The following is a 144179-nucleotide window of genomic DNA, read 5'->3' as shown; positions in this document are numbered from 1 at the left end:
CTCCAATCCTATCACTGCTGTGTTTATGCCCCTGTACACACGCTTGATTCTCTTTCGTAGACATAGCAATCCATAGGTTTTAACACACTTACTAGTCAGGTACATTCTTACGCGTTTAATATGGGGTGGTGAGTCAATCTCGTTCAGCAAGGGGTAGCTCTTGTCTATTACATATTTGGCTTACGGAACTTTATCTGTGCTCATTTCAATCTCTGGTTTTCTGCAGCACCCCAACTCACCTTTCCCCTTAAGCAAGCATAAGTTGGTTTTCTAAATTTGAGACACTGTTCTGTTTTGTAATCCAGTTATTGTGTAGCCAAGTTTACATTCCGTGTATTAGTGTTATCTTATGATGTTTCTTTTTCTGTGTGACTTATTTCAGTTAGAATCATCATACTGAATCCACTCATTATGCTTCCACTGGCCTGATGATATAGATTTCATTGCTGAGTGATATTGCATTGCACGTAAGTACCACAACTTCTTTATCCATTTTTCACTTTCTGCGATATTGAACTTGTACCGTAAACGAGGTTCTTGTAAACAGAGCCGTCCCAAACTTTGGGGTGGCTGTGTCTTTTTGATTTTAATTTCCCTAAGCTATAGGACCATAAGTGGAAGTGCCCTAGGCTCTGTTGCTTTGTTTTTTAGATGTTTCAGGAAACACCATACACTTCTTCCGAGTGGCTGTTGGCAATTTACATCCCGCCCATCAGCATAACAAGGCTCCCAGTTCTCCATGGCCTGTCCTGCCTTTCTGGATTTTACACTTTTTTCAGATGGCCCTTTTGACCGGGGGGAAGTGAGACTTCATAGTAGTGCAGATTTCCTTTGTAAGCTTGCTTGCTTGGCCAAAAAGGGCGTATGCGTTTTCTCCTGAATATATTCAGGAAAAAACGCATACGCCCTTTTTGGCCAAGTGCATCGTTGTCGACGTTCTGCCTCTTTTCCTATGCTTTAAATGCAATTCCAGTCTACCTCTTGAAATCGCTTGCCTGCAATTCTGCCCCGCTTTCAAGTCCTCTTGGCAGCCTTACTTCAGTATATTTTTGGACGATAGCTGTCATTTATAACTCTGCAGGTTTGTGAATTACAGTGCCCCTGAGCTCCTTTCTTCAACTCGCTTTCTTGTGAGCTGGCCGCAACACCGCAGGATTGCTTCAGGCCCTAATCTGGTTCCGGCACGGCACGCTGAGCCTTTGGTTAATTCCTCTTCCTGGTGGGAAATGAGAGTTAAATTTGCCCGTCCAGACACCTCCAGCTAGTCTCTCATTGGTTCTCCCTATTCCTGTTCATCTTCCGCAGAAATTGCAAACTGGGCCAAACAGGAGGTTAAAGGCACTGACTCTCCAAGTCGGGAGAGTGTTAGTAAAGTGTCTGGAATGTTGCACCCGAGTGCCAGGGGACGAGAACTGAGACATATTTGAACACGTCTCCCGATCACACGGTTGATCATACTCTGGGTTCCACATGCATGTTTTAGCTGAAGGAAGAATCCCTTAAACCTAGAGAGTTGAGACCCATGGAATGGGTACCATGCAATATGACTTTAAAGGGTCTTCATTTGCTCACCGAACCTCTCCAATCCTATCACTGCTGCGTTTATGCCCCTGTACACATGCTTGATTCTCTTTCAGAAACATAGCAATCCATAGGTTTTAAGATACTTACTAGTCAGGTACATTCTTAGGCGTTTAATATGGGGTGTTGAGTCCCTCTCGTTGAGCAAAGAGTAGCTCTTGTCTATTACATGTTTGGCTTAAGGAACTTTATCTGTGCTCATTTCAATCTCTGGTTTTCTGCAGCACCCCAACTCACCTTTCCCCTTAAGCAAGCATAAGTTGGTGTTCTAAATTTGAGACCCTGTTCTGTTTTGTAATTCAGTTCCTGTGTAGCCAAGTTTACATTCCGTGTATTAGTGATATCTTATGATGTTTCTTTTTCTGTGTGACTTATTTCAGTTAGAATCATCATACCTGAATCCACTCATTATGCCGCTACGGGCCTGATGACATAGATGTCATTGCTGAGTGATATTGCATTGTACATAAGTACCACAACTTCTTTATCCATTTTTCGCTTTCTGCGATATTGAACTTGTACCGTAAACGAGGTTCTTGTAAACAGAGCCGTCCCAAACTTTGGGGTGGCTGTGTCTTTTTGATTTTAATTTCCCTAAGCTATAGGACCATAAGTGGAAATGCCCTAGGCTCTGTTGCTTTGTTTTTTAGATGTTTCAGGAAACACCATACACTTCTCCCCAGTGGCTGTTGGCAATTTACATCCCGCCCATCAGCATAACAAGGCTCCCAGTTCTCCATGGCCTGTCCTGCCTTTCTGGATTTTACACTTTTTTCAGATGGCCCTTTTGACCGGGGGGAAGTGAGACTTCATTGTAGTGCAGATATCCTTTGCAAGCTTGCTTGGTTGGCCAAAAAGGGCGTATGCGTTTTTTCCTGAATATATTCAGGAAAAAACGCATACGCCCTTTTTGGCCAAGTGCATCATTGTCGACGTTCTGCCTCTTTTCCTATGCTTTAAATGCAATTCCAGTCTACCTCCTGAAATCGGTTTCCTGCAATTCTGCCCCGCTTTCAAGTCCTCTTGGCAGCCTTACTTCAGTATATTTTTGGACGATAGCTGTCATTTATAACTCTGCAGGTTTGTGAATTACAGTGACTCTGAGCTCCTTTCTTCAACTCGCTTTCTTGTGAGCTGGCCACAACACCGCAGGACTGCTTCAGGCCCTAATCTTGTTCTGGAACGGCACGCTGAGCCTTTGGTTAATTCCTCTTCCTGGTGGCAAATGAGAGATAAATTTGCCCATCCAGACACCTCCAGCTAGTCTCTCATTGGTTCTCCCTATTCCTGTTCATCTTCCGCAGAAATTGCAAACTGGGCCAATCAGCAGGTTAAAGGCACTGACTCTCCAAGTCAGTAGAGTGTTAGTAAAGCGTCTGGAATGTTGCACCCGAGTACCAGTGGACGAGAACTGAGACATATTGGAACACGTCTCCCGATCACACGGTTGATCATACTCTGGGTTCCACATGCATGTTTTAGCTGAAGGAAGAATACCTTAAACCTGGAGAGTTGAGACCCGTGGAATGGGTACCATGCAATATGATTTCAAAGGGTCTTCATTTGCTCACCGAACCTCTCCAATCCTATCACTGCTGTGTTTATGCCCCTGTACACACGCTTGATTCTCTTTCGGAGACATAGCAATCCATAGGTTTTAACACACTTACTAGTCAGGTACATTCTTACGCGTTTAATATGGGGTGGTGAGTCAATCTCGTTCAGCAAGGAGTAGCTCTTGCCTATTACATATTTGGCTTACGGAACTTTATCTGTGCTCATTTCAATCTCTGGTTTTCTGCAGCACCCCAACTCACCTTTCCCCTTAAGCAAGCATAAGTTGGTTTTCTCAATTTGAGACCCTGTTCTGTTTTGTAATCCAGTTATTGTGTAGCCAAGTTTACATTCCGTGTATTAGTGTTATCTTATGATGTTTCTTTTTCTGTGTGACTTATTTCAGTTAGAATCATCATACTGAATCCACTCATTATGCTTCCACTAGCCTGATGACATAGATTTCATTGCTGAGTGATATTGCATTGTACGTAAGTACCACAAATTCTTTATCCATTTTTCACTTTCTGCGATATTGAACTTGTACTGTAAACGAGGTTCTTGTAAACAGAGCCGTCCCAAACTTTGGGGTGGCTGTGTCTTTTTTATTTTAATTTCCCTAAGCTATAGGAGCATAAGTGGAAGTGCCCTAGGTTCTGTTGCTTTGTTTTTTAGATGTTTCAGGAAACACCATACACTTCTCCCCAGTGGCTGTTGGCAATTTACATCCCGCCCATCAGCATAACAAGGCTCCCAGTTCTCCATGGCCTGTCCTGCCTTTCTGGATTTTACACTTTTTTCAGATGGCCCTTTTGACCGGGGGGAAGTGAGACTTCATAGTAGTGCAGATTTCCTTTGTAAGCTTGCTTGGTTGGCCAAAAAGTGCGTATGCGTTTTCTCCTGAATATATTCAGGAAAAAACGCATACGCCCTTTTTGGCCAACTGCATCATTGTCGACGTTCTGCCTCTTTTCCTATGCTTTAAATGCAATTCCAGTCTACCTCTTGAAATCGCTTGCCTGCAATTCTGCCCCGCTTTCAAGTCCTCTTGGCAGCCTTACTTCAGTATATTTTTGGACGATAGCTGTCATTTATAACTCTGCAGGTTTGTGAATTACAGTGCCCCTGAGCTCCTTTCTTCAACTCGCTTTCTTGTGAGCTGGTCGCAACACCGCAGGATTGCTTCAGGCCCTAATCTGGTTCCGGCACGGCACGCTGAGCCTTTGGTTAATTCCTCTTCCTGGTGGGAAATGAGAGTTAAATTTTCCCGTCCAGACACCTCCAGCTAGTCTCTCATTGGTTCTCCCTAATCCTGTTCATCTTCCGCAGTAATTGCAAACTGGGCCAAACAGGAGGTTAAAGGCACTGACTCTCCAAGTCGGGAGAGTGTTAGTAAAGTGTCTGGAATGTTGCACCTGAGTACCAGGGGACGAAAACTGAGACATATTTGAACACGTCTCTTGATCACACGGTTGATCACACTCTGGGTTCCACATGCATGTTTTAGCTGATGGAAGAATCCCTTAAACCTGGAGAGTTGAGACCCGTGGAATGGGTACCATGCAATATGACTTCAAAGGGTCTTTATTTGCTCACCGAACCTCTCCAATCCTATCACTGCTGCGTTTATGCCCCTGTACACACGCTTGATTCTCTTTCGGAGACATAGCAATCCATAGGTTTTAAGATACTTACTAGTCAGGTACATTCTTAGGCTTTTAATATAGGGTGTTGAGTCCGTTTCTTTGAGCAAGGAGTAGCTCTTCATTATTACATATTTGGCTTAAGGAACTTTATCTGTGCTCATTTCAATCTCTGGTTTTATGCAGCACCCCAACTCACCTTTCCCCTTAAGCAAGCATAAGTTGGTTTTCTAAATTTGAGACACTGTTCTGTTTTGTAATCCAGTTCCTCTGTAGCCAAGTTTACATTCCGTGTATTAGTGATATCTTATGATGTTTCTTTTTCTGTGTGAATTATTTCAGTTAGAATCATCATACCTGAATCCACTCATTATGCTGCTACGGGCCTGATGACATAGATTTCATTGCTGAGTGATATTGCATTGTACATAAGTACCACAACTTCTTTATCAATTTTTCACTTTCTGTGATATTGAACTTGTACCGTAAACGAGGTTCTTGTAAACAGAGCCGTCCCAAATTTTGGGGTGGCTGTGTCTTTTTGATTTTAATTTCCCTAAGCTATAGGACCATAAGTGGAAGTGCCCTAGGCTCTGTTGCTTTGTTTTTTAGATGTTTCAGGAAACACCATACACATCTCCCCAGTGGCTGTTGGCAATTTACATCCCGCCCATCAGCATAACAAGGCTCCCAGTTCTCCATGGCCTGTCCTGCCTTTCTGGATTTTACACTTTTTTCAGATGGCCCTTTTGACCGGGGGGAAGTGAGACATCATTGTAGTGCAGATTTCCTTTGCAAGCTTGCTTGGCTGTCCAAAAAGTGTGTATGCTTTTTTTCTTGAATATATTCAGGAAAACACACATACGCCCTTTTTGGCCAAGTGCATCATTGTCGACGTTCTGCCTCTTTTCCTATGCTTTAAATGCAATTCCTGTCTACCTCCTGAAATCGGTTTCCTGCAATTCTGACCCGCTTTCAAGTCCTCTTGGCAGCCTTACTTCAGTATATTTTTGGATAGTAGCTGTCATTTATAACTCTGCAGGTTTGTGAATTACAGTGCCCCTGAGCTCCTTTCTTCAACTCGCTTTCTTGTGAGCTGGCCGCAACACCGCAGGATTGCTTCAGGCCCTAATCTGGTTCCGGGACGGCACGCTGAGCCTTTGCTTAATTCCTCTTCCTGGTGGGAAATGAGAGTTAAATTTGCCCGTCCAGACACCTCCAGCTAGTCTCTCATTGGTTCTCCCTATTCCTGTTCATCTTCCGCAGAAATTGCAAACTGGGCCAAACAGGAGGTTAAAGGCACTGACTCTCCAAGTCGGGAGAGTGTTAGTAAAACACCTGGAATGTTGCACCCGAGTACCAGGGGACGAGAACTGAGACATGTTTGAGCATGTCTCCGGATCACACGGTTGATCATACTCTGGGTTCCACATGCATGTTTTAGCTGAAGGAAGAATCCCTTAAACCTGGAGAGTTGAGACCCGTGGAATGGGTACCATGCAATATGACTTTAAAGGGTCTTCATTTGCTCACCGAACCTCTCCAATCCTATCACTGCTGCGTTTATGCCCCTGTACACACGCTTGATTCTCTTTCGGAGACATAGTAATCCATAGGTTTTAAGATACTTACTAGTCAGGTACATTCTTAGGCGTTTAATATGGGGTGTTGTGTCCATCTCGTTGAGCAAAGAGTAGCTCTTGTCTATTACATGTTTGGCTTAAGGAACTTTATCTGTGCTCATTTCAATCTCTGGTTTTATGCAGCACCCCAACTCACCTTTCCCCTTAAGCAAGCATAAGTTGGTTTTCTAAATTTGAGACCCTATTCTGTTTTGTAATTCAGTTCCTGTGTAGCCAAGTTTACATTCCGTGTATTAGTGATATCTTATGATGTTTCTTTTTCTGTGTGACTTATTTCAGTTAGAATCATCATACCTGAATCCACTCATTATGCTGCTACGGGCCTGATGACATAGATGTCATTGCTGAGTGATATTGCATTGTACATAAGTACCACAACTTCTTTATCCATTTTTCGCTTTCTGCGATATTGAACTTGTACCGTAAACGAGGTTCTTGTAAACAGAGCCGTCCCCAACTTTGGGGTGGCTGTGTCTGTTTGATTTTAATTTCCCTAAGCTATAGGACCACAAGTGGAAGTGCCCTAGGCTCTGTTGCTTTGTTTTTTAGATGTTTCAGGAAACACCATACACTTCTCCCGAGTGGCTGTTGACAATTTACATCCCGCCCATCAGCATAACAAGGCTCCCAGTTCTCCATGGCCTGTCCTGCCTTTCTGGATTTTACACTTTTTTCAGATGGCCCTTTTGACCGGGGGGAAGTGAGACTTCATTGTACTACAGATTTCCTTTGCAAGCTTGCTTGGTTGGCCAAAAAGAGCGTATGCGTTTTTTCCTGAATATATTCAGGAAAAAACGCATACGCCCTTTTTGGCCAAGTGCATCATTGTCGAGGTTCTGCCTCTTTTCCTATGCTTTAAATGCAATTCCAGTCTACCTCCTGAAATCGGTTTCCTGCAATTCTGCCCCGCTTTCAAGTCCTCTTGACATCCTTATTTCAGTAAATATTTGGACGATAGCTGTCATTTATAACTCTGCAGGTTTGTGAATTACAGTGACCCTGAGCCCCTTTCTTCAACTCGCTTTCTTGTGAGTTGGCCACAACACCGCAGGACTGCTTCAGGCCCTAATCTTGTTCTGGAACGGCACGCTGAGCCTTTGGTTAATTCCTCTTCCTGGTGGGAAATGAGAGATAAATTTGCCCATCCAGACACCTCCAGCTAGTCTCTCATTGGTTCTCCCTATTCCTGTTCATCTTCCGCAGAAATTGCAAACTGGGCCAAACAGGCGGTTAAAGGCTCTGACTCTCCAAGTCGGGAGAGTGTTAGTAAAGCGTCTGGAATGTTGCACCCGAGTACCAGGGGACGAGAACTGAGACAATTGGAACAAGTCTCCCGATCACATGGTTGATCATACTCTGGGTTCCACATGCATGTTTTAGCTGAAGGAAGAATCCCTTAAACCTGGAGAGTTGAGACTCGTGGAATGGGTACCATGCAATATGATTTCAAAGGGTCTTCATTTGCTCACCAAACCTCTCCAATCCTATCACTGCTCTGTTTATGCCCCTGTACACACGCTTGATTCTCTTTCGGAGACATAGCAATCCATAGGTTTTAACACACTTACTAGTCAGGTACATTCTTACGTGTTTAATATGGGGTGGTGAGTCAATCTCGTTCAGCAAGGAGTAGCTCTTGTCTATTACATATTTGGCTTACGGAACTTTATCTGTGCTCATTTCAATCTCTGGTTTTCTGCAGCACCCCAACTCACCTTTCCCCTTAAGCAAGCATAAGTTGGTTTTCTAAATTTGAGACCCTGTTCTGTTTTGTAATCCAGTTATTGTGTAGCCAAGTTTACATTCCGTGTATTAGTGTTATCTTATGATGTTTCTTTTTCTGTGTGACTTATTTCAGTTAGAATCATCATACTGAATCCACTCATTATGCTTCCACTGGCCTGATGACATAGATTTCATTGCTCAGTGATATTGCATTGTACGTAAGTACCACAACTTCTTTATCCATTTTTCACTTTCTGCGATATTGAACTTGTACCGTAAACGAGGTTCTTTTAAACAGAGCTGTCCCAAACTTTGGGGTGGGTGTGTCTTTTTTATTTTAATTTCCCTAAGCTATAGGACCATAAGTGGAAGTGCCCTAGGCTCTGTTGCTTTGTTTTTTAGATGTTTCAGGAAACACCATACACTTCTCCCGAGTGGCTGTTGGCAATTTACATCCCGCCCATCAGCATAACAAGGCTCCCAGTTCTCCATGGCCTGTCCTGCCTTTCTGGATTTTACACTTTTTTCAGATGGCCCTTTTGACCGGGGGGAAGTGAGACTTCATAGTAGTGCAGATTTCCTTTGTAAGCTTGCTTGGTTGGCCAAAAAGGGCGTATGCGTTTTCTCCTGAATATATTCAGGAAAAAACGCATACGCCCTTCTTGGCCAAGTGCATCGTTGTCGACGTTCTGCCTCTTTTCCTATGCTTTAAATGCAATTCCAGTCTACCTCTTGAAATCGCTTGTCTGCAATTCTGCCCCGCTTTCAAGTCCTCTTGGCAGCCTTACTTCAGTATATTTTTGGACGATAGCTGTCATTTATAACTCTGCAGGTTTGTGAATTACAGTGCCCCTGAGCTCCTTTCTTCAACTCGCTTTCTTGTGAGCTGGCCGCAACACCGCAGGATTGCTTCAGGCCCTAATCTGGTTCCGGCACGGCACACTGAGCCTTTGGTTAATTCCTCTTCCTGGTGGGAAATGAGAGTTAAATTTTCCCGTCCAGACACCTCCAGCTAGTCTCTCATTGGTTCTCCCTATTCCTGTTCATCTTCCGCAGTAATTGCAAACTGGGCCAAACAGGAGGTTAAAGGCACTGACTCTCCAAGTCGGGAGAGTGTTAGTAAAGTGTCTGGAATGTTGCACCCGAGTACCAGCGGTCGAAAACTGAGACATATTGGAACATGTCTCCCGATCACATAGTTGATCATACTCTGGGTTCCACATGCATGTTTTAGCTGAAGGAAGAATCCCTTAAACCTGGAGAGTTGAGACCCGTGGAATGAGTACCATGCAATATGACTTCAAAGGGTCTTCATTTGCTCACCGAACCTCTCCAATCCTATCACTGCTGCGTTTATGCCCCTGTACCCACGCTTGATTCTCTTTCAGAGACATAGCAATCCATAGGTTTTAAGATACTTACTAGTCAGGTACATTCTTAGGCTTTTAATATAGGGTGTTGAGTCCGTTTCTTTGAGCAAGGAGTAGCTCTTCATTATTACATATGTGGCTTAAGGAACTTTATCTGTGCTCATTTCAATCTCTGGTTTTATGCAGCACCCCAACTCACCTTTCCCCTTAAGCAAGCATAAGTTGGTTTTCTAAATTTGAGACCCTGTTCTGTTTTGTAATCCAGTTCCTCTGTAGCCAAGTTTACATTCCGTGTATTAGTGATATCTTATGATGTTTCTTTTTCTCTGTGACTTATTTCAGTTAGAATCATCATACCTGAATCCACTCATTATGGTGCCACTGGCCTGATGACATAGATTTCATTGCTGAGTGATATTGCATTGTACGTAAGTACCACAACTTCTTTATCCATTTTTCACTTTCTGCGATATTGAACTTGTACCGTAAACGAGGTTCTTGTAAACAGAGCTGTCCCAAACTTTGGGGTGGCTGTGTCTTTTTGATTTTAATTTCCCTAAGCTATAGGACCATAAGTGGAAGTGCCCTAGGCTCTGTTGCTTTGTTTTTTAGATGTTTCAGGAAACACCATATACTTCTCCTGAGTGGCTGTTGGCAATTTACATCCCACCCATCAGCATAACAAGGCTCCCAGTTCTCCATGGCCTGTCCTGCCTTTCTGGATTTTACACTTTTTTCAGATGGCCCTTTTGACCGGGGGGAAGTGAGACTTCATTGTAGTGCAGATTTCCTTTGCAAGTTTGCTTGGTTGGGCAAAAAGGGCGTATGCGTTTTTTCCTGAATATATTCAGGATATAACGCATACACCCTTTTTGGCCAAGTGCATCATTGTCGACGTTCTGCCTCTTTTCCTATGCTTTAAATGCAATTCCAGTCTACCTCCTGAACTCGGATTCCTGCATTTCTGCCCCGCTTTCAAGTCCTCTTGGCAGCCTTACTTCAGTATATTTTTGGACGATAACTGTCATTTATAACTCTGCAGGTTTGTGATTACAGTGCCCCTGAGCTCCTTTCTTCAACTCGCTTTCTTGTGAGCTGGCCGCAACACCGCAGGATTGCTTCAGTCCCTAATCTGGTTCCGGCACGGCACGCTGAGCCTTTGGTGAATTCCTCTTCCTGGTGGAAAATGAGAGTTAAATTTGCCCGTCCAGACACCTCCAGCTAGTCTCTCATTGGTCCTCCCTATTCCTGTTCATCTTCCGCAGAAATTGCAAACTGGGCCAATCAGCAGGTTAAAGGCACTGACTCTCCAAGTCAGTAGAGTGTTAGTAAAGCGTCTGGAATGTTGCACCCGAGTACCAGGGGACGAGAACTGAGACATATTGGAACACGTCTCCCGATCACACGGTTGATCATACTCTGGGTTCCACATGTATGTTTTAGCTGAAGGAAGAATCCCTTAAACCTGGAGAGTTGAGACCCGTGGAATGGGTACCATGCAATATGACTTCAAAGGGTCGTCATTTGCTCACCGAACCTCTCCAATCCTATCACTGCTGCGTTTATGCCCCTGTACTCACGCTTGATTCTCTTTCAGAGACATAGCAATCCATAGGTTTTAAGATACTTACTATTCAGGAACATAATTAGGCGTTTAATATGGGGTTTTGAGTCCATTTCGTTGAGCAAGGAGTAGCTCTTGTCTATTCCATATTTGGCTTAAGGAACTTTATCTGTGCTCATTTCAATTTCTGCTTTTATGCAGCACCCCAACTCACCTTTCCCCTTAAGCAAGCATAAGTTGGTTTTCTCTATATGAGACCCTGTTCTGTTTTGTAATCCAGTTCCTGTGTAGCCAAGTTTACATTCCGTGTATTAGTGATATCTTATGATGTTTCTTTTTCTGTGTGACTTATTTCAGTTAGAATCATCATACCTGAATCCACTCATTATGCTGCTACGGGCCTGATGACATAGATTTCATTGCTGAGTGATATTGCATTGTACGTAAGTACCACAACTTCTTTATCAATTTTTCACTTTCTGCGATATTGAACTTGTACCGTAAACGAGGTTCTTGTAAACAGAGCCGTCCCAAATTTTGGGGTGGCTGTGTCTTTTTGATTTTAAATTCCCTAAGCTATAGGACCATAAGTGGAAGTGCCCTAGGCTCTGTTGCTTTGTTTTTTAGATGTTTCAGGAAACACCATACACATCTCCCCAGTGGCTGTTGGCAATTTACATCCCGCCCATCAGCATAACAAGGCTCCCAGTTCTCCATGGCCTGTCCTGCCTTTCTGGATTTTACACTTTTTTCAGATGGCCCTTTTGACCGGGGGGAATTGAGACATCATTGTAGTGCAGATTTCCTTTGCAAGGTTGCTTGGCTGTCCAAAAAGTGTGTATGCTTTTTTTCTTGAATATATTCAGGAAAACACGCATACGCCCTTTTTGGCCAAGTGCATCATTGTCGACGTTCTGCCTCTTTTCCTATGCTTTAATTGCAATTCCTGTCTACCTCCTGAAATCGGTTTCCTGCAATTCTGCCCCGCTTTCAAGTCCTCTTGGCAGCCTTACTTCAGTATATTTTTGGATAGTAGCTGTCATTTATAACTCTGCAGGTTTGTGAATTACAGTGCCCCTGAGCTCCTTTCTTCAACTCGCTTTCTTGTGAGCTGGCCGCAACACCGCAGGATTGCTTCAGGCCCTAATATGGTTCCGGCACGGCACGCTGAGCCTTTGGTTAATTCCTCTTCCTGGTGGGAAATGAGAGTTAAATTTGCCCGTCCAGACACCTGCAGCTAGTCTCTCATTGGTTCTCCCTATTCCTGTTCATCTTCCGCAGAAATTGCAAACTGGGCCAAACAGGAGGTTAAAGGCACTGACTCTCCAAGTCGGGAGAGTGTTAGTAAAGTGTCTGGAATGTTGCACCCGAGTGCCAGGGGACGAGAACTGAGACATATTTGAACACGTCTCCCGATCACACGGTTGATCATACTCTGGGTTCCACATGCATGTTTTAGCTGAAGGAAGAATCCCTTAAACCTAGAGAGTTGAGACCCATGGAATGGGTACCATGCAATATGACTTTAAAGGGTCTTCATTTGCTCACCGAACCTCTCCAATCCTATCACTGCTGCGTTTATGCCCCTGTACACATGCTTGATTCTCTTTCAGAAACATAGCAATCCATAGGTTTTAAGATACTTACTAGTCAGGTACATTCTTAGGCGTTTAATATGGGGTGTTGAGTCCCTCTCGTTGAGCAAAGAGTAGCTCTTGTCTATTACATGTTTGGCTTAAGGAACTTTATCTGTGCTCATTTCAATCTCTGGTTTTCTGCAGCACCCCAACTCACCTTTCCCCTTAAGCAAGCATAAGTTGGTTTTCTAAATTTGAGACCCTGTTCTGTTTTGTAATTCAGTTCCTGTGTAGCCAAGTTTACATTCCGTGTATTAGTGATATCTTATGATGTTTCTTTTTCTGTGTGACTTATTTCAGTTAGAATCATCATACCTGAATCCACTCATTATGCCGCTACGGGCCTGATGACATAGATGTCATTGCTGAGTGATATTGCATTGTACATAAGTACCACAACTTCTTTATCCATTTTTCGCTTTCTGTGATATTGAACTTGTACCGTAAACGAGGTTCTTGTAAACAGAGCCGTCCCAAACATTGGGGTGGCTGTGTCTTTTTGATTTTAATTTCCCTAAGCTATAGGACCATAAGTGGAAGTGCCCTAGGCTCTGTTGCTTTGTTTTTTAGATGTTTCAGGAAACACCATACACTTCTCCCCAGTGGCTGTTGGCAATTTACATCCCGCCCATCAGCATAACAAGGCTCCCAGTTCTCCATGGCCTGTCCTGCCTTTCTGGATTTTACACTTTTTTCAGATGGCCCTTTTGACCGGGGGGAAGTGAGACTTCATTGTAGTACAGATTTCCTTTGCAAGCTTGCTTGGTTGGCCAAAAAGGGCGTATGCGTTTTTTCCTGAATATATTCAGGAAAAAACGCATACGCCCTTTTTGGCCAAGTGCATCATTGTCGAGGTTCTGCCTCTTTTCCTATGCTTTAAATGCAATTCCAGTCTACCTCCTGAAATCGGTTTCCTGCAATTCTGCCCCGCTTTCAAGTCCTCTTGGCAGCCTTACTTCAGTATATTTTTGGACGATAGCTGTCATTTATAACTCTGCAGGTTTGTGAATTACAGTGACCCTGAGCTCCTTTCTTCAACTCGCTTTCTTGTGAGCTGGCCACAACACCGCAGGACTGCTTCAGGCCCTAATCTTGTTCTGGAACGGCACGCTGAGCCTTTGGTTAATTCCTCTTCCTGGTTGGAAATGAGAGATAAATTTGCCCATCCAGACACCTCCAGCTAGTCTCTCATTGGTTCTCCCTATTCCTGTTCATCTTCCGCAGAAATTGCAAACTGGGCCAATCAGCAGGTTAAAGGCACTGACTCTCCAAGTCAGTAGAGTGTTAGTAAAGCGTCTGGAATGTTGCACCCGAGTACCAGTGGACGAGAACTGAGACATATTGGAACACGTCTCCCGATCACACGGTTGATCATACTCTGGGTTCCACATGCATGTTTTAGCTGAAGGAAGAATCCCTTAAACCTGGAGAGTTGAGACCCGTGGAATGGGTACCATGCAATATGATTTCAAAGGGTCTTCATTTGCTCACCGAACCTCTCCATTCCTATCACTGCTGCGTTTATGCCCCTGTACCCACGCTTGATTCTCTTTCAGAGACATAGCAATCCATAGGTTTTAAGAAACTTACTAGTCAGGTACATTCTTAGGCTTTTAATATAGGGTGTTGAGTCCGTTTCTTTGAGCAAGGAGTAGCTCTTGTCTATTACATATTTGGCTTACGGAACTTTATCTGTGCTCATTTCAATCTCTGGTTTTCTGCAGCACCCCAACTCACCTTTCCCCTTAAGCAAGCATAAGTTGGTTTTCTAAATTTGAGACACTGTTCTGTTTTGTAATCCAGTTCCTCTGTAGCCAAGTTTACATTCCGTGTATTAGTGATATCTTATGATGTTTCTTTTTCTCTGTGACTTATTTCAGTTAGAATCATCATACCTGAATCCACTCATTATGGTGCCACTGGCCTGATGACATAGATTTCATTGCTGAGTGATATTGCATTGTACGTAAGTACCACAACTTCTTTATCCATTTTTCACTTTCTGCGATATTGAACTTGTACCGTAAACGAGGTTCTTGTAAACAGAGCTGTCCCAAACTTTGGGGTGGCTGTGTCTTTTTGATTTTAATTTCCCTAAGCTATAGGACCATAAGTGGAAGTGCCCTAGGCTCTGTTGCTTTGTTTTTTAGATGTTTCAGGAAACACCATATACTTCTCCTGAGTGGCTGTTGGCAATTTACATCCCGCCCATCAGCATAACAAGGCTCCCAGTTCTCCATGGCCTGTCCTGCCTTTCTGGATTTTACACTTTTTTCAGATGGCCCTTTTGACCGGGGGGAAGTGAGACTTCATTGTAGTGCAGATTTCATTTGCAAGTTTGCTTGGTTGGGCAAAAAGGGCGTATGCGTTTTTTCCTGAATATATTCAGGATATAACGCATACACGCTTTTGGCCAAGTGCATCATTGTCGACGTTCTGCCTCTTTTCCTATGCTTTAAATGCAATTCCAGTCTACCTCCTGAAATCGGATTCCTGCATTTCTGCCCCGCTTTCAAGTCCTCTTGGCAGCCTTACTTCAGTATATTTTTGGACGATAACTGTCATTTATAACTCTGCAGGTTTGTGATTACAGTGCCCCTGAGCTCCTTTCTTCAACTCGCTTTCTTGTGAGCTGGCCACAACACCGCAGGACTGCTTCAGGCCCTAATCTGGTTCCGGCACGGCACGCTGAGCCTTTGGTTAATTCCTCTTCCTGGTGGGAAATGAGAGTTAAATTTGCCCGTCCAGAAACCTCCAGCTAGTCTCTCATTGGTTCTCCCTATTCCTGTTCATCTTCCGCAGAAATCGCAAACTGGGCCAAACAGGCGGTTAAAGGCACTGACTCTCCAAGTCGGGAGAGTGTTAGTAAAGCGTCTGGAATGTTGCACCCGAGTACCAGGGGACGAGAACTGAGACATATTGGAACACGTCTCCCGATCACACGGTTGATCATACTCTGGGTTCCACATGCATGTTTTAGCTGAAGGAAGAATCCCTTAAACCTGGAGAGTTGAGACTCGTGGAATGGGTACCATGCAATATGATTTCAAAGGGTCTTCATTTGCTCACCGAACCTCTCCAATCCTATCACTGCTGTGTTTATGCCCCTGTACACACGCTTGATTCTCTTTCGTAGACATAGCAATCCATAGGTTTTAACACACTTACTAGTCAGGTATTTTCTTACGCGTTTAATATGGGGTGGTGAGTCAATCTCGTTCAGCAAGGAGTAGCTCTTGTCTATTACATATTTGGCTTACGGAACTTTATCTGTGCTCATTTCAATCTCTGGTTTTCTGCAGCACCCCAACTCACCTTTCCCCTTAAGCAAGCATAAGTTGGTTTTCTAAATTTGAGACCCTGTTCTGTTTTGTAATCCAGTTATTGTGTAGCCAAGTTTACATTCCGTGTATTAGTGTTATCTTATGATGTTTCTTTTTCTGTGTGACTTATTTCAGTTAGAATCATCATACTGAATCCACTCATTATGCTTCCACTGGCCTGATGACATAGATTTCATTGCTGAGTGATATTGCATTGTACGTAAGTACCACAACTTCTTTATCCATTTTTCACTTTCTGCGATATTGAACTTGTACCGTAAACGAGGTTCTTGTAAACAGAGCCGTCCCAAACTTTGGGGTGGCTGTGTCTTTTTGATTTTAATTTCCCTAAGCTATAGGACCATAAGTGGAAGTGCCCTAGGCTCTGTTGCTTTGTTTTTTAGATGTTTCAGGAAACACCATACACTTCTCCCGAGTGGCTGTTGGCAATTTACATCCCGCCCATCAGCATAACAAGGCTCCCAGTTCTCCATGGCCTGTCCTGCCTTTCTGGATTTTACACTTTTTTCAGATGGCCCTTTTGACCGGGGGGAAGTGAGACTTCATAGTAGTGCAGATTTCCTTTGTAAGCTTGCTTGCTTGGCCAAAAAGGGCGTATGCGTTTTCTCCTGAATATATTCAGGAAAAAACGCATACGCCCTTTTTGGCCAAGTGCATCGTTGTCGACGTTCTGCCTCTTTTCCTATGCTTTTAATGCAATTCCAGTCTACCTCTTGAAATCGCTTGCCTGCAATTCTGCCCCGCTTTCAAGTCCTCTTGGCAGCCTTACTTCAGTATATTTTTGGACGATAGCTGTCATTTATAACTGCAGGTTTGTGAATTACAGTGCCCCTGAGCTCCTTTCTTCAACTCGCTGTCTTGTGAGCTGGTCGCAACACCGCAGGATTGCTTCAGGCCCTAATCTGGTTCCGGCACGGCACGCTGAGCCTTTGGTTAATTCCTCTTCCTGGTGGGAAATGAGAGTTAAATTTGCCCGTCCAGACACCTCCAGCTAGTCTCTCATTGGTTCTCCCTATTCCTGTTCATCTTCCGCAGTAATTGCAAACTGGGCCAAACAGGAGGTTAAAGGCACTGACTCTCCAAGTCGGGAGAGTGTTAGTAAAGTGTCTGGAATGTTGCACCCGAGAACCAGCGGTCGAAAACTGAGACATATTGGAACACGTCTCCCGATCACATAGTTGATCATACTCTGGGTTCCACATGCATGTTTTAGCTGAAGGAAGAATCCCTTAAACCTGGAGAGTTGAGACCCGTGGAATGAGTACCATGCAATATGACTTCAAAGGGTCTTCATTTGCTCACCGAACCTCTCCAATCCTATCACTGCTGCGTTTATGCCCCTGTACCCACGCTTGATTCTCTTTCAGAGACATAGCAATCCATAGGTTTTAAGATACTTACTAGTCAGGTACATTCTTAGGCTTTTAATATAGGGTGTTGAGTCCGTTTCTTTGAGCAAGGAGTAGCTCTTGTCTATTACATATTTGGCTTAAGGAACTTTATCTGTGCTCATTTCAATCTCTGGTTTTATGCAGCACCCCAACTCACCTTTCCCCTTAAGCAAGCATAAGTTGGTTTTCTAAATTTGAGACACTGTTCTGTTTTGTAATCCAGTTCCTCTGTAGCCAAGTTTACATTCCGTGTATTAGTGATATCTTATGATGTTTCTTTTTCTCTGTGACTTATTTCAGTTAGAATCATCATACCTGAATCCACTCATTATGGTGCCACTGGCCTGATGACATAGATTTCATTGCTGAGTGATATTGCATTGTACGTAAGTACCACAAATTCTTTATCCATTTTTCACTTTCTGCGATATTGAACTTGTACCGTAAACGAGGTTCTTGTAAACAGAGCCGTCCCAAACTTTGGGGTGGCTGTGTCTTTTTGATTTTAATTTCCCTAAGCTAAAGGACCATAAGTGGAAGTGCCCTAGGCTCTGTTGCTTTGTTTTTTAGATGTTTCAGGAAACACCATACATTTCTCCAGAGGGGCTGTTGGCAATTTACATCCCGCTCATCAGCATAACAAGGCTCCCAGTTCTCCATGGCCTGGCCTGCCTCTCTGGATTTTACCCTTTTTTCACATGGCCCTTTTGACCAGGGGGAAGTGAGACTTCATTGTAGTACAGATTTCCTTTGCAAGCTTGCTTGGTTGGCCAAAAAGGGCGTATGCGTTTTTTCCTGAATATATTCAGGAAAAAACGCATACGCACTTTTAGGCCAAGTGCATCATTGTCGACGTTCTGCCTCATTTACTCTGCTTTAAATGCAATTCCAGTCTACCTCCTGAAATCGGTTTCCTGCAATTCTGCCCCGCTTTCAAGTCCTCTTGGCAGCCTTACTTCAGTATATTTTTGGACGATAGCTGTCATGTATAACTCTGCAGGTTTGTGAATTACAGTGCCCCTGAGCTCCTTTCTTCAATTCCCTTTCTTGTGAGCTGGCCGCAACACCACAAGATTGCTTCAGGCCCTAATCTCCTTCCGGCAAGGCATGCTGAGCCTTTGGTTAATTCCTCCTGGTGGGAAATGAGAGTGAAATTTGCCCATCCAGACACCTCCAGCTAGTCTCTCATTGGTCATCCCTATTCCTGTTCATCTTCTGCGAAATTGCAAACTGGGCCAAACAGGAGGTTAAAGGCACTGACTCTCCAAGTCGGGAGAGTGTTAGTAAAGTGTCTGGAATGTTGCACCCGAGTGCCAGGGGCGAGAACTGAGACATATTTGAACACGTCTCCCGATCACATGGTTGATCATACTCTGGGTTCCACATGCATGTTTTAGCTGAAGGAAGAATCCCTTAAACCTGGAGAGTTGAGACCCATGGAATGGGTACCATGCAATATGACTTTAAAGGGTCTTCATTTGCTCACCGAACCTCTCCAATCCTATCACTGCTGCGTTTATGCCCCTGTACACATGCTTGATTCTCTTTCAGAAACATAGCAATCCATAGGTTTTAAGATACTTACTAGTCAGGTACATTCTTAGGCGTTTAATATGGGGTGTTGAGTCCCTCTCGTTGAGCAAAGAGTAGCTCTTGTCTATTACATGTTTGGCTTAAGGAACTTTATCTGTGCTCATTTCAATCTCTGGTTTTCTGCAGCACCCCAACTCACCTTTCCCCTTAAGCAAGCATAAGTTGGTTTTCTAAATTTGAGACCCTGTTCTGTTTTGTAATTCAGTTCCTGTGTAGCCAAGTTTACATTCCGTGTATTAGTGATATCTTATGATGTTTCTTTTTCTGTGTGACTTATTTCAGTTAGAATCATCATACCTGAATCCACTCATTATTCTGCTATGGGCCTGATGACATAGATGTCATTGCTGAGTGATATTGCATTGTACATAAGTACCACAACTTCTTTATCCATTTTTCACTTTCTGTGATATTGAACTTGTACCGTAAACGAGGTTCTTGTAAACAGAGCCGTCCCAAACTTTGGGGTGGCTGTGTCTTTTTGATTTTAATTTCCCTAAGCTATAGGACCATAAGTGGAAGTGCCCTAGGCTCTGTTGCTTTGTTTTTTAGATGTTTCAGGAAACACCATACACTTCTCCCGAGTGGCTGTTGGCAATTTACATCCCGCCCATCAGCATAACAAGGCTCCCAGTTCTCCATGGCCTGTCCTGCCTTTCTGGATTTTACACTTTTTTCAGATGGCCCTTTTGACCGGGGGAAGTGAGACTTCATTGTAGTACAGATTTCCTTTGCAAGCTTGCTTGGTTGGCCAAAAAGGGCGTATGCGTTTTCTGCTGAATATATTCAGGAAAAAACGCATACGCCCTTTTTGGCAAAGTGCACCATTGTCGAGGTTCTGCCTCTTTTCCTATGCTTTAAATGCAATTCCAGTCTACCTCCTGAAATCAGTTTCCTGCAATTCTGCCCCGCTTTCAAGTCCTCTTGGCAGCCTTACTTCAGTATATTTTTGGACGATAGCTGTCATTTATAACTCTGCAGGTTTGTGAATTACAGTGCCCCTGAGCTCCTTTCTTCAGCTCGCTTTCTTGTGAGCTGGCCGCAACACCTCAGGATTGCTTCAGGCCCCAATCTGGTTCCTGAACGGCATGCTGAGCCTTTGGTTAATTCCTCTTCCTGGTGGGAAATGAAAGTTAAATTTGCCCGTCCAGACACCCCCACCTAGTCTCTCATTGGTTCTCCCTATTCCTGTTCATCTTTGGCAGAAATTGCAAACTGGGCCAAACAGGAGCTTAAAGCACTGACTCTCCAAGTCGGGAGAGTGTTAGTAAAGCGTCTGGAATGTTGCACCCGAGTACCAGGGGATGAGAACTGGGACATATTGGAACACGTCTCCCGATCACACGGTTGATCATAGTCTGGGTTCCACATGCATGTTTCAGCTGAAGGAAGAATCCCTTAAAGCTTGAGAGTTGAGACACGTGGAATGGGTACCATGCAATATGACTTCAAAGAGTCTTCATTTGCTCACCGAACCTCTCCAATCCTATCACTGCTGCGTTTATGGCCCTGTACACATGCTTGATTCTCTTTCAGAGACATAGCAATCCATAGGTTTTAAGATACTTACTAGTCAGGTACATTCTTAGGCGTTTAAAATGGGGTGTTAAGTCCATTTCATTGAGCAAGGAGTACCAATTGTCTATCACATATTTGGCTTAAGGAACTTTATCTATGCTCATTTCAATCTCTGGTTTTATGCAGCACCCCAACTCACCTTTCCCCTTAAGCAAGCATAAGTTGGTTTTCTAAATTGGAGACACTGTTCTGTTTTGTAATCCAGTTCCTGTGTAGCCAAGTTTACATTCCGTGTATTAGTGATATCTTATAATGTTTCTTTTTCTGTGTGAATTATTTCAGTTAGAATCATCATACCTGAATCCACTCATTATTCTGCTATGGGCCTGATGACATAGATTTCATTGCTGAGTGATACTGCATTGTACGTAAGTACCACAACTTCTTTATCCAGTTTTCACTTTCTGCGATATTGAACTTGCACCGTAAATGAGGTTCTTATAAACAGAGCCGTCCCAAACTTTGGGGTGGCTGTGCCTTTTTGCTTTTAATTTCCCTAAGCTATAGGACCATAAGTGGAAGTGCCCTAGGCTCTGTTGCTTTTTTTTTAGATGTTTCAGGAAACACCATACACTTCTCCTGAGTGGCTGTTGGCAATTTACATCCCGCCCATCAGCATAACAAGGCTCCCACTTCTCCATTGCCTGTCCTGCCTTTCTGGATTTTACACTTTTTTCAGATGGCCCTTTTGACCGGGGGGAAGTGAGACTGCATTGTAGTGCAGATTTCCTTTGCAAGCTTGCTTGGTTGGCCAAAAAGGGCGTATGCGTTTTTTCCTGAATATATTCAGGAAAAAACACATACGCCCTTTTTGGCCAAGTGCATCATTGTCGACGTTCTGCCTCTTTTCGTATGCATTAAATGCAATTCGAGTCTACCTCCTGAAATCGGTTTCCTGCAATTCTGCCCCGCTTTCAAGTCCTCTTGGCAGCCTTACTTCAGTATATTTTTGGATGATAGCTGTCATTTATAACGCTGCAGGTTTGTGAATTACAGTGCCCCTGAGCTCCTTTCTTCAACTCGCTTTCTTGTGAGCTGTCCACAACACCGCAGGATTGCTTCAGGCCCTAATCTGGTACTGGCACGGCACGCTGAGCCTTTGGTTAATTCCTCTTCCTGGTGGGAAATGAGAGTTAAATTTGCCCGTCCAGACACCTCCAGCTAGTCTCTCATTGGTCCTCCCTATTCCTGTTCATCTTCCGCAGAAATTGCAAACGGGGCCAATCAGGAGGTTAAAGGCACTGACTCTCCAAGTCGGGAGAGTGTTAGTAAAGCGTCTGGAATGTTGCACACGAGTACCAGGGGACGAGAACTGAGACATATTTCAACATGTCTCCCGATCACACGGTTGATCATACTCTGGGTTCCACATGCATGTTTTAGCTGAAGGAAGAATCCCTTATACCTGGAGAGTTGAGACCCGTGGAATGGGTACCATGCAATATGACTTCAAAGGGTTTTCATTTGCTCACCGAACCTCTCCAATCCTATCACTGCTGCGTTTATGCCCCTGTACTCACGCTTGATTCTCTTTCAGAGACATAGCAATCCATAGGTTTTAAGATACTTACTAGTCAGGTACAGTATTAGGCGTTTAATACGGGGTTTTGAGTCTATTTCTTTGAGCAAGGAGTAGCTCTTGTCTATTCCATATTTGGCTTAAGGAACTTTATCTGTGCTCATTTAAATCTCTGGTTTTATGCAGCACCCCAACTCACCTTTCCCCTTAAGCAAACATAAGTTGGTTTTCTACATTTGAGACCCTGTTCTGTTTTGTAATCCAGTTCCTGTGTAGCCAAGTTTACATTCCGTGTATTAGTGATATCTTATGATGTTTCTTTTTCTGTGTGACTTATTTCAGTTAGAATCATCATACCTGAATCCACTCTATGCTGCTATGGGCCTGATGACATAGATTTCATTGCTGAGTGATATTGCATTGTACGTATGTACCACAAATTCTTTATCCATTTTTTACTTTCTGCGATATTGAACTTGTACTGTAAACGAGGTTCTTGTAAACAGAGCCGTCCCAAACTTTGGGGTGGCTGTGTCTTTTTGATTTTAATTTCCCTAAGCTATAGGACCATAAGTGAAGTGCACTAGGCTCTGTTGCTTTTTTTTTAGATGTTTCAGGAAACACCATACACTTCTCCCTAGTGGCTGTTGGCAATTTACATCCCGCCCATCAGCATAACAAGGCTCCCAGTTCTCCATGGCCTGTCCTGCCTTTCTGGATTTTACACTTTTTTCAGATGGCCCTTTTGACCGGGGGGAAGTGAGACTTCATTGTAGTGCAGATTTCTTTGCAAGCTTGCTTGGTTGGCCAAAAAGGGCGTATGATTTTTTTCCTGAATATATTCAGGAAAAAATGCATACACCCTTTTTGGCCAAGTGCATCATTGTGGACGTTCTGCCTCTTTTCCTATGCTTTAAATGCAATTCCAGTCTACCTCCTGAAATCAGATTCCTGCAATTCTGCCCCGCTTTCAAGGCCTCTTCGCAGCCTTACTTCAGTATATTTTTGGACAATAGCTGTCATTTATAACCTGCAGGTTTGTGAATTACAGTGCCCCTGAGCTCCTTTCTTCAACTCGCTTTCTTGTGAGCTGGCCGCAACACCGCAGGATTGCTTCAGGCCCTAATCTAGTTACGACACGGCATGCTGAGCCTTTGGTTATTTCCTCTTCCTGGTGCGAAATGAGAGTTAAATTTTCCCGTCCAGACACCTCCAGCTAGACTCTCATTGGTCCTCCCTATTCCTCTTCATCTTCCGCAGAAATTGCAAACTGGGCCAAACAGGAGGTTAAAGGCACTGACTCTCCAAGTCGGGAGAGTGTTAGTAAAGCGTCTGGAATGTTGCACCCGAGTACCAGCGGACGAAATCTGAGACTTATTTGAACACGTCTACCGATCACACGGTTGATCATAGTCTGGGTTCCACATGCATGTTTCAGCTGAAGGAAGAATCCCTTAAAGCTTGAGAGTTGAGACCCGTGGAATGGGTACCATGCAATATGACTTCAAAGGGTCTTCATTTGCTCACCGAACCTCTCCAATCCTATCACTGCTGCGTTTATGCCCCTGTACACATGCTTGATTCTCTTTCAGAGACATAGCAATCCATAGGTTTTAAGATACTTACTAGTCAGGTACATTCTTAGGCGTTTAAAATGGGGTGTTAAGTCCATTTCATTGAGCAAGGAGTAGCTCTTGTCTATCACATATTTGGCTTAAGGAACTTTATCTGTGCTCATTTCAATCTCTGGCTTTATGCAGCACCCCAACTCACCTTTCCCCTTAAGCAAGCATAAGTTGGTTTTCTACATTTGAGACCCTGTTCTGCTTTGTAATCCAGTTCCTGTGTAGCCAAGTTTACATTCCGTGTATTAGTGATATCTTATAATGTTTCTTCTTCTGTGTGACTTATTTCAGTTAGAATCATCATACCTGAATCCACTCATTATTCTGCTATGGGCCTGATGACATAGATTTCATTGCTGAGTTTTATTGCATTGCACGTAAGTACCAAAACTTCTTTATCCATTTTTCACTTTCTGCGATATTGAACTTGTCCCGTAAATGAGGTTCTTGTAAACAGAGCTGTTCCAAACATTTGGGTGGCTGTGTCTTTTAGATTTTAATTTCCCTAAGCTATAGGACTATAAGTGGAATTGCCCTAGGCTCTGTTGCTTTGTTTTTTAGATGTTTCAGGAAACACCATACACTTCTCCCTAGTGGCTGTAGGCAATTTACATCCCGCCCATCAGCATAACAAGGCTCCCAGTTCTCCATGGCCTGTCCTGCCTTTCTGGATTTAACACTTTTTACAGATGGCCCTTTTGACCAGGGGGGAAGTGAGACTGCATTTAGTGCAGATTTCCTTTGCAAGCTTGCTTGGTTGGCCAAAAAGGGCGTATGCGTTTTTTCCTGAATATATTCAGGAAAAAACGCATACGCCCTTTTTGGCCAAGTGCATCATTGTCGACGTTCTGCCTCTTTTCCTATGCTTTAAATGCAATTCCAGTCTACCTCCTGAAATCGGTTTCCTGCAATTCTGCCCTGCTTTCAAGTCCTCTTGGCAGCCTTACTTCAGTATATTTTTGGACGATAGCTGTCATTTATAACTCTGCAGGTTTGTGAATTACAGTGCCCCTGAGCTCCTTTCTTCAACTCGCTTTCTTGTGAGCTGGCCGCAACACCGCAGGATTGCTTCAGGCCCTAATCTGGGTCCGGCACGGCACGCTGAGCCTTTGGTTAATTCCTCTTCCTGGTGGGAAATGAGAGTTAAATTTGCCCGTCCAGACACCTCCAGCTAGTCTCTCATTGGTCCTCCCTATTCCTGTTCATCTTCCACAGAAATTGCAAACTGGTCCAAACAGGAGGTTAAAGGCACTGACTCTCCAAGTCGGGAGAGTGTTAGTAAAGCGTCTGGAATGTTTCACTCGGGTAGCAGGGGACGAAAACTGAGACATATTTGAACACGTCTCCCGATCACACGGTTGATCATACTCTGGGTTCCACATGCATGTTTCAGCTGAAGGAAGAATCCCTTAAACCTGGAGAGTTGAGACCCGTGGAATGGGTACCACGCAATATGACTTCAAAGGGTCTTCATTTGCTCACCGAAGCTCTGCAATCCTATCACTTCTGCCTTTATGCCCCTGTACTCACGCTTGATTCTCTTTCAGAGACATAGCAATCCATAGGTTTTAAGATACTTACTAGTCAGGTACATTATTAGACGTTTAATATGGGGTTTTGAGACTATTTCGTTGAGCAAGGAGTAGCTCTTGTCTATTACATATTTGGCTTAAGGAACTTTATCTGTGCTCATTTCAATCTCTGGTTTTATGCAGCACCACAACTCACCTTTCCCCTTAAGCAAGCATAAGTTGGTTTTCTAAATTTGAGACCCTGTTCTGTTTTGTAATTCAGTTCCTGTGTAGCCAAGTTTACATTCCGTGTATTAGTGATATCTTATGATGTTTCTTTTTCTGTGTGACTTATTTCAGTTAGAATCATCATACCTGAATCCACTCTATGCTGCTACGGGCCTGATGACATAGATTTCATTGCTGAGTGATATTACATTGTACGTAAGTACCACAACTTCATTATCCATTTTTCACTTTCTGCGATATTGAACTTGTACCGTAAACGAGGTTCTTGTATACAGAGCTGTTCCAAACTTTGGGGTGGCTGTGTCTTTTAGATTTTAATTTCCCTAAGCTATAGGACTATAAGTGGAATTGCCCTAGGCTCTGTTGCTTTGTTTTTTAGATGTTTCAGGAAACACCATACACTTCTCCCTAGTGGCTGTTGGCAATTTACATCCCGCCCATCAGCATAACAAGGCTCCCAGTTCTCCATGGCCTGTCCTGCCTTTCTGGATTTTACACTTTTTTCAGATGGCCCTTTTGACCGGGGGGAAGTGAGACTTCTTTGTAGTGCAGATTTCTTTGCAAGCTTGCTTGGTTGACCAAAAAGGGTGTATGATTTTTTTCCTGAATATATTCAGGAAAAAATGCATACACCCTTTTTGGCCAAGTGCATCATTGTGGACGTTCTGCCTCTTTTCCTATGCTTTAAATGCAATTCCAGTCTACCTCCTGAAATCAGATTCCTGCAATTCTGCCCCGCTTTCAAGGCCTCTTGGCAGCCTTACTTCAGTATATTTTTGGACAATAGCTGTCATTTATAACCTGCAGGTTTGTGAATTACAGTGCCCCTGAGCTCCTTTCTTCAACTCGCTTTCTTGTGAGCTGGCCGCAACACCGCAGGATTGCTTCAGGCCCTAATCAGTTTCCGGCATGGCACGCTGAGCCTTTGGTTAATTCCTCTTCCTGGTGGGAAGTGAGAGTTAAATTTGCCCGTCCAGACACCTCCAGCTAGTCTCTCATTGGTTCTCCCTATTCCTGTTCATCTTCCGCGGAATTTGCAAACTGGGCCAAACAGGAGGTTAAAGGCACTGACTCTCCAAGTCGGGAGAGTGTTAGTAAAGTGTCTGGAATGTTGCACCCGAGTCCCAGGGGACAAGAACTGAGATATATTTGAATCCGTCTCCCGATCACATGGTTGATCATACTCTGGGTTTCACATGCATGATTTAGCTGAAAGAAGAATCCCTTAAACCTGGAGAGTTGAGACCCGTGGAATGGGTACCATACAATATGACTTCAAAGGGTCTTCATTTGCTCACCGAACCTCTCCAATCCTATCACTGCTGCGTTTATGCCCCTGTACACACGGTTGATTCTCTTTCGGAGACATAGCAATCCATAGGTTTTAAGATACTTACTAGTCAGGTACATTCTTAGGTGTTTAATATGGGGTTTTGAGTCCATTTCGTTGAGAAAGAAGTAGCTCTTGTCTATTCCATATTTGGCTTAAGGAACTTTATCTGTGCTCATTTCAATCTCTGGTTTTATGCAGCACCCCAACTCACCTTTCCCCTTAAGCAAGCATAAGTTGGTTTTCTACATTTGAGACCCTGTTCTGTTTTGTAATCCAGTTCCTGTGTAGCCAAGTTTACATTCCGTGTATTAGTGATATCTTATGATGTTTCTTTTTCTGTGTGACATATTTCAGTTAGAATCATCATACCTGAATCCACTCTATGCTGCTACGGGCCTGATAACATAGATTTCATTGCTGAGTGATATTGCATTGTACGTAAGTACCACAACTTCTTTATCCATTTTTCACTTTCTGCGATATTGAACTTGTACCGTAAATGAGGTTCTTGTAAACAGAGCCATCCCAAACTTTGTGCTGGCTGTGTCTTTTTGATTTTAATTTCCCTAAGCTATAGGACCATAAGTGGAAGTGCCCTAGGCTCTGTTGCTTTGTTTTTTAGATGTTTCAGGAAACACCATACACTTCTCCCCAGTGGCTGTTGGCAATTTACATCCCGCCCATCAGCATAACAAGGCTCCCAGTTCTCCATGGCCTGTCCTGCCTTTCTGGATTTTACACTTTTTTCAGATGGCCCTTTTGACCGGGGGGAAGTGAGACTTCATTGTAGTGCAGATTTCATTTGCAAGTTTGCTTGGTTGGGCAAAAAGGGCGTATGCGTTTTTTCCTGAATATATTCAGGATATAACGCATACACGCTTTTGGCCCAGTGCATCATTGTCGACGTTCTGCCTCTTTTCCTATGCTTTAAATGCAATTCCAGTCTACCTCCTGAAATCGGATTCCTGCATTTCTGCCCCACTTTCAAGTCCTCTTGGCAGCCTTACTTCAGTATATTTTTGGACGATAACTGTCATTTATAACTCTGCAGGTTTGTGATTACAGTGCCCCTGAGCTCCTTTCTTCAACTCGCTTTCTTGTGAGCTGGCCACAACACCGCAGGACTGCTTCAGGCCCTAATCTGGTTCCGGCACGGCACGCTGAGCCTTTGGTTAATTCCTCTTCCTGGTGGGAAATGAGAGTTAAATTTGCCCGTCCAGAAACCTCCAGCTAGTCTCTCATTGGTTCTCCCTATTCCTGTTCATCTTCCGCAGAAATTGCAAACTGGGCCAAACAGGCGGTTAAAGGCACTGACTCTCCAAGTCGGGAGAGTGTTAGTAAAGCGTCTGGAATGTTGCACCCGAGTACCAGGGGACGAGAACTGAGACATATTGGAACACGTCTCCCGATCACACGGTTGATCATACTCTGGGTTCCACATGCATGTTTTAGCTGAAGGAAGAATCCCTTAAACCTGGAGAGTTGAGACTCGTGGAATGGGTACCATGCAATATGATTTCAAAGGGTCTTCATTTGCTCACCGAACCTCTCCAATCCTATCACTGCTGTGTTTATGCCCCTGTACACACGCTTGATTCTCTTTCGTAGACATAGCAATCCATAGGTTTTAACACACTTACTAGTCAGGTATTTTCTTACGCGTTTAATATGGGGTGGTGAGTCAATCTCGTTCAGCAAGGAGTAGCTCTTGTCTATTACATATTTGGCTTACGGAACTTTATCTGTGCTCATTTCAATCTCTGGTTTTCTGCAGCACCCCAACTCACCTTTCCCCTTAAGCAAGCATAAGTTGGTTTTCTAAATTTGAGACCCTGTTCTGTTTTGTAATCCAGTTATTGTGTAGCCAAGTTTACATTCCGTGTATTAGTGTTATCTTATGATGTTTCTTTTTCTGTGTGACTTATTTCAGTTAGAATCATCATACTGAATCCACTCATTATGCTTCCACTGGACTGATGACATAGATTTCATTGCTGAGTGATATTGCATTGTACGTAAGTACCACAACTTCTTTATCCATTTTTCACTTTCTGCGATATTGAACTTGTACCGTAAACGAGGTTCTTGTAAACAGAGCCGTCCCAAACTTTGGGGTGGCTGTGTCTTTTTGATTTTAATTTCCCTAAGCTATAGGACCATAAGTGGAAGTGCCCTAGGCTCTGTTGCTTTGTTTTTTAGATGTTTCAGGAAACACCATACACTTCTCCCCAGTGGCTGTTGGCAATTTACATCCCGCCCATCAGCATAACAAGGCTCCCAGTTCTCCATGGCCTGTCCTGCCTTTCTGGATTTTACACTTTTTTCAGATGGCCCTTTTGACCGGGGGGAAGTGAGACTTCATAGTAGTGCAGATTTCCTTTGTAAGCTTGCTTGCTTGGCCAAAAAGGGCGTATCCGTTTTCTCCTGAATATATTCAGGAAAAAACGCATACGCCCTTTTTGGCCAAGTGCATCGTTGTCGACGTTCTGCCTCTTTTCCTATGCTTTAAATGCAATTCCAGTCTACCTCTTGAAATCGCTTGCCTGCAATTCTGCCCCGCTTTCAAGTCCTCTTGGCAGCCTTACTTCAGTATATTTTTGGACGATAGCTGTCATTTATAACTCTGCAGGTTTGTGAATTACAGTGCCCCTGAGCTCCTTTCTTCAACTCGCTTTCTTGTGAGCTGGTCGCAACACTGCAGGATTGCTTCAGGCCGTAATCTGGTTCCGGCACGGCACGCTGAGCCTTTGGTTAATTCCTCTTCCTGGTGGGAAATGAGAGTTAAATTTGCCCGTCCAGACACCTCCAGCTAGTCTCTCATTGGTTCTCCCTATTCCTGTTCATCTTCCGCAGTAATTGCAAACTGGGCCAAACAGGAGGTTAAAGGCACTGACTCTCCAAGTCGGGAGAGTGTTAGTAAAGTGTCTGGAATGTTGCACCCGAGAACCAGCGGTCGAAAACTGAGACATATTGGAACACGTCTCCCGATCACATAGTTGATCATACTCTGGGTTCCACATGCATGTTTTAGCTGAAGGAAGAATCCCTTAAACCTGGAGAGTTGAGACCCGTGGAATGAGTACCATGCAATATGACTTCAAAGGGTCTTCATTTGCTCACCGAACCTCTCCAATCCTATCACTGCTGCGTTTATGCCCCTGTACCCACGCTTGATTCTCTTTCAGAGACATAGCAATCCATAGGTTTTAAGATACTTACTAGTCAGGTACATTCTTAGGCTTTTAATATAGGGTGTTGAGTCCGTTTCTTTGAGCAAGGAGTAGCTCTTGTCTATTACATATTTGGCTTAAGGAACTTTATCTGTGCTCATTTCAATCTCTGGTTTTATGCAGCACCCCAACTCACCTTTCCCCTTAAGCAAGCATAAGTTGGTTTTCTAAATTTGAGACACTGTTCTGTTTTGTAATCCAGTTCCTCTGTAGCCAAGTTTACATTCTGTGTATTAGTGATATCTTATGATGTTTCTTTTTCTCTGTGACTTATTTCAGTTAGAATCATCATACCTGAATCCACTCATTATGGTGCCACTGGCCTGATGACATAGATTTCATTGCTGAGTGATATTGCATTGTACGTAAGTACCACAAATTCTTTATCCATTTTTCACTTTCTGCGATATTGAACTTGTACCGTAAACGAGGTTCTTGTAAACAGAGCCGTCCCAAACTTTGGGGTGGCTGTGTCTTTTTTATTTTAATTTCCCTAAGCTAAAGGACCATAAGTGGAAGTGCCCTAGGCTCTGTTGCTTTGTTTTTTAGATGTTTCAGGAAACACCATACATTTCTCCAGAGGGGCTGTTGGCAATTTACATCCCGCTCATCAGCATAACAAGGCTCCCAGTTCTCCATGGCCTGGCCTGCCTCTCTGGATTTTACCCTTTTTTCACATGGCCCTTTTGACCAGGGGGAAGTGAGACTTCATTGTAGTACAGATTTCCTTTGCAAGCTTGCTTGTTTGGCCAAAAAGGGCGTATGCGTTTTTTCCTGAATATATTCAGGAAAAAACGCATACGCCCTTTTAGGCCAAGTGCATCATTGTCGACGTTCTGCCTCATTTACTCTGCTTTAAATGCAATTCCAGTCTACCTCCTGAAATCGGTTTCCTGCAATTCTGCCCCGCTTTCAAGTCCTCTTGGCAGCCTTACTTCAGTATATTTTTGGACGATAGCTGTCATGTATAACTCTGCAGGTTTGTGAATTACAGTGCCCCTGAGCTCCTTTCTTCAATTCCCTTTCTTGTGAGCTGGCCGCAACACCACAAGATTGCTTCAGGCCCTAATCTCCTTCCGGCAAGGCATGCTGAGCCTTTGGTTAATTCCTCCTGGTGGGAAATGAGAGTGAAATTTGCCCATCCAGACACCTCCAGCTAGTCTCTCATTGGTCATCCCTATTCCTGTTCATCTTCTGCGAAATTGCAAACTGGGCCAAACAGGAGGTTAAAGGCACTGACTCTCCAAGTCGGGAGAGTGTTAGTAAAGTGTCTGGAATGTTGCACCCGAGTGCCAGGGGCGAGAACTGAGACATATTTGAACACGTCTCCCGATCACACGGTTGATCATACTCTGGGTTCCACATGCATGTTTTAGCTGAAGGAAGAATCCCTTAAACCTGGAGAGTTGAGACCCATGGAATGGGTACCATGCAATATGACTTTAAAGGGTCTTCATTTGCTCACCGAACCTCTCCAATCCTATCACTGCTGCGTTTATGCCCCTGTACACATGCTTGATTCTCTTTCAGAAACATAGCAATCCATAGGTTTTAAGATACTTACTAGTCAGGTACATTCTTAGGCGTTTAATATGGGGTGTTGAGTCCCTCTCGTTGAGCAAAGAGTAGCTCTTGTCTATTACATGTTTGGCTTAAGGAACTTTATCTGTGCTCATTTCAATCTCTGGTTTTCTGCAGCACCCCAACTCACCTTTCCCCTTAAGCAAGCATAAGTTGGTTTTCTAAATTTGAGACCCTGTTCTGTTTTGTAATTCAGTTCCTGTGTAGCCAAGTTTACATTCCGTGTATTAGTGATATCTTATGATGTTTCTTTTTCTGTGTGACTTATTTCAGTTAGAATCATCATACCTGAATCCACTCATTATTCTGCTATGGGCCTGATGACATAGATGTCATTGCTGAGTGATATTGCATTGTACATAAGTACCACAACTTCTTTATCCATTTTTCACTTTCTGTGATATTGAACTTGTACCGTAAACGAGGTTCTTGTAAACAGAGCCGTCCCAAACTTTGGGGTGGCTGTGTCTTTTTGATTTTAATTTCCCTAAGCTATAGGACCATAAGTGGAAGTGCCCTAGGCTCTGTTGCTTTGTTTTTTAGATGTTTCAGGAAACACCATACACTTCTCCAGAGTGGCTGTTGGCAATTTACATCCCGCCCATCAGCATAACAAGGCTCCCAGTTCTCCATGGCCTGTCCTGCCTTTCTGGATTTTACACTTTTTTCAGATGGCCCTTTTGACCGGGGGAAGTGAGACTTCATTGTAGTACAGATTTCCTTTGCAAGCTTGCTTGGTTGGCCAAAAAGGGCGTATGCGTTTTCTGCTGAATATATTCAGGAAAAAACGCATACGCCCTTTTTGGCAAAGTGCACCATTGTCGAGGTTCTGCCTCTTTTCCTATGCTTTAAATGCAATTCCAGTCTACCTCCTGAAATCAGTTTCCTGCAATTCTGCCCCGCTTTCAAGTCCTCTTGGCAGCCTTACTTCAGTATATTTTTGGACGATAGCTGTCATTTATAACTCTGCAGGTTTGTGAATTACAGTGCCCCTGAGCTCCTTTCTTCAGCTCGCTTTCTTGTGAGCTGGCCGCAACACTTCAGGATTGCTTCAGGCCCCAATCTGGTTCCTGAACGGCATGCTGAGCCTTTGGTTAATTCCTCTTCCTGGTGGGAAATGAAAGTTAAATTTGCCCGTCCAGACACCCCCACCTAGTCTCTCATTGGTTCTCCCTATTCCTGTTCATCTTTGGCAGAAATTGCAAACTGGGCCAAACAGGAGCTTAAAGCACTGACTCTCCAAGTCGGGAGAGTGTTAGTAAAGCGTCTGGAATGTTGCACCCGAGTACCAGGGGATGAGAACTGGGACATATTGGAACACGTCTCCCGATCACACGGTTGATCATAGTCTGGGTTCCACATGCATGTTTCAGCTGAAGGAAGAATCCCTTAAAGCTTGAGAGTTGAGACACGTGGAATGGGTACCATGCAATATGACTTCAAAGAGTCTTCATTTGCTCACCGAACCTCTCCAATCCTATCACTGCTGCGTTTATGGCCCTGTACACATGCTTGATTCTCTTTCAGAGACATAGCAATCCATAGGTTTTAAGATACTTACTAGTCAGGTACATTCTTAGGCGTTTAAAATGGGGTGTTAAGTCCATTTCATTGAGCAAGGAGTACCAATTGTCTATCACATATTTGGCTTAAGGAACTTTATCTATGCTCATTTCAATCTCTGGTTTTATGCAGCACCCCAACTCACCTTTCCCCTTAAGCAAGCATAAGTTGGTTTTCTAAATTGGAGACACTGTTCTGTTTTGTAATCCAGTTCCTGTGTAGCCAAGTTTACATTCCGTGTATTAGTGATATCTTATAATGTTTCTTTTTCTGTGTGAATTATTTCAGTTAGAATCATCATACCTGAATCCACTCATTATTCTGCTATGGGCCTGATGACATAGATTTCATTGCTGAGTGATACTGCATTGTACGTAAGTACCACAACTTCTTTATCCAGTTTTCACTTTCTGCGATATTGAACTTGCACCGTAAATGAGGTTCTTATAAACAGAGCCGTCCCAAACTTTGGGGTGGCTGTGCCTTTTTGCTTTTAATTTCCCTAAGCTATAGGACCATAAGTGGAAGTGCCCTAGGCTCTGTTGCTTTGTTTTTTAGATGTTTCAGGAAACACCATACACTTCTCCTGAGTGGCTGTTGGCAATTTACATCCCGCCCATCAGCATAACAAGGCTCCCACTTCTCCATTGCCTGTCCTGCCTTTCTGTATTTTACACTTTTTTCAGATGGCCCTTTTGACCGGGGGGAAGTGAGACTGCATTGTAGTGCAGATTTCCTTTGCAAGCTTGCTTGGTTGGCCAAAAACGGCGTATGCGTTTTTTCCTGAATATATTCAGGAAAAAACGCATACGCCCTTTTTGGCCAAGTGCATCATTGTCGACGTTCTGCCTCTTTTCCTATGCATTAAATGCAATTCGAGTCTACCTCCTGAAATCGGTTTCCTGCAATTCTGCCCCGCTTTCAAGTCCTCTTGGCAGCCTTACTTCAGTATATTTTTGGATGATAGCTGTCATTTATAACGCTGCAGGTTTGTGAATTACAGTGCCCCTGAGCTCCTTTCTTCAACTCGCTTTCTTGTGAGCTGGCCACAACACCGCAGGATTGCTTCAGGCCCTAATCTGGTACTGGCACGGCACGCTGAGCCTTTGGTTAATTCCACTTCCTGGTGGGAAATGAGAGTTAAATTTGCCCGTCCAGACACCTCCAGCTAGTCTCTCATTGGTCCTCCCTATTCCTGTTCATCTTCCGCAGAAATTGCAAACGGGGCCAATCAGGAGGTTAAAGGCACTGACTCTCCAAGTCGGGAGAGTGTTAGTAAAGCGTCTGGAATGTTGCACACGAGTACCAGGGGACGAGAACTGAGACATATTTCAACATGTCTCCAGATCACACGGTTGATCATACTCTGGGTTCCACATGCATGTTTTAGCTGAAGGAAGAATCCCTTATACCTGGAGAGTTGAGACCCGTGGAATGGGTACCATGCAATATGACTTCAAAGGGTTTTCATTTGCTCACCGAACCTCTCCAATCCTATCACTGCTGCGTTTATGCCCCTGTACTCACGCTTGATTCTCTTTCAGAGACATAGCAATCCATAGGTTTTAAGATACTTACTAGTCAGGTACAGTATTAGGCGTTTAATACGGGGTTTTGAGTCTATTTCTTTGAGCAAGGAGTAGCTCTTGTCTATTCCATATTTGGCTTAAGGAACTTTATCTGTGCTCATTTAAATCTCTGGTTTTATGCAGCACCCCAACTCACCTTTCCCCTTAAGCAAACATAAGTTGGTTTTCTACATTTGAGACCCTGTTCTGTTTTGTAATCCAGTTCCTGTGTAGCCAAGTTTACATTCCGTGTATTAGTGATATCTTATGATGTTTCTTTTTCTGTGTGACTTATTTCAGTTAGAATCATCATACCTGAATCCACTCTATGCTGCTATGGGCCTGATGACATAGATTTCATTGCTGAGTGATATTGCATTGTACGTATGTACCACAAATTCTTTATCCATTTTTCACTTTCTGCGATATTGAACTTGTACTGTAAACGAGGTTCTTGTAAACAGAGCCGTCCCAAACTTTGGGGTGGCTGTGTCTTTTTGATTTTAATTTCCCTAAGCTATAGGACCATAAGTGGAAGTGCCCTAGGCTCTGTTGCTTTTTTTTTAGATGTTTCAGGAAACACCATACACTTCTCCCTAGTGGCTGTTGGCAATTTACATCCCGCCCATCAGCATAACAAGGCTCCCAGTTCTCCATGGCCTGTCCTGCCTTTCTGGATTTTACACTTTTTTCAGATGGCCCTTTTGACCGGGGGGAAGTGAGACTTCATTGTAGTGCAGATTTCTTTGCAAGCTTGCTTGGTTGGCCAAAAAGGGCGTATGATTTTTTTCCTGAATATATTCAGGAAAAAATGCATACACCCTTTTTGGCCAAGTGCATCATTGTGGACGTTCTGCCTCTTTTCGTATGCTTTAAATGCAATTCCAGTCTACCTCCTGAAATCAGATTCCTGCAATTCTGCCCCGCTTTCAAGGCCTCTTCGCAGCCTTACTTCAGTATATTTTTGGACAATAGCTGTCATTTATAACCTGCAGGTTTGTGAATTACAGTGCCCCTGAGCTCCTTTCTTCAACTCGCTTTCTTGTGAGCTGGCCGCAACACCGCAGGATTGCTTCAGGCCCTAATCTAGTTACGACACGGCATGCTGAGCCTTTGGTTATTTCCTCTTCCTGGTGCGAAATGAGAGTTAAATTTTCCCGTCCAGACACCTCCAGCTAGACTCTCATTGGTCCTCCCTATTCCTCTTCATCTTCCGCAGAAATTGCAAACTGGGCCAAACAGGAGGTTAAAGGCACTGACTCTCCAAGTCGGGAGAGTGTTAGTAAAGCGTCTGGAATGTTGCACCCGAGTACCAGCGGACGAAATCTGAGACTTATTTGAACACGTCTACCGATCACACGGTTGATCATAGTCTGGGTTCCACATGCATGTTTCAGCTGAAGGAAGAATCCCTTAAAGCTTGAGAGTTGAGACCCGTGGAATGGGTACCATGCAATATGACTTCAAAGGGTCTTCATTTGCTCACCGAACCTCTCCAATCCTATCACTGCTGCGTTTATGCCCCTGTACACATGCTTGATTCTCTTTCAGAGACATAGCAATCCATAGGTTTTAAGATACTTACTAGTCAGGTACATTCTTAGGCGTTTAAAATGGGGTGTTAAGTCCATTTCATTGAGCAAGGAGTAGCTCTTGTCTATCACATATTTGGCTTAAGGAACTTTATCTGTGCTCATTTCAATCTCTGGCTTTATGCAGCACCCCAACTCACCTTTCCCCTTAAGCAAGCATAAGTTGGTTTTCTAAATTTGAGACCCTGTTCTGTTTTGTAATTCAGTTCCTGTGTAGCCAAGTTTACATTCCGTGTATTAGTGATATCTTATGATGTTTCTTTTTCTGTGTGACTTATTTCAGTTAGAATCATCATACCTGAATCCACTCTATGCTGCTACGGGCCTGATGACATAGATTTCATTGCTGAGTGATATTACATTGTACGTAAGTACCACAACTTCATTATCCATTTTTCACTTTCTGCGATATTGAACTTGTCCCGTAAACGAGGTTCTTGTAAACAGAGCCGTTCCAAACTTTGGGGTGGCTGTGTCTTTTAGATTTTAATTTCCCTAAGCTATAGGACTATAAGTGGAATTGCCCTAGGCTCTGTTGCTTTGTTTTTTAGATGTTTCAGGAAACACCATACACTTCTCCCTAGTGGCTGTTGGCAATTTACATCCCGCCCATCAGCATAACAAGGCTCCCAGTTCTCCATGGCCTGTCCTGCCTTTCTGGATTTTACACTTTTTTCAGATGGCCCTTTTGACCGGGGGGAAGTGAGACTTCTTTGTAGTGCAGATTTCTTTGCAAGCTTGCTTGGTTGGCCAAAAAGGGTGTATGATTTTTTTCCTGAATATATTCAGGAAAAAATGCATACACCCTTTTTGGCCAAGTGCATCATTGTGGACGTTCTGCCTCTTTTCCTATGCTTTAAATGCAATTCCAGTCTACCTCCTGAAATCAGATTCCTGCAATTCTGCCCCGCTTTCAAGGCCTCTTGGCAGCCTTACTTCAGTATATTTTTGGACAATAGCTGTCATTTATAACCTGCAGGTTTGTGAATTACAGTGCCCCTGAGCTCCTTTCTTCAACTCGCTTTCTTGTGAGCTGGCCGCAACACCGCAGGATTGCTTCAGGCCCTAATCAGTTTCCGGCATGGCACGCTGAGCCTTTGGTTAATTCCTCTTCCTGGTGGGAAGTGAGAGTTAAATTTGCCCGTCCAGACACCTCCAGCTAGTCTCTCATTGGTTCTCCCTATTCCTGTTCATCTTCCGCGGAATTTGCAAACTGGGCCAAACAGGAGGTTAAAGGCACTGACTCTCCAAGTCGGGAGAGTGTTAGTAAAGTGTCTGGAATGTTGCACCCGAGTCCCAGGGGACAAGAACTGAGATATATTTGAATCCGTCTCCCGATCACATGGTTGATCATACTCTGGGTTTCACATGCATGATTTAGCTGAAAGAAGAATCCCTTAAACCTGGAGAGTTGAGACCCGTGGAATGGGTACCATACAATATGACTTCAAAGGGTCTTCATTTGCTCACCGAACCTCTCCAATCCTATCACTGCTGCGTTTATGCCCCTGTACACACGGTTGATTCTCTTTCGGAGACATAGCAATCCATAGGTTTTAAGATACTTACTAGTCAGGTACATTCTTAGGTGTTTAATATGGGGTTTTGAGTCCATTTCGTTGAGCAAGAAGTAGCTCTTGTCTATTCCATATTTGGCTTAAGGAACTTTATCTGTGCTCATTTCAATCTCTGGTTTTATGCAGCACCCCAACTCACCTTTCCCCTTAAGCAAGCATAAGTTGGTTTTCTACATTTGAGACCCTGTTCTGTTTTGTAATCCAGTTCCTGTGTAGCCAAGTTTACATTCCGTGTATTAGTGATATCTTATGATGTTTCTTTTTCTGTGTGACATATTTCAGTTAGAATCATCATACCTGAATCCACTCTATGCTGCTACGGGCCTGATGACATAGATTTCATTGCTGAGTGATATTGCATTGTACGTAAGTACCACAACTTCTTTATCCATTTTTCACTTTCTGCTATATTGAACTTGTACCGTAAACGAGGTTCTTGTAAACAGAGCCATCCCAAACTTTGTGCTGGCTGTGTCTTTTTGATTTTAATTTCCCTAAGCTATAGGACCATAAGTGGAAGTGCCCTAGGCTCTGTTGCTTTGTTTTTTAGATGTTTCAGGAAACACCATACACTTCTCCTGAGTGGCTGTTGGCAATTTACATCCAGCCCATCAGCATAACAAGGCTCCCAGTTCTCCATGGCCTGTACTGCCTTTCTGGATTTTACAGTTTTTTCAGATGGCCCTTTTGACCGGGGGTAAGTGAGACTGCATTTAGTGCAGATTTCCTTTGCAATCTTGCTTGGTTGGCCAAAAAGGGCGTATGCGTTTTTTCCTGAATATATTCAGGAAAAAATGCATACGCCCTTTTTGGCCAAGTGCATCATTGTCGATGTTCTGCCTCTTTTCCTATGCTTTAAATGCAATATCAGTCTACCTCCTGAAATCAGTTTCCTGCAATTCTGCCCCGCTTTCAAGTCCGCTTGGCAGCCTTACTTCAGTATATTTTAGGACGATAGCTGTCATTTATAACTCTGCAGGTTTGTGAATTACAGTGCCCCTGAGCTCCTTTCTTCAACTCGCTTTCTTGTGAGCTGGCCGCAACACCGCATGATTGCTTCAGGCCCTAATCTGGTTCCGGCACGGCACGCTGAGCCTTTGTTCAATTCCTCTTCCTTGTGGGAAATGAGAGTTCAATTTGCCCGTCCAGACACCTCCAGCTAGTCTCTCATTGGTCCTCCCTATTCCTGTTCATCTTCCGCAGAAATTGCAAACTGGGCCAATCAGGAGGTTAAAGGCACTGACTCTCCAAGTCGGGAGAGTGTTAGTAAAGCGTCTGGAATGTTGCACCCGAGTACCAGGGGACGAGAACTGAGACATATTACAACACGTCTGCCGATCACACGGTTGATCATACTCTGGGTCCACATGCATGTTTTAGCTGAAGGAAGAATCCCTTATACCTGGAGAGTTGAGACCCGTGGAATGGGTACCATGCAATATGACTTCAAAGGGTCTTCATTTGCTCACCGAACCTCTCCAATCCTATCACTGCTGCGTTTATGCCCCTGTACTCACGCTTGATTCTCTTTCAGAGACATAGCAATCCATAGGTTTTGCTATACTTACTAGTCAGGTACATTATTAGGCGTTTAATATGGGGTTTTGAGTCCATTTTGTTGAGCAAGGAGTAGCTCTTGTCTATTATATATTTGGCTTAAGGAACTTTATCTGTGCTCATTTCAATCTCTGGTTTTATGCAGCACCACAACTCACCTTTCCCCTTAAACAAGCATAAGTTGGTTTTCTACATTTGAGACTCTCTTCTGTTTTGTAATCCAGTTCCTGTGTAGCCAAGTTTACATTCCGTGTATTAGTGATATCTTATGATGTTTCTTTTTCTGTGTGACTTATTTCAGTTAGAATCATCATACCTGAATGCACTCATTATGCTGCTATGGGCCAGATGACATACATTTCATTGCTGAATGATATTGAATTGTACGTAAGTACCACAACTTCTTTATCCATTTTTCACTTTCTGCGATATAGAACTTGTACCGTAAACGAGGTTCTTGTAAGCAGAGCCGTCCCAAACTTTGGGGTGGCTGTGTCTTTTTGATTTTAATTTTCCTAAGCTATAGGACCATAAGTGGAAGGGCACTAGGCTCTGTTGCTTTGTTTTTTAGATGTTTCAGGAAACACCATACACTTCTCCCGAGTGTCTGTTGGCAATTTACATCCCGCCCATAAGCAGAACAAGGCTCCCAGTTCTCCATGGCCTGTCCTGCCTTTCTGGATTTTACACTTTTTACAGATGGCCCTTTTGACCGGGGGGAAGTGAGACTTCATTGTAGTGCAGATTTCCTTTGCAAGCTTGCTTGGTTGGCCAAAAAGGGCGTATGCTTTTTTTCCTGAATATATTCAGGAAAAAACGCATATGCCCTTTTTGGCCAAGTGCATCATTGTCGACGTTTTGCCTCTTTTCCTATGCTTTAAATGCAATTCCAGTCTACCTCCTGAAATCGGTTTCCTGCAATTCTGCCCCGCTTTCAAGTCCTCTTAGCAGCCTTACTTCAGTATATTTTTGGATGATAGCTGTCATTTATAACTCTGCAGGTTTGTGAATTACAGTGCCCCTGAGCTCCTTTCTTCAACTCGCTTTCTTGTGAGCTGGCCGCAACAGCGCAGGATTGCTTCAGGCCGTAATCTGGTTCCGGCACGGCACGCTGAGCCTTTGCTTAATTCCTCTTCCTGGTGGGAAGTGAGAGTTAAATTTGCCCGTTCAGACACCTCCAGCTAGTCTCTCATTGATTCTCCCTATTCATGTTCATGTTCCGCGGAATTTGCAAACTGGGCCAAACAGGAGGTTAAAGGCACTGACTCTCCAAGTCGGGAGAGTGTTAGTAAAGTGTCTGGAATGTTGCACCCGAGTACCAGGGGACAAGAACTGAGACATATTTGAACCCGTCTCCCGATCACATGGTTGATCATACTCTGGGTTTCACATGCATGATTTAGCTGAAAGAAGAATCCCTTAAACCTGGAGAGTTGAGACCCGTGGAATGGGTACCATACAATATGACTTCAAAGGGTCTTCATTTGCTCACCGAACCTCTCCAATCCTATCACTGCTGCGTTTATGCCCCTGTACACACGCTTGATTCTCTTTCGGAGACATAGCAATCCATAGGTTTTAAGATACTTACTAGTCAGGTACATTCTTAGTTGTTTAATATGGGGTTTTGAGTCCATTTCGTTGAGCAAGAAGTAGCTCTTGTCTATTCCATATTTGGCTTAAGGAACTTTATCTGTGCTCATTTCAATCTCTGGTTTTATGCAGCACCCCAACTCACCTTTCCCCTTAAGCAAGCATAAGTTGGTTTTCTACATTTGAGACCCTGTTCTGTTTTGTAATCCAGTTCCTGTGTAGCCAAGTTTACATTCCATGTATTAGTGATGTCTTATGATGTTTCTTTTTCTGTGTGACATATTTCAGTTATAATCATCATACCTGAATCCACTCTATGCTGCTACGGGCCTGATGACATAGATTTCATTGCTGAGTGATATTGCATTGTACGTAAGTACCACAACTTCTTTATCCATTTTTCACTTTCTGCGATATTGAACTTGTACCGTAAATGAGGTTCTTGTAAACAGAGCCATCCCAAATTTTGTGCTGGCTGTGTCTTTTTGATTTTAATTTCCCTAAGCTATAGGACCATAAGTGGAAGTGCCCTAGGCTCTGTTGCTTAGTTTTTTCGATGTTTCAGGAAACACCATACACTTCTCCTGAGTGGCTGTTGGCAATTTACATCCTGCCCATCAGCATAAAAAGGCTCCCAGTTCTCCATGGCGTGTCCTGCCTTTCTGGATTTTACACTTTTTTCAGATGGCCCTTTTGACCGGGGGGAAGTGAGACTGCATTTAGTGCAGATTTCCTTTGCAATCTTGCTTGGTTGGCCAAAAAGTGCGTATGCGTTTTTTCCTGAATATATTCAGGAAAAAACGCATACGCACTTTTTGGCCAAGTGCATCATTGTCGACGTTCTGCCTCTTTTCCTATGTTTTAAATGCAATTCCAGGCTACCTCCTGAAATCGGATTCCTGCAATTCTGCCCCGCTTTCAAGTCCTCTTGGCAGCCTTACTACAGTATATTTTTGGATGATAGCCGTCATTTATAACACTGCAAGTTTGTGAATACAGTGTCCCTGAGCTCCTTTCTTCAACTCGCTTTCTTGTGAGCTGGCCGCAACACCGCAGGATTGCTTCAGGCCCTAATCTGGTTCCGGCACGGCACGCTGAGCCTTTGGTTAATTCCTCTTCCTGGTGCAAAACGAGAGTTAAATTTGCCCGTCCAGAGAACTCCAGCTAGTCTCTCATTGATCCTCCCTATTCCTGTTCATCTTCCGCAGAAATTGCAAACTGGGCCAATCAGGAGGTTAAAGGCACTGACTCTCCAAGTCGGGAGAGTGTTAGTAAAGCGTCTGGAATGTTGCACCCGAGTACCAGGGGACAAGAACTGAGACATATTACAACACGTCTGCCGATCACACGGTTGATCATACTCTGGTTTCCACATGCATGTTTTAGCTGAAGGAAGAATCCCTTAAACCTGGAGAGTTGAGACCCGTGGAATGGGTACCATGCAATATGACTTCAAAGGGTCTTCATTTGCTCACCGAACCTCTCCAATCCTATCACTGCTGCGTTTATGCCCCTGTACTCATGCTTGATTCTCTTTCAGAGACATAGCAATCCATAGGTTTTAAGATACTTACTAGTCAGGTACATTCTTAGGCGTTTAATATGGGGATTTGAGTCCATTTCGTTGAGCAAGGAGTAGCTCTTGTCTATTCCATATTTGGCTTAAGGAACTTTATCTGTGCTCATTTCAATCTCTGGTTTTATGCCGCACCCCAACTCACCTTTCCCCTTAAGCAAGCATAAGTTGATTTTCTAAATTTGAGACCCTGTTCTGTTTTGTAATCCAGTTCCTGTGTAGCCAAGTTTACATTCCGTGTATTAGTGATATCTTATGATGTTTCTTTTTCTGTGTGACTTATTTCAGTTAGAATCATCATACCTGAATCCACTCATTATGCTGCTACGGGCCTGATGACATAGATGTCATTGCTGAGTGATATTGCATTGTACGTAAGTACCACAACTTCTTTATCCATTTTTCACTTTCTGTGATATGAACTTGTACCGTAAACGAGGTTTTGTAAACACAGCCGTCCCAAACTTTGGGGTGGCTGTGTCTTTTTGATTTTAATTTCCCTAAGCTATAGGACCATAAGTGGAAGTGCCCTAGGCTCTGTTGCTTTGTTTTTTAGACGTTTCAGGAAACACCATACACTTCTCCCGAATGGCTGTTGGCAATTTACATCCCACCCATCAGCATAACAAGGCTCCCAGTTCTCCATGGCCTGTCCTGCCTTTCTGGATTTTACACTTTTTTCAGATGGCCCTTTTGACCGGGGGGAAGTGAGACATCATTGTAGTGCAGATTTCCTTTGCAAGCTTGCTTGGCTGTCCAAAAAGTGTGTATGCTTTTTTTCTTGAATATATTCAGGAAAACACGCATACGCCCTTTTTGGCCAAGTGCATCATTGTCGACGTTCTGCCTCTTTTCCTATGCTTTAAATGCAATTCCTGTCTACCTCCTGAAATCGGTTTCCTGCAATTCTGACCCGCTTTCAAGTCCTCTTGGCAGCCTTACTTCAGTATATTTTTGGATAGTAGCTGTCATTTATAACTCTGCAGGTTTGTGAATTACAGTGCCCCTGAGCTCTTTTCTTCAACTCGCTTTCTTGTGAGCTGGCCGCAACACCGCAGGATTGCTTCAGGCCCTAATCTGGTTCCGGGACGGCACGCTGAGCCTTTGCTTAATTCCTCTTCCTGGTGGGAAATGAGAGTTAAATTTGCCCGTCCAGACACCTCCAGCTAGTCTCTCATTGGTTCTCCCTATTCCTGTTCATCTTCCGCAGAAATTGCAAACTGGGCCAAACAGGAGGTTAAAGGCACTGACTCTCCAAGTCGGGAGAGTGTTAGTAAAACATCTGGAATGTTGCACCCGAGTACCAGGGGACGAGAACTGAGACATGTTTGAGCATGTCTCCGGATCACACGGTTGATCATACTCTGGGTTCCACATGCATGTTTTAGCTGAAGGAAGAATCCCTTAAACCTGGAGAGTTGAGACCCGTGGAATGGGTACCATGCAATATGACTTTAAAGGGTCTTCATTTGCTCACCGAACCTCTCCAATCCTATCACTGCTGCGTTTATGCCCCTGTACACACGCTTGATTCTCTTTCGGAGACATAGTAATCCATAGGTTTTAAGATACTTACTAGTCAGGTACATTCTTAGGCGTTTAATATGGGGTGTTGTGTCCATCTCGTTGAGCAAAGAGTAGCTCTTGTCTATTACATGTTTGGCTTAAGGAACTTTATCTGTGCTCATTTCAATCTCTGGTTTTATGCAGCACCCCAACTCACCTTTCCCCTTAAGCAAGCATAAGTTGGTTTTCTAAATTTGAGACCCTATTCTGTTTTGTAATTCAGTTCCTGTGTAGCCAAGTTTACATTCCGTGTATTAGTGATATCTTATGATGTTTCTTTTTCTGTGTGACTTATTTCAGTTAGAATCATCATACCTGAATCCACTCATTATGCTGCTACGGGCCTGATGACATAGATGTCATTGCTGAGTGATATTGCATTGTACATAAGTACCACAACTTCTTTATCCATTTTTCGCTTTCTGCGATATTGATCTTGTACCGTAAACGAGGTTCTTGTAAACAGAGCCGTCCCCAACTTTGGGGTGGCTGTGTCTGTTTGATTTTAATTTCCCTAAGCTATAGGACCACAAGTGGAAGTGCCCTAGGCTCTGTTGCTTTGTTTTTTAGATGTTTCAGGAAACACCATACACTTCTCCCGAGTGGCTGTTGACAATTTACATCCCGCCCATCAGCATAACAAGGCTCCCAGTTCTCCATGGCCTGTCCTGCCTTTCTGGATTTTACACTTTTTTCAGATGGCCCTTTTGACCGGGGGGAAGTGAGACTTCATTGTACTACAGATTTCCTTTGCAAGCTTGCTTGGTTGGCCAAAAAGAGCGTATGCGTTTTTTCCTGAATATATTCAGGAAAAAACGCATACGCCCTTTTTGGCCAAGTGCATCATTGTCGAGGTTCTGCCTCTTTTCCTATGCTTTAAATGCAATTCCAGTCTACCTCCTGAAATCGGTTTCCTGCAATTCTGCCCCGCTTTCAAGTCCTCTTGACATCCTTATTTCAGTATATATTTGGACGATAGCTGTCATTTATAACTCTGCAGGTTTGTGAATTACAGTGACCCTGAGCCCCTTTCTTCAACTCGCTTTCTTGTGAGTTGGCCACAACACCGCAGGACTGCTTCAGGCCCTAATCTTGTTCTGGAACGGCACGCTGAGCCTTTGGTTAATTCCTCTTCCTGGTGGGAAATGAGAGATAAATTTGCCCATCCAGACACCTCCAGCTAGTCTCTCATTGGTTCTCCCTATTCCTGTTCATCTTCCGCAGAAATTGCAAACTGGGCCAAACAGGCGGTTAAAGGCACTGACTCTCCAAGTCGGGAGAGTGTTAGTAAAGCGTCTGGAATGTTGCACCGGAGTACCAGGGGACGAGAACTGAGACAATTGGAACAAGTCTCCCGATCACACGGTTGATCATACTCTGGGTTCCACATGCATGTTTTAGCTGAAGGAAGAATCCCTTAAACCTGGAGAGTTGAGACTCGTGGAATGGGTACCATGCAATATGATTTCAAAGGGTCTTCATTTTCTCACCGAACCTCTCCAATCCTATCACTGCTCTGTTTATGCCCCTGTACACACGCTTGATTCTCTTTCGGAGACATAGCAATCCATAGGTTTTAACACACTTACTAGTCAGGTACATTCTTACGCGTTTAATATGGGGTGGTGAGTCAATCTCGTTCAGCAAGGAGTAGCTCTTGTCTATTACATATTTGGCTTACGGAACTTTATCTGTGCTCATTTCAATCTCTGGTTTTCTGCAGCACCCCAACTCACCTTTCCCCTTAAGCAAGCATAAGTTGGTTTTCTAAATTTGAGACCCTGTTCTGTTTTGTAATCCAGTTATTGTGTAGCCAAGTTTACATTCCGTGTATTAGTGTTATCTTATGATGTTTCTTTTTCTGTGTGACTTATTTCAGTTAGAATCATCATACTGAATCCACTCATTATGCTTCCACTGGCCTGATGACATAGATTTCATTGCTGAGTGATATTGCATTGTACGTAAGTACCACAACTTCTTTATCCATTTTTCACTTTCTGCGATATTGAACTTGTACCGTAAACGAGGTTCTTTTAAACAGAGCCGTCCCAAACTTTGGGGTGGCTGTGTCTTTTTTATTTTAATTTCCCTAAGCTATAGGACCATAAGTGGAAGTGCCCTAGGCTCTGTTGCTTTGTTTTTTAGATGTTTCAGGAAACACCATACACTTCTCCCAAGTGGCTGTTGGCAATTTACATCCCGCCCATCAGCATAACAAGGCTCCCAGTTCTCCATGGCCTATCCTGCCTTTCTGGATTTTACACTTTTTTCAGATGGCCCTTTTGACCGGGGGGAAGTGAGACTTCATAGTAGTGCAGATTTCCTTTGTAAGCTTGCTTGCTTGGCCAAAAAGGGCGTATGCGTTTTCTCCTGAATATATTCAGGAAAAAACGCATACGCCCTTTTTGGCCAAGTGCATCGTTGTCGACGTTCTGCCTCTTTTCCTATGCTTTAAATGCAATTCCAGTCTACCTCTTGAAATCGCTTGCCTGCAATTCTGCCCCGCTTTCAAGTCCTCTTGGCAGCCTTACTTCAGTATATTTTTGGATGATAGCTGTCATTTATAACTCTGCAGGTTTGTGAATTACAGTGCCCCTGAGCTCCTTTCTTCAACTCGCTTTCTTGTGAGCTGGCCGCAACACCGCAGGATTGCTTCAGGCCCTAATCTGGTTCCGGCACGGCACGCTGAGCCTTTGGTTAATTCCTCTTCCTGGTGGGAAATGAGAGTTAAATTTGCCCGTCCAGACACCTCCAGCTAGTCTCTCATTGGTTCTCCCTATTCCTGTTCATCTTCCGCAGTAATTGCAAACTGGGCCAAACAGGAGGTTAAAGGCACTGACTCTCCAAGTCGGGAGAGTGTTAGTAAAGTGTCTGGAATGTTGCACCCGAGTACCAGCGGTCGAAAACTGAGACATATTGGAACACGTCTCCCGATCACATAGTTGATCATACTCTGGGTTCCACATGCATGTTTTAGCTGAAGGAAGAATCCCTTAAACCTGGAGAGTTGAGACCCGTGGAATGAGTACCATGCAATATGACTTCAAAGGGTCTTCATTTGCTCACCGAACCTCTCCAATCCTATCACTGCTGCGTTTATGCCCCTGTACCCACGCTTGATTCTCTTTCAGAGACATAGCAATCCATAGGTTTTAAGATACTTACTAGTCAGGTACATTCTTAGGCTTTTAATATAGGGTGTTGAGTCCGTTTCTTTGAGCAAGGAGTAGCTCTTCATTATTACATATTTGGCTTAAGGAACTTTATCTGTGCTCATTTCAATCTCTCGTTTTATGCAGCACCCCAACTCACCTTTCCCCTTAAGCAAGCATAAGTTGGTTTTCTAAATTTGAGACACTGTTCTGTTTTGTAATCCAGTTCCTCTGTAGCCAAGTTTACATTCCGTGTATTAGTGATATCTTATGATGTTTCTTTTTCTCTGTGACTTATTTCAGTTAGAATCATCATACCTGAATCCACTCATTATGGTGCCACTGGCCTGATGACATAGATTTCATTGCTGAGTGATATTGCATTGTACGTAAGTACCACAACTTCTTTATCCATTTTTCACTTTCTGCGATATTGAACTTGTACCGTAAACGAGGTTCTTGTAAACAGAGCTGTCCCAAACTTTGGGGTGGCTGTGTCTTTTTGATTTTAATTTCCCTAAGATATAGGACCATAAGTGGAAGTGCCCTAGGCTCTGTTGCTTTGTTTTTTAGATGTTTCAGGAAACACCATATACTTCTCCTGAGTGGCTGTTGGCAATTTACATCCCGCCCATCAGCATAACAAGGCTCCCAGTTCTCCATGGCCTGTCCTGCCTTTCTGGATTTTACACTTTTTTCAGATGGCCCTTTTGACCGGGGGGAAGTGAGACTTCATTGTAGTGCAGATTTCCTTTGCAAGTTTGCTTGGTTGGGCAAAAAGGGCGTATGCGTTTTTTCCTGAATATATTCAGGATATAACGCATACACCCTTTTTGGCCAAGTGCATCATTGTCGACGTTCTGCCTCTTTTCCTATGCTTTAAATGCAATTCCAGTCTACCTCCTGAAATCGGATTCCTGCATTTCTGCCCCGCTTTCAAGTCCTCTTGGCAGCCTTACTTCAGTATATTTTTGGACGATAACTGTCATTTATAACTCTGCAGGTTTGTGATTACAGTGCCCCTGAGCTCCTTTCTTCAACTCGCTTTCTTGTGAGCTGGCCGCAACACCGCAGGATTGCTTCAGGCCCTAACCTGGTTCCGGCACGGCACTCTGAGCCTTTGGTTAATTCCTCTTCCTGGTGGAAAATGAGAGTTAAATTTGCCCGTCCAGACACCTCCAGCTAGTCTCTCATTGGTCCTCCCTATTCCTGTTCATCTTCCGCAGAAATTGCAAACTGGGCCAATCAGCAGGTTAAAGGCACTGACTCTCCAAGTCAGTAGAGTGTTAGTAAAGCGTCTGGAATGTTGCACCCGAGTACCAGGGGACGAGAACTGAGACATATTGGAACACGTCTCCCGATCACACGGTTGATCATACTCTGGGTTCCACATGTATGTTTTAGCTGAAGGAAGAATCCCTTAAACCTGGAGAGTTGAGACCCGTGGAATGGGTACCATGCAATATGACTTCAAAGGGTCGTCATTTGCTCACCGAACCTCTCCAATCCTATCACTGCTGCGTTTATGCCCCTGTACTCACGCTTGATTCTCTTTCAGAGACATAGCAATCCATAGGTTTTAAGATACTTACTATTCAGGTACATAATTAGGCGTTTAATATGGGGTTTTGAGTCCATTTCGTTGAGCAAGGAGTAGCTCTTGTCTATTCCATATTTGGCTTAAGGAACTTTATCTGTGCTCATTTCAATTTCTGGTTTTATGCAGCACCCCAACTCACCTTTCCCCTTAAGCAAGCATAAGTTGGTTTTCTCTATATGAGACCCTGTTCTGTTTTGTAATCCAGTTCCTGTGTAGCCAAGTTTACATTCCGTGTATTAGTGATATCTTATGATGTTTCTTTTTCTGTGTGACTTATTTCAGTTAGAATCATCATACCTGAATCCACTCATTATGCTGCTACGGGCCTGATGACATAGATTTCATTGCTGAGTGATATTGCATTGTACGTAAGTACCACAACTTCTTTATCAATTTTTCACTTTCTGTGATATTGAACTTGTACCGTAAACGAGGTTCTTGTAAACAGAGCCGTCCCAAATTTTGGGGTGGCTGTGTCTTTTTGATTTTAATTTCCCTAAGCTATAGGACCATAAGTGGAAGTGCCCTAGGCTCTGTTGCTTTGTTTTTTAGATGTTTCAGGAAACACCATACACATCTCCCCAGTGGCTGTTGGCAATTTACATCCCGCCCATCAGCATAACAAGGCTCCCAGTTCTCCATGGCCTGTCCTGCTTTTCTGGATTTTACACTTTTTTCAGATGGCCCTTTTGACCGGGGGGAATTGAGACATCATTGTAGTGCAGATTTCCTTTGCAAGGTGGCTTGGCTGTCCAAAAAGTGTGTATGCTTTTTTTCTTGAATATATTCAGGAAAACACGCATACGCCCTTTTTGGCCAAGTGCATCATTGTCGACGTTCTGCCTCTTTTCCTATGCTTTAATTGCAATTCCTGTCTACCTCCTGAAATCGGTTTCCTGCAATTCTGCCCCGCTTTCAAGTCCTCTTGGCAGCCTTACTTCAGTATATTTTTGGATAGTAGCTGTCATTTATAACTCTGCAGGTTTGTGAATTACAGTGCCCCTGAGCTCCTTTCTTCAACTCGCTTTCTTGTGAGCTGGCCGCAACACCGCAGGATTGCTTCAGGCCCTAATCTGGTTCCGGCACGGCACGCTGAGCCTTTGGTTAATTCCTCTTCCTGGTGGGAAATGAGAGTTAAATTTGCCCGTCCAGACACCTCCAGCTAGTCTCTCATTGGTTCTCCCTATTCCTGTTCATCTTCCGCAGAAATTGCAAACTGGGCCAAACAGGAGGTTAAAGGCACTGACTCTCCAAGTCGGGAGAGTGTTAGTAAAGTGTCTGGAATGTTGCACCCGAGTGCCAGGGGACGAGAACTGAGACATATTTGAACACGTCTCCCGATCACACGGTTGATCATACTCTGGGTTCCACATGCATGTTTTAGCTGAAGGAAGAATCCCTTAAACCTAGAGAGTTGAGACCCATGGAATGGGTACCATGCAATATGACTTTAAAGGGTCTTCATTTGCTCACCGAACCTCTCCAATCCTATCACTGCTGCGTTTATGCCCCTGTACACATGCTTGATTCTCTTTCAGAAACATAGCAATCCATAGGTTTTAAGATACTTACTAGTCAGGTACATTCTTAGGCGTTTAATATGGGGTGTTGAGTCCCTCTCGTTGAGCAAAGAGTAGCTCTTTTCTATTACATATTTGGCTTCAGGAACTTTATCTGTGCTCATTTCAATCTCTGGTTTTCTGCAGCACCCCAACTCACCTTTCCCCTTAAGCAAGCATAAGTTGGTTTTCTAAATTTGAGACCCTGTTCTGTTTTGTAATTCAGTTCCTGTGTAGCCAAGTTTACATTCCGTGTATTAGTGATATCTTATGATGTTTCTTTTTCTGTGTGACTTATTTCAGTTAGAATCATCATACCTGAATCCACTCATTATGCCGCTACGGGCCTGATGACATAGATGTCATTGCTGAGTGATATTGCATTGTACATAAGTACCACAACTTCTTTATCCATTTTTCGCTTTCTGCGATATTGAACTTGTACCGTAAACGAGGTTCTTGTAAACAGAGCCGTCCCAAACTTTGGGGTGGCTGTGTCTTTTTGATTTTATTTCCCTAAGCTATAGGACCATAAGTGGAAGTGCCCTAGGCTCTGTTGCTTTGTTTTTTAGATGTTTCAGGAAACACCATACACTTCTCCCCAGTGGCTGTTGGCAATTTACATCCCGCCCATCAGCATAACAAGGCTCCCAGTTCTCCATGGCCTGTCCTGCCTTTCTGGATTTTACACTTTTTTCAGATGGCCCTTTTGACCGGGGGGAAGTGAGACTTCATTGTACTACAGATTTCCTTTGCAAGCTTGCTTGGTTGGCCAAAAAGGGCGTATGCGTTTTTTCCTGAATATATTCAGGAAAAAACGCATACGCCCTTTTTGGCCAAGTGCATCATTGTCGAGGTTCTGCCTCTTTTCCTATGCTTTAAATGCAATTCCAGTCTACCTCCTGAAATCGGTTTCCTGCAATTCTGCCCGGCTTTCAAGTCCTCTTGGCAGCCTTACTTCAGTATATTTTTGGACGATAGCTGTCATTTATAACTCTGCAGGTTTGTGAATTACAGTGACCCTGAGCTCCTTTCTTCAACTCGCTTTCTTGTGAGCTGGCCACAACACCGCAGGACTGCTTCAGGCCCTAATCTTGTTCTGGAACGGCACGCTGAGCCTTTGGTTAATTCCTCTTCCTGGTTGGAAATGAGAGATAAATTTGCCCATCCAGACACCTCCAGCTAGTCTCTCATTGGTTCTCCCTATTCCTGTTCATCTTCCGCAGAAATTGCAAACTGGGCCAATCAGCAGGTTAAAGGCACTGACTCTCCAAGTCAGTAGAGTGTTAGTAAAGCATCTGGAATGTTGCACCCGAGTACCAGTGGACGAGAACTGAGACATATTGGAACACGTCTCCCGATCACACGGTTGATCATACTCTGGGTTCCACATGCATGTTTTAGCTGAAGGAAGAATCCCTTAAACCTGGAGAGTTGAGACCCGTGGAATGGGTACCATGCAATATGATTTCAAAGGGTCTTCATTTGCTCACCGAACCTCTCCATTCCTATCACTGCTGCGTTTATGCCCCTGTACCCACGCTTGATTCTCTTTCAGAGACATAGCAATCCATAGGTTTTAAGAAACTTACTAGTCAGGTACATTCTTAGGCTTTTAATATAGGGTGTTGAGTCCGTTTCTTTGAGCAAGGAGTAGCTCTTGTCTATTACATATTTGGCTTACGGAACTTTATCTGTGCTCATTTTAATCTCTGGTTTTCTGCAGCACCCCAACTCACCTTTCCCCTTAAGCAAGCATAAGTTGGTTTTCTAAATTTGAGACACTGTTCTGTTTTGTAATCCAGTTCCTCTGTAGCCAAGTTTACATTCCGTGTATTAGTGATATCTTATGATGTTTCTTTTTCTCTGTGACTTATTTCAGTTAGAATCATCATACCTGAATCCACTCATTATGGTGCCACTGGCCTGATGACATAGATTTCATTGCTGAGTGATATTGCATTGTACGTAAGTACCACAACGTCTTTATCCATTTTTCACTTTCTGCGATATTGAACTTGTACCGTAAACGAGGTTCTTGTAAACAGAGCTGTCCCAAACTTTGGGGTGGCTGTGTCTTTTTGATTTTAATTTCCCTAAGCTATAGGACCATAAGTGGAAGTGCCCTAGGCTCTGTTGCTTTGTTTTTTAGATGTTTCAGGAAACACCATATACTTCTCCTGAGTGGCTGTTGGCAATTTACATCCCGCCCATCAGCATAACAAGGCTCCCAGTTCTCCATGGCCTGTCCTGCCTTTCTGGATTTTACACTTTTTTCAGATGGCCCTTTTGACCGGGGGGAAGTGAGACTTCATTGTAGTGCAGATTTCCTTTGCAAGTTTGCTTGGTTGGGCAAAAAGGGCGTATGCGTTTTTTCCTGAATATATTCAGGATATAACGCATACACGCTTTTTGGCCAAGTGCATCATTGTCGACGTTCTGCCTCTTTTCCTATGCTTTAAATGCAATTCCAGTCTACCTCCTGAAATCGGATTCCTGCATTTCTGCCCCGCTTTCAAGTCCTCTTGGCAGCCTTACTTCAGTATATTTTTGGACGATAACTGTCATTTATAACGCTGCAGGTTTGTGATTACAGTGCCCCTGAGCTCCTTTCTTCAACTCGCTTTCTTGTGAGCTGGCCACAACACCGCAGGACTGCTTCAGGCCCTAATCTGGTTCCGGCACGGCACGCTGAGCCTTTGGTTAATTCCTCTTCCTGGTGGGAAATGAAAGTTAAATTTGCCCGTCCAGAAACCTCCAGCTAGTCTCTCATTGGTTCTCCCTATTCCTGTTCATCTTCCGCAGAAATTGCAAACTGGGCCAAACAGGCGGTTAAAGGCACTGACTCTCCAAGTCGGGAGAGTGTTAGTAAAGCGTCTGGAATGTTGCACCCGAGTACCAGGGGACGAGAACTGAGACATATTGGAACACGTCTCCCGATCACACGGTTGATCATACTCTGGGTTCCACATGCATGTTTTAGCTGAAGGAAGAATCCCTTAAACCTGGAGAGTTGAGACTCGTGGAATGGGTACCATGCAATATGATTTCAAAGGGTCTTCATTTGCTCACCGAACCTCTCCAATCCTATCACTGCTGTGTTTATGCCCCTGTACACACGCTTGATTCTCTTTCGTAGACATAGCAATCCATAGGTTTTAACACACTTACTAGTCAGGTACATTCTTACGCGTTTAATATGGGGTGGTGAGTCAATCTCGTTCAGCAAGGGGTAGCTCTTGTCTATTACATATTTGGCTTACGGAACTTTATCTGTGCTCATTTCAATCTCTGGTTTTCTGCAGCACCCCAACTCACCTTTCCCCTTAAGCAAGCATAAGTTGGTTTTCTAAATTTGAGACCCTGTTCTGTTTTGTAATCCAGTTATTGTGTAGCCAAGTTTACATTCCGTGTATTAGTGTTATCTTATGATGTTTCTTTTTCTGTGTGACTTATTTCAGTTAGAATCATCATACTGAATCCACTCATTATGCTTCCACTGGCCTGATGATATAGATTTCATTGCTGAGTGATATTGCATTGTACGTAAGTACCACAACTTCTTTATCCATTTTTCACTTTCTGCGATATTGAACTTGTACCGTAAACGAGGTTCTTGTAAACAGAGCCGTCCCAAACTTTGGGGTGGCTGTGTCTTTTTGATTTTAATTTCCCTAAGCTATAGGACCATAAGTGGAAGTGCCCTAGGCTCTGTTGCTTTGTTTTTTAGATGTTTCAGGAAACACCATACACTTCTCCCGAGTGGCTGTTGGCAATTTACATCCCGCCCATCAGCATAACAAGGCTCCCAGTTCTCCATGGCCTGTCCTGCCTTTCTGGATTTTACACTTTTTTCAGATGGCCCTTTTGACCGGGGGGAAGTGAGACTTCATAGTAGTGCAGATTTCCTTTGTAAGCTTGCTTGCTTGGCCAAAAAGGGCGTATGCGTTTTCTCCTGAATATATTCAGGAAAAAACGCATACGCCCTTTTTGGCCAAGTGCATCGTTGTCGACGTTCTGCCTCTTTTCCTATGCTTTAAATGCAATTCCAGTCTACCTCTTGAAATCGCTTGCCTGCAATTCTGCCCCGCTTTCAAGTCCTCTTGGCAGCCTTACTTCAGTATATTTTTGGACGATAGCTGTCATTTATAACTCTGCAGGTTTGTGAATTACAGTGCCCCTGAGCTCCTTTCTTCAACTCGCTTTCTTGTGAGCTGGCCGCAACACCGCAGGATTGCTTCAGGCCCTAATCTGGTTCCGGCACGGCACGCTGAGCCTTTGGTTAATTCCTCTTCCTGGTGGGAAATGAGAGTTAAATTTGCCCGTCCAGACACCTCCAGCTAGTCTCTCATTGGTTCTCCCTATTCCTGTTCATCTTCCGCAGAAATTGCAAACTGGGCCAAACAGGAGGTTAAAGGCACTGACTCTCCAAGTCGGGAGAGTGTTAGTAAAGTGTCTGGAATGTTGCACCCGAGTGCCAGGGGACGAGAACTGAGACATATTTGAACACGTCTCCCGATCACACGGTTGATCATACTCTGGGTTCCACATGCATGTTTTAGCTGAAGGAAGAATCCCTTAAACCTAGAGAGTTGAGACCCATGGAATGGGTACCATGCAATATGACTTTAAAGGGTCTTCATTTGCTCACCGAACCTCTCCAATCCTATCACTGCTGCGTTTATGCCCCTGTACACATGCTTGATTCTCTTTCAGAAACATAGCAATCCATAGGTTTTAAGATACTTACTAGTCAGGTACATTCTTAGGCGTTTAATATGGGGTGTTGAGTCCCTCTCGTTGAGCAAAGAGTAGCTCTTGTCTATTACATGTTTGGCTTAAGGAACTTTATCTGTGCTCATTTCAATCTCTGGTTTTCTGCAGCACCCCAACTCACCTTTCCCCTTAAGCAAGCATAAGTTGGTGTTCTAAATTTGAGACCCTGTTCTGTTTTGTAATTCAGTTCCTGTGTAGCCAAGTTTACATTCCGTGTATTAGTGATATCTTATGATGTTTCTTTTTCTGTGTGACTTATTTCAGTTAGAATCATCATACCTGAATCCACTCATTATGCCGCTACGGGCCTGATGACATAGATGTCATTGCTGAGTGATATTGCATTGTACATAAGTACCACAACTTCTTTATCCATTTTTCGCTTTCTGCGATATTGAACTTGTACCGTAAACGAGGTTCTTGTAAACAGAGCCGTCCCAAATTTTGGGTGGCTGTGTCTTTTTGCTTTTAATTTCCCTAAGCTATAGGACCATAAGTGGAAATGCCCTAGGCTCTGTTGCTTTGTTTTTTAGATGTTTCAGGAAACACCATATACTTCTCCTGAGTGGCTGTTGGCAATTTACATCCCGCCCATCTGCATAACAAGGCTCCCAGTTCTCCATGGCCTGTCCTGCCTTTCTGGATTTTACACTTTTTTCAGATGGCCCTTTTGACTGGGGGAAGTGAGACTTCATTGTAGTGCAGATTTCCTTTGCAAGTTTGCTTGGTTGGGCAAAAAGGGCGTATGCGTTTTTTCCTGAATATATTCAGAATATAACGCATACACGCTTTTTGGCCAAGTGCATCATTGTCGACGTTCTGCCTCTTTTCCTATGCTTTAAATGCAATTCCAGTCTACCTCCTGAAATCGGATTCCTGCATTTCTGCCCCGCTTTCAAGTCCTCTTGGCAGCCTTACTTCAGTATATTTTTGGACGATAACTGTCATTTATAACTCTGCAGGTTTGTGATTACAGTGCCCCTGAGCTCCTTTCTTCAACTCGCTTTCTTGTGAGCTGGCCACAACACCGCAGGACTGCTTCAGGCCCTAATCTGGTTCCGGCACGGCACGCTGAGCCTTTGGTTAATTCCTCTTCCTGGTGGGAAATGAGAGTTAAATTTGCCCGTCCAGAAACCTCCAGCTAGTCTCTCATTGGTTCTCCCTATTCCTGTTCATCTTCCGCAGAAATTGCAAACTGGGCCAAACAGGCGGTTAAAGGCACTGACTCTCCAAGTCGGGAGAGTGTTAGTAAAGCGTCTGGAATGTTGCACCCGAGTACCAGGGGACGAGAACTGAGACATATTGGAACACGTCTCCCGATCACACGGTTGATCATACTCTGGGTTCCACATGCATGTTTTAGCTGAAGGAAGAATCCCTTAAACCTGGAGAGTTGAGACTCGTGGAATGGGTACCATGCAATATGATTTCAAAGGGTCTTCATTTGCTCACCGAACCTCTCCAATCCTATCACTGCTGTGTTTATGCCCCTGTACACACGCTTGATTCTCTTTCGTAGACATAGTAATCCATAGGTTTTAACACACTTACTAGTCAGGTACATTCTTACGCTTTTAATATGGGGTGGTGAGTCAATCTCGTTCAGCAAGGAGTAGCTCTTGTCTATTACATATTTGGCTTACGGAACTTTATCTGTGCTCATTTCAATCTCTGGTTTTCTGCAGCACCCCAACTCACCTTTCCCCTTAAGCAAGCATAAGTTGGTTTTCTAAATTTGAGACCCTGTTCTGTTTTGTAATCCAGTTATTGTGTAGCCAAGTTTACATTCCGTGTATTAGTGTTATCTTATGATGTTTCTTTTTCTGTGTGACTTATTTCAGTTAGAATCATCATACTGAATCCAGTCATTATGCTTCCACTGGCCTGATGACATAGATTTCATTGCTGAGTGATATTGCATTGTACGTAAGTACCACAACTTCTTTATCCATTTTTCACTTTCTGCGATATTGAACTTGTACCGTAAACGAGGTTCTTGTAAACAGAGCCGTCCCAAACTTTGGGGTGGCTGTGTCTTTTTGATTTTAATTTCCCTAAGCTATAGGACCATAAGTGGAAGTGCCCTAGGCTCTGTTGCTTTGTTTTTTAGATGTTTCAGGAAACACCATACACTTCTCCCGAGTAGCTGTTGGAAATTTACATCCCGCCCATCAGCATAACAAGGCTCCCAGTTCTCCATGGCCTGTCCTGCCTTTCTGGATTTTACACTTTTTTCAGATGGCCCTTTTGACCGGGGGGAAGTGAGACTTCATAGTAGTGCAGATTTCCTTTGTAAGCTTGCTTGGTTGGCCAAAAAGGGCGTATGCGTTTTCTCCTGAATATATTCAGGAAAAAACGTATACGCCCTTTTTGGCCAAGTGCATCGTTGTCGACGTTCTGCCTCTTTTCCTATGCTTTAAATGCAATTCCAGTCTACCTCTTGAAATCGCTTGCCTGCAATTCTGCCCCGCTTTCAAGTCCTCTTGGCAGCCTTACTTCAGTATATTTTTGGACGATAGCTGTCATTTATAACTCTGCAGGTTTGTGAATTACAGTGCCCCTGAGCTCCTTTCTTCAACTCGCTTTCTTGTGAGCTGGTCGCAACACCGCAGGATTGCTTCAGGCCCTAATCTGGTTCCGGTACGGCACGCTGAGCCTTTGGTTAATTCCTCTTCCTGGTGGGAAATGAGAGTTAAATTTGCCCGTCCAGACACCTCCAGGTAGTCTCTCATTGGTTGTCCCTATTCCTGTTCATCTTCCGCAGTAATTGCAAACTGGGCCAAACAGGAGGTTAAAGGCACTGACTCTCCAAGTCGGGAGAGTGTTAGTAAAGTGTCTGGAATGTTGCACCCGAGAACCAGCGGTCGAAAACTGAGACATATTGGAACACGTCTCCCGATCACATAGTTGATCATACTCTGGGTTCCACATGCATGTTTTAGCTGAAGGAAGAATCCCTTAAACCTGGAGAGTTGAGACCCGTGGAATGAGTACCATGCAATATGACTTCAAAGGGTCTTCATTTGCTCACCGAACCTCTCCAATCCTATCACTGCTGCGTTTATGCCCCTGTACCCACGCTTGATTCTCTTTCAGAGACATAGCAATCCATAGGTTTTAAGATACTTACTAGTCAGGTACATTCTTAGGCTTTTAATATAGGGTGTTGAGTCCGTTTCTTTGAGCAAGGAGTAGCTCTTCATTATTACATATTTGGCTTAAGGAACTTTATCTGTGCTCATTTCAATCTCTGGTTTTATGCAGCACCCCAACTCACCTTTCCCCTTAAGCAAGCATAAGTTGGTTTTCTAAATTTGAGACACTGTTCTGTTTTGTAATCCAGTTCCTCTGTAGCCAAGTTTACATTCCGTGTATTAGTGATATCTTATGATGTTTCTTTTTCTCTGTGACTTATTTCAGTTAGAATCATCATACCTGAATCCACTCATTATGGTGCCACTGGCCTGATGACATAGATTTCATTGCTGAGTGATATTGCATTGTACGTAAGTACCACAAATTCTTTATCCATTTTTCACTTTCTGCGATATTGAACTTGTACCGTAAACGAGGTTCTTGTAAACAGAGCCGTCCCAAACTTTGGGGTGGCTGTGTCTTTTTGATTATAATTTCCCTAAGCTAAAGGACCATAAGTGGAAGTGCCCTAGGCTGTGTTGCTTTGTTTTTTAGATGTTTCAGGAAACACCATACACTTCTCCAGAGGGGCTGTTGGCAATTTACATCCCGCCCATCAGCATAACAAGGCTCCCAGTTCTCCATGGCCTGGCCTGCCTCTCTGGATTTTACCCTTTTTTCACATGGCCCTTTTGACCAGGGGGAAGTGAGACTTCATTGTAGTACAGATTTCCTTTGCAAGCTTGCTTGGTTGGCCAAAAAGGGCGTATGCGTTTTTTCCTGAATATATTCAGGAAAAAACGCATACGCCCTTTTAGGCCAAGTGCATCATTGTCGACGTTCTGCCTCATTTACTCTGCTTTAAATGCAATTCCAGTCTACCTCCTGAAATCGGTTTCCTGCAATTCTGCCCCGCTTTCAAGTCCTCTTGGCAGCCTTACTTCAGTATATTTTTGGACGATAGCTGTCATGTATAACTCTGCAGGTTTGTGAATTACAGTGTCCCTGAGCTCCTTTCTTCAATTCCCTTTCTTGTGAGCTGGCCGCAACACCGCAAGATTGCTTCAGGCCCTAATCTCCTTCCGGCAAGGCATGCTGAGCCTTTGGTTAATTCCTCCTGGTGGGAAATGAGAGTGAAATTTGCCCATCCAGACACCTCCAGCTAGTCTCTCATTGGTCATCCCTATTCCTGTTCATCTTCTGCGAAATTGCAAACTGGGCCAAACAGGAGGTTAAAGGCACTGACTCTCCAAGTCGGGAGAGTGTTAGTAAAGTGTCTGGAATGTTGCACCCGAGTGCCAGGGGACGAGAACTGAGACATATTTGAACACGTCTCCCGATCACACGGTTGATCATACTCTGGGTTCCACATGCATGTTTTAGCTGAAGGAAGAATCCCTTAAACCTGGAGAGTTGAGACCCATGGAATGGGTACCATGCAATATGACTTTAAAGGGTCTTCATTTGCTCACCGAACCTCTCCAATCCTATCACTGCTGCGTTTATGCCCCTGTACACATGCTTGATTCTCTTTCAGAAACATAGCAATCCATAGGTTTTAAGATACTTACTATTCAGGTACATTCTTAGGCGTTTAATATGGGGTGTTGAGTCCCTCTCGTTGAGCAAGGAGTAGCTCTTGTCTATTACATGTTTGGCTTAAGGAACTTTATCTGTGCTCATTTCAATCTCTGGTTTTCTGCAGCACCCCAACTCACTTTTCCCCTTAAGCAAGCATAAGTTGGTTTTCTAAATTTGAGACCCTGTTCTGTTTTGTAATTCAGTTCCTGTGTAGCCAAGTTTACATTCCGTGTATTAGTGATATCTTATGATGTTTCTTTTTCTGTGTGACTTATTTCAGTTAGAATCATCATACCTGAATCCACTCATTATTCTGCTATGGGCCTGATGACATAGATTTCATTGCTGAGTGATATTGCATTGTACATAAGTACCACAACTTCTTTATCCATTTTTCACTTTCTGTGATATTGAACTTGTACCGTAAACGAGGTTCTTGTAAACAGAGCCGTCCCAAACTTTGGGGTGGCTGTGTCTTTTTGATTTTAATTTCCCTAAGCTATAGGACCATAAGTGGAAGTGCCCTAGGCTCTGTTGCTTTGTTTTTTAGATGTTTCAGGAAACACCATACACTTCTCCCGAGTGGCTGTTGGCAATTTACATCCCGCCCATCAGCATAACAAGGCTCCCAGTTCTCCATGGCCTGTCCTGCCTTTCTGGATTTTACACTTTTTTCAGATGGCCCTTTTGACCGGGGGAAGTGAGACTTCATTGTAGTACAGATTTCCTTTGCAAGCTTGCTTGGTTGGCCAAAAAGTGCATATGCGTTTTTTCCTGAATATATTCAGGAAAAAACGCATATGCCCTTTTTGGCCAAGGGCATCATTGTCGACGTTCTGCCTCTTTTCCTATGCTTTAAATGCAATTCCAGTCTACCTCCTGAAATCGGTTTCCTGCCATTCTGCCCCGCTTTCAAGTCCTCTTGGCAGCCTTACTTCAGTATATTTTTGGACGATAGCTGTCATTTATAACTCTGCAGGTTTGTGAATTACAGTGCCCCTGAGCTCCTTTCTTCAATTCGCTTTCTTGTGAGCTGGTCACAACAGCGCAGGATTGCTTCAGGCCTAAATCTGGTTCCGGCATGGCACGCTGAGCCTTTGGTTAATTCCTCTTCCTGGTGGGAAATGAGAGTTAACTTTGCCCGTCCAGACACCTCCAGCTAGTCTCTCATTGGTTCTCCCTATTCCTGCTCATCTTCCTCAGAAATTGCAAACTGGGTCAAACAGGAGGTTAAAGGAACTGACTCTCCAAGTCGGGAGAGTGTTAGTAAAGCGTCTGGAATGTTGCACACGAATACCAGGGGACGAGAACTGAGACATATTTCAACATGTCTCCCGATCACACGGTTGATCATACTCTGGGTTCCACATGCATGTTTTAGCTGAAGGAAGAATCCCTTATACCTGGAGAGTTGAGACCCGTGGAATGGGTACCATGCAATGTGACTTCAAAGGGTTTTCATTTGCTCACCGAACCTCTCCAATCCTATCACTGCTGCGTTTATGCCCCTGTACTCACGGTTGATTCTCTTTCAGAGACATAGCAATCCATAGGTTTTAAAATACTTACTAGTCAGGTACAGTATTAGGCGTTTAATACGGGGTTTTGAGTCTATTTCTTTGAGCAAGGAGTAGCTCTTGTCTATTCCATATTTGGCTTAAGGAACTTTATCTGTGCTCATTTAAATCTCTGGTTTTATGCAGCACCCCAACTCACCTTTCCCCTTAAGCAAACATAAGTTGGTTTTCTACATTTGAGACCCTGTTCTGTTTTGTAATCCAGTTCCTGTGTAGCCAAGTTTACATTCCGTGTATTAGTGATATCTTATGATGTTTCTTTTTCTGTGTGACTTATTTCAGTTAGAATCATCATACCTGAATCCACTCTATGCTGCTATGGGCCTGATGACATAGATTTCATTGCTGAGTGATATTGCATTGTACGTATGTACCACAAATTCTTTATCCATTTTTCACTTTCTGCGATATTGAACTTGTACTGTAAACGAGGTTCTTGTAAACAGAGCCGTCCCAAACTTTGGGGTGGCTGTGTCTTTTTGATTTTAATTTCCCTAAGCTATAGGACCATAAGTGGAAGTGCCCTAGGCTCTGTTGCTTTTTTTTTAGATGTTTCAGGAAACACCATACACTTCTCCAGAGGGGCTGTTTGCAATTTACATCCCGCCCATCAGCATAACAAGGCTCCCAGTTCTCCATGGCCTGTCCTGCCTTTCTGGATTTTACACTTTTTTCAGATGGCCCTTTTGACCGGGGGGAAGTGAGACTTCATTGTAGTGCAGATTTCTTTGCAAGCTTGCTTGGTTGGCCAAAAAGGGCGTATGATTTTTTTCCTGAATATATTCAGGAAAAAATGCATACACCCTTTTTGGCCAAGTGCATCATTGTGGACGTTCCGCCTCTTTTCCTATGCTTTAAATGCAATTCCAGTCTATCTCCTGAAATCAGATTGCTGCAATTCTGCCCCGCTTTCAAGGCCTCTTCGCAGCCTTACTTCAGTATATTTTTGGACAATAGCTGTCATTTATAACCTGCAGGTTTGTGAATTACAGTGCCCCTGAGCTCCTTTCTTCAACTCGCTTTCTTGTGAGCTGGCCGCAACACCGCAGGATTGCTTCCGGCCCTAATCTAGTTACGACACGGCATGCTGAGCCTTTGGTTATTTCCTCTTCCTGGTGCGAAATGAGAGTTAAATTTTCCCGTCCAGACACCTCCAGCTAGACTCTCATTGGTCCTCCCTATTCCTCTTCATCTTCCGCAGAAATTGCAAACTGGGCCAAACAGGAGGTTAAAGGCACTGACTCTCCAAGTCGGGAGAGTGTTAGTAAAGCGTCTGGAATGTTGCACCCGAGTACCAGCGGACGAAATCTGAGACTTATTTGAACACGTCTACCGATCACACGATTGATCATAGTCTGGGTTCCACATGCATGTTTCAGCTGAAGGAAGAATCCCTTAAAGCTTGAGAGTTGAGACCCGTGGAATGGGTACCATGCAATATGACTTCAAAGGGTCTTCATTTGCTCACCGAACCTCTCCAATCCTATCACTGCTGCGTTTATGCCCCTGTACACATGCTTGATTCTCTTTCAGAGACATAGCAATCCATAGGTTTTAAGATACTTACTAGTCAGGTACATTCTTAGGCGTTTAAAATGGGGTGTTAAGTCCATTTCATTGAGCAAGGAGTAGCTCTTGTCTATCACATATTTGGCTTAAGGAACTTTATCTGTGCTCATTTCAATCTCTGGTTTTATGCAGCACCCCAACTCACCTTTCCCCTTAAGCAAGCATAAGTTGGTTTTCTACATTTGAGACCCTGTTCTGCTTTGTAATCCAGTTCCTGTGTAGCCAAGTTTACATTCCGTGTATTAGTGATATCTTATAATGTTTCTTCTTCTGTGTGACTTATTTCAGTTAGAATCATCATACCTGAATCCACTCATTATTCTGCTATGGGCCTGATGACATAGGTTTCATTGCTGAGTTTTATTGCATTGCACGTAAGTACCACAACTTCTTTATCCATTTTTCACTTTCTGCGATATTGAACTTGTCCCGTAAATGAGGTTCTTGTAAACAGAGCCGTTCCAAACATTTGGGTGGCTGTGTCTTTTAGATTTTAATTTCCCTAAGCTATAGGACTATAAGTGGAATTGCCCTAGGCTCTGTTGCTTTGTTTTTTAGATGTTTCAGGAAACACCATACACTTCTCCCTAGTGGCTGTTGGCAATTTACATCCCGCCCATCAGCATAACAAGGCTCCCAGTTCTCCATGGCGTGTCCTGCCTTTCTGGATTTAACACTTTTTTCAGATGGCCCTTTTGACCGGGGGGGGAAGTGAGACTGCCTTTAGTGCAGATTTCCTTTGCAAGCTTGCTTGGTTGGCCAAAAAGGGCGTATGCGTTTTTTCCTGAATATATTCAGGAAAAAACGCATACGCCCTTTTTGGCCAAGTGCATCATTGTCGACGTTCTGCCTCTTTTCCTATGCTTTAAATGCAATTCCAGTCTACCTCCTGAAATCGGTTTCCTGCAATTCTGCCCTGCTTTCAAGTCCTCTTGGCAGCCTTACTTCAGTATATTTTTGGACGATAGCTGTCATTTATAATGCTGCAGGTTTGTGAATTACAGTGCCCCTGAGCTCCTTTCTTCAACTCGCTTTCTTGTGAGCTGGCCGCAACACCGCAGGATTGCTTCAGGCCCTAATCTGGGTCTGGCACGGCACGCTGAGCCTTTGGTTAATTCCTCTTCCTGGTGGGAAATGAGAGTTAAATTTGCCCGTCCAGACACCTCCAGCTAGTCTCTCATTGGTCTTCCCTATTCCTGTTCATCTTCCACAGAAATTGGAAACTGGTCCAAACAGGAGGTTAAAGGCACTGACTCTCCAAGTCGGGAGAGTGTTAGTAAAGCGTCTGGAATGTTTCACCCGAGTAGCAGGGGACGAAAACTGAGACATATTTGAACACGTCTCCCGATCACACGGTTGATCATACTCTGGGTTCCACATGCATGTTTCAGCTGAAGGAAGAATCCCTTAAACCTGGAGAGTTGAGACCCGTGGAATGGGTACCACGCAATATGACTTCAAAGGGTCTTCATTTGCTCACCGAAGCTCTGCAATCCTATCACTGCTGCGTTTATGCTCCTGTACACATGCTTGATTCTCTTTCAGAGACATAGCAATCCATAGGTTTTAAGATACTTACTAGTCAGGTACATTATTAGACGTTTAATATGGGGTTTTGAGACTATTTCGTTGAGCAAGGAGTAGCTCTTGTCTATTACATATTTGGCTTAAGGAACTTTATCTGAGCTCATTTCAATCTCTGGTTTTATGCAGCACCCCAACTCACCTTTCCCCTTAAGCAAGCATAAGTTGGTTTTCTAAATTTGAGACCCTGTTCTGTTTTGTAATTCAGTTCCTGTGTAGCCAAGTTTACATTCCGTGTATTAGTGATATCTTATGATGTTTCTTTTTCTGTGTGACTTATTTCAGTTAGAATCATCATACCTGAATCCACTCTATGCTGCTACGGGCCTGATGACATAGATTTCATTGCTGAGTGATATTACATTGTACGTAAGTACCACAACTTCATTATCCATTTTTCACTTTCTGCGATATTGAACTTGTCCCGTAAACGAGGTTCTTGTAAACAGAGCCGTTCCAAACTTTGGGGTGGCTGTGTCTTTTAGATTTTAATTTCCCTAAGCTATAGGACTATAAGTGGAATTGCCCTAGGCTCTGTTGCTTTGTTTTTTAGATGTTTCAGGAAACACCATACACATCTCCCTAGTGGCTGTTGGCAATTTACATCCCGCCCATCAGCATAACAAGGCTCCCAGTTCTCCATGGCCTGTCCTGCCTTTCTGGATTTTACACTTTTTTCAGATGGCCCTTTTGACCGGGGGGAAGTGAGACTTCTTTGTAGTGCAGATTTCTTTGCAAGCTTGCTTGGTTGGCCAAAAAGGGCGTATGATTTTTTTCCTGAATATATTCAGGAAAAAATGCATACACCCTTTTTGGCCAAGTGCATCATTGTGGACGTTCTGCCTCTTTTCCTATGCTTTAAATGCAATTCCAGTCTACCTCCTGAAATCAGATTCCTGCAATTCTGCCCCGCTTTCAAGGCCTCTTGGCAGCCTTACTTCAGTATATTTTTGGACAATAGCTGTCATTTATAACCTGCAGGTTTGTGAATTACAGTGCCCCTGAGCTCCTTTCTTCAACTCGCTTTCTTGTGAGCTGGCCGCAACACCGCAGGATTGCTTCAGGCCCTAATCAGTTTCCGGCATGGCACGCTGAGCCTTTGGTTAATTCCTCTTCCTGGTGGGAAGTGAGAGTTAAATTTGCCCGTCCAGACACCTCCAGCTAGTCTCTCATTGGTTCTCCCTATTCCTGTTCATCTTCCGCGGAATTTGCAAACTGGGCCAAACAGGAGGTTAAAGGCACTGACTCTCCAAGTTGGGAGAGTGTTAGTAAAGTGTCTGGAATGTTGCACCCGAGTCCCAGGGGACAAGAACTGAGATATATTTGAATCCGTCTCCCGATCACATGGTTGATCATACTCTGGGTTTCACATGCATGATTTAGCTGAAAGAAGAATCCCTTAAACCTGGAGAGTTGAGACCCGTGGAATGGGTACCATACAATATGACTTCAAAGGGTCTTCATTTGCTCACCGAACCTCTCCAATCCTATCACTGCTGCGTTTATGCCCCTGTACACACGGTTGATTCTCTTTCGGAGACATAGCAATCCATAGGTTTTAAGATACTTACTAGTCAGGTACATTCTTAGGTGTTTAATATGGGGTTTTGAGTCCATTTCGTTGAGCAAGGAGTAGCTCTTGTCTATTCCATATTTGGCTTAAGGAACTTTATCTGTGCTCATTTCAATCTCTGGTTTTATGCAGCACCCCAACTCACCTTTCCCCTTAAGCAAGCATAAGTTGGTTTTCTACATTTGAGACCCTGTTCTGTTTTGTAATCCAGTTCCTGTGTAGCCAAGTTTACATTCCGTGTATTAGTGATATCTTATGATGTTTCTTTTTCTGTGTGACATATTTCAGTTAGAATCATCATACCTGAATCCACTCTATGCTGCTACGGGCCTGATGACATAGATTTCATTGCTGAGTGATATTGCATTGTACGTAAGTACCACAACTTCTTTATCCATTTTTCACTTTCTGCTATATTGAACTTGTACCGTAAACGAGGTTCTTGTAAACAGAGCCATCCCAAACTTTGTGCTGGCTGTGTCTTTTTGATTTTAATTTCCCTAAGCTATAGGACCATAAGTGGAAGTGCCCTAGGCTCTGTTGCTTTGTTTTTTAGATGTTTCAGGAAACACCATACACTTCTCCTGAGTGGCTGTTGGCAATTTACATCCAGCCCATCAGCATAACAAGGCTCCCAGTTCTCCATGGCCTGTACTGCCTTTCTGGATTTTACAGTTTTTTCAGATGGCCCTTTTGACCGGGGGTAAGTGAGACTGCATTTAGTGCAGATTTCCTTTGCAATCTTGCTTGGTTGGCCAAAAAGGGCGTATGCGTTTTTTCCTGAATATATTCAGGAAAAAATGCATACGCCCTTTTTGGCCAAGTGCATCATTGTCGATGTTCTGCCTCTTTTCCTATGCTTTAAATGCAATATCAGTCTACCTCCTGAAATCAGTTTCCTGCAATTCTGCCCCGCTTTCAAGTCCGCTTGGCAGCCTTACTTCAGTATATTTTAGGACGATAGCTGTCATTTATAACGCTGCAGGTTTGTGAATTACAGTGCCCCTGAGCTCCTTTCTTCAACTCGCTTTCTTGTGAGCTGGCCGCAACACCGCATGATTGCTTCAGGCCCTAATCTGGTTCCGGCACGGCACGCTGAGCCTTTGTTCAATTCCTCTTCCTTGTGGGAAATGAGAGTTCAATTTGCCCGTCCAGACACCTCCAGCTAGTCTCTCATTGGTCCTCCCTATTCCTGTTCATCTTCCGCAGAAATTGCAAACTGGGCCAATCAGGAGGTTAAAGGCACTGACTCTCCAAGTCGGGAGAGTGTTAGTAAAGCGTCTGGAATGTTGCACCCGAGTACCAGGGGACGAGAACTGAGACATATTACAACACGTCTGCCGATCACACGGTTGATCATACTCTGGGTCCACATGCATGTTTTAGCTGAAGGAAGAATCCCTTATACCTGGAGAGTTGAGACCCATGGAATGGGTACCATGCAATATGACTTCAAAGGGTCTTCATTTGCTCACCGAACCTCTCCAATCCTATCACTGCTGCGTTTATGCCCCTGTACTCACGCTTGATTCTCTTTCAGAGACATAGCAATCCATAGGTTTTGCTATACTTACTAGTCAGGTACATTATTAGGCGTTTAATATGGGGTTTTGAGTCCATTTTGTTGAGCAAGGAGTAGCTCTTGTCTATTATATATTTGGCTTAAGGAACTTTATCTGTGCTCATTTCAATCTCTGGTTTTATGCAGCACCCCAACTCACCTTTCCCCTTAAACAAGCATAAGTTGGTTTTCTACATTTGAGACTCTCTTCTGTTTTGTAATCCAGTTCCTGTGTAGCCAAGTTTACATTCCGTGTATTAGTGATATCTTATGATGTTTCTTTTTCTGTGTGACTTATTTCAGTTAGAATCATCATACCTGAATGCACTCATTATGCTGCTATGGGCCAGATGACATACATTTCATTGCTGAATGATATTGAATTGTACGTAAGTACCACAACTTCTTTATCCATTTTTCACTTCCTGCGATATAGAACTTGTACCGTAAACGAGGTTCTTGTAAGCAGAGCTGTCCCAAACTTTGGGGTGGCTGTGTCTTTTTGATTTTAATTTTCCTAAGCTATAGGACCATAAGTGGAAGTGCATTAGGCTCTGTTGCTTTGTTTTTTAGATGTTTCAGGAAACACCATACACTTCTCCCGAGTGTCTGTTCGCAATTTACATCCCGCCCATAAGCAGAACAAGGCTCCCAGTTCTCCATGGCCTGTCCTGCCTTTCTGGATTTTACACTTTTTACAGATGGCCCTTTTGACCGGGGGGAAGTGAGACTTCATTGTAGTGCAGATTTCCTTTGCAAGCTTGCTTGGTTGGCCAAAAAGGGCGTCTGCTTTTTTTCCTGAATATATTCAGGAAAAAACGCATATGCCCTTTTTGGCCAAGTGCATCATTGTCGACGTTCTGCCTCTTTTCCTATGCTTTAAATGCAATTCCAGTCTACCTCCTGAAATCGGTTTCCTGCAATTCTGCCCCGCTTTCAAGTCCTCTTAGCAGCCTTACTTCAGTATATTTTTGGATGATAGCTGTCATTTATAACTCTGCAGGTTTGTGAATTACAGTGCCCCTGAGCTCCTTTCTTCAACTCGCTTTCTTGTGAGCTGGCCGCAACAGCGCAGGATTGCTTCAGGCCCTAATCTGGTTCCGGCACGGCACGCTGAGCCTTTGCTTAATTCCTCTTCCTGGTGGGAAGTGAGAGTTAAATTTGCCCGTTCAGACACCTCCAGCTAGTCTCTCATTGATTCTCCCTATTCCTGTTCATGTTCCGCGGAATTTGCAAACTGGGCCAAACAGGAGGTTAAAGGCAGTGACTCTCCAAGTCGGGAGAGTGTTAGTAAAGTGTCTGGAATGTTGCACCCGAGTACCAGGGGACAAGAACTGAGACATATTTGAACCCGTCTCCCGATCACATGGTTGATCATACTCTGGGTTTCACATGCATGATTTAGCTGAAAGAAGAATCCCTTAAACCTGGAGAGTTGAGACCCGTGGAATGGGTACCATACAATATGACTTCAAAGGGTCTTCATTTGCTCACCGAACCTCTCCAATCCTATCACTGCTGCGTTTATGCCCCTGTACACACGCTTGATTCTCTTTCGGAGACATAGCAATCCATAGGTTTTAAGATACTTACTAGTCAGGTACATTCTTAGTTGTTTAATATGGGGTTTTGAGTCCATTTCGTTGAGCAAGAAGTAGCTCTTGTCTATTCCATATTTGGCTTAAGGAACTTTATCTGTGCTCATTTCAATCTCTGGTTTTATGCAGCACCCCAACTCACCTTTCCCCTTAAGCAAGCATACGTTGGTTTTCTACATTTGAGACCCTGTTCTGTTTTGTAATCCAGTTCCTGTGTAGCCAAGTTTACATTCCATGTATTAGTGATGTCTTATGATGTTTCTTTTTCTGTGTGACATATTTCAGTTATAATCATCATACCTGAATCCACTCTATGCTGCTATGGGCCTGATGACATAGATTTCATTGCTGAGTGATATTGCATTGTACGTAAGTACCACAACTTCTTTATCCATTTTTCACTTTCTGCGATATTGAACTTGTACCGTAAACGAGGTTCTTGTAAACAAAGCCATCCCAAATTTTGTGCTGGCTGTGTCTTTTTGATTTTAATTTCCCTAAGCTATAGGACCATAAGTGGAAGTGCCCTAGGCTCTGTTGCTTAGTTTTTTCGATGTTTCAGGAAACACCATACACTTCTCCTGAGTGGCTGTTGGCAATTTACATCCTGCCCATCAGCATAACAAGGCTCCCAGTTCTCCATGGCGTGTCCTGCCTTTCTGGATTTTACACTTTTTTCAGATGGCCCTTTTGACCGGGGGGAAGTGAGACTGCATTTAGTGCAGATTTCCTTTGCAATCTTGCTTGGTTGGCCAAAAAGTGCGTATGCGTTTTTTCCTGAATATATTCAGGAAAAAACGCATACGCACTTTTTGGCCAAGTGCATCATTGTCGACGTTCTGCCTCTTTTCCTATGTTTTAAATGCAATTCCAGGCTACCTCCTGAAATCGGATTCCTGCAATTCTGCCCTGCTTTCAAGTCCTCTTGGCAGCCTTACTACAGTATATTTTTGGATAATAGCCGTCATTTATAACTCTGCAAGTTTGTGAATACAGTGTCCCTGAGCTCCTTTCTTCAACTCGCTTTCTTGTGAGCTGGCCGCAACACCGCAGGATTGCTTCAGGCCCTAATCTGGTTCCGGCACGGCACGCTGAGCCTTTGGTTAATTCCTCTTCCTGGTGCAAAACGAGAGTTAAATTTGCCCGTCCAGACAACTCCAGCTAGTCTCTCATTGATCCTCCCTATTCCTGTTCATCTTCCGCAGAAATTGCAAACTGGGACAATCAGGAGGTTAAAGGCACTGACTCTCCAAGTCGGGAGAGTGTTAGTAAAGCGTCTGGAATGTTGCACCCGAGTACCAGGGGACGAGAACTGAGACATATTACAACACGTCTGCCGATCACACGGTTGATCATACTCTGGTTTCCACATGCATGTTTTAGCTGAAGGAAGAATCCCTTAAACCTGGAGAGTTGAGACCCGTGGAATGGGTACCATGCAATATGACTTCAAAGGGTCTTCATTTGCTCACCGAACCTCTCCAATCCTATCACTGCTGCGTTTATGCCCCTGTACTCATGCTTGATTCTCTTTCAGAGACATAGCAATCCATAGGTTTTAAGATACTTACTAGTCAGGTACATTCTTAGGCGTTTAATATGGGGATTTGAGTCCGTGTCGTTGAGCAAGGAGTAGCTCTTGTCTATTCCATATTTGGCTTAAGGAACTTTATCTGTGCTCATTTCAATCTCTGGTTTTATGCCGCACCCCAACTCACCTTTCCCCTTAAGCAAGCATAAGTTGATTTTCTAAATTTCAGACCCTGTTCTGTTTTGTAATCCAGTTCCTGTGTAGCCAAGTTTACATTCCGTGTATTAGTGATATCTTATGATGTTTCTTTTTCTGTGTGACTTATTTCAGTTAGAATCATCATACCTGAATCCACTCATTATGCTGCTACGGGCCTGATGACATAGATTTCATTGCTGAGTGATATTGCATTGTACGTAAGTACCACAACTTCTTTATCCATTTTTCACTTTCTGTGATATGAACTTGTACCGTAAACGAGGTTTTGTAAACACAGCCGTCCCAAACTTTGGGGTGACTGTGTCTTTTTGATTTTAATTTCCCTAAGCTATAGGACCATAAGTGGAAGTGCCCTAGGCTCTGTTGCTTTGTTTTTTAGACGTTTCAGGAAACACCATACACTTCTCCCGAATGGCTGTTGGCAATTTACATCCCGCCCATCAGCATAACAAGGCTCCCAGTTCTCCATGGCCTGTCCTGCCTTTCTGGATTTTACACTTTTTTCAGATGGCCCTTTTGACCGGGGGGAAGTGAGACTTCTTTGTAGTGCAGATTTCTTTGCAAGCTTGCTTGGTTGGCCAAAAAGGGCGTATGATTTTTTTCCTGAATATATTCAGGAAAAAATGCATACACCCTTTTTGGCCAAGTGCATCATTGTGGACGTTCTGCCTCTTTTCCTATGCTTTAAATGCAATTCCAGTCTACCTCCTGAAATCAGATTCCTGCAATTCTGCCCCGCTTTCAAGGCCTCTTGGCAGCCTTACTTCAGTATATTTTTGGACAATAGCTGTCATTTATAACCTGCAGGTTTGTGAATTACAGTGCCCCTGAGCTCCTTTCTTCAACTCGCTTTCTTGTGAGCTGGCCGCAACACCGCAGGATTGCTTCAGGCCCTAATCAGTTTCCGGCATGGCACGCTGAGCCTTTGGTTAATTCCTCTTCCTGGTGGGAAGTGAGAGTTAAATTTGCCCGTCCAGACACCTCCAGCTAGTCTCTCATTGGTTCTCCCTATTCCTGTTCATCTTCCGCGGAATTTGCAAACTGGGCCAAACAGGAGGTTAAAGGCACTGACTCTCCAAGTTGGGAGAGTGTTAGTAAAGTGTCTGGAATGTTGCACCCGAGTCCCAGGGGACAAGAACTGAGATATATTTGAATCCGTCTCCCGATCACATGGTTGATCATACTCTGGGTTTCACATGCATGATTTAGCTGAAAGAAGAATCCCTTAAACCTGGAGAGTTGAGACCCGTGGAATGGGTACCATACAATATGACTTCAAAGGGTCTTCATTTGCTCACCGAACCTCTCCAATCCTATCACTGCTGCGTTTATGCCCCTGTACACACGGTTGATTCTCTTTCGGAGACATAGCAATCCATAGGTTTTAAGATACTTACTAGTCAGGTACATTCTTAGGTGTTTAATATGGGGTTTTGAGTCCATTTCGTTGAGCAAGGAGTAGCTCTTGTCTATTCCATATTTGGCTTAAGGAACTTTATCTGTGCTCATTTCAATCTCTGGTTTTATGCAGCACCCCAACTCACCTTTCCCCTTAAGCAAGCATAAGTTGGTTTTCTACATTTGAGACCCTGTTCTGTTTTGTAATCCAGTTCCTGTGTAGCCAAGTTTACATTCCGTGTATTAGTGATATCTTATGATGTTTCTTTTTCTGTGTGACATATTTCAGTTAGAATCATCATACCTGAATCCACTCTATGCTGCTACGGGCCTGATGACATAGATTTCATTGCTGAGTGATATTGCATTGTACGTAAGTACCACAACTTCTTTATCCATTTTTCACTTTCTGCTATATTGAACTTGTACCGTAAACGAGGTTCTTGTAAACAGAGCCATCCCAAACTTTGTGCTGGCTGTGTCTTTTTGATTTTAATTTCCCTAAGCTATAGGACCATAAGTGGAAGTGCCCTAGGCTCTGTTGCTTTGTTTTTTAGATGTTTCAGGAAACACCATACACTTCTCCTGAGTGGCTGTTGGCAATTTACATCCAGCCCATCAGCATAACAAGGCTCCCAGTTCTCCATGGCCTGTACTGCCTTTCTGGATTTTACAGTTTTTTCAGATGGCCCTTTTGACCGGGGGTAAGTGAGACTGCATTTAGTGCAGATTTCCTTTGCAATCTTGCTTGGTTGGCCAAAAAGGGCGTATGCGTTTTTTCCTGAATATATTCAGGAAAAAATGCATATGCCCTTTTTGGCCAAGTGCATCATTGTCGATGTTCTGCCTCTTTTCCTATGCTTTAAATGCAATATCAGTCTACCTCCTGAAATCAGTTTCCTGCAATTCTGCCCCGCTTTCAAGTCCGCTTGGCAGCCTTACTTCAGTATATTTTAGGACGATAGCTGTCATTTATAACGCTGCAGGTTTGTGAATTACAGTGCCCCTGAGCTCCTTTCTTCAACTCGCTTTCTTGTGAGCTGGCCGCAACACCGCATGATTGCTTCAGGCCCTAATCTGGTTCCGGCACGGCACGCTGAGCCTTTGTTCAATTCCTCTTCCTTGTGGGAAATGAGAGTTCAATTTGCCCGTCCAGACACCTCCAGCTAGTCTCTCATTGGTCCTCCCTATTCCTGTTCATCTTCCGCAGAAATTGCAAACTGGGCCAATCAGGAGGTTAAAGGCACTGACTCTCCAAGTCGGGAGAGTGTTAGTAAAGCGTCTGGAATGTTGCACCCGAGTACCAGGGGACGAGAACTGAGACATATTACAACACGTCTGCCGATCACACGGTTGATCATACTCTGGGTCCACATGCATGTTTTAGCTGAAGGAAGAATCCCTTATACCTGGAGAGTTGAGACCCATGGAATGGGTACCATGCAATATGACTTCAAAGGGTCTTCATTTGCTCACCGAACCTCTCCAATCCTATCACTGCTGCGTTTATGCCCCTGTACTCACGCTTGATTCTCTTTCAGAGACATAGCAATCCATAGGTTTTGCTATACTTACTAGTCAGGTACATTATTAGGCGTTTAATATGGGGTTTTGAGTCCATTTTGTTGAGCAAGGAGTAGCTCTTGTCTATTATATATTTGGCTTAAGGAACTTTATCTGTGCTCATTTCAATCTCTGGTTTTATGCAGCACCCCAACTCACCTTTCCCCTTAAACAAGCATAAGTTGGTTTTCTACATTTGAGACTCTCTTCTGTTTTGTAATCCAGTTCCTGTGTAGCCAAGTTTACATTCCGTGTATTAGTGATATCTTATGATGTTTCTTTTTCTCTGTGACTTATTTCAGTTAGAATCATCATACCTGAATGCACTCATTATGCTGCTATGGGCCAGATGACATACATTTCATTGCTGAATGATATTGAATTGTACGTAAGTACCACAACTTCTTTATCCATTTTTCACTTCCTGCGATATAGAACTTGTACCGTAAACGAGGTTCTTGTAAGCAGAGCTGTCCCAAACTTTGGGGTGGCTGTGTCTTTTTGATTTTAATTTTCCTAAGCTATAGGACCATAAGTGGAAGTGCACTAGGCTCTGTTGCTTTGTTTTTTAGATGTTTCAGGAAACACCATACACTTCTCCCGAGTGTCTGTTCGCAATTTACATCCCGCCCATAAGCAGAACAAGGCTCCCAGTTCTCCATGGCCTGTCCTGCCTTTCTGGATTTTACACTTTTTACAGATGGCCCTTTTGACCGGGGGGAAGTGAGACTTCATTGTAGTGCAGATTTCCTTTGCAAGCTTGCTTGGTTGGCCAAAAAGGGCGTCTGCTTTTTTTCCTGAATATATTCAGGAAAAAACGCATATGCCCTTTTTGGCCAAGTGCATCATTGTCGACGTTCTGCCTCTTTTCCTATGCTTTAAATGCAATTCCAGTCTACCTCCTGAAATCGGTTTCCTGCAATTCTGCCCCGCTTTCAAGTCCTCTTAGCAGCCTTACTTCAGTATATTTTTGGATGATAGCTGTCATTTATAACTCTGCAGGTTTGTGAATTACAGTGCCCCTGAGCTCCTTTCTTCAACTCGCTTTCTTGTGAGCTGGCCGCAACAGCGCAGGATTGCTTCAGGCCCTAATCTGGTTCCGGCACGGCACGCTGAGCCTTTGCTTAATTCCTCTTCCTGGTGGGAAGTGAGAGTTAAATTTGCCCGTTCAGACACCTCCAGCTAGTCTCTCATTGATTCTCCCTATTCCTGTTCATGTTCCGCGGAATTTGCAAACTGGGCCAAACAGGAGGTTAAAGGCAGTGACTCTCCAAGTCGGGAGAGTGTTAGTAAAGTGTCTGGAATGTTGCACCCGAGTACCAGGGGACAAGAACTGAGACATATTTGAACCCGTCTCCCGATCACATGGTTGATCATACTCTGGGTTTCACATGCATGATTTAGCTGAAAGAAGAATCCCTTAAACCTGGAGAGTTGAGACCCGTGGAATGGGTACCATACAATATGACTTCAAAGGGTCTTCATTTGCTCACCGAACCTCTCCAATCCTATCACTGCTGCGTTTATGCCCCTGTACACACGCTTGATTCTCTTTCGGAGACATAGCAATCCATAGGTTTTAAGATACTTACTAGTCAGGTACATTCTTAGTTGTTTAATATGGGGTTTTGAGTCCATTTCGTTGAGCAAGAAGTAGCTCTTGTCTATTCCATATTTGGCTTAAGGAACTTTATCTGTGCTCATTTCAATCTCTGGTTTTATGCAGCACCCCAACTCACCTTTCCCCTTAAGCAAGCATACGTTGGTTTTCTACATTTGAGACCCTGTTCTGTTTTGTAATCCAGTTCCTGTGTAGCCAAGTTTACATTCCATGTATTAGTGATGTCTTATGATGTTTCTTTTTCTGTGTGACATATTTCAGTTATAATCATCATACCTGAATCCACTCTATGCTGCTATGGGCCTGATGACATAGATTTCATTGCTGAGTGATATTGCATTGTACGTAAGTACCACAACTTCTTTATCCATTTTTCACTTTCTGCGATATTGAACTTGTACCGTAAACGAGGTTCTTGTAAACAAAGCCATCCCAAATTTTGTGCTGGCTGTGTCTTTTTGATTTTAATTTCCCTAAGCTATAGGACCATAAGTGGAAGTGCCCTAGGCTCTGTTGCTTAGTTTTTTCGATGTTTCAGGAAACACCATACACTTCTCCTGAGTGGCTGTTGGCAATTTACATCCTGCCCATCAGCATAACAAGGCTCCCAGTTCTCCATGGCGTGTCCTGCCTTTCTGGATTTTACACTTTTTTCAGATGGCCCTTTTGACCGGGGGGAAGTGAGACTGCATTTAGTGCAGATTTCCTTTGCAATCTTGCTTGGTTGGCCAAAAAGTGCGTATGCGTTTTTTCCTGAATATATTCAGGAAAAAACGCATACGCACTTTTTGGCCAAGTGCATCATTGTCGACGTTCTGCCTCTTTTCCTATGTTTTAAATGCAATTCCAGGCTACCTCCTGAAATCGGATTCCTGCAATTCTGCCCTGCTTTCAAGTCCTCTTGGCAGCCTTACTACAGTATATTTTTGGATAATAGCCGTCATTTATAACTCTGCAAGTTTGTGAATACAGTGTCCCTGAGCTCCTTTCTTCAACTCGCTTTCTTGTGAGCTGGCCGCAACACCGCAGGATTGCTTCAGGCCCTAATCTGGTTCCGGCACGGCACGCTGAGCCTTTGGTTAATTCCTCTTCCTGGTGCAAAACGAGAGTTAAATTTGCCCGTCCAGACAACTCCAGCTAGTCTCTCATTGATCCTCCCTATTCCTGTTCATCTTCCGCAGAAATTGCAAACTGGGACAATCAGGAGGTTAAAGGCACTGACTCTCCAAGTCGGGAGAGTGTTAGTAAAGCGTCTGGAATGTTGCACCCGAGTACCAGGGGACGAGAACTGAGACATATTACAACACGTCTGCCGATCACACGGTTGATCATACTCTGGTTTCCACATGCATGTTTTAGCTGAAGGAAGAATCCCTTAAACCTGGAGAGTTGAGACCCGTGGAATGGGTACCATGCAATATGACTTCAAAGGGTCTTCATTTGCTCACCGAACCTCTCCAATCCTATCACTGCTGCGTTTATGCCCCTGTACTCATGCTTGATTCTCTTTCAGAGACATAGCAATCCATAGGTTTTAAGATACTTACTAGTCAGGTACATTCTTAGGCGTTTAATATGGGGATTTGAGTCCGTGTCGTTGAGCAAGGAGTAGCTCTTGTCTATTCCATATTTGGCTTAAGGAACTTTATCTGTGCTCATTTCAATCTCTGGTTTTATGCCGCACCCCAACTCACCTTTCCCCTTAAGCAAGCATAAGTTGATTTTCTAAATTTCAGACCCTGTTCTGTTTTGTAATCCAGTTCCTGTGTAGCCAAGTTTACATTCCGTGTATTAGTGATATCTTATGATGTTTCTTTTTCTGTGTGACTTATTTCAGTTAGAATCATCATACCTGAATCCACTCATTATGCTGCTACGGGCCTGATGACATAGATTTCATTGCTGAGTGATATTGCATTGTACGTAAGTACCACAACTTCTTTATCCATTTTTCACTTTCTGTGATATGAACTTGTACCGTAAACGAGGTTTTGTAAACACAGCCGTCCCAAACTTTGGGTTGACTGTGTCTTTTTGATTTTAATTTCCCTAAGCTATAGGACCATAAGTGGAAGTGCCCTAGGCTCTGTTGCTTTGTTTTTTAGACGTTTCAGGAAACACCATACACTTCTCCCGAATGGCTGTTGGCAATTTACATCCCGCCCATCAGCATAACAAGGCTCCCAGTTCTCCATGGCCTGTCCTGCCTTTCTGGATTTTACACATATTTCAGATGGCCGTTTTGACTGGACGGAAGTGAGACTTCATTGTAGTGCAGATTTCCTTTGCAAGCTTGCTTGGTGGCCAAAAAGGGCGTATGCTTTTTTTCCTGAATATATTCAGGAAAAAACGCATACACGCTTTTTGGCCAAGTGCATCATTGTCGAAGTTCTGCCTCTTTTCCTATGCTTTAAATGCAATTCCAGTCTACCTCCTGAAATCGGTGTCCTGCAATTCTGCCCCGCTTTCAAGTCCTCTTGGCAGCCTTACTTCAGTATATTTTTGGACGATAGCTGTCATTTATAACTCTGCAGGTTTGTGAATTACAGTGCCCCTGAGCTCCTTTCTTCAACTCGCTTTCTTGTGAGCTTGCCGCAACACCGCAGGATTTCTTCAGGCCCTAATCTGGTTCCGGCACGGCACGCTGAGCCTTTGGTTAATTCCTCTTCCTAGTGGGAAATTAGAGTTAAATTTGCCCGTCCAGACACCTCCAGCTAGTCTCTCATTGGTTCTCCCTATTCCTGTTCATCTTCCGCAGAAATTGCAAACTGGGCCAAACAGGAGGTTAAAGGCACTGACTCTCCAAGTCGGGAGAGTGTTAGTAAAGCGTCTGGAATGTTGCACCCGAGTACCAGGGGACGAGAACTGAGACATATTGGAACACGTCTCCCAATCACATGGTTGATCATACTCTGGGTTTCACATGCATGTTTTAGCTGAAGGAAGAATCCCTTAAACCTTGAGAGTTGAGACCCGTGGAATGTGTACCATGCAATATGACTTCAAAGGGTCTTCATTTGCTGACCGAACCTCTCCAATCCTATCACTGCTGCCTTTATGCCCCTGTACACACGCTGGATTCTCTTTCGGAGACATAGCAATCCATAGCTTTTAAGATACTTACTAGTCAGGTACATTCTTAGGCGTTTAATATGGGGTGTTGAGTCCATTTCGTTGAGCAAGGAGTAGCTCTTGTCTATTCCATATCTGGCTTAAGGAACTTTATCTGTGCTCATTTCAATCTCTGGTTTTATGCAGCACCTCAACTCACCTTTCCCCTTAAGGAAGCAGAAGTTGGTTTTCTAAATTTGAGACCCTGTTTTGTTTTGTAATTCTGTTCCTGTGTAGCCAAGTTTACATTCCGTGTATTAGTGATATCTTATGATGTTTCTTTTTCTGTGTGACTTATTTCAGTTAGGATCATCATAGCTGAATCCACTCATTATGCTGCTATGGGCCTTATGACATAGATTTCATTGCTGAGTGATATTGCATTGTATGTAACTACCACAACTTCTTTATCCATTTTTCGCTTTCTGCGATATTGAACTTGTACCGTAAACGAGGTTCTTGTAAACAGAGCCGTCCCAAACTTTGGGGTGGCTGTGTCTTTTTGATTTTAATTTTCCTAAGCTATAGGACCATAAGTGGAAGTGCCCTATTCTATGTTGCTTTGTTTTTTAGATGTTTCAGGAAACACCATACACTTCTCCCGAGTGGCTGTTGGCAATTTACATCCCGCCCATCAGCATAACAAGGCTCCCAATTCTCCATGGCCGGTCCTGCCATTCTGGATTTTACACTTTTTTCAGATGGCCCTTTGGACCGGGGGGAAGTGAGACTTCATTGTAATCCAGATTTCCTTTGTAAGCTTGCTTGGTTGGCCAAAAAGGGCGTATGTGTTTTTTCCTGAATATATTCAGGAAAAAACGCATACGCCCTTTTTGGCCAAGTGCATCATTGTCGACGTTCTGCCTCTTTTCCTAAGCTTTAAATGCAATTCCAGTCTACCTCCTGAAATCGGTTTCCTGCAATTCTGCCCCGCTTTCAAGTCCTCTTGGCAGCCTTACTTCAGTATATTTTTGAACGATAGCTGTCATTTATAACTCTGCAGGTTTGTGAATTACAGTGCCCCTGAGCTCCTTTCTTCAACTCGCTTTCTTTTTTTTTTTAACATCTTTATTGGAGTATAATCGCTTTACAATGGTATGTTAGTTTCAGCTTCACAACAAAATGAATCAGTTATATATATACATATATTCCCATATCTCTTCCCGCTTTCGTCTCCCTCCCTCCCACCCTCCCTATCCCACCCCTCCAGGCGGTCACAAAGCCCCGAGCTGATCTCCCTGTGCTATGCGGCTGCTTCCCACTAGCTATCTACCTTACGTTTGGTAGTGTATATATGTCCATGCCTCTTTATCGCTTTGTCACCGTTTACCCTTCCCCCTCCCCATAGCCTCAAGTCCATTCTCTAGTAAGTCTGTGTCTTTATTCCTGTTTTACCCCTAGGTTTTTCATGACATTTTTTTTTAAAATTCCATATATATGTGTTAGCATACGGTATTTGTCTCTCTCTTTCTGACTTACTTCACTCTGTATGACAGACTCTAGGTCTACCCACCTCATTACAAATAGCTCAATTTCGTCTCTTTTTATGGCTGAGTAATATTCCATTGTATATATGTGCCACATCTTCTTTATCCATTCATCCGATGATGGACACTTAGGTTGTTTCCATCTCTGGGCTATTGTAAATAGAGCTGCAATGAATATTTTGGTACATGACTCTTTTTGGATTATGGTTTTCTCAGGGTATATGCCCAGTAGTGGGATTGCTGGGTCATATGGTAGTTCTATTTGTAGCTTTTTAAGGAACCTCCATACTGTTCTCCACAGTGGCTGTATCAATTTACATTCCCACCAACAGTGTAAGAGGGTTCCCTTTTCTCCACACCCTCTCCAGCATTTCTTGTTTCTAGATTTTTTGATGATGGCCATTCTGACTGGTGTGAGATGATATCTCATTGTAGTTTTGATTTGCATTTCTCTCATGATTAGTGATGTTGAGCATTCTTTCATGTGTTTGTTGGCACTCTGTATATCTTCTTTGGAGAAATGTCTATTTAGGTCTTCTGCCCATTTTTGGATTGGGTTGTTTGTTTTTTTGTTATTAAGCTGCATGAGCTGCTTATAAATTTTGGAGATTAATCCTTTGTCGGTTGCTTCATTTGCAAATATTTTCTCCCATTCTGAGGGTTGTCTTTTGGTCTTGTTTATGGTTTCCTTTGCTGCGCAAAAGCTTTTAAGTTTCATTAGGTCCCATTTGTTTACTCTTGTTTTTATTTCCATTTCTCTAGGAGGTGGGTCAAAAAGGACCTTGCTGTGATTTATGTCGTAGAGTGTTCTGCCTATGTTTTCCTCTAAGAGTTTGATAGTTTCTGGCCTTACATTTAGGTCTTTAATCCATTTTGAGCTTATTTTTGTGTATGGTGTTAGGGAGTGATCTAATTTCATACTTTTACATGTAGCTGTCCAGTTTTCCCAGCACCACTTATTGAATAGGCTGTCCTTTCTCCACTGTACATTTCTGCCTCCTTTGTCAAAGATAAGGTGACCATATGTGCGTGGGTTTATCTCTGGGCTTTCTATTCTGTTCCATTGATCTATCTTTCTGTTTTTGTGCCAGTACCATACCGTCTTGATAACTGTAGCTTTGTAGTATAGTCTGAAGTCTGGGAGCCTGATTCCTCCAGTTCCTTCTTTCGTTCTCAAGATTGCTTTGGCTATTCGGGGTCTTTTGTGTTTCCATACAAATTGCAAAATTTTTTGTTCTAGTTCTGTGAAAAATGCCAGTGGTAGTTTGATAGGGATTGCATTGAATCTATAGATTGCTTTGGGTAGTAGAGTCATTTTCACAATGTTGATTCTTCCAATCCAAGAACACGGTATATCTCTCCATCTATTTGTATCATCTTTAATTTCTTTCATCAGTGTCTTATAATTTTCTGCATACAGATCTTTTGTCTCCTTAGGTAGGTTTATTCCTAGATATTTTATTCTTTTTGTTGCAATGGTAAATGGGAGTGTTTTCTTAATTTCACTTTCAGATTTTTCATCATTAGTATATAGGAATGCCAGAGATTTCTGTGCATTAATTTTGTATCCTGCCACTTTACCAAATTCATTGATTAGCTCTAGTAGTTTTCTGGTAGCATCTTTAGGGTTCTCTATGTATAGGATCATGTCATCTGCAAACAGGGACAGCTTTACTTCTTCTTTTCCGATTTGGATTCCTTTTATTTCCTTTTCTTCTCTGATTGCTGTGGCTAAAACTTCCAAAACTATGTTGAATAAGAGTGGTGAGAGTGGGCAACCTTGTCTTGTTCCTGATCTTAGTGGAAATGCTTTCAGTTTTTCACCATTGAGGATGATGTTTGCTGTGGGCTTGTCATATATGGCCTTTATTATGTTGAGGAAAGTTCCCTCTATGCCTACTTTCTGCAGGGTTTTTATCATAAATGGGTGTTGAATTTTGTCAAAAGCTTTCTCTGCATCTATTGAGATGATCATATGGTTTTTTCCTTCAATTTGTTAATATGGTTTATCACATTGATAGATTTGCGTATATTGAAGAATCCTTGCATTCCTGGAATAAACCCCACTTGATCATGGTGTATGATCCTTTTAATGTGCTGTTGGATTCTGTTTGCTAGTATTTTGTTGAGGATTTTTGCATCTATGTTCATCAGTGATATTGGCCTGTAGTTTTCTTTCTTTGTGACATCCTTGTCTGGTTTTGGTATCAAGGTGATGGTGGCCTTGTAGAAGGAGTTTGGGAGTGTTCCTCCCTCTGCTATATTTTGGAAGAGTTTGAGAAGGACAGGTGTTAGCTCTTCTCTAAATGTTTGATAGAATTCACCTGTGAAGCCATCTGGTCCTGGGCTTTTCTTTGTTGGAAGATTTTTAATCACAGTTTCAATTTCAGTGCTTGTGATTGGTCTGTTCATATTTTCTATTTCTTCCTGATTCAGTCTTGGCAGGTTGTGCATTTCTAAGAATTTGTCCATTTCTTCCAGATTGTCCATTTTATTGGCATAGAGTTGCTTGTAGTAATCTCTTATGATCTCTTTTATTTCTGCAGTGTCAGTTGTTACCTCTCCTTTTTCATTTCTAATTCTATTGATTTGAGTCTTCTCCCTTTTTTTCTTGATGAGTCTGGCTAGTGGTTTATCTATTTTGTTTATCTTCTCAAAGAACCAGCTTTTAGTTTTATTGATCTTTGCTATTGTTTCCTTCATTTCTTTTTCATTTATTTCTGATCTGATTTTTATGATTTCTTTCCTTCTGCTAGCTTTGGGGTTTTTTTGTTCTTCTTTCTCTAATTGCTTGAGGTGCAAGGTTAGGTTGTTTATTCGAGATGTTTCCTGCTTCTTAAGGTGGGCTTGTATTGCTATAAACTTCCCCCTTAGAACTGCTTTTGCTGCATCCCATAGGTTTTGGGTCGTTGTGTCTCCATTGTCATTTGTTTCTAGGTATTTTTTGATTTCCTCTTTGATTTCTTCAGTGATCACTTCATTATTAAGTAGTGTATTGTTTAGCCTCCATGTGTTTGTATTTTTTACAGATCTTTTCCTGTAATTGATATCTAGTCTCATGGCATTGTGGTCAGAAAAGATACTTGATACAATTTCAATTTTCTGAACTTTACCAAGGCTTGATTTGTGACCCAAGATATGATCTATCCTGGAGAATGTTCCATGAGCACTTGAGAAAAATGTGTATTCTGTTGTTTTTGGATGGAATGTCCTATAAATATCAATTAGCTCCATCTCGTTTAATGTATCATTTAAAGCTTGTGTTTCCCTATTTATTTTCATTTTGGATGATCTGTCCATTGGTGAAAGTGGGGTGTTAAAGTCCCCTACTATGAATGTGTTACTGTCGATTTCCCCTTTTATGGTTGTCAGTATTTGCCTTATGTATTGAGGTGCTCCTATGTTGGGTGCATAAATATTTACAATTGTTATATCTTCCTCTTGGATCGATCCCTTGATCATTATGTAGTGTCCTTCTTTGTCTCTTCTAATAGTCTTTGTTTTAAAGTCTATTTTGTCTGATATGAGAATTGCTACTCCAGCTTTCTTTTGGTTTCCATTTGCATGAAATACCTTTTTCCATCCCCTTACTTTCAGTCTGTATGTGTCTCTAGGTCTGAAGTGGGTCTCTTGTAGACAGCAAATATATGGGTCTTGTTTTTGTATCCATTCAGCCAATCTGTGTCTTTTGGTGGGAGCATTTAGTCCATTTACATTTAAGGTAATTATCGATATGTGTGTTCCTATTCCCATTTTCTTAATTGTTTTGGGTTCGTTATTGTAGGTCTTTTCCTTCTCTTGTGTTTCTTGCCTAGAGAAGTTCCTTTAGCATTTGTTGTAGAGCTGGTTTGGTGGTGCTGAACTCTCTCAGCTTTTGCTTGTCTGTAAAGGTTTTAATTTCTCCATCAAATCTGAATGAGATCCTTGCTGGGTAGAGTAATCTTGGTTGCAGGTTTTTCTCCTTCAACACTTTCAATATGTCTTGTCACTCCCTTCTGGCTTGCAGAGTTTCTGCTGAAAGATCAGCTGTTAACCTTATGGGGATTCCCTTGTGTGTTATTTGTTGTTTTTCCCTTGCTGCTTTTAATATGTTTTCTTTGTATTTAATTTTTGACAGTTTGATTAATATGTGTCTTGGCGTATTTCTCCTTGGATTTATCCTGTATGGGACTCTCTGTGCTTCCTGGACTTGATTAACTATTTCCTTTCCCATATTAGGGAAGTTTTCAACTATAATCTCTTCAAATATTTTCTCAGTCCCTTTCTTTTTCTCTTCTTCTTCTGGAACCCCTATAATTCGAATGTTGGTGCGTTTAATGTTGTCCCAGAGGTCTCTGAGACTGTCCTCAGTTCTTTTCATTCTTTTTTCTTTATTCTGCTCTGCAGTAGTTATTTCCACTATTTTATCTTCCAGGTCACTTATCCGTTCTTCTGCCTCAGTTATTCTGCTATTGATCCCATCTAGAGTACTTTTAATTTCATTTATTGTGCTGTTCATCGTTGCTTGTTTCATCTTTAGTTCTTCTAGGTCCTTGTTAACTGATTCTTGCAATTTGTCCATTCTATTGTCCATTCTATCTCCAAGATTTCGGATCAACCTTACTATCATTATTCTGAATTCTTTTTCAGGTAGACTGCCTATTTCCTCTTCATTTGTTAGGTCTGGTGGGTTTTTATCTTGCTCCTTCATCTGCTGTGTGTTTTTCTGTCTTTTCATTTTGCTTATCTTACTGTGTTTGTGGTCTCCTTTTTTGCAGGCTGAAGGTTCGTAGTTCCTGTTGTTTTTTGTGTCTGTCCCCAGTGGCTAAGGTTGGTTCAGTGGGTTGTGTCGGCTTCCTGGTGGAGGGTACTAGTGCCTGTGTTCTGGTGGATGAGGCTGGATCTTGTCTTTCTGGTGGGTAGGTCCACGTCTGGTGGTGTGTTTTGGGGTGTCTGTAGACTTATTATGATTTTGGGCAGCCTCTCTGCTAATGGGTGGGGTTGTGTTCCTGTCTTGCTAGTTGTTTGGCATAGGATGTCCAGCACTGTAGCTTGCTGGTCGTTGAGTGAAGCTGGGTGCTGGCGTTGAGATGGAGATCTCTCGGAGATTTTTGCTGTTTGATATTATGTGCAGCTGGGAGGCCTCTTGTGGACCAGTGTCCTGAAGTTGGCTCTCCCACCTCAGAGGCACAGCACTGACTCCTGGCTGCAGCCCCAAGAGCCTTTTATCCACAGGGCTCCTTAATTTGGGATGATTCGTTGTCTATTCAGGTATTCCACAGATGCAGGGTATATCAAGTTGATTGTGGAGCTTTAATCCGCTGCTTCTGAGGCTGTTGGGAGAGATTTCCCTTTCTCTTCTTTGTTCTCACAGTTCCCAGGGGCTCAGCTTTGGATTTGGCCCCGCCTGTGCGTGTAGGTCGCCAGAGGGCGTCTGTTCTTTGCTCAGACAGGACGGGGTTACAGGAGCCGCTGATTCGGAGGCTCTGGCTCACCCAGGCCGGCGGGTAGGGAGGGTCACGGAGTGCGGGGTGGGCCTGCAGTGGCAGAGGCCGGTGTGACGCTGCAGCCTGAGGCGCGCCGTGCGCTCTCCCGGGGGAGCTGTCCCTGGATCCCGGGACCCTGGCAGTGGCGGGCTGCACAGGCTCCCCGGAAGGGCGTGTGGCTAGTGACCTGTGTTCGCACGCAGGCCTCCTGGCGGCAGCAGCAGTGGCCCCAGCGTCTCACGTCCGTCTCTGGGCTCCGCACTCTTAGCCGCGGCTCGCGCCCGTCCCTGGAGCTCTGTCAAGCAGCGTTCTTAATCCCCTCTCCTCGTGCACCAGGAAACAAAGAGGGACGTAAAAGTCTCTTGCCTCTCCGGCAGGTCCAGACCCCTCCCCGGACTCTCTCCCGGCCAGCCACGGCGCACCAACGCCCTGCAGGCTGTGTTCACGCCGCCAACCTCAGTCCTCTCCCAGCGCTCCGACAAAAGCCGGAGCCTCAGCTCCCAGTCCCGCCCGCCCCGGCGGGCGAGCAGACAAGCCTCTCGGCTGGTGAGTGCCGGTCAGCCCGATCCTCTGTGCTGGAATCTGTCCGCTTTGCCCTCCGCACCCCTGTTGCTGTGCTCTCCTCTGCGGCTCCCAAGCTCCCCCACTCCGCCTCCCGCAGTCTCCGCCCGTGAAGGGGCTTCCTAGTGTGTGGACACTTTTCCTCCTTCACAGCTCTCTCCTGCTGGTGCAGGACCCGTCCCTATCCTTTTGTCTCTGTTTAGTTTTTTCTTTTGCCCTAACCAGGTACGTGGGGGGATCCTTGCCTTTTGGGAGGTCTGAGGTCTTCTGCCAGCGTTCAGTAGGTGCTCCGTAGGAGTTGTTCCACGCGTAGATGTATTTCTGGTGTATCTGAGGATGGCCGTGTCCCCCTGCCTCACGGTGATGTTGTCGGTGCCTCGGTTAAAATCCACGCTGCGAACGGGCAGTTCTGTCTGAAGCAACGTTCTGGAGCAATACCCCACCGTGTGCAGGAGATAGTGGGCTGAACATGGCGGCCGGCTTTCCTCCGAGGGAAGGGCCAACTCGCTTTCTTGTGAGCTGGTCGCAACACCGCAGGATTGCGTCAGGCCCTAATGTGGTTCCGGCATGGCATGCTGAGCCTTTGGTTAATTCCTCTTCCTGGTGGGAAATGAGAGTTAAATTTGCCCGTCCAGACACCTCCAGCTAGTCTCTCATTGGTTCTCCCTATTCCTGTTCATCTTCCGCAGAAATTGCAAACTGGGCCAAACAGGAGGTTAAAGGCACTGACTCTCCAAGGCGGGAGAGTGTTAGTAAAGCATCTGGAATGTTGCACCTGAGTACCAGGGGATGAGAACTGAGACATATTGGGACACGTCTCCCGATCACATGGTTGATCATACTCTGGGTTCCACATGCATGTTTTAGCTGAAGGAAGAATCCCTTAAACCTGGAGAGTTGAGACCCGTGGAATGGGTACCATGCAATATGACTTCAAAGGGTCTTCATTTGCTCACCGAACCTCTCCAATCCTATCACTGCTGCGTTTATGCCCCTGTACACACGCTTGATTCTCTTTCGGAGACATAGCGATCCATAGCTTTTAAGATACTTACTAGTCAGGTACATTCTTAGGCGTTTAATATGGGGTGTTGAGTCCATTTCGTTGAGCAAGGAGTAGCTCTTGTCTATTACATATTTGGCTTAAGGAACTTTATCTGTGCTCATTTCAATCTCTGGTTTTATGCAGCACCCCAACTCACCTTTCCCCTTAAGCAAGCATAAGTTGGTTTTCTAAATTTGAGACACTGTTCTCTTTTGTAATCCAGTTCCTGTGTAGCCAAGTTTACATTCCGTGTATTAGTGATATCTTATGATGTTTCTTTTTCTGTGTGACTTATTTCAGTTAGAATCATCATACCTGAATCCACTCATTATGCTGCTACGGGCCTGATGACATAGATTTCATTGCTGAGTGATATTGCATTGTACGTAAATACCACAACTTCTTTATCCATTTTTCACTTTCTGCGATATTGTACTTGTACCGTAAACAAGGTTCTTGTAAACAGAGCCGTCCCAAATTTTGGGGTGGCTGTGTCTTTTTGATTTTAATTTCCCTAAGCTATAGGACCATAAGTGGAAGTGCCCTAGGCTCTGTTGCTTTGTTTTTTAGATGTTTCAGGAAACACCATACACTTCTCCCGAGTGGCTGTTGGCAATTTACATCCCGCCCATCAGCATAAGAAGGATCCCAGTTCTCCATGGCCTGTCCTGCCTTTCTGGATTTTACACTTTTTTCAGATGGCCCTTTTGACCGGGGGGAAGTGAGACTTCATTGTAGTGCAGATTTCCTTTGCAAGCTTGCTTGGTTGGCCAAAAAGGGCGTATGCGTTTTTTCCTGAATATATTCAGGAAAAAACGCATACGCCCTTTTTGGCCAAGTGCATCATTGTCGACGTTCTGCCTCTTTTCCTATGCTTTAAATGCAATTCCAGTCTACCTCATGAAATTGGTTTCCTGCAATTCTGCCCCGCTTTCAAGTCCTCTTGGCAGCCTTACTTCAGTATATTTTTGGACGATAGCTGTCATTTATAACTCTGCAGGTTTGTGAATTACAGTGCCCCTGAGTTCCTTTCTTCAACTCGCTTTCTTGTGAGCTGGCCGCAACACCGCAGGATTGCTTCAGGCCCTAATCTGGTTCCGGCACGGCACATTGAGCCTTTGGTTAATTCCTCTTCCTGGTGGGAAATGAGAGTTAAATTTGCCCATCCAGACACCTCCAGCTAGTCTCTCATTGGTTCTCCCTATTCCTGTTCATCTTCCGCAGAAATTGCAAACTGGGCCAAACAGGAGGTTAAAGGCACTGACTCTCCAAGTCGGGAGAGTGTTAGTAAAGCATCTGGAATGTTGCACCCGAGTACCAGGGGACGAGAACTGAGACATATTGGAACACGTCTCCCGATCACACGGTTGATCATACTCTGGGTTCCACATGCATGATTTAGCTGAAGGAAGAATCCCTTAAACCTGGAGAGTTGAGACCCGTGGAATGGGTACCATGCAATATGACTTCAAAGGGTCTTCATTTGCTCACCGTACCTCTCCAATCCTATCACTGCTGCGTTTATGCCCCTGTACACACGCATGATTCTCTTTCGGAGACATAGCGATCCATAGGTTTTAAGATACTTACTAGTCAGGTACATTCTTAGGCGTTTAATATGGGGTGTTGAGTCCATTTCATTGAGCAAGGAGTAGCTCTTGTCTATTACATATTTGGCTTAAGGAACTTTATCTGTGCTCATTTCAATCTCTGGTTTTATGCAGCACCCCAACTCACCTTTCCCCTTAAGCAAGCATAAGTTGGTTTTCTAAATTTGAGACCCTGTTCTCTTTTGTAATCCAGTTCCTGTGTAGCCAAGTTTACATTCCGTGTATTAGTGATATCTTATGATGTTTCTTTTCCTGTGTGACTTATTTCAGTTAGAATCATCATACCTGAATCCACTCATTATGCTGCTACGGGCCTGATGACATAGATTTCATTGCTGAGTGATATTGCATTGTACGTAAGTACCACAACTTCTTTATCTATTTTTCACTTTCTGCGATATTGAACTAGTCCCGTAAATGAGTTTCTTGTAAACGGAGCCGTCCCAAACTTAGGGGTGGCTGTGTCTTTTTGATTTTAATTTCCCTAAGCTATAGGGCCATAAGCGGAAGTGCCCTAGGCTCTGGTGCTTTGTTTTTTAGATGTTTCAGGAAACACCATACACTTCTCCCGAGTGGCTGTTGGCAATATACATCCCGCCCATCAGCATAAATAGGCTCCCAGTTCTCCATGGCCTGTCCTGCCTTTCTGGATTTTACAGATTTCTCAGATGGCCCTTTTGACCGGGGGCAAGTGAGACTTCATTGTAGTGCAGATTTCCTTTGCAAGCTTGCTTGGTTGGCCAAAAAGGGCGTATGCGTTTTTTCCTGAATATATTCAGGAAAAAACGCATACGCCCTTTTTGGCCAAGTGCATCATTGTCGACGTTCTGCCTCTTTTCCTATGCTTTAAATGCAATTCCAGTGTACCTCCTGAAATTGGTTTCCTGCAATTCTGCCCCGCTTTCAAGTCCTCTTGGCAGCCTTACTTCAGTATATTTTTGGACGATAGCTGTCATTTATAACTCTGCAGGTTTGTGAATTACAGTGCCCCTGAGTTCCTTTCTTCAACTCGCTTTCTTGTGAGCTGGCCGCAACATCGCAGTATTGCTTCAGGCCCTAATCTGGTTCTGGCACGGCACGCTGAGCCTTTGGTTAATTCCTCTTCCTGGTGGGAAATGAGAGTTAAATTTGCCCGTCCAGACACCTCCAGCTAGTCTCTCATTGGTTCTCCCTATTCCTGTTCATCTTCCGCAGAAATTGCAAACTGGGCCAAACAGGAGGTTAAAGACAGTGACTCTCCAAGTCGGGACAGTGTTGTAAAGCATCTGGAATGTTGCACCCGAGTACCAGGGGATGAGAACTGAGACATATTGGAACACGTCTCCCGATCACACGGTTGATCATACTCTGGGTTCCACATGCATGTTTTAGCTGAAGGAAGAATCCCTTAAACCTGGAGAGTTGAGACCCGTGGAATGGGTACCATGCAATATGACTTCAAAGTGACTTCATTTGCTCACCGAATGTCTCCAATCCTATCATTGCTGCATTTATGCCCCTGTACACACGCTTGATTCACTTTCGGAGACATAGCAATCCATAGCTTTTAAGATACTTTCTAGTCAGGTACATTCTTAGGCGTTTAATATGGGGTGTTGAGTCCATTTCGTTGAGCAAGGCGTAGCTGTTGTGTATTACATATTTGGCTTAAGGAACTTTATCTGTGCTCATTTCAATCTCTGGTTTTATGCAGCACCCCAACTCACCTTTCCCCTTAAGCAAGCATAAGTTGGTTTTCTAAATTTGAGACCCTGTTCTCTTTTGTAATCCAGTTCCTGTGTAGCCAAGTTTACATTCCGTGTATTAGTGATATCTTATGATGTTTCTTTTCCTGTGTGACTTATTTCAGTTAGAATCGTCATACCTGAATCCACTCATTATGCTGCTACGGGCCTGATGACATAGATTTCATTGCTGAGTGATATTGCATTGTACATAAGTACCACAACTTCTTTATCCATTTTTCACTTTCTGCGATATTGAACTAGTCCCGTAAATGAGTTTCTTGTAAACGGAGCCGTCCCAAACTTAGGGGTGGCAGTGTCTTTTTGATTTTAATTTCCCTAAGCTATAGGGCCATAAGCGGAAGTGCCCTAGGCTCTGGTGCTTTGTTTTTTAGATGTTTCAGGAAACACCATACACTTCTCCCGAGTGGCTGTTGGCAATATACATCCCGCCCATCAGCATAACAAGGCTCCCAGTTCTCCATGGCCTGTCCTGCCTTTCTGGATATTACAGTTTTCTCAGATGGCCCTTTTGACCGGGGGCAAGTGAGACTTCATTGTAGTGCAGATTTCCTTTGCAAGCTTGCTTGGTTGGCCAAAAAGGGCGTATGCGTTTTTTCCTGAATATATTCAGGAAAAAACGCATACGCCCTTTTTGGCCAAGTGCATCATTGTCGACGTTCTGCCTCTTTTCCTATGCTTTAAATGCAATTCCAGTCTACCTCATGAAATTGGTTTCCTGCAATTCTGCCCCGCTTTCAAGTCCTCTTGGCAGCCTTACTTCAGTATATTTTTGGACGATAGCTGTCATTTATAACTCTGCAGGTTTGTGAATTACAGTGCCCCTGAGTTCCTTTCTTCAACTCGCTTTCTTGTGAGCTGGCCGCAACACCGCAGGATTGCTTCAGGCCCTAATCTGGTTCCGGCACGGCACATTGAGCCTTTGGTTAATTCCTCTTCCTGGTGGGAAATGAGAGTTAAATTTGCCCATCCAGACACCTCCAGCTAGTCTCTCATTTGTTCTCCCTATTCCTGTTCATCTTCCGCAGAAATTGCAAACAGGGCCAAACAGCAGGTTAAAGGCACTGACTCTCCAAGTCGGGAGAGTGTTAGTAAAGCATCTGGAATGTTGCACCCGAGTACCAGGGGACGAGAACTGAGACATATTGGAACACGTCTCCCGATCACACGGTTGATCATACTCTGGGTTCCACATGCATGCTTTAGCTGAAGGAAGAATCCCTTAAACGTGGAGAGTTGAGACCTATGGAATCGGTACCATGCAATATGACTTCAAAGGGTCTTCATTTGCTCACCGAACCTCTCCAATCCTATCACTGCTGCATTTATGCCCCTGTACACACGCTTGATTCTCTTTCGGAGACATAGCGATCCATAGGTTTTAAGATACTTTCTAGTCAGCTACATTCTTAGGCGTTTAATATGGGGTGTTGAGTCCATTTCGTTGAGCAAGGAGTAGCTCTTGTCTATTACATATTTGGCTTAAGGAACTTTATCTGTGCTCATTTCAATCTCTGGTTTTATCCAGCACCCCAACTCACCTTTCCCCTTAAGCAAGCATAAGTTGGTTTTCTAAATTTGAGACCCTGTTCTCTTTTGTAATCCAGTTCCTGTGTAGCCAAGTTTACATTCCGTGTATTAGTGATATCTTAGGATGTTTCTTTTTCTTGTGACTTATTTCAGATAGAATCATCATACCTGAATCCACTCATTATGCTGCTACGGGCCTGATGACATAGATTTCATTGCTGAGTGATATTGCATTGTACGTAAGTAGCACAACTTCTTTATCCATTTTTCACTTTCTGCGATATTGAACTTGTCCCGTAAACGAGTTTCTTGTAAACAGAGCCGTCCCAAACTTTGGGGTGGCTGTGTCTTTTTGATTTTAATTTCCCTAAGCTATAGGACCATATGTGGAAGTGCCCTAGGCTCTGTTGCTTTGTTTTTTAGATGTTTCAGGAAACACCATACACTTCTCCCCAGTGGCTGTTGGCAATTTACATCCCGCCCATCAGCATAACAAGGCTCCCAGTTCTCTATGGCCTGTCCTGCCTTTCTGGATTTTACACTTTTTTCAGATGGCCCTTTTGACCAGGGGGAAGTGAGACTTCATTGTAGTGCAGATTTCCTTTGCAAGCTTGCTTGGTTGGCCAAAAAGGGCGTATGCGTTTTTTCCTGAATATATTCAGGAAAAAACGTATACGCCATTTTGGCCAAGTGCATCATTGTCGACGTTCTGCATCTTTTCCTATGCTTTAAGTGCAATTCCAGTCTACCTCCTGAAATCGGTTTCCTGCAATTCTGCCCCGCTTTCAAGTCCTCTTGGCAGCCTTACTTCAGTATATTTTTGGACGATAGCTGTCATTTATAACTCTGCAGGTTTGTGAATTACAGTGCCCCTGAGCTCCTTTCTTCAACTCGCTTTTTTGTGAGCTGGCCGCAACACCGCAGGATTAATTCAGGCCCTAATCTTGTTCTGGCATGGCACGCTGAGCCTTTGGTTAATTCCTCTTCCTGGTGGGAAATGAGAGTTAAATTTGCCCGTCCAGACACCTCCTGCTAGTCTCTCATTGGTTCTCCCTATTCCTGTTCATCTTACGCAGAAATTGCAAACTGGGCCAAACAGGAGGTTAAAGGCACTGACTCTCCAAGTCGGGAGAGTGTTAGTAAAGCGTCTGGAATGTTGCACCCGAGTACCAGGGGATGAGAACTGAGACATATTTGAACGTGACTCACGATCACACGGTTGATCATACTCTGGGTTCCACATGCATGTTTCAGCTGAAGGAAGAATCCCTTAAACCTGGAGAGTTCAGACCCGTGGAATGGGTACCATGCAATATGACTTCAAAGGGTCTTCATTTGCTCACCGAACCTCTCCAATCCTATCACTGCTGCGTTTATGCCCCTGTACTCACGCTTGATTCTCTTTCAGAGAGATAGCAATCCATAGGTTTTAAGATACTTACTAGTCAGGTACATTCTTAGGCGTTTAATATGGGGTGTTGAGTCCATTTCATTGAGCAAGGAGTAGCTCTAGTCTATTCCATATTTGGCTTAAGGAACTTTATCTGTGCTCATTTCAATCTCTGGTTTTATGCAGCACCCCAACTCACCTTTCCCCTTAAGCAAGCATAAGTTGGTTTTCTCAATTTGAGACCCTGTTCTGTTTTGTAATTCAGTTCCTGTGTAGCCAAGTTTACATTCCGTGTATTAGTGATATCTTATGATGTTTCTTTTTCTGTGTGACTTATTTCAGTTAGAATCATCATACCTGAATCCACTCATTATGCTGCTACGGGCCTGATGACATAGATTTCATTGCTGAGTGATATTGCATTGTACGTAAGTACCACAACTTCTTTATCAAATTTTCGCTTTCTGCGATATTGAACTTGTCCCGTAAACGAGGTTCTTGTAAACAGAGCTGTCCCAAAATTTGGGGTGGCTGTGTCTTTTTGATTTTAATTTCCCTAAGCTATAGGACCATAAGTGGAAGTGCCCTAGGCTCTGTTGCTTTGTTTCTTAGATGTTTCAGGAAACACCATACACTTCTCCCAAGTGGCTGTTGGCAATTTACATCCCGCCCATCAGCATAACAAGGCTCCCAGTTCTCCATGGCCTGTCCTGCCGTTCTGGATTTTACACTTTTTTCAGATGGCCATTTTGACCGGGAGGAAGTGAGACTTCATTGTAGTGCAGATTTCGTTTGCAAGCTTGCTTGGTTGGCCAAAAAGGGCGTATGCGTTTTTTCCTGAATATATTCAGGAAAAAACGCATACGCCCTTTTTGGCCAAGTGCATCATTGTGGACGTTCTGCCTCTTTTCCTACGCTTTAAATGCAATTCCAGTCTACCTCCTGAAATCGGTTTCCTGCAATTCTGCCCCGCTTTCAAATCCTCTTGGCAGCCTTACTTCAGTATATTTTTGGACGATAGCTGTCATTTATAACACTGCAGGTTTGTGAATTACAGTGCCCCTGAGCTCATTTCTTCAACTCGCTTTCTTGTGAGCTGGCCGCAACACCGCAGGATGGCTTCAGGCTCTAATCTGGTTCCAGCACGGCACACTGAGCCTTTGGTTAATTCCTCTTCCTGGTGGGAAATGAGAGTTAAATTTGCCCGTCCCGACACCTCGAGCTAGTCTCTCATTGGTTCTCCCTATTCCTGTTCATCTTCCGCAGAAATTGCAAACGGGGCCAAACAGGAGATTAAAGGCACTGACTCTCCAAGTCTGGAGAGTGTTAGTAAAGCATCTGGAATACTGCACCCGAGTACCAGGGGACGAGAACTGAGACATATTGGAACACGTCTCCCGATCACACGGTTGATCATACTCTGGGTCCACATGCATGTTTTAGCTGAAGGAAGAATCCCTTAAACCTGGAGAGTTGAGACCCGTGGAATGGGTACCATGCAATATGACTTCAAAGGGTCTTCATTTGCTCACCGAACCTCTCCAATCCTATCACTGCTGCGTTTATGCCCCTGTACACACGCTTGATTCTCTTTCGGAGACATAGCGATCCATAGCTTTTAAGATACTTACTAGTAAGGTACATTCTTAGGCGTTTAATATGGGGTGTTGAGACCATTTCGTTGAGCAAGGAGTAGCTCTTGTCTATTCCATATTTGGCTTAAGGAACTTTATCTGTGCTCATTTCAATCTCTGGTTTTATGCAGCACCCCAACTCACCTTTCCCCTTAAACAAGCATAAGTTGGTTTTCTAAATTTGAGACCCTGTTCTGTTATGTAATCCAGTTCCTGTGTAGCCAAGTTTACATTCCGTGTATTAGTGATATCTTTTGATGTTTCTTTTTATATGTGACTTATTTCAGTTAGAATCATCATACCTGAATCCACTCATTATGCTGCTACGGGCCTGATGACATAGATTTCATTGCTGAGTGATATTGCATTGTACGTAAGTACCAAAACTTCTTTATCCATTTTTCACTCTCTGCGATATTGAACTAGTCCCGTAAACGAGTTTCTTCTAAACAGAGCCGTCCCAAACATAGGGGTGGCTGTGTCTTTTTGATTTTAATTTCCCTAAGCTATAGGGCCACAAGTGGAAGTGCCCTAGGCTCTGTTGCTTTGTTTTTTAGATGTTTCAGGAAACACCATACACTTCTCCCGAGTGGCTGTTGGCAATATACATCCCGTCCATCAGCAAAACAAGGCTCCCAGTTCTCCATGGCCGGTCCTGCCTTTCTGGATTTTACACTTTTTTCAGATGGCCCTTTTGACCAGGGGGAAGTGAGACTTCATTGTAGTGCAGATTTCCTTTGCAAGCTTGCTTGGTTGGCCAAAAAGTGCGTATGCGTTTTTTCCTGAATATATTCAGGAAAAAACGCATACGCCCTTTTTGGCCAAGTGCATCATTGTCGACGTTTTTCCTCTTTTCCTATGCTTTAAATGCAATTCCAGTGTACCTCCTGAAATTGGTTTCCTGCAATTCTGCCCCGCTTTCAAGTCCTCTTGGCAGCCTTACTTCAGTATATTTTTGGACGATAGCTGTCATTTATAACTCTGCAAGTTTGTGAATTACAGTGCCCCTGAGTTCCTTTCTTCAACTCGCTTTCTTGTGAGCTTGCCGCAACACCGCACGATTGATTCAGGCCCTAATCTGGTTCCGGCACGGCACGCTGAGCCTTTGGTTAATTCCTCTTCCTGGTGGGAAATGAGAGTTAAATTTGCCCGTCCTGACACCTCCAGCTAGTCTCTCATTGGTTCTCCCTATTCCTGTTCATCTTCCGCAGAAATTGCAAACGGGGCCAAACAGGAGATTAAAGGCACTGAGTCTCCAAGTCGGGAGAGTGTTAGTAAAGCATCTGGAATACTGCACCCGAGTACCAGGGGACGAGAACTGAGACATATTGGAACACGTCTCCCGATCACACGGTTGATCATACTCTGGGTTCCACATGCATGATTTAGCTGAAGGAAGAATCCCTTAAACCTGGAGAGTTGAGACCCATGGAATGGGTACCATGAAATATGACTTCAAAGGGTCTTCATTTGCTCACCGAACCTCTCCAATCCTATCACTGCTGCGTTTATGCCCCTATACACACGCTTGATTCTCTTTTGGAGACATAGCAATCCATAGGTTTTAAGATACTTACTAGTCAGGTACATTCTTAGGCGTTTAATATGGGGTGTTGAGTCCATTTCGTTGAGCAAGGAGTAGCTCTTGTCTATTCCATATTTGGCTTAAGGAACTTTATCTGTGCTCATTTCAATCTGTGGTTTTATGCAGCACCCCAACTCACCTTTCCCCTTAAGCAAGCATAAGTTGGTTTTCTAAATTTGAGACCCTGTTCTCTTTTGTAATCCAGTTCCTGTGTAGCCAAGTTTACATTCCGTGTATTAGTGATATCTTAGGATGTTTCTTTTTCTTGTGACTTATTTCAGATAGAATCATCATACCTGAATCCACTCATTATGCTGCTACGGGCCTGATGACATAGATTTCATTGCTGAGTGATATTGCATTGTACGTAAGTACCACAACTTCCTTATCCATTTTTCACTTTCTGCGATATTGAACTTGTACTGTAAAAGAGGTTCTTGCAAACAGAGCCATCCCAAACTTTGGGGTGGCTGTGTCTTTTAGATTTTAATTTCCCTAAGCTATAGGACCATAAGTGGAAGTGCCCTAGGCTCTGTTGCTTTGTTTTTTAGATGTTTCAGGAAACACCATACACTTCTCCCAAGTGGCTGTTGGCAATTTACATCCCGCCCATCAGCATAACAAGGCTCCCAGTTCTCCATGGTCTGTCCTGCCTTTCTGGATTTTACACTTTTTTCAGATGGCCCTTTTGACCAGGGGGAAGTGAGACTTCATTGTAGTGCAGATTTCCTTTGCAAGCTTGCTTGGTTGGCCAAAAAGGGCGTATGCGTTTTTTCCTGAATATATTCAGGAAAAAATGCATACGCCCTTTTTGACCAAGTGCATCATTGTCGACGTTCTGCCTCTTTTCCTCTGCTTTAAATGCAATTCCAGTCTACCTCCTGAAATCGGTTTCCTGCAATTCTGTCCCGCTTTCAAGTCCTCTTGCAGCCTTACTTCAGTATATTTTTGGACGATAGCTGTCATTTATAACTCTGCAGGTTTGTGAATTACAGTGCCACTGAGCTCCTTTCTTCAACTCACTTTCTTGTGAGCTGGCCGCAACACCGCAGGATTGCTTCAGGCCCTAATCTGGTTCCGGCACGGCATGCTGACCCTTTGGTTAATTCCTCTTTCTGGTGGCAAATGAGAGTTAAATTTGCCCGTCCAGACACCTCCAGCTAGTCTCTCATTGGTTCTCCCTATTCCTGTTCATCTTCCGCGGAATTTGCAAACTGGGCCAAATAGGAGGTTAAAGGCACTGACTCTCCAAGTCGGGAGACTGTTAGTAAAGCATCTAGAATGTTGCACCCGAGTACCAGGGGATGAGAACTGAGACATATTTGAACGTGACTCACGATCACACGGTTGATCATACTCTGGGTTCCACATGCATGTTTCAGCTGAAGGAAGAATCCCTTAAACCTGGAGAGTTGAGACCCGTGGAATGGGTACCATGCAATATGACTTCAAAGGGTCTTCATTTGCTCACCGAACCTCTCCAATCCTATCACTGCTGCGTTTATGCCCCTGTACTCACGCTTGATTCTCTTTCACAGACATAGCAATCCATAGGTTTTAAGATACTTACTAGTCAGGTACATTATTAGGCGTTTAATATGGGGTGTTGTGTCCATTTCGTTGAACAAGGAGTAGCTCTTGTCTATTACATATTTGGCTTAAGGAACTTTATCTGTGCTCATTTCAATCTCTGTTTCTATGCAGCACCCCAACTCACCTTTCCCCTTAAGCAAGCATAAGTTGGTTTTCTAAATTTGAGACCCTGTTCTGTTTTGTAATTCAGTTCCTGTGTAGCCAAGTTTACATTCCGTGTATTAGTGATATCTTATGATGTTTCTTTTTCTGTGTGACTTATTTCAGTTAGAATCATCATACCTGAATCCACTCATTATGCTGCTACGGGCCTGATGACATAGATTTCATTGCTGAGGGATATTGCATTGTACGTAAGTACCACAACTTCTTTATCCATTTTTCACTTTCTGCGATATTGAACTTGTACCGTAAACGAGGTTCTTGTAAACAGAGCCATCCGAAACTTTGGGGTTGCTGTGTCTTTTTGATTTTAATTTCCCTAAGCTATAGGACCATAAGTGGAAGTGCCCTAGGCTCTGTTGCTTTGTTTTTTAGATGTTTCAGGAAACACCATACACTTCTCCTGAGTGGCTGTTGGCAATATACATCCCGCCCATCAGCATAACAAGGCTCCCAGTTCTCCATGGCCTGTTGTGCCTTTCTGGATTTTACACTTTTTTCAGATGGCCCTTTTGACCCCGGGTGAAGTGAGACTTCATTGTAGTGCAGATTTCCTTTGCAAGCTTGCTTGGTTGGCCAAAAAGGGCGTATGCGTTTTTTCCTGAATATATTCAGGAAAAAACGCATACGCCCTTTTTGGCCAAGTGCATCATTGTGGACGTTCTGCCTCTTTTCCTATGCTTTAAATGCAATTCCAGTCTACCTCCTGAAATTGGTTTCCTGCAATTCTGCCCCGCTTTCAAGTCCTCTTGGCAGCCTTACTTCAGTATATTTTTGGACGATATCTGTCATTTATATCTCTGCAGGTTTGTGAATTACAGTGCCCCTGAGCTCCTTTCTTCAACTCGCTTTCTTGTGAGCTGGCCGCAACACCGCAGGATTGCTTCAGGCCCTAATCTGGTTCCGGCACGGCATGCTGACCCTTTGGTTAATTCCTCTTTCTGGTGGCAAATGAGAGTTCAATTTGCCCGTCCAGAAACCTCCAGCTAGTCTCTCATTGGTTCTCCCTATTCCTGTTCATCTTCCGCGGAATTTGCAAACTGTGCCAAATAGGAGGTTAAAGGCACTGACTCTCCAAGTCGGGAGAGTGTTAGTAAAGCATCTAGAATGTTGCACCCGAGTACCAGGGGATGAGAACTGAGACATATTTGAACGTGACTCACGATCACACGGTTGATCATACTCTGGGTTCCACATGCATGTTTCAGCTGAAGGAAGAATCCCTTAAACCTGGAGAGTTGAGACCCGTGTAATGGGTACCATGCAATATGACTTCAAAGGGTCTTCATTTGCTCACCGAACCTCTCCAATCCTATTACTGCTGCGTTTATGCCCCTGTACTCACGCTTGATTCTCTTTCACAGACATAGCAATCCATAGGTTTTAAGATACTTACTAGTCAGGTACATTATTAGGCGTTTAATATGGGGTGTTGAGTCCATTTCGTTGAACAAGGAGTAGCTCTTGTCTATTACATATTTGGCTTAAGGAACTTTATCTGTGCTCATTTCAATCTCTGGTTCTATGCAGCACCCCAACTCACCTTTCCCCTTAAGCAAGCATAAGTTGGTTTTCTAAATTTGAGACGCTGTTGCATTTTGTAATCCAGTTCCTGTGTAGCCAAGTTTACATTCCGTGTATTAGTGATATCTTATGATGTTTCTTTTTCTGTGTGACTTATTTCAGTTAGAATCATCATACCTGAATCCACTCATTATGCTGCTACGGGCCTGATGACATAGATTTCATTGCTGAGTGATATTGCATTGTACGTAAGTACCACAACTTCTTTATCCATTTTTCACTTTCTGCGATATTGAACTTGTCCCGTAAACGAGGTTCTTGTAAACAGAGCCGTCCCAAACTTTTGGGTGGCTGTGTCTTTTTGATTTCAATTTCCCTAAGCTATAGGACCATAAGTGGAAGTGCCCTAGGCTCTTTTGCTTTTTTGGATGTCTCAGGAAACACCATACACTTCTCCCGAGTGGCTGTTGTCAATTTACATCCCGCCCATCAGCATAACAAGGCTCCCAGTTCTCCATGGCCTGTCCTGCCTTTCTGGATTTTACACTTTTTTCAGATGGCCCTTTTGACCAGGGGAAAGTGAGACTTCATTGTAGTGCAGATTTCCTTTGCAAGCTTGCTTGGTTGGCCAAAAAGGGCGTATGCGTTTTTTCCTGAATATATTCAGGAAAAAACGCATACGCCCTTTTTGGCCAAGTGCATCATTGTGGACGTTCTGCCTCTTTTCCTATGCTTTAAATGCAATTCCAGTCTACCTCCTGAGATCGGTTTCCTGCAATTCTGCCCCGCTTTCAAGTCCTCTTGGCAGCCTTACTTCAGTATATTTTTGGACGAAAGCTGTCATTTATAACTCTGCAGTTTTGTGAATTACAGTGCCCCTGAGCTCCTTTCTTCAACTCGCTTTCTTGTGAGCTGGCCGCAACACCGCAGGATTACTTCAGGCCCTAATCTGGTTCCGGCACGGCACGCTGAGCCTTTGGTTAATTCCTCTTCCTGGTGGGAAATGAGAGTTAAATTGGCCCGTCCAGACACCTCCAGCTAGCCTCTCATTGGTCCTCCTTATCCCTGTTCATCTTTGGCGGAATTTGCAAACTGGGCCAAACAGGAGGTTAAAGGCACTGACTCTCCAAGTCGGGAGAGTGTTAGTAAAGCATCTGGAATGTTGCACCCGAGTACCAGGGGACGAGAACTGAGATATATTGGAACACGTTTCCCGATCACACGGTTGATCATACTCTGGGTTCCACATGCATGCTTTAGCTGAAGGAAGAATCCCTTAAACGTGGAGAGTTGAGACCCGTGGAATGGGTACCATGCAATATGACTTCAAAGGGTCTTCATTTGCTCACCGAACCTCTCCAATCCTATCACTGCTGCGTTCATGCCCCTGTACACACGCTTCATTCTTTTTCAGAGACATAGCAATCCATAGGTTTTAAGATACTTACTAGTCAGGTATATTCTTAGGCGTTTAATATGGGGTGTTGAGTCCATTTCGTTGAGCAAGGAGTAGCTCTTGTCTATTACATATTTGGCTTAAGGAACTTTATCTGTGCTCATTTCAATCTCTGGTTTTATGCAGCACCCCAACTCACCTTTCCCCTTAAGCAAGCATAAGTTGGTTTTCTAAATTTGAGACCCTGTTCTCTTTTGTAATCCAGTTCCTGTGTAGCCAAGTTTACATTCCGTGTATTAGTGATATCTTATGATGTTTCTTTTTCTGTGTGACTTATTTCAGTTAGAATCATCATACCTGAATCCACTCATTATGCTGCTACGGGCTTGATGACATAGATTTCATTGCTGAGTGATATTGCATTGTACGTAAGTACCACAACTTCTTTATCCATTTTTCACTTTCTGCGATATTGAACTTGTCCCGTAAAGATTTTCTAGTAAACAGAGCCGTCCCAAACTTTGGCGTGGCTGTGTCTTTTCGATTTTAATTTCCCTAACCTATAGGACCATAAGTGGAAGTGCCCTAGGCTCTGTTGCTTTGTTTTTTATATGTTTCAGGAAACACCATACACTTCTCCCGAGTCGCTGTTGGCAATTTACATCCCGCCCTTCAGCATAACAAGGCTCCCAGTTCTCCATGGCCTGTCCTGCCTTTCTGGACTTTACACTTTTTTCAGATGTCCCTCTTGACCGGGGGGAAGTGAGACTTCATTGTAGTGCAGATTTCCTTTGCAAGCTTGCTTGGTTGGCCAAGAAGTGTGTATGCGTTTTTTCCTGAATATATTCAGGAAAAAACGCATACGCCCTTTTTGGCCAAGTGCATCATTGTGGACGTTCTGCCTCTTTTCCTATGCTTTAAATGCAATTCCAGTCCACCTCCTGAAATCGGTTTCCTGCAATTCTGCCCCGCTTTCAAGTCCTCTTGGCAGCCTTACTTCAGTATATTTTTGGACGATAGCTGTCATTTATAACTCTGCAGGTTTGTGAATTACAGTGCCCCTGAGCTCCTTTCTTCAACTCGCTTTCTTGTGAGCTGGCCACAACACCTCAGGATTGCTTCAGACCCTAATCTTGTTCCGGGATGGCACGCTGAGCCGTTGGTTAATTCCTCTTCCTGGTGGGAAATGAGAGTTAAATTTGCCCGTCCAGACACCTCCAGCTAGTCTCTCATTGGTTCTCCCTATTCCTGTTCATCTTCCGCAGAAATTGCAAACTGGGCCAAAGAGGAGGTTAAAGGCACTGACTCTCCAAGTCGGGAGAGTGTTAGTAAAGCGTCTGGAATGTTGCACCCGAGTACCAGGGGATGAGAACTGAGACATATTGGAACACGTCTCCCGATCACATGGTTGATCATACTCTGGGTTCCACATGCATGATGTAGCTGAAGGAAGAATCCCTTAAACCTGGAGAGTTGAGACCCGTGGAATGGGTACCATGCAATATGACTTCAAAGGGTCTTCATTTGCTCACCGAACCTCTACAATCCTATCACTGCTTCGTTTATGCCCCTGTACACACGCCTGATTCTCTTTCAGAGTCATAGCGATCGATAGGTTTTAAAATAGTTACTAGTCAGGTACATTCTTAGGAGTTTAATATGGGGTTTTGAGTCCATTTCGTTGAGCAAGGAGTAGCTCTTGTCTATTACATATTTGGCTTAAGGAACTTTATCTGTGCTCATTTCAATCTCTGGTTTTATGCAGCACCCCAACTCACCTTTCCCCTTAAGCAAGCATAAGTTGGTTTTCTAAATTTGAGACCCTGTTTTCTTTTGTAATCCAGTTCCTGTGTACCCAAGTTTACATTCCGTGTATTAGTGATATCTTATGATGTTTCTTTTTCTGTGTGACTTATTTCAGTTAGAATCGTCATACCTTAATCCACTCATTATGCTGCTACGGGCCTGACGACATAGATTTCATTGCTGAGTGATATTGCGTTGTACGTAAGTACCACAACTTCTTTATCCATTTTTCACTTTCTGCGATATTTAACCTGTCCCGTAAAAGAGTTTCTTGTAAACAGAGCCGTCCGAAACTTTGGGGTGGCTGTGTCTTTTTTATTTTAATTTCCCTAAGCTATAGGACCATAAGTGGAAGTGCCCTAGGCTCTGTTGCTTTGTTTTTTAGATGTTTCAGGAAACACCATACACTTCTCCTGAGTGGCTGTTGGCAATATACATCACACCCATCAGCATAACAAGACTCCCAGTTCTCCATGGCCTGTCCTGCCTTTCTGGATTTTACACTTTTTTCAGATGGCCCTTTTGACCGGGGGGAAGTGAGACTTCATTGTAGTGCAGATTTCCTTTGCAAGCTTGCTTGGTTGGCCAAAAAGGGCGTATGCGTTTTTTCCTGAATATATTCAGGAAAAAACGCATACGCCCTTTTTGGCCAAGTGCATCATTGTCGACGTTCTGCCTCTTTTCCTATGCTTTAAATGCAATTCCAGTCTACCTCCTGAAATCGGTTTCCTGCAATTCTGCCCCGCTTTCAAGTCCTCTTGGCAGCCTTATTTCAGTATATTTTTGGACGATAGCTGTCATTTATAACTCTGCAGCTTTGTGAATTACAGTGCCCCTGAGCTCCTTTCTTCAACTCGCTTTCTTGTGAGCTGGCCGCAACACCGCAGGATTGCTTCAGGCCCTAATCTAGTTCTGGAGCGGCACGCTGAGCCTTTGGTTAATTCCTCTTCCTGGTGGGAAATGAGAGTTAAATTTGCCCGTCCAGACACCTCCAGCTAGTCTCTCATTGGTTCTTCCTATTCCTGTACATCTTCCGTGGAATTTGCAAACTGGGCCACATAGGAGGTTAAAGGCACTGACTCTCCAAGTCGGGAGAGTGTTAGTAAAGCATCTAGAATGTTGCACCCGAGTACCAGGGGATGAGAACAGAGACATATTTGAAAATGACTCCCGATCACACGGTTGATCATACCCTGGGTTCCACATGCATGTTTTAGCTGAAGGAAGAATCCCTTAAACCTGGAGAGTTGAGACCCATGGAATGGGTACCATGCAATATGACTTCAAAGGGTCTTCATTTGCTCACTGAACCTCTCCAATCCTATCACTGCTGCGTTTATGGCCCTGTACACATGCTTGATTCTCTTTCCGAGACATAGCAATCCATAGGTTTTAAGATACTTACTAGTCAGGTACATTCTTAGGCATTTAATATGGGGTTTTGAGTCCATTTCGTTGAGCAAGGAGTAGCTCTTGTCTATTACATATTTGGCTTAAGGAACTTTATCTGTGCTCATTTCAATCTGTGTTTTTGTGCAGCACCCCAACACACCTTTCCCCTTAAGCAAGCATAAGTTGGTTTTCTAAATTTGATACCCTGTTGTGTATTGTAATCCAGTTCCTGTGTAGCCAAGTTTACATTCTGTGTATTAGTGATATCTTATGATGTTTCTTTTTCTGTGTGACTTATTTCAGTTAGAATCATCATACCTGAATCCACTCATTATGCTGCTACGGGCCTGATGACATAGATTTCATTGCTGACTGATATTGCATTGTACGTAAGTACCACAACTTCTTTATCCATTTTTCACTTTCTGCGATATTGAACTTGTACCATAAACGAGGTTCTTGTAAACATAACCGTCCCAAACTTTTGGGTGGCTGTGTCTTTTTGATTTTAATTTCCCTAAGCTATAGGACCATAAGTGGAATTGCCCTAGGCTCTGTTGCTTTGTTTTTTAGATGTTTCAGGAAACACCATACATTTCTCCCGAGTGGCTGTTGGCAAATTACATCCCTCCCATCAGCATAACAAGGCTCCCAGTTCTCCATGGCCTGTGCTGCCTTTCTGGATTTTACACTTTTTTCAGATGGCCCTTTTGACCGGGGCGAAGTGAGACTTCATTGTAGTGCAGATTTCCTTTGCAAGCTTGCTTGGTTGGCCAAGAAGCGCGTATGCGTTTTTTTCCTGAATATATTCAGGAAAAAACGCATACGCCCTTTTTGGCCAAGTGCATCATTGTCGACGTTCTGCCTCTTTTCCTATGCTTTAAATGCAATTCCTGTCTACCTCCTGAAATAGGTTTCCTGCAGTTCTGCCTTGCTTTCAATGCCTCTTCATAGCCTTACCTCAATATAGTTTTTGAAAATAGTTGGCTTTTATAACTCTGCACGTTTTTGAATTGCAGTGGCCCTTAGCTCCATTTTTCAGCTCATATTTTGTGATCTTGCCTCATAACCACAGGATTCCTTCAGGCCCTATTCTTCTTCTGGGGCACCTTGCTGTGCCTTTGGTTTATTCTTCTTACTGATGTGAAATTAGAGTGACATGTGCCCATTGAAACTGCTACAGCTTGTTTCTCATTGGTTCCCCCATTCCCATTCATCCTCCGCACTAACTGCAGACTGTGCGATACCAGAACTTTAAGGCATTGACTCTCCATGTGGGGATGTTGTTAGTAAAGCGGGTGGAATGTCGATCCGGAGCCCCAGGAGAGGAAAAATGAGGTTCATTTTAGAAACCTTTCCCGATCATATGGTATACCAGTCGCTGGGTTTCCCAAGCATGGTTTAGCTGTAGGAAGATTCCCTTCAACCTGGAGTGTTGGGACCCTTGGAATGAGTAGCATGAAGTATTGCATTAAACTTTTGGCAGTTGCTCACCAAAACTCACCAATCCTCTCAGCCCCAAGTGTCCAGCCTTATGTCTTATCCAGCTGTGGGTTTATATGTGGTCAATCCAGGTTACATCACAGCCCCTGAGCAAATTTTGTAAGAATTTTTCTCTCTTTCATTGTTTCTGCGTTTTGTTTTTAAAATTTATTTCTATAATGGGGTTTAGCTCATTTTCACTGCTGTGTTTGTGCCGCTCTGCACACACTTGATTCCCTTATGGAGATATATCAATACATGGATTTTAAGATTCTTATTACTCAGATATATTTCTCTGTGGTTTATAAGGTGTGTTGAGGCCAGTTCATTGAGCAAGGTGTAGATCTTGTCTAATATCTATTTGGTTTATTGAACAGTATCTGTGCTAATTTCAAACTCTGGTTTTATGCATCACCCCACCTCTCCTTTCCCCTTAAGCTGACATAAGTGTGTTTTCTAAATGTGAGACACTGTTCTGTTCTGTAATTCATTTCTTGTGCAGCCATATTTACCCTCCCTCTATAAGTGATATCTTATGATATGTTTCTTTTTCTGTTTGACTTATTTCAAGTAGTATTATCGGACCTAAATCCACTCTTTATCCTTCTACTAGCCTTATTACATTGATTTCATGGTGAAGAGATATTCCATTGTACATAAGTACCACATCTTCTTTATCCATTGTTCTCTTTCCTGGGATATTTAAGGTGTACTGAAGTTGAGGTTCTTGTAAACAGAGTAGCCCTAAACTGTGGTGTGCTTGTGTCTTGTTGATTTTTAGACTTCCCTAGATATACTCCCATGATTGGAAGTGTCCTATGCTCTGTAGCTCTGTTTTTTAGATGATTTAGGAACCACCATACACTTCTCCAGAGTGGCTCTCGGCAGTTCACACACTGCCCATCAGCGTATAAAGGCTCCCTGTTCTCCATGGCCTGTCCTGCATTTCTGGTTTTTACAATTTTTTAGGATGGCCCTTTTGACCGGTGGGAAATGAGACTTCTTTGTTGTGCACATTTGCATTGCTTGCTTGCTTCGTTGCCCATAAAGTGCGTATGCGTTTTTTCCTGGATATAATCAGGAAAAACGCATACGCCCTTTTGGGCCAACTGCATCATTGTCGAAATTCTGCCGCTTTTCATGTGCTTTAAAGACGAGTCCAATCTATCTCTTGAAATCTGTTTCTTGCAATTCTGTCTTGCATTCAGATCCTCTTCTTTGCCTTACCTCAACATAGTTTTGGATGTTAGTTTTCATTTATAACTCTGCAGGTTTGTGAATTGCAGTGACCCTGAGCTCCATTTTTTAAGTTGCTCTTTTGTGAGCTGGCCTCAAACCCGCAGGATTGCTTCAGGCCCTATTTTGGCTCCGGCGAGGCGGGCTGAGCCTTTTTTCAATTCTTATTCTTAATGGGAAATTAGAGTGATATGTGCCCGTCCAAACCCCTACAACTATTCTCTCATTGGTTCCCCCTCTTCCCGTTCATCCTCCTCACAATTTGCAAAATGTGTGAAACAGAAGTTTAAATGTGCTGATTCTCCAAGTGGGGAGATTCTAAGTAACGTGGCTGGAATGGTGAACAGGAGCACCAGGAGAGGATAAATGAGCTGCATTTTAGACACATCTCCCGATCACATGGTGTACAGTCCTCTGGGTTTTCCATGCATGTTTTAGCTGTAGGAAGATCCCTTGAACCTGCAGATTTGGGACCCATTGAATGGGTACCAGGTAGTATTACTTTAAAGGGTGTGCATTTCCTCACCCAACCTCACATTTCTCTTAGTGCAAACAGTTTCCAGCCTTATGTCTCATCCTGCTGTGGGTCTAGATGTGTTCAATCCATGTTGCATCACCGTCCCTGAGGAAAAGTTGTAAGAGGTTTTCTCTGTCTCTCTGTCGTTTATTTTTTTCAATTTATTACTATATTGGTTACAGCTGATTTTCAAAGCTCTGTTTCTTGCTGCTGTACATCCACTTGATTCACGTACAGAGAGACATCAGTAAATTCTTTTTCAGATTCTTACCAGTCGTATATATTCTTTTCCGGTGACTTGAGTGTGCTGAGTGCAGTTCTTTCAGCTACCGTGTAGGCCTTGTTGATTATCAGTTTGGTATTTGGAATGGTATCTTTGCTAATTTCAACCTCCTGGATGATGCCTCACCCCTCCCCACCTTTCCCGTTTAGCAGCCTTATGCGTGTTTCCTACATATTTGACTATGTTTTTGTTTTGTAATTTATTTCATGTGTAGCCATTTTGGATTCCACCTTTAAGTGATATCTTATGATATGTGTCTTTTTCTTTTTGAATTATGTCACTTAGAATGATCATACGTAACTCTTCCGGAGTTGTTACAACTGGCCATATTTCATTGATTTCCAGGCTGAATAATATTCCACTCTACCTAAGTACCACATCTCTATCCATTTTTTCTCTCCAGAGACATTTAAGTTATATCCTAGTCGAGGATCTTTTAAACAGAGAGGGGGTAAACATTGGGGTGCCTGTGTCCTCTCGATTTTTGTTTTTCCCAAGATATACGCCCATGAGTGCAAGTGCCCTATGCTCTGTAGCTCATTTTTTAGATGCTTTAGTAAACACAATACACTTCTCCAGAATGGCCGTTGGCAATATACATTTCCACTATAAGTCTCACAGGGCTCCCTCTTCTCCTTGCCCTGTCCTGCATTTCTGTTGTTTACGCTTTATGAGGATGGCTCTTCTGACTGATGTGAAGTGATATCTTTTGTAGTATTGACTTCCAGTGCCCACCTGTTTGCTTGGCTAAAAAAGTGTATGCCCTTTTCTTGAATATATACAGAAAAAAACGCATACACCCTTTTTGGCCAACTGCAATGTTGGCAATGTTCAGCTCCTTTTCTCGTGCTTAATGGAGAGTCCTTTCTACCTCCTCAGATCCCTTTCCTGCCATTCTCCCTTGCTTACAAGTCCTTTTCTCTGACTTTCCTCAAGACATTTTTCAGTGATGGATATTTTCAACTCTGCAGTTTCGTGAATTTTACTGCCCCTGAGTTCCATTGTTCAACTTGTGTTTATGGGAACTGGCCACAAAGCAGCGGGATTTCCTCAAGCCCTATACTGTTTCCATGGGCAACCCTAGCCTTTGGTCAATTCGTCTTCCTGATTGGAAATTAGAGTGACATGTGCCTGTCTGAACACCTAGGACTTGTCTCTCATTGTTCCTCATCCTTCCGCTTCATCCTCTGGACAAATTCCAAACTGTACGCAACAGGATGTTGACAGTGCTGACATCTCCAAGTGGGGAGACTGTTAGTAAAGACGCTGGAGGGGTGAACCCGAGCACCAGGAGATGAGGAGATGAGATGCCTTTTCCAAACTCTTCCCGATCAGACGGTATACCATCCTCTGGGTGTGACAGACATGTTTTAGCAGTAGGAAGAGTCCCATTCATGTAAGGAGAACACCAGGGCTTTTTCAAAATCAGTGTCTGCCCAAAACCCAAACTGGGGAATTTTTTAAGCTACGGCTACACATATGTTCATTAAGGGCCTTGGGAAGTAGGCAGAGTCCAAACTTTAGATGATTGAAGTCTTCAGGGTCAGAAGCACTCACCACCAGCTTCCCTTAGGTTACACTTTAACTGTCATTGATAGAGGACAATGACAATAAAAATATCTATTCTTTTCCAGATTATTTCCCCTTATAGCTTATTGCAAAATGTTGAGTGTAGTTCCCTGTGCTATACAGTAGTTCCTTGTTGATGATCTATTTTATACATAGCAGTGTGTATGTGTTAATCCCAAACTGTTAATTTATCCCTCCTCCCACCTTTCCCCTTTGGTAATAATAAATTATAAGATTTTATACTTCTCAGAAATGGGGGAGCTGAAAGAGAGGTATCATTTTCAATGGAAAAGCATTTAAAACAAGATTGAAGCTTTAACCAAGATTATTAGATGTACATCCTTGGAAAGAAATCACTTCGTTTCTCTAATATTGACCTGACAAATAAGACAAACCTTTTCACTGAACTTGCTTATAATAAAGTGATGGAAATATCAAATGGAAGTGTTAGAAACATCTTATTTTACCCGAGCCTTATACACTGTTCTATGTTAACTACAGTTTGGCTCACACATCTGTTCATTGAGGTTACAATAGTCTCAATTTCTGTTACTGATCCTCCAGAGTGGACCCCAACAAGTGTCCCCCTGCCCAGTGTCATTGGGGCCAACAGATCGAGACTGAGTTTGGTTCACAAGCAAAGGAAACTTTATATTTTGATCAGAGAATGGAGAGGTGAGAGCATGCACTACCCCGTGGGCTGTGGGCTGGGCTGTTGTGTAGAGATCCTGTCAGAGTCAGTGGGAGGGAGGGGGCGGAGCTCTCGAGGGCCGGGTTGGCTGCAGCTCAGGCTCTATATCGCGGAGTCTGCACTGGGCCCCAGGAGCTGAGGTGTCGTCCCAGCCACTCTGCACTAGGAAATCTGGTCTGAAGTGCCGGGTGTGGAAACTCTGCATGCGGGACCCTAGGAGCACATGAAATTAGACAAAGCACAAAGGATAAAAAAGGTTAGACTTGACTTTATTGCCCAGATTCTATTTTTATCTCCCAGGGAATTTTAATGGGCTTTGCTGGGGACAAACCCCTCCTCTGCCTTTTGTCCCGTTCCTCATTCTTGGAGTGCTGAGGGTGCAGACCCTTCTTCTGTAACTGCTGAGTGCTGAGTTGGGAGCCCTCATACCCGGGGGCGAGGGTCAGGGCTTCTCCCCAGCAGCTTCCAGGTGACGTTGATTGTCCCCAGGCCCCCTGCCTCCCTGCTCGTCCACCTGAGCACCAGCATTGGTAGTGTTATAGATTCTAATGACCTTTAAGGGTCCAGGAAAGAGATGTGCAGAGACGCTGTGGGGGCCGGTTTCACCCCGCCCCACATTTGTTCGGCCACCTTAGGCTGACCGTTTCTGCCAGCCTAGATGCTCTGACCAGTAGTCTGCGCTTTCTTCAATTAGGCCCCTGAATTAATGTACAAACAGCACCAGGTGTCAGAGCCCTGCCTGCTCAACTCCCAGACAGTCCAGGGTCAGTGGTGATCAAGGACCATGATGGCCACTGAGTCAACAGCCTTTTGAAGTAAACAGGAGTCCAGCTGGTCTTATTGGCCACCATCATCAAGGTGTCTGTAGGCTTTTCTATGGTGACAGTGTGATATACGGTTCCCCCGCCAAGATTATTAGCTCCCCTCTGGGTGCAGTAAGTCCTGCAAGCAGTAGTCTACTCTTTTGGGACACACTCTTGTTGTTTTATGAGAGAAACTCCAGGTCAAGTGATGTTCACACGAGTCGTCATGGTGCCCTGTTGCCCCCGGTTATCTCTCTGGATGTTGGAGTTGGAGGGCCTCCTCACTCGAGGTTGGTGTGCCCACGGAGCGAACCCTGCAACTTCAGGGCATGGTTGGTGGTTAGGATCACCACGTGGGGTCCTTTTCCCTTAGGAGGGAGGTGGCCTTTTGGGCTGCTGATTTCCAGGTTTTTAGATACCGCCAGTATCTTGGCCAGATGTGGCAGTGGGCCAAGCCCCTTGGTGCCCGTAGTTTATCCTACCTGGATGGCATTCTTGCATTGTTCCATTTCAAGTGGTCCCAGTTTTTGCACTAATTCTCCAATGGCGATTCACCTTTCACCGGGAATGTAAAGGTCAAAGGGTTTAGCTAAATTAGGGAGTTCCAGGGCAAGGGTCTGAATTGACTGCTCTTTCCATTCTTGAAAGGCCACTTCTGGATTCTATTCAAAAGGATCATCATCTTTTCCTTTCAGTGTTTCATATAGAGGCCCAGCTAGTAGACTGTAGTTAGGGATCCAGAAGCAGCAAACCCTGGCCTCCCCAGGAACCCCTAAGCTGTCTTCTAGTTTTAGAAAGGGGTAAGGCTGAAAATGGTTTCTTCCCTTTCCTGGGATGGGCTTCTCCGACCTTCTGTGAGAACGAAGCCCAGGCAGGTCACCGCAGTCTGTGATATTTGAGCTTTTTCTTGGACAACTTCTATCCTTTATTGGCTTGGTAGTTCAGAGGCCTCCTTAGTAGGGCTGGCGATCAGAATGTCGTCTGCGTACTGAAGGAGGGTTTCCTTTTCCAGAGGTAGAACTTTTAGGTCTTTAGCTAAGCTTTCCCCAAAGATGGTGTGGGAATTTTTGCACCCTTGGGGCAAGACGGCCCGGAAGTATTGTTTTAGTTGTATGTTGAGTCTTGCCACTCACAAGCCAAAATTTCTTGTGACTCTGGGACTAATGGAATACAAAAGAAGGCATCATTGAAGACTAATACAGAATACCATGTCCTGGTGGTTGGTAGAATGACCAGCAGGGTGTAGGAATTAGGAGCAGCTGGAGGTATATCCTCGGTGGCTTCACTGACTGTCCTGACATCCTTTACCAGGTCCCCAGCAGCCCATGGGGCTCTCGTGGTCAGACCAATCCCAGAATATGGAGCTCACCTGGGCAGGTACCCCACCCCCACCCCAGCCCACGGGGCTCTCGTGGTCAGGCCCCTCCCAGGATACAGAGCTACCCTTGCAGGTACCGTGGCAGGGCTGGGCACACAGGAACCGTGCACATAGCCCTCATTGCAGAGCACCCCCAGCTCACCTGTCGCTCAGAGCTGACACAGAGCACCTCAGAGCAGGACTTGAACTAACAAACAGCAGCTGCGACAGGTCTGTGACCCTGGGCATCACTCTGTGTGGCCTCCCTCCACCTGGTCTTCCAGAGACTTCCACTGCACCCGGGGCACCAGGCCTCTGTCTCCAACCACCACCCACCCCTCCTCTCCCTGACTCCTGGGTTCCTCTCATTAGGAGAGGGTTTTCTTGAAGTTGTCTCCCACTCATGGGCCAGATAAAATGATTAGAAAACAAGCCAAAGCTGCAGCCCCTTGTCTATCCTGACTCTCAGGAGCCCACACCTGTTCCTTGGACCTGGCCGGTTCAGCAAGTTCCATTTTCTGCAACTGTGAGCCCCTGAGGGGTGATGATTGGCTGACCTGGGCAGCCTTACCGTGCCGGCCAGCCCTCCCCAGGTGTGCCTGGGTTGAGATCAATATAAATACCACTCCAGGCAGCAAGAGGCCCCTGCAGCCGTGCCTGACGCCATTTTCTCTGCCCTGTCAGCAGTCTCGGGGCTGGGCTGGTGGGAGGGAGTGAGAGGCCACGGCTTTGTGGGTGGCCCAGTGTGAGTGGGGCTCTGCTGGACTTTCTGCAGCAGTTGTCAGGCTGCCTCCTGCTAAAGAAGAGGATGTGTCACCCATACCTGCTGCTGGAATTTCTCCCTGGGCAGAGGTGAGGAAGGAAAAAAGCAGTGGGGGCAGGGACAGGACGGGTATCTCAGGCAGGGAAATGGAAATCTTCCAGAAGAGCACCCAGGGCCAGGACCATCCTGGCTGGCCTGCAGGCACCAAGTCGGCCGGTATGCTGTCACTCGTGTGGCTCTATGGCCCTTCCTCTAGGCTTTCAAGTCCTTGTATATATTCAGGTGTTTTACCTGGGACGGGTGGGAATAGTTCAGCAGCAACTGGCCTGGGGCTCAGCTCACGTTTACTCACAGATGCCTCGGCACGGTGCCCCAGCTTTGCAATGAGGACGCTTGTTGCGTGGGGGCTGCTGGCTGAATGGGAGACGATTCCCCACCACTGACCAACTTCAGAATTGTTTACAACTGGAGCAAGTGCCCTGATACGGTTTTCCTCTGTGGAACTGGTGGGTTCTGTGTTTTTTTTCTCTTTTTCGTTTTTGGTTCAAGGTAGATTTTATTCCTCTTTTTTGTATTTACAGATATAAGCATGGAAATAATTTATTCATATAAATACATGTATGTGAAGGGAATAATTGTTTTTTCTGTTTTATTTTTTAAATTTTATTTCTTTTTAATTTTGAATTTTATTTTATATTTTTATACAGCAGGTTCTTATTGGTTATCTATTTTATACATATAAATGTATACATGCCAATCCCAGTCTCTCAACTCCTCCCACCACCAACCCCCCCAACAGCTTTCCCCCCTTGTTGTCCATACGTTTGTTGTCTACATCTGTTGCTCTATTTATGCCTTGCAAAATGGTTAATCTGTAGTTTTTCTAGGTTCCACATATATGCATGAATATACAAGATTTGTTTTTCTCTTTCTGACTTACTTCACTCTGTATGACAGTCTCTAGATCCATCGACGTCTCTACAAATGACCTAATTTCATTCCTTTTCATGGCTTAGTAATATTCCATTTTATATATGTACCACTGCTTTATGCATTCGTCTGTCTGTGGGCATTTAGGTTGCTTCCATTACCTCGATATTGTAAAGAGTGATACAATGAACATTGCGGTGAATGTCTCTTTTTCATTTATGGTTTTGTCTGGGTATATGTCCAGAACTGGGATTGCTGTATCATATGGTAATTCTACTGTTAGTTTCTTAAGAAACTCCATATTGTTCTCCATAGTGACTGTATCAATTTATATTCCCAACAATAGTGGAAGAGGGTTCCTTTTCTCCACACATTTCCAGCATTTTTTGTTTGTAGATTTTCTGATGATGCCCATTCTACCAGGTGTGAGGTGATACCTCATTGTTGAGTCCATTTTGTTGAGCAAGGGGTAGGTCTTGTCTATTACATATTTAGCTTATGGAACGGTATCTGTGCTAATTTCAAACTCTGCTTTTATGCAGCACCACAACTCACCTTCCCCCTTAAGCAAGCATAAGTTGGTTTTCTAAACATGAGACCCTGTTCTGTTTTGTAATTCAGTTCATGTGTAACCAAGTTCTCATTCCATGTATTAGTGATACCTTATGATGTTTCTCTTTCTGTGTGACTTTTTTCACTTAGAATCACCGTGCCTCAATCCACTCATTATGCTGGTACGGGCCTGGTGACATAGTTTTCATTGCTGAGAGGTATTCTGTTGTACGTAAGTACCGCAACATCTTTATCCATTATTTGCTCTCTGGCATATTTAACTTGTGCTGAAGAAGAGGTTCCTGTAAAAGAGCCGTCCCAAATTTTGGGGTGGCTGTGTCTTTTTGATTTTAATTTCCCTAAGCTATAGGACCATAAGTGGAAGTGCCCCAGGCTCTGTTGCTTTGTTTTTTAGATGTTTCAGGAAACACCATACACTTCTCCCGAGTGGCTGTTGGCAATTTACATCCTGCCCATCAGCATAACAAGGCTCCCAGTTCTCCATGGCCTGTCCTGCCTTTCTGGATTTTACACTTTTTTCAGATGGCCCTTTTGACCGGGGGGAAGTGAGACTTCATTGTAGTGCAGATTTCCTTTGCAAGCTTGCTTGGTTGGCCAAAAAGGGCGTATGCGTTTTTTCCTGAATATATTCAGGAAAAAACGCATACGCCCTTTGTGGCCAAGTGCATCATTGTCGACGTTCTGCCTCTTTTCCTATGCTTTAAATGCAATTCCAGTCTACCTCCTGAAATCGGTTGCCTGCAATTCTGTCCCACTTTCAAGTCCTCTTGGCAGCCTTCCTTCAGTATATTTTTGGACGATAGCTGTCATTTATAACTCTGCAGGTTTGTGAATTACAGTGCCCCGAGCTCCTTTCTTCAACTCGCTTTCTTGTGAGCTGGCCGCAACACCGCAGGATTGCTTCAGGCCCTACTCTGGTTCAGGCACGGCCCGCTGAGCCTTTGGTTAATTCCTCTTCCTGGTGGGAAATGAGAGTTAAATTTGCCCGTCCAGACACCTCCAGCTAGTCTCTCATTGGTTCTCCCTATTCCTGTTCATCTTCCGCAGAAATTGCAAACTGGGCCAAACAGGAGGTTAAAGGCACTGACTCTCCAAGTCGGGAGAGTGTTAGTAAAGCGTCTGGAATGATGCACCCGAGTACCAGGGGACGAGAACTGAGACATATTGGAACACGTCTCCCGATCACATGGTTGATCATACTCTGGGTTCCACATGCATGCTTTAGCTGAAGGAAGAATCCCTTAAACATGGAGAGTTGAGACCCGTGGAATGGGTACCGTGCAATATGACTTCAAAGATTCTTCATTTGCTCACCGAACCTCTCCAATCCTATCACTGCTGCGTTTATGCCCCTGTACAAACGCTTGATTCTCTTTTGGAGACATAGCAATCCATAGGTTTTAAGATACTTACTAGTCAGCTACATTCTTAGGCGTTTAATATGGGGTGTTGAGTCCATCTCGTTGAGCAAGGAGTAGCTCTTGTCTATTACATATTTGGCTTAAGGAACTTTATCTGTGCTCATTTCAATCTCTGGTTTTATGCAGCACCCCAACTCACCTTTCCCCTTAAGCAAGCATAAGTTGGTTTTCTAAATTTGAGACCCTGTTCTGTTTTGTAATTCAGTTCCTGTGTAGCCAAGTTTACATTCCATGTATTAGTGATATCTTATGATGTTTCTTTTTCTGTGTGACTTATTTCAGTTAGAATCATCATACGTGAATCCACTCATTATGCTGCTACGGGCCTGATGACATAGATTTCATTGCTGAGTGATATTGCATTGTATGTAAGTTCCACAGCTTCTTTATCCATTTTTCACTTTCTGCGATATTGAACTTGTACCGTAAACGAGGTTCTTGTAAACAGAGCCGTCCCAAACTTTGGGGTGGCTGTGTCTTTTTGATTTTAATTTCCCTAAGCTATAGGACCATAAGTGGAAGTGTCCTAGGCTCTGTTGCTTTGTTTTTTAGATGTTTCAGGAAACACCATACACTTCTCCCGAGTGGCTGTTTGCAATATACATCCCGCCCATCAGCATAACAAGGCTCCCAGTTCTCCATGGCCTGTCCTGCCTTTCTGGATTTTACACTTTTTTCAGATGGCCCTTTTGACCGGGGGGAAGTGAGACTACGTTGTAGGGCAGATTTCCTTTGCAAGCTTGCTTGGTTGGCCAAAAAGGGCGTATGCGTTTTTTCCGGAAAAAACTCATACGCACTTTTTGGCCAAGTGCATCATTGTCAACGTTCTGCCTCTTTTCCTATGCTTTAAATGCAATTCCAGTCTACCTCTTGCAATTGGTTTCCTGCAATTCTGCCCCGCTTTCAAGTCCTCTTGGCAGCCTTACTTCAGTATATTTTTGGACGATAGCTGTCATTTATAACTGTGCAGGTTTGTGAATTACAGTGCCCCTGAGCTCCTTTCTTCAACTCGCTTTCTTGTGAGCTGGCCACAACACCGCAGGATTGCTTCAGGCCCTAATCTGGTTCCGGCAAGGCAGGCTAAGCCTTTGGTTAATTCCTCTTCCTGGTGGGAAATGAGAGTTAAATTTGCCCGTCCAGACACCTCCAGCTAGTCTCTCATTGGTTCTCCCTATTCCTGTTCATCTTCCGCAGAAATTGCAAACTGGGCCAAACAGGAGGTTAAAGGCACTGACTCTCCAAGTCGGGAGAGTGTTAGTAAAGTGTCTGGAATGTTGCACCTGACTACCAGGCGACGAGAACTGAGACATATTGGAACACGTCTCCGGATCACACGGTTGATCATACTCTGGGTTCCACATGCATGCTTTAGCTGAAGGAAGAATCCCTTAAACCTGGAGAGTTGAGACCCGTGGAATGGGTACCATGCAATATGACTTCAAAGGGTCTTCATTTGCTCACCGAACCTCTCCAATCCTATCAGTGCTGCGTGTATGCCCCTGTACTCATGCTTGATTCTCTTTCGGAGACATAGCAATCCATAGGTTTTAAGATACTTACTAGTCAGGTACATTCTTAGGCGTTTAATATGGGGTGTTGAGTCCATTTCGTTGAGCAAGGAGTAGCTCTTGTCTATTACATATTTGGCTTAAGGAACTTTATCTATGCTCATTTCAATCTCTGGTTTTATGCAGCACCCCAACTCACCATTCCCCTTAAGCAAGCATAAGTTGGTTTTCTAAATTTGAGACCCTGTTCTGTTTTGTAATCCAGTTCCTGTGTAGCCAAGTTTACATTCCGTGTATTAGTGATATCTTATGATGTTTGTTTTTCTTGTGACTTATTTCAGTTAGAATCATCATACCTGAACCTACTGATTATGCTGCTATGGGCCTGATGACATAGATTTCATTGCTGAGTGATATTGCTTTGTACGTAAGTACCACAACTTCTTTATCCATTTTTCACTTTTTGCGATATTGAACTTTTCCCGTAAACGAGGTTCTTGTAAACAGAGCCGTCCCAAACTTTGGGGTGGCTGTGTCTTTTTGATTTTAATTTCCCTAAGCTATAGGACCATAAGTGGAAGTGCCCTAGGCTCTGTTGCTTTGTTTCTTAGATGTTTCAGGAAACACCATACACTTCTCCCAAGTGGCTGTTGGCAATTTACATCCCACCCATCAGCATAACAAGGCTCCCAGTTCTCCATGGCCTGTCCTGCCTTTCTGGATTTTACACTTTATTCAGATGGCCCTTTTGACCGGGGGGAAGTGAGACTTCATTGTAGGGCAGATTTCCTTTGCAAGCTTTCTTGGTTGGCCAAAAAGGGCGTATGCGTTTTTTCCTGAATATATTCAGGAAAAAACGCATACGCCCTTTTTGGCCAAGTGCATCATTGCCGACGTTCTGCCTCTTTTCCTATGCTTTAAATGCAATTCCTGTCCTCCTCCTGAAATCGGTTTCCTGCAATTCTGCCCCGCTTTCAAGTCCTCTTGGCAGCCTTCCTTCAGTATATTTTTGGACGATAGCTGTCATTTATAACTCTGCAGGTTTGTGAATTACAGTGCCCCTGAGCTCCTTTCTTCAACTCGCTTTCTTGTGAGCTGGCCGCAACACCGCAGGATTGCTTTAGGCCCTAATCTGGTTCTGGCACGGCACGCTGAGCCTTTGGTTAATTCCTCTTCCTGGTGGGAAATGAGAGTTCAATTTGCCCGTCCAGACACCTCCAGCTAGTCTCTCATTGGTTCTCCCTATTCCTGTTCATCTTCCGCAGAAATTGCAAACTGGGCCAAACAGGAGGTTAAAGGCACTGACTCTCCAAGTCTGGAGAGTGTTAGTAAAGCGTCTGGAATGTTGCACCCGAGTAGCAGGGGACGAGAACTGAGACATATTGGAACACGTCTCCCGATCACACGGTTGATCATACTCTGGGTTCCACATGCATGATTTAGCTGAAGGAAGAATCCCTTAAACCTGGAGAGTTGAGACCCGTGGAATGGGTACCATGCAATATGACTTCAAAGGGTATTCATTTACTCACCGAACCTCTCCAATCCTATCACTGCTGCGTTTATGCCCCTGTACACACGCTTGATTCTCTTTCGGAGACAGAGCGATCCATAGGTTTTAAGATACTTACTAGTCAGGTACATTCTTAGGCGTTTAATATGGGGTGTTGAGTCCATCTCGTTGAGCAAGGAGTAGCTCTTGTCTATTACATATTTGGCTTAAGGAACTTTATCTGTGCTCATTTCAATCTCTGGTTTTATGCAGCACCCCAACTCACCTTTCCCCTTAAGCAAGCATAAGTTGGTTTTCTAAATTTGAGACCTTATTCTGTTTTGTAACTCTGTTTCTGTGTAGCAAGTTTACATTCCGTGTATTAGTGATATCTTATGATGTTTCTTTTTCTGTGTGACTTATTTCAGTTAGAATCATCATACCTGAATCCACTCATTATGCTGCTACGGGCTTGATGACATAGATTTCATTGCTGAGTGATATTGCATTGTACGTAAGTACCACAACTTCTTTATCCATTTTTCACTTTCTGCGATATTGAACTTGTACCATAAACGAGGTTCTTGTAAACAGAGCCGTCCCAAACTTTTGGGTGGCTGTGTCTTTTTGATTTTAATTTCCCTAAGCTATAGGACCATAAGTGGAATTGCCCTAGCTTCTGTTGCTTTGTTTTTTAGATGTTTCAGGAAACACCATACATTTCTCCCTAGTGGCTGTTGGCAAATTACATCCCGCCCATCAGCATAACAAGGCTCCCAGTTCTCCATGGCCTGTGCTGCCTTTCTGGATTTTACACTTTTTTCAGATGGCCCTTTTGACCGGGGCGAAGTGAGACTTCATTGTAGTGCAGATTTCCTTTGCAAGCTTGCTTGGTTGGCCAAAAAGCGCGTATGCGTTTTTTTCCTGAATATATTCAGGAAAAAAACGCATACGCCCTTTTTGGCCAAGTGCATCATTGTCGACGTTCTGCCTCTTTTCCTATGCTTTAAATGCAATTCCTGTCTACCTCCTGAAATAGGTTTCCTGCAATTCTGCCTTGCTTTCAATGCCTCTTCATAGCCTTACCTCAATATAGTTTTTGAAAATAGTTGGCCTTTATAACTCTGCACGTTTTTGAATTGCAGTGGCCCTTAGCTCCATTTTTCAGCTCATATTTTTGTGATCTTGCCTCATAACCACAGGATTCCTTCAGGCCCTATTCTTCTTCTGGGGCACCTTGCTGTGCCTTTGGTTTATTCTTCTTACTGATGTGAAATTAGAGTGACATGTGCCCATTGAAACCGCTACAGCTTGTTTCTCACTGGTTCCCCCTATTCTCATTCATCCTCCGCACTAACTGCAGACTGTGCGATACCAGAAGTTAAAGGCATTGACTCTCCATGTGGGGTTGTTGTTAGTAAAGCGGCTGGAATGTCGATCAGGAGCCCCAGGAGAGGAAAAATGAGGTGCGTTTTAGAAACCTTTCCCGATCATATGGTATACCAGTCGCTGGGTTTTCCAAGCATGGTTTAGCTGTAGGAAGATTCCCTTCAACCTGGATTGTTGGGACCCTTGGAATGAGTAGCATGAAGTATTGCATTAAACTTTTGGCAGTTGCTCACCAAAACTCACCAATCCTCTCAGCCCCAAGTGTCCAGCCTTATGTCTTATCCAGCTGTGGGTTTATATGTGGTCAATCCAGGTTGCATCACAGCCCCTGAGCAAATTTTGTAAGAATTTTTCTCTCTTTCATTGTTTCTGCGTTTTGTTTTTAAAATTTATTTCTATAATGGGGTTTAGCTCATTTTCACTGCTGTGTTTGTGCCGCTCTGCACACACTTGATTCCCTTATGGAGATATATCAATACATGGATTTTAAGATTCTTATTACTCAGATATATTTCTCTGTGGTTTATAAGGTGTGTTGAGGCCAGTTCATTGAGCAAGGTGTAGATCTTGTCTAATATCTATTTGGTTTATTGAACGGTATCTGTGCTAATTTCAAACTCTGGTTTTATGCATCACCCCACCTCTCCTTTCCCCTTAAGCTGACATAAGTGTGTTTTCTACATGTGAGACACTGTTCTGTTCTGTAATTCATTTCTTGTGCAGCCATATTTACCCTCCCTCTATAAGTGATATCTTATGATATGTTTCTTTTTCTGTTTGACTTATTTCAAGTAGTATTATCGGACCTAAATCCACTCTTTATCCTTCTACTAGCCTTATTACATTGATTTCATGGTGAAGAGATATTCCATTGTACATAAGTACCACATCTTCTTTATCCATTGTTCTCTTTCCTGGGATATTTAAGGTGTACTGAAGTTGAGGTTCTTGTAAACAGAGTAGCCCTAAACTGTGGTGTGCTTGTGTCTTGTTGATTTTTAGACTTCCCTAGATATACTCCCATGATTGGAAGTGTCCTATGCTCTGTAGCTCTGTTTTTTAGATGATTTAGGAACCACCATACACTTCTCCAGAGTGGCTCTCGGCAGTTCACACACTGCCCATCAGCGTATAAAGGCTCCCTGTTCTCCATGGCCTGTCCTGCATTTCTGGTTTTTACAATTTTTTAGGATGGCCCTTTTGACCGGTGGGAAATGAGACTTCTTTGTTGTGCACATTTGCATTGCTTGCTTGCTTCGTTGCCCATAAAGTGCGTATGCGTTTTTTCCTGGATATAATCAGGAAAAACGCATACGCCCTTTTGGGCCAACTGCATCATTGTCGAAATTCTGCCACTTTTCATGTGCTTTAAAGACGAGTCCAATCTATCTCTTGAAATCTGTTTCTTGCAATTCTGTCTTGCATTCAGATCCTCTTCTTTGCCTTACCTCAACATAGTTTTGGATGTTAGTTTTCATTTATAACTCTGCAGGTTTGTGAATTGCAGTGACCCTGAGCTCCATTTTTTAAGTTGCTCTTTTGTGAGCTGGCCTCAAACCCGCAGGATTGCTTCAGGCCCTATTTTGGCTCCGGCGAGGCGGGCTGAGCCTTTTTTCAATTCTTATTCTTAATGGGAAATTAGAGTGATATGTGCCCGTCCAAACCCCTACAACTATTCTCTCATTGGTTCCCCCTCTTCCCGTTCATCCTCCTCACAATTTGCAAAATGTGTGAAATAGAAGTTTAAATGTGCTGATTCTCCAAGTGGGGAGATTCTAAGTAACGTGGCTGGAATGGTGAACAGGAGCACCAGGAGAGGATAAATGAGCTGCATTTTAGACACATCTCCCGATCACATGGTGTACAGTCCTCTGGGTTTTCCATGCATGTTTTAGCTGTAGGAAGATCCCTTGAACCTGCAGATTTGGGACCCATTGAATGGGTACCAGGTAGTATTACTTTAAAGGGTGTGCATTTCCTCACCCAACCTCACATTTCTCTTAGTGCAAACAGTTTCCAGCCTTATGTCTCATCCTGCTGTGGGTCTAGATGTGTTCAATCCATGTTGCATCACCGTCCCTGAGGAAAAGTTGTAAGAGGTTTTCTCTGTCTCTCTGTCGTTTATTTTTTTCAATTTATTACTATATTGGTTACAGCTGATTTTCAAAGCTCTGTTTCTTGCTGCTGTACATCCACTTGATTCACGTACAGAGAGACATCAGTAAATTCTTTTTCAGATTCTTACCAGTCGTATATATTCTTTTCCGGTGACTTGAGTGTGCTGAGTGCAGTTCTTTCAGCTACCGTGTAGGCCTTGTTGATTATCAGTTTGGTATTTGGAATGGTATCTTTGCTAATTTCAACCTCCTGGATGATGCCTCACCCCTCCCCACCTTTCCCGTTTAGCAGCCTTATGCGTGTTTCCTACATATTTGACTATGTTTTTGTTTTGTAATTTATTTCATGTGTAGCCATTTTGGATTCCACCTTTAAGTGATATCTTATGATATGTGTCTTTTTCTTTTTGAATTATGTCACTTAGAATGATCATACGTAACTCTTCCGGAGTTGTTACAACTGGCCATATTTCATTGATTTCCAGGCTGAATAATATTCCACTCTACCTAAGTACCACATCTCTATCCATTTTTTCTCTCCAGAGACATTTAAGTTATATCCTAGTCGAGGATCTTTTAAACAGAGAGGGGGTAAACATTGGGGTGCCTGTGTCCTCTCGATTTTTGTTTTTCCCAAGATATACGCCCATGAGTGCAAGTGCCCTATGCTCTGTAGCTCATTTTTTAGATGCTTTAGTAAACACAATACACTTCTCCAGAATGGCCGTTGGCAATATACATTTCCACTATAAGTCTCACAGGGCTCCCTCTTCTCCTTGCCCTGTCCTGCATTTCTGTTGTTTACGCTTTATGAGGATGGCTCTTCTGACTGATGTGAAGTGATATCTTTTGTAGTATTGACTTCCAGTGCCCACCTGTTTGCTTGGCTAAAAAAGTGTATGCCCTTTTCTTGAATATATACAGAAAAAAACGCATACACCCTTTTTGGCCAACTGCAATGTTGGCAATGTTCAGCTCCTTTTCTCGTGCTTAATGGCAAGTCCTTTCTACCTCCTCAGATCCCTTTCCTGCCATTCTCCCTTGCTTACAAGTCCTTTTCTCTGACTTTCCTCAAGACATTTTTCAGTGATGGATATTTTCAACTCTGCAGTTTCGTGAATTTTACTGCCCCTGAGTTCCATTGTTCAACTTGTGTTTATGGGAACTGGCCACAAAGCAGCGGGATTTCCTCAAGCCCTATACTGTTTCCATGGGCAACCCTAGCCTTTGGTCAATTCGTCTTCCTGATTGGAAATTAGAGTGACATGTGCCTGTCTGAACACCTAGGACTTGTCTCTCATTGTTCCTCATCCTTCCGCTTCATCCTCTGGACAAATTCCAAACTGTACGCAACAGGATGTTGACAGTGCTGACATCTCCAAGTGGGGAGACTGTTAGTAAAGACGCTGGAGGGGTGAACCCGAGCACCAGGAGATGAGGAGATGAGATGCCTTTTCCAAACTCTTCCCGATCAGACGGTATACCATCCTCTGGGTGTGACAGACATGTTTTAGCAGTAGGAAGAGTCCCATTCATGTAAGGAGAACACCAGGGCTTTTTCAAAATCAGTGTCTGCCCAAAACCCAAACTGGGGAATTTTTTAAGCTACGGCTACACATATGTTCATTAAGGGCCTTGGGAAGTAGGCAGAGTCCAAACTTTAGATGATTGAAGTCTTCAGGGTCAGAAGCACTCACCACCAGCTTCCCTTAGGTTACACTTTAACTGTCATTGATAGAGGACAATGACAATAAAAATATCTATTCTTTTCCAGATTATTTCCCCTTATAGCTTATTGCAAAATGTTGAGTGTAGTTCCCTGTGCTATACAGTAGTTCCTTGTTGATGATCTATTTTATACATAGCAGTGTGTATGTGTTAATCCCAAACTGTTAATTTATCCCTCCTCCCACCTTTCCCCTTTGGTAATAATAAATTATAAGATTTTATACTTCTCAGAAATGGGGGAGCTGAAAGAGAGGTATCATTTTCAATGGAAAAGCATTTAAAACAAGATTGAAGCTTTAACCAAGATTATTAGATGTACATCCTTGGAAAGAAATCACTTCGTTTCTCTAATATTGACCTGACAAATAAGACAAACCTTTTCACTGAACTTGCTTATAATAAAGTGATGGAAATATCAAATGGAAGTGTTAGAAACATCTTATTTTACCCGAGCCTTATACACTGTTCTATGTTAACTACAGTTTGGCTCACACATCTGTTCATTGAGGTTACAATAGTCTCAATTTCTGTTACTGATCCTCCAGAGTGGACCCCAACAAGTGTCCCCCTGCCCAGTGTCATTGGGGCCAACAGATCGAGACTGAGTTTGGTTCACAAGCAAAGGAAACTTTATATTTTGATCAGAGAATGGAGAGGTGAGAGCATGCACTACCCCGTGGGCTGTGGGCTGGGCTGTTGTGTAGAGATCCTGTCAGAGTCAGTGGGAGGGAGGGGGCGGAGCTCTCGAGGGCCGGGTTGGCTGCAGCTCAGGCTCTATATCGCGGAGTCTGCACTGGGCCCCAGGAGCTGAGGTGTCGTCCCAGCCACTCTGCACTAGGAAATCTGGTCTGAAGTGCCGGGTGTGGAACCTCTGCATGCGGGACCCTAGGAGCACATGAAATTAGACAAAGCACAAAGGATAAAAAAGGTTAGACTTGACTTTATTGCCCAGATTCTATTTTTATCTCCCAGGGAATTTTAATGGGCTTTGCTGGGGACAAACCCCTCCTCTGCCTTTTGTCCCGTTCCTCATTCTTGGAGTGCTGAGGGTGCAGACCCTTCTTCTGTAACTGCTGAGTGCTGAGTTGGGAGCCCTCATACCCGGGGGCGAGGGTCAGGGCTTCTCCCCAGCAGCTTCCAGGTGACGTTGATTGTCCCCAGGCCCCCTGCCTCCCTGCTCGTCCACCTGAGCACCAGCATTGGAAGTGTTATAGATTCTAATGACCTTTAAGGGTCCAGGAAAGAGATGTGCAGAGACGCTGTGGGGGCCGGTTTCACCCCGCCCCACATTTGTTCGGCCACCTTAGGCTGACCGTTTCTGCCAGCCTAGATGCTCTGACCAGTAGTCTGCGCTTTCTTCAATTAGGCCCCTGAATTAATGTACAAACAGCACCAGGTGTCAGAGCCCTGCCTGCTCAACTCCCAGACAGTCCAGGGTCAGTGGTGATCAAGGACCATGATGGCCACTGAGTCAACAGCCTTTTGAAGTAAACAGGAGTCCAGCTGGTCTTATTGGCCACCATCATCAAGGTGTCTGTAGGCTTTTCTATGGTGACAGTGTGATATACGGTTCCCCCGCCAAGATTATTAGCTCCCCTCTGGGTGCAGTAAGTCCTGCAAGCAGTAGTCTACTCTTTTGGGACACACTCTTGTTGTTTTATGAGAGAAACTCCAGGTCAAGTGATGTTCACACGAGTCGTCATGGTGCCCTGTTGCCCCCGGTTATCTCTCTGGATGTTGGAGTTGGAGGGCCTCCTCACTCGAGGTTGGTGTGCCCACGGAGCGAACCCTGCAACTTCAGGGCATGGTTGGTGGTTAGGATCACCACGTGGGGTCCTTTTCCCTTAGGAGGGAGGTGGCCTTTTGGGCTGCTGATTTCCAGGTTTTTAGATACCGCCAGTATCTTGGCCAGATGTGGCAGTGGGCCAAGCCCCTTGGTGCCCGTAGTTTATCCTACCTGGATGGCATTCTTGCATTGTTCCATTTCAAGTGGTCCCAGTTTTTGCACTAATTCTCCAATGGCGATTCACCTTTCACCGGGAATGTAAAGGTCAAAGGGTTTAGCTAAATTAGGGAGTTCCAGGGCAAGGGTCTGAATTGACTGCTCTTTCCATTCTTGAAAGGCCACTTCTGGATTCTATTCAAAAGGATCATCATCTTTTCCTTTCAGTGTTTCATATAGAGGCCCAGCTAGTAGACTGTAGTTAGGGATCCAGAAGCAGCAAACCCTGGCCTCCCCAGGAACCCCTAAGCTGTCTTCTAGTTTTAGAAAGGGGTAAGGCTGAAAATGGTTTCTTCCCTTTCCTGGGATGGGCTTCTCCGACCTTCTGTGAGAACGAAGCCCAGGCAGGTCACCGCAGTCTGTGATATTTGAGCTTTTTCTTGGACAACTTCTATCCTTTATTGGCTTGGTAGTTCAGAGGCCTCCTTAGTAGGGCTGGCGATCAGAATGTCGTCTGCGTACTGAAGGAGGGTTTCCTTTTCCAGAGGTAGAACTTTTAGGTCTTTAGCTAAGCTTTCCCCAAAGATGGTGTGGGAATTTTTGCACCCTTGGGGCAAGACGGCCCGGAAGTATTGTTTTAGTTGTATGTTGAGTCTTGCCACTCACAAGCCAAAATTTCTTGTGACTCTGGGACTAATGGAATACAAAAGAAGGCATCATTGAAGACTAATACAGAATACCATGTCCTGGTGGTTGGTAGAATGACCAGCAGGGTGTAGGAATTAGGAGCAGCTGGAGGTATATCCTCGGTGGCTTCACTGACTGTCCTGACATCCTTTACCAGGTCCCCAGCAGCCCATGGGGCTCTCGTGGTCAGACCAATCCCAGAATATGGAGCTCACCTGGGCAGGTACCCCACCCCCACCCCAGCCCACGGGGCTCTCGTGGTCAGGCCCCTCCCAGGATACAGAGCTACCCTTGCAGGTACCGTGGCAGGGCTGGGCACACAGGAACCGTGCACATAGCCCTCATTGCAGAGCACCCCCAGCTCACCTGTCGCTCAGAGCTGACACAGAGCACCTCAGAGCAGGACTTGAACTAACAAACAGCAGCTGCGACAGGTCTGTGACCCTGGGCATCACTCTGTGTGGCCTCCCTCCACCTGGTCTTCCAGAGACTTCCACTGCACCCGGGGCACCAGGCCTCTGTCTCCAACCACCACCCACCCCTCCTCTCCCTGACTCCTGGGTTCCTCTCATTAGGAGAGGGTTTTCTTGAAGTTGTCTCCCACTCATGGGCCAGATAAAATGATTAGAAAACAAGCCAAAGCTGCAGCCCCTTGTCTATCCTGACTCTCAGGAGCCCACACCTGTTCCTTGGACCTGGCCGGTTCAGCAAGTTCCATTTTCTGCAACTGTGAGCCCCTGAGGGGTGATGATTGGCTGACCTGGGCAGCCTTACCGTGCCGGCCAGCCCTCCCCAGGTGTGCCTGGGTTGAGATCAATATAAATACCACTCCAGGCAGCAAGAGGCCCCTGCAGCCGTGCCTGACGCCATTTTCTCTGCCCTGTCAGCAGTCTCGGGGCTGGGCTGGTGGGAGGGAGTGAGAGGCCACGGCTTTGTGGGTGGCCCAGTGTGAGTGGGGCTCTGCTGGACTTTCTGCAGCAGTTGTCAGGCTGCCTCCTGCTAAAGAAGAGGATGTGTCACCCATACCTGCTGCTGGAATTTCTCCCTGGGCAGAGGTGAGGAAGGAAAAAAGCAGTGGGGGCAGGGACAGGACGGGTATCTCAGGCAGGGAAATGGAAATCTTCCAGAAGAGCACCCAGGGCCAGGACCATCCTGGCTGGCCTGCAGGCACCAAGTCGGCCGGTATGCTGTCACTCGTGTGGCTCTATGGCCCTTCCTCTAGGCTTTCAAGTCCTTGTATATATTCAGGTGTTTTACCTGGGACGGGTGGGAATAGTTCAGCAGCAACTGGCCTGGGGCTCAGCTCACGTTTACTCACAGATGCCTCGGCACGGTGCCCCAGCTTTGCAATGAGGACGCTTGTTCCGTGGGGGCTGCTGGCTGAATGGGAGACGATTCCCCACCACTGACCAACTTCAGAATTGTTTACAACTGGAGCAAGTGCCCTGATACGGTTTTCCTCTGTGGAACTGGTGGGTTCTGTGTTTTTTTTCTCTTTTTCGTTTTTGGTTCAAGGTAGATTTTATTCCTCTTTTTTGTATTTACAGATATAAGCATGGAAATAATTTATTCATATAAATACATGTATGTGAAGGGAATAATTGTTTTTTCTGTTTTATTTTTTAAATTTTATTTCTTTTTAATTTTGAATTTTATTTTATATTTTTATACAGCAGGTTCTTATTGGTTATCTATTTTATACATATAAATGTATACATGCCAATCCCAGTCTCTCAACTCCTCCCACCACCAACCCCCCCAACAGCTTTCCCCCCTTGTTGTCCATACGTTTGTTGTCTACATCTGTTGCTCTATTTATGCCTTGCAAAATGGTTAATCTGTAGTTTTTCTAGGTTCCACATATATGCATGAATATACAAGATTTGTTTTTCTCTTTCTGACTTACTTCACTCTGTATGACAGTCTCTAGATCCATCGACGTCTCTACAAATGACCTAATTTCATTCCTTTTCATGGCTTAGTAATATTCCATTTTATATATGTACCACTGCTTTATGCATTCGTCTGTCTGTGGGCATTTAGGTTGCTTCCATTACCTCGATATTGTAAAGAGTGATACAATGAACATTGCGGTGAATGTCTCTTTTTCATTTATGGTTTTGTCTGGGTATATGTCCAGAACTGGGATTGCTGTATCATATGGTAATTCTACTGTTAGTTTCTTAAGAAACTCCATATTGTTCTCCATAGTGACTGTATCAATTTATATTCCCAACAATAGTGGAAGAGGGTTCCTTTTCTCCACACATTTCCAGCATTTTTTGTTTGTAGATTTTCTGATGATGCCCATTCTACCAGGTGTGAGGTGATACCTCATTGTTGAGTCCATTTTGTTGAGCAAGGGGTAGGTCTTGTCTATTACATATTTAGCTTATGGAACGGTATCTGTGCTAATTTCAAACTCTGCTTTTATGCAGCACCACAACTCACCTGCCCCCTTAAGCAAGCATAAGTTGGTTTTCTAAACATGAGACCCTGTTCTGTTTTGTAATTCAGTTCATGTGTAACCAAGTTCTCATTCCATGTATTAGTGATACCTTATGATGTTTCTCTTTCTGTGTGACTTTTTTCACTTAGAATCACCGTGCCTCAATCCACTCATTATGCTGGTACGGGCCTGGTGACATAGTTTTCATTGCTGAGAGGTATTCTGTTGTACGTAAGTACCGCAACATCTTTATCCATTATTTGCTCTCTGGCATATTTAACTTGTGCTGAAGAAGAGGTTCCTGTAAAAGAGCCGTCCCAAATTTTGGGGTGGCTGTGTCTTTTTGATTTTAATTTCCCTAAGCTATAGGACCATAAGTGGAAGTGCCCCAGGCTCTGTTGCTTTGTTTTTTAGATGTTTCAGGAAACACCATACACTTCTCCCGAGTGGCTGTTGGCAATTTACATCCTGCCCATCAGCATAACAAGGCTCCCAGTTCTCCATGGCCTGTCCTGCCTTTCTGGATTTTACACTTTTTTCAGATGGCCCTTTTGACCGGGGGGAAGTGAGACTTCATTGTAGTGCAGATTTCCTTTGCAAGCTTGCTTGGTTGGCCAAAAAGGGCGTATGCGTTTTTTCCTGAATATATTCAGGAAAAAACGCATACGCCCTTTGTGGCCAAGTGCATCATTGTCGACGTTCTGCCTCTTTTCCTATGCTTTAAATGCAATTCCAGTCTACCTCCTGAAATCGGTTGCCTGCAATTCTGTCCCACTTTCAAGTCCTCTTGGCAGCCTTCCTTCAGTATATTTTTGGACGATAGCTGTCATTTATATCTCTGCAGGTTTGTGAATTACAGTGACCCTGAGCTCCTTTCTTCAACTCGCTTTCTTGTGAGCTGGCCGCAACACCGCAGGATTGCTTCAGGCCCTAATCTGGTTCCGGCACGGCATGCTGACCCTTTGGTTAATTCCTCTTTCTGGTGGCAAATGAGAGTTCAATTTGCCCGTCCAGAAACCTCCAGCTAGTCTCTCATTGGTTCTCCCTATTCCTGTTCATCTTCCGCGGAATTTGCAAACTGGGCCAAATAGGAGGTTAAAGGCACTGACTCTCCAAGTCGGGAGACTGTTAGTAAAGCATCTAGAATGTTGCACCCGAGTACCAGGGGATGAGAACTGAGACATATTTGAACGTTACTCACGATCACACGGTTGATCATACTCTGGGTTCCACATGCATGTTTCAGCTGAAGGAAGAATCCCTTAAACCTGGAGAGTTGAGACCCGTGGAATGGGTACCATGCAATATGACTTCAAAGGGTCTTCATTTGCTCACCGAACCTCTCCAATCCTATTACTGCTGCGTTTATGCCCCTGTACTCACGCTGGATTCTCTTTCACAGACATAGCAATCCATAGGTTTTAAGATACTTACTAGTCAGGTACATTATTAGGCGTTTAATATGGGGTGTTGAGTCCATTTCGTTGAACAAGGAGTAGCTCTTGTCTATTACATATTTGGCTTAAGGAACTTTATCTGTGCTCATTTCAATCTCTGGTTCTATGCAGCACCCCAACTCACCTTTCCCCTTAAGCAAGCATAAGTTGGTTTTCTAAATTTGAGACCCTGTTCTGTTTTGTAATTCAGTTCCTGTGTAGCCAAGTTTACATTCCGTGTATTAGTGATATCTTATGATGTTTCTTTTTCTGTGTGACTTATTTCAGTTAGAATCATCATACCTGAATCCACTCATTATGCTGCTACGGGCCTGATGACATAGATTTCTTTGCTGAGTGATATTGCATTGTACGTAAGTACCACAAATTCTTTATCCATTTTGCACTTTCTGCGATATTGAACTTGTACCGTAAACGAGGTTCTTATAAACAGAGCCATCTGAAACTTTGGGGTGGCTGTGTCTTTTTGATTTTAATTTCCCTAAGCTATAGGACCATAAGTGGAAGTGCCCTAGGCTCTGTTGCTTTGTTTTTTAGATGTTTCAGGAAACACCATACACTTCTCCTGAGTGGCTGTTGGCAATTTACATCCCGCCCATCAGCATAACAAGGCTCCCAGTTCTCCATGGCCTGTGGTGCCTTTCTGGATTTTACACTTTTTTCAGATGGCCCTTATGACTGGGGGGAAGTGAGACTTCATTGTAGTGCAGATTTCCTTTGCAAGCTTGCTTGGTTGGCCAAAAAGGACGTATGCGTTTTTTCCTGAATATATTCAGGAAAAAACGCATACGCCCTTTTTGGCCAAGTGCATCATTGTGGACGTTCTGCCTCTTTTCCTATGCTTTAAATGCAATTCCAGTCTACCTCCTGAAATCGGTTTCCTGCAATTCTGCCCCGCTTTCAAGTCCTCTTGGCAGCCTTACTTCAGTATATTTTTGGACGATAGCTGTCATTTATAACTCTGCAGGTTTGTGAACTACAGTGCCCCTGAGCTCGTTCTTCAACTCGCTTTCTTGTGAGCTGGCCGCAACACCGCAGGAATGCTTCAGGCCCTAATCTGGTTCCGGCAAGGCACGCTGAGCCTTTGGTTAATTCCTCTTCCTGGTGGGAAATGAGAGTTCAATTTGCCCGTCCAGACACCTCCAGCTAGTCTCTCATTGGTTCTCCCTATTCCTGTTCATCTTCCACAGAAATTGCAAACTGGGCCAAACAGGAGTTTAAAGGCACTGACTCTCCAAGTCGGGAGACTGTTAGTAAAGCGTCTGGAATGTTGCACCCGAGTACCAGGCGACGAGTACTGAGACATATTGGAACACGTTTACCGATCACATTGTTGATCATACTCTGGGTTCCACATGCATGTTTTAGCTGAAGGAAGAATCCCTTAAACCTGGAGAGTTGAGACCCGTGGAATGGGTACCATGCAATATGACTTCAAAGGGTCTTCATTTGCTCACCGAACCTCTCCAATCCTATCACTGCTGCGTTTATGCCCCTGTACACACGCTTGATTCTCTTTTGGAGCCATAGCAATCCATAGGTTTTAAGATACTTCCTAGTCAGGTACATTCTTAGGCGTTTAATATGGGGTGTTGAGTCCATTTCGTTGAGCAAGGAGTAGCTCTTTTCTATTACATATTTGGCTTCAGGAACTTTATCTGTGCTCATTTCAATCTCTGGTTTTATGCAGCACCCCAACTCACCTTTCCCCTTAAGCAAGCATAAGTTGGTTTTCTAAATTTCAGACCCTGTTCTGTTTTGTAATTCAGTTCCTGTGTAGCCATGTTTACATTCCGTGTATTAGTGATATCTTATGATGTTTCTTTTTCTGTGTGACTTATTTCAGTTAGAATCATCATACCTGAATCCACTCATTATGCTGCTCTGGGCCTGATGACATAGATTTCATTGCTGAGTGATATTGCATTGTATGTAAGTACCACAACTTCTTTATCCAGTTTTCACTTTCTGCGCTATTGAACTTTTACCGTAAACCAGGTTCTTGTAAACAGAGCCGTCCCAAACTTTGGGGTGGCTGTGTCTTTTTGATTTTAATTTCCTAAGCTATAGGACCATAAGTGGAAGTGCCCTAGGCTGTGTTGCTTTGTTTTTTAGATGTTTCAGGAAACATCATACACTTCTCCCGAGTGGCTGTTGGCAATTTGCATCCCGCCCAACAGAATAACAAGGCTCCCAGTTCCCCAAGGCCTGTCCTGCCTTTCTGGATTTTACACTTTTTTCAGATGGCCCTTATGACCGGGGGGAAGTGAGACTTCATTGTAGTGCAGATTTCCTTTGCAAGCTTGCTTTGTTGGCCAAAAAGAGCGTATGAGTTTTTTCCTGAATATATTCAGGAAAAAATGCATACGCCCTTTTTGGCCAAGTGCATCATTGTCGACGTTCTGCCTCTTTTCCTCTGCTTTAAATGGAATTCCAGTCTACCTCCTGAAATCAGTTTCCTGCAATTCTGTCCCGCTTTCAAGTCCTCTTGGCAGCCTTACTTCAGTATATTTTTGGACGATAGCTGTCATTTATAACTCTGCAGGTTTGTGAATTACAGTGCCCCTGAGCTCCTTTCTTCAACTCACTTTCTTGTGAGCTGGCCGCAACACCGCAGGATTGCTTCAGGCCCTTATATGGTTCCAGCACGGCATGCTGACCCTTTGGTTAATTCCTCTTTCTGGTGGCAAATGAGAGTTAAATTTGCCCGTCCAGACACCTCCAGCTAGTCTCTCATTGGTTCTCCCTATTCCTGTTCATCTTCCACAGAAATTGCAAACTGGGCCAAACAGGAGGTTAAAGGCACTGACTCTCCAAGTCGGGAGAGTGTTAGTAAAGCATCTGGAATGTTGCACCCGAGTACCAGGGGACGAGAACTGAGACATATTGGAACAGGTCTCCCGATCACACGGTTGATCATACTCTGGGTTCCACATGCATGCTTTACCTGAAGGAAGAATCCCTTAAACCTGGAGAGTTGAGACCCGTGGAATGGGTACCATGCAAAATGACTTCAAAGGGTCTTCATTTGCTCACCGAACCTCTCCAATCCTATCACTGCTGTGTTTATTCCCCTGTACACACGTTGATTCTCTATCAGAGACATAGCAATCCATAGGTTTTCAGATAATTACTAATCAATTACATTCTTAGGCGTTTAATATGGGTTGTTGAGTCCATTTCGTTGAGCAAGGAGTAGCTCTTGTCTATTACATATTTGGCTTAAGGAACTTTATCTGTGCTCATTTCAATCTCTGGTTTTATGCAGCACCCCAACTCACCTTTCCCCTTAAGCAAGCATAAGTTGGTTTTCTAAATTTGAGACGCTGTTGTGTTTTGTAATCCAGTTCCTGTGTAGCCAAGTTTACATTCCGTGTATTAGTGATATCTTATGATGTTTCTTTTTCTGTGTGACTTATTTCAGTTAGAATCATCATACCTGAATCCACTCATTATGCTGCTACGGGCCTGATGACATAGATTTCATTGCTGAGTGATATTGCATTGTACGTAAGTACCACAACTTCTTTATCCATTTTTCACTTTCTGTGATATTGAACTTGTCCCGTAAACGAGTTTCTTGTAAACAGAGCCGTCCCAAACTTTTGGGTGGCTGTGTCTTTTTGATTTCAATTTCCCTAAGCTATAGGACCATAAGTGGAAGTGCCCTAGGCTCTTTTGCTTTTTTAGATGTCTCAGGAAACACCATACACTTCTCCCGAGTGGCTGTTGTCAATTTACATCCCGCCCATCAGCATAACAAGGCTCCCAGTTCTCCATGGCCTGTCCTGCCTTTCTGGATTTTACACTTTTTTCAGATGGCCCTTTTGACCAGGGGAAAGTGAGACTTCATTGTAGTGCAGATTTCCTTTGCAAGCTTGCTTGGTTGGCCAAAAAGGGCGTATGCGTTTTTTCCTGAATATATTCAGGAAAAAACGCATACGCCCTTTTTGGCCAAGTGCATCATTGTGGACGTTCTGCCTCTTTTCCTATGCTTTAAATGCAATTCCAGTCTACCTCCTGAAATCGGTTTCCTGCAATTCTGCCCCGCTTTCAAGTCCTCTTGGCAGCCTTACTTCAGTATATTTTTGGACGAAAGCTGTCATTTATAACTCTGCAGTTTTGTGAATTACAGTGCCCCTGAGCTCCTTTCTTCAACTCGCTTTCTTGTGAGCTGGCCGCAACACCGCAGGATTACTTCAGGCCCTAATCTGGTTCCGGCACGGCACGCTGAGCCTTTGGTTAATTCCTCTTCCTGGTGGGAAATGAGAGTTAAATTGGCCCGTCCAGACACCTCCAGCTAGCCTCTCATTGGTCCTCCTTATCCCTGTTCATCTTTGGCGGAATTTGCAAACTGGGCCAAACAGGAGGTTAAAGGCACTGACTCTCCAAGTCGGGAGAGTGTTAGTAAAGCATCTGGAATGTTGCACCCGAGTACCAGGGGACGAGAACTGAGATATATTGGAACACGTTTCCCGATCACACGGTTGATCATACTCTGGGTTCCACATGCATGCTTTAGCTGAAGGAAGAATCCCTTAAACGTGGAGAGTTGAGACCCGTGGAATGGGTACCATGCAATATGACTTCAAAGGGTCTTCATTTGCTCACCGAACCTCTCCAATCCTATCACTGCTGCGTTCATGCCCCTGTACACACGCTTCATTCTTTTTCAGAGACATAGCAATCCATAGGTTTTAAGATACTTACTAGTCAGGTATATTCTTAGGCGTTTAATATGGGGTGTTGAGTCCATTTCGTTGAGCAAGGAGTAGCTCTTGTCTATTACATATTTGGCTTAAGGAACTTTATCTGTGCTCATTTCAATCTCTGGTTTTATGCAGCACCCCAACTCACCTTTCCCCTTAAGCAAGCATAAGTTGGTTTTCTAAATTTGAGACCCTGTTCTCTTTTGTAATCCAGTTCCTGTGTAGCCAAGTTTACATTCCGTGTATTAGTGATATCTTATGATGTTTCTTTTTCTGTGTGACTTATTTCAGTTAGAATCATCATACCTGAATCCACTCATTATGCTGCTACGGGCCTGATGACATAGATTTCATTGCTGAGTGATATTGCATTGTACGTAAGTACCACAACTTCTTTATCCATTTTTCACTTTCTGCGATATTGAACTTGTCCCGTAAAGATTTTCTAGTAAACAGAGCCGTCCCAAACTTTGGCGTGGCTGTGTCTTTTCGATTTTAATTTCCCTAACCTATAGGACCATAAGTGGAAGTGCCCTAGGCTCTGTTGCTTTGTTTTTTAGATGTTTCAGGAAACACCATACACTTCTCCCGAGTCGCTGTTGGCAATTTACATCCCGCCCTTCAGCATAACAAGGCTCCCAGTTCTCCATGGCCTGTCCTGCCTTTCTGGACTTTACAATTTTTTCAGATGTCCCTCTTGACCGGGGGGAAGTGAGACTTCATTGTAGTGCAGATTTCCTTTGCAAGCTTGCTTGGTTGGCCAAGAAGTGTGTATGCGTTTTTTCCTGAATATATTCAGGAAAAAACGCATACGCCCTTTTTGGCCAAGTGCATCATTGTGGACGTTCTGCCTCTTTTCCTATGCTTTAAATGCAATTCCAGTCCACCTCCTGAAATCGGTTTCCTGCAATTCTGCCCCGCTTTCAAGTCCTCTTGGCAGCCTTACTTCAGTATATTTTTGGACGATAGCTGTCATTTATAACTCTGCAGGTTTGTGAATTACAGTGCCCCTGAGCTCCTTTCTTCAACTCGCTTTCTTGTGAGCTGGCCGCAACACCTCAGGATTGCTTCAGACCCTAATCTTGTTCCGGGATGGCACGCTGAGCCGTTGGTTAATTCCTCTTCCTGGTGGGAAATGAGAGTTAAATTTGCCCGTCCAGACACCTCCAGCTAGTCTCTCATTGGTTCTCCCTATTCCTGTTCATCTTCCGCAGAAATTGCAAACTGGGCCAAAGAGGAGGTTAAAGGCACTGACTCTCCAAGTCGGGAGAGTGTTAGTAAAGCGTCTGGAATGTTGCACCCGAGTACCAGGGGATGAGAACTGAGACATATTGGAACACGTCTCCCGATCACATGGTTGATCATACTCTGGGTTCCACATGCATGATGTAGCTGAAGGAAGAATCCCTTAAACCTGGAGAGTTGAGACCCGTGGAATGGGTACCATGCAATATGACTTCAAAGGGTCTTCATTTGCTCACCGAACCTCTACAATCCTATCACTGCTTCGTTTATGCCCCTGTACACACGCTTGATTCTCTTTCAGAGTCATAGCGATCGATAGGTTTTAAAATAGTTACTAGTCAGGTACATTCTTAGGAGTTTAATATGGGGTTTTGAGTCCATTTCGTTGAGCAAGGAGTAGCTCTTGTCTATTACATATTTGGCTTAAGGAACTTTATCTGTGCTCATTTCAATCTCTGGTTTTATGCAGCACCCCAACTCACCTTTCCCCTTAAGCAAGCATAAGTTGGTTTTCTAAATTTGAGACCCTGTTTTCTTTTGTAATCCAGTTCCTGTGTACCCAAGTTTACATTCCGTGTATTAGTGATATCTTATGATGTTTCTTTTTCTGTGTGACTTATTTCAGTTAGAATCGTCATACCTTAATCCACTCATTATGCTGCTACGGGCCTGACGACATAGATTTCATTGCTGAGTGATATTGCGTTGTACGTAAGTACCACAACTTCTTTATCCATTTTTCACTTTCTGCGATATTTAACCTGTCCCGTAAAAGAGTTTCTTGTAAACAGAGCCGTCCGAAACTTTGGGGTGGCTGTGTCTTTTTTATTTTAATTTCCCTAAGCTATAGGACCATAAGTGGAAGTGCCCTAGGCTCTGTTGCTTTGTTTTTTAGATGTTTCAGGAAACACCATACACTTCTCCTGAGTGGCTGTTGGCAATATACATCACACCCATCAGCATAACAAGACTCCCAGTTCTCCATGGCCTGTCCTGCCTTTCTGGATTTTACACTTTTTTCAGATGGCCCTTTTGACCGGGGGGAAGTGAGACTACATTGTAGTGCAGATTTCCTTTGCAAGCTTGCTTGGTTGGCCAAAAAGGGCGTATGCGTTTTTTCCTGAATATATTCAGGAAAAAACGCATACGCCCTTTTTGGCCAAGTGCATCATTGTCGACGTTCTGCCTCTTTTCCTATGCTTTAAATGCAATTCCTGTCCTCCTCCTGAAATCGGTTTCCTGCAATTCTGCCCCGCTTTCAAGTCCTCTTGGCAGCCTTCCTTCAGTATATTTTTGGACGATAGCTGTCATTTATAACTCTGCAGGTTTGTGAATTACAGTGCCCCTGAGCTCCTTTCTTCAACTCGCTTTCTTGTGAGCTGGCCGCAACACCGCAGGATTGCTTTAGGCCCTAATCTGGTTCTGGCACGGCACGCTGAGCCTTTGGTTAATTCCTCTTCCTGGTGGGAAATGAGAGTTAAATTTGCCCGTCCAGACACCTCCAGCTAGTCTCTCATTGGTTCTCCCTATTCCTGTTCATCTTCCGCAGAAATTGCAAACTGGGCCAAACAGGAGGTTAAAGGCACTGACTCTCCAAGTCTGGAGAGTGTTAGTAAAGCATCTGGAATGTTGCACCCGAGTAGCAGGGGACGAGAACTGAGACATATTGGAACACGTCTCCCGATCACACGGTTGATCATACTCTGGGTTCCACATGCATGATTTAGCTGAAGGAAGAATCCCTTAAACCTGGAGAGTTGAGACCCGTGGAATGGGTACCATGCAATATGACTTCAAAGGGTATTCATTTACTCACCGAACCTCTCCAATCCTATCACTGCTGCGTTTATGCCCCTGTACACACGCTTGATTCTCTTTCGGAGACAGAGCGATCCATAGGTTTTAAGATACTTACTAGTCAGGTACATTCTTAGGCGTTTAATATGGGGTGTTGAGTCCATCTCGTTGAGCAAGGAGTAGCTCTTGTCTATTACATATTTGGCTTAAGGAACTTTATCTGTGCTCATTTCAATCTCTGGTTTTATGCAGCACCCCAACTCACCTTTCCCCTTAAGCAAGCATAAGTTGGTTTTCTAAATTTGAGACCTTATTCTGTTTTGTAACTCTGTTTCTGTGTAGCAAGTTTACATTCCGTGTATTAGTGATATCTTATGATGTTTCTTTTTCTGTGTGACTTATTTCAGTTAGAATCATCATACCTGAATCCACTCATTATGCTGCTACGGGCTTGATGACATAGATTTCATTGCTGAGTGATATTGCATTGTACGTAAGTACCACAACTTCTTTATCCATTTTTCACTTTCTGCGATATTGAACTTGTACCATAAACGAGGTTCTTGTAAACAGAGCCGTCCCAAACTTTTGGGTGGCTGTGTCTTTTTGATTTTAATTTCCCTAAGCTATAGGACCATAAGTGGAATTGCCCTAGCTTCTGTTGCTTTGTTTTTTAGATGTTTCAGGAAACACCATACATTTCTCCCTAGTGGCTGTTGGCAAATTACATCCCGCCCATCAGCATAACAAGGCTCCCAGTTCTCCATGGCCTGTGCTGCCTTTCTGGATTTTACACTTTTTTCAGATGGCCCTTTTGACCGGGGCGAAGTGAGACTTCATTGTAGTGCAGATTTCCTTTGCAAGCTTGCTTGGTTGGCCAAAAAGCGCGTATGCGTTTTTTTCCTGAATATATTCAGGAAAAAAACGCATACGCCCTTTTTGGCCAAGTGCATCATTGTCGACGTTCTGCCTCTTTTCCTATGCTTTAAATGCAATTCCTGTCTACCTCCTGAAATAGGTTTCCTGCAATTCTGCCTTGCTTTCAATGCCTCTTCATAGCCTTACCTCAATATAGTTTTTGAAAATAGTTGGCCTTTATAACTCTGCACGTTTTTGAATTGCAGTGGCCCTTAGCTCCATTTTTCAGCTCATATTTTTGTGATCTTGCCTCATAACCACAGGATTCCTTCAGGCCCTATTCTTCTTCTGGGGCACCTTGCTGTGCCTTTGGTTTATTCTTCTTACTGATGTGAAATTAGAGTGACATGTGCCCATTGAAACCGCTACAGCTTGTTTCTCACTGGTTCCCCCTATTCTCATTCATCCTCCGCACTAACTGCAGACTGTGCGATACCAGAAGTTAAAGGCATTGACTCTCCATGTGGGGTTGTTGTTAGTAAAGCGGCTGGAATGTCGATCAGGAGCCCCAGGAGAGGAAAAATGAGGTGCGTTTTAGAAACCTTTCCCGATCATATGGTATACCAGTCGCTGGGTTTTCCAAGCATGGTTTAGCTGTAGGAAGATTCCCTTCAACCTGGATTGTTGGGACCCTTGGAATGAGTAGCATGAAGTATTGCATTAAACTTTTGGCAGTTGCTCACCAAAACTCACCAATCCTCTCAGCCCCAAGTGTCCAGCCTTATGTCTTATCCAGCTGTGGGTTTATATGTGGTCAATCCAGGTTGCATCACAGCCCCTGAGCAAATTTTGTAAGAATTTTTCTCTCTTTCATTGTTTCTGCGTTTTGTTTTTAAAATTTATTTCTATAATGGGGTTTAGCTCATTTTCACTGCTGTGTTTGTGCCGCTCTGCACACACTTGATTCCCTTATGGAGATATATCAATACATGGATTTTAAGATTCTTATTACTCAGATATATTTCTCTGTGGTTTATAAGGTGTGTTGAGGCCAGTTCATTGAGCAAGGTGTAGATCTTGTCTAATATCTATTTGGTTTATTGAACGGTATCTGTGCTAATTTCAAACTCTGGTTTTATGCATCACCCCACCTCTCCTTTCCCCTTAAGCTGACATAAGTGTGTTTTCTACATGTGAGACACTGTTCTGTTCTGTAATTCATTTCTTGTGCAGCCATATTTACCCTCCCTCTATAAGTGATATCTTATGATATGTTTCTTTTTCTGTTTGACTTATTTCAAGTAGTATTATCGGACCTAAATCCACTCTTTATCCTTCTACTAGCCTTATTACATTGATTTCATGGTGAAGAGATATTCCATTGTACATAAGTACCACATCTTCTTTATCCATTGTTCTCTTTCCTGGGATATTTAAGGTGTACTGAAGTTGAGGTTCTTGTAAACAGAGTAGCCCTAAACTGTGGTGTGCTTGTGTCTTGTTGATTTTTAGACTTCCCTAGATATACTCCCATGATTGGAAGTGTCCTATGCTCTGTAGCTCTGTTTTTTAGATGATTTAGGAACCACCATACACTTCTCCAGAGTGGCTCTCGGCAGTTCACACACTGCCCATCAGCGTATAAAGGCTCCCTGTTCTCCATGGCCTGTCCTGCATTTCTGGTTTTTACAATTTTTTAGGATGGCCCTTTTGACCGGTGGGAAATGAGACTTCTTTGTTGTGCACATTTGCATTGCTTGCTTGCTTCGTTGCCCATAAAGTGCGTATGCGTTTTTTCCTGGATATAATCAGGAAAAACGCATACGCCCTTTTGGGCCAACTGCATCATTGTCGAAATTCTGCCACTTTTCATGTGCTTTAAAGACGAGTCCAATCTATCTCTTGAAATCTGTTTCTTGCAATTCTGTCTTGCATTCAGATCCTCTTCTTTGCCTTACCTCAACATAGTTTTGGATGTTAGTTTTCATTTATAACTCTGCAGGTTTGTGAATTGCAGTGACCCTGAGCTCCATTTTTTAAGTTGCTCTTTTGTGAGCTGGCCTCAAACCCGCAGGATTGCTTCAGGCCCTATTTTGGCTCCGGCGAGGCGGGCTGAGCCTTTTTTCAATTCTTATTCTTAATGGGAAATTAGAGTGATATGTGCCCGTCCAAACCCCTACAACTATTCTCTCATTGGTTCCCCCTCTTCCCGTTCATCCTCCTCACAATTTGCAAAATGTGTGAAATAGAAGTTTAAATGTGCTGATTCTCCAAGTGGGGAGATTCTAAGTAACGTGGCTGGAATGGTGAACAGGAGCACCAGGAGAGGATAAATGAGCTGCATTTTAGACACATCTCCCGATCACATGGTGTACAGTCCTCTGGGTTTTCCATGCATGTTTTAGCTGTAGGAAGATCCCTTGAACCTGCAGATTTGGGACCCATTGAATGGGTACCAGGTAGTATTACTTTAAAGGGTGTGCATTTCCTCACCCAACCTCACATTTCTCTTAGTGCAAACAGTTTCCAGCCTTATGTCTCATCCTGCTGTGGGTCTAGATGTGTTCAATCCATGTTGCATCACCGTCCCTGAGGAAAAGTTGTAAGAGGTTTTCTCTGTCTCTCTGTCGTTTATTTTTTTCAATTTATTACTATATTGGTTACAGCTGATTTTCAAAGCTCTGTTTCTTGCTGCTGTACATCCACTTGATTCACGTACAGAGAGACATCAGTAAATTCTTTTTCAGATTCTTACCAGTCGTATATATTCTTTTCCGGTGACTTGAGTGTGCTGAGTGCAGTTCTTTCAGCTACCGTGTAGGCCTTGTTGATTATCAGTTTGGTATTTGGAATGGTATCTTTGCTAATTTCAACCTCCTGGATGATGCCTCACCCCTCCCCACCTTTCCCGTTTAGCAGCCTTATGCGTGTTTCCTACATATTTGACTATGTTTTTGTTTTGTAATTTATTTCATGTGTAGCCATTTTGGATTCCACCTTTAAGTGATATCTTATGATATGTGTCTTTTTCTTTTTGAATTATGTCACTTAGAATGATCATACGTAACTCTTCCGGAGTTGTTACAACTGGCCATATTTCATTGATTTCCAGGCTGAATAATATTCCACTCTACCTAAGTACCACATCTCTATCCATTTTTTCTCTCCAGAGACATTTAAGTTATATCCTAGTCGAGGATCTTTTAAACAGAGAGGGGGTAAACATTGGGGTGCCTGTGTCCTCTCGATTTTTGTTTTTCCCAAGATATACGCCCATGAGTGCAAGTGCCCTATGCTCTGTAGCTCATTTTTTAGATGCTTTAGTAAACACAATACACTTCTCCAGAATGGCCGTTGGCAATATACATTTCCACTATAAGTCTCACAGGGCTCCCTCTTCTCCTTACCCTGTCCTGCATTTCTGTTGTTTACGCTTTATGAGGATGGCTCTTCTGACTGATGTGAAGTGATATCTTTTGTAGTATTGACTTCCAGTGCCCACCTGTTTGCTTGGCTAAAAAAGTGTATGCCCTTTTCTTGAATATATACAGAAAAAAACGCATACACCCTTTTTGGCCAACTGCAATGTTGGCAATGTTCAGCTCCTTTTCTCGTGCTTAATGGCAAGTCCTTTCTACCTCCTCAGATCCCTTTCCTGCCATTCTCCCTTGCTTACAAGTCCTTTTCTCTGACTTTCCTCAAGACATTTTTCAGTGATGGATATTTTCAACTCTGCAGTTTCGTGAATTTTACTGCCCCTGAGTTCCATTGTTCAACTTGTTTTTATGGGAACTGGCCACAAAGCAGCGGGATTTCCTCAAGCCCTATACTGTTTCCATGGGCAACCCTAGCCTTTGGTCAATTCGTCTTCCTGATTGGAAATTAGAGTGACATGTGCCTGTCTGAACACCTAGGACTTGTCTCTCATTGTTCCTCATCCTTCCGCTTCATCCTCTGGACAAATTCCAAACTGTACGCAACAGGATGTTGACAGTGCTGACATCTCCAAGTGGGGAGACTGTTAGTAAAGACGCTGGAGGGGTGAACCCGAGCACCAGGAGATGAGGAGATGAGATGCCTTTTCCAAACTCTTCCCGATCAGACGGTATACCATCCTCTGGGTGTGACAGACATGTTTTAGCAGTAGGAAGAGTCCCATTCATGTAAGGAGAACACCAGGGCTTTTTCAAAATCAGTGTCTGCCCAAAACCCAAACTGGGGAATTTTTTAAGCTACGGCTACACATATGTTCATTAAGGGCCTTGGGAAGTAGGCAG

This window comes from Orcinus orca, unplaced genomic scaffold, assembly GCF_937001465.1.
Source record: "Orcinus orca unplaced genomic scaffold, mOrcOrc1.1 scaffold_47, whole genome shotgun sequence".
In the NCBI taxonomy this organism is placed as follows: domain Eukaryota; kingdom Metazoa; phylum Chordata; class Mammalia; order Artiodactyla; family Delphinidae; genus Orcinus; species Orcinus orca.
Note: the sequence above shows the minus strand (reverse complement) of the source record.